Source organism: Mytilus californianus, unplaced genomic scaffold (genome assembly GCF_021869535.1).
Source record: "Mytilus californianus isolate M0D057914Y unplaced genomic scaffold, xbMytCali1.0.p SCAF_1, whole genome shotgun sequence".
NCBI lineage: Eukaryota > Metazoa > Mollusca > Bivalvia > Mytilida > Mytilidae > Mytilus > Mytilus californianus.
Window position 1 is genome coordinate 80275125 of NW_026262581.1, and position 144179 is coordinate 80419303.

The window sequence follows — 144179 nt, forward strand, 5'->3', positions numbered from 1 at the left end:
CTTTAGGAGTCTAACATGAATGATATCAAAGGTGTTCAATTGAGAATATGCATCCATTTAAAAAGAAAAATTACTAAATTCAATCAGTAAAATGTTAAAGTAATAGGTCTGTGAGTTTCAATAAATTTATAGATATTTTGCAAATTTTTAATTATACAGTGTCGATAATCAGGAAATTACTGTTATGACTTCAGTTCTGTCACTTACTGTACCAGGAATCAACCAGCTTAGTTTGAATCCACCATTATATTTATACTTCAAAAATGATCAGGTAATATATAGACTGTCATATCTATCATATACCTCATATCAGATTATAGATGTTCTATAAAAGTTTTTAATATAAGTGTTAAAATATATCTTTTTTTAATATTGAAAATTATATGCAGCACGAATGTACTAAGAGTTGACACAGTGCTAGGTATAGTAACTTACGAATTTCCTGAATAAAATTTTAATCTTACATATTGACTACATCATCTTTCTCCCAAGTAAAGTATAATAACGTACTTTTTCATTAAATGTTTAAAGTATGTTTTAAATCAAATAAAAAAAAAGTTATTTTTATTTAGATAAAAAGAAACTCTTTTACTATGCTTAACCTATCATTTATAGTTTTAAAGATTTCGCGTTTGATAATTGACTAGTTCATTATTTATAAACTTTAATGACCGCATAAAACTTGTTTTTGTAGATTCGTGACAAAGGAGTAAGATGTTCGTTCTGGGATTTCACTTTAGAGTTAGTCTTAGCTTGCCAATAGTGCATTTTATATTAGGTAGATGTTTAAGAAAAAAAAAACAACAACAAAAAACACTCAGATATTTCGATCACTGTTATGAGTCAATTCTAAAAAACATTTTTCTAATAAAAGAAAATAATATAAATCATAACAAATCACATTTACAGTACAAACTTTTCTGCACAAGATGCGCATTTCGACACTTAATTTCTTTTCGGTGATGCTCGAGACAAAAATATTTGAAATAAAAAAAAAAATAACTGTTGAAGTTATGATATAGCTAAAAGGGACATACGTTAAAGCTTACTCTTGATAAAGAATCAGAGCTTAGCACGAATCCGACAGTATTCAGTGTAATTCAATAGGAATAAGATTTAACGGATACATACAGATACATTGAAGTATTGTATTATTTGTCAATGATGAAGAATATCAACCATTGTGTTGTTCCCTTGCTTAAGGTCGCCTTAAAATGGTGGTACAGATCTTGTGTTGAATATACCATGTGTCAACTTTCCAAAACTTTAAATGAAGTTTGATTACTTCCCATGGTTATTCATCACTGTATTCATTCGTCGTATGAGCCAAACATCTTAGGAATTGGAAAGCATCAACATAAGAAAATGACAAAATCTGTTATAAGGTCGTACAAGCAATGTTAGAGTGAACGACATATGTATGACATAGTAAAACGGAAGAGGTAATTACAAAGGCTGCAATCAGAAACCGTGATTTAATAGTATTGTTCAACACGAAACTACCAAAAAATGCATTAAACAAAATTAAAAGATCAGATACTGTAATAAACAAATTTGTGATGACAGCAATAGAATGTGTTCAGTGATGGCTTTCCAAGTTGTTGTTTATAACATTTGTGTAGTAGCTTTTGAGTAATAAATACATTTGTAAAAAGTAAAATAACAGAAATACCCAACTCCAAGGAAAATTGGCATTGTTATACTGACAGCAGCATTTTTAAGATCGGTTTAAGCTTACAAGTTGAATAATGTAGCGAAAAAAACTAATTCAATATCAAACACGGTGTCACAAAAGACTTACAATAAAGTACTGTTTTTACATTTACTTCAAATTACATTATGTCTTAACTTTAATCGATAATATTAAAAGTGATATATAATTGTTAATTTCAAAGGAATAATGGTTTTTGGTCTACAAACGGAATAAAGACTGTTCTTAAGAATACAACCTTTACAGAATGTACAAGTACTCATTTGACCAACTTTGCTGTTCTGTTGAGTTTATATGAAATAGTATGTATTAATTCTTATATTGATAAAAACTAACAATATTGAATATACAACACCTTAATAAAAGATATGTGATGTTTACAACAGTTTCGTCGTTGGTAGTCAAATCGTAATATTGGTAAACAGGACGGATTGGGAAGTGAAAAATCAGAACAAAAGAAGGTTTGAATGTCTTTTGATAAGAGTATCGGTACAGACGACATTATTCGGTCATACTTCAATAATGCTAGCGATACACAAAAGATTGTTCTACCTATCAGACAGGTGATTGTTAAGCTGATGGACTACTTTTCTGTAAAAGGATAAATAACATTTCAAAAGGTGATGAAAAATAACCCGAAGCGTATTAGGATAAATGAAAACCTCATGAAAATTTGGAAAATATATGATTCTAAGTTCGAATACTCTGCGTTGAGCATCATATTTGAGATACTCAGGCTGTGAAATACAAAATCTTGTGAACGACAATCTGAACTAGGTTAATTTAGTGGCTACATTGACAGCTTTTACAAGAGTCGAGATACCAATCAAGCTTAAACCAAATATGCTGAAATACTATAAGCAGCGCTAGCACATTGCGACACAAATCAATTACAACATTTTTTTTCAAGTACACCTGCACTGCGTTATGTTATATATTGTTATAGAATCACAGAAAAACGTCGCTTTTGGACTAATTTTGTTTCCATTATATTAAGATAAGCTCATTGACGTTTTGATTTGATACTTGCAATTTGTAGAGTTACAGAAAATTAACATATCAATGAAATTAATGTCAACACTGAAAAAATTTCATCTTGTCATTTATTATTTATTATATCTGTACCTTCAAACCAAAGGAAACTCAACTGGAAGACCGTATCATTGGATAACAACAATCATAGTGTGTACAAGAACATCTATTATCTTCGAACATAGGTAAACTATTCTTGTCTCTTATCAGAGATATCTACGAAATATTTAGTTGAAACAACATGAAGCTGGCTCTAAACCATTTTTTGTGAGGGTTAATTATCACATATGTTTTTGTTGCAGCCAGAAAATCATGATGAGGTTCTTGCCGTTATTACCCAAGTTGGTTGTTCGATATCCATTGCTGCTCTTGTCTTATTGTTAATAATATATTTTATTGAGTGGAGGTAATGTTTTTTACAATAAAATTTATCAATAAATTTCCTGTTTTCATGAACACTTATATTGCGCTCTGAAAATCTATATCAAACGTAGATATTCCCACTCTACAGAAGCAATACATGTAAAGAAAATTCTGATAGTATAGGGAATATTTAGAGCATTTTGTTACATTCATGCGACAATTGTCCCCAAACTATCCAAGTAATACAATTTAAAGGTCATTTGACATAAATGTTATTAACTGTTTTGGTGATCATATACATTTTGTATAATTTTAAATTTAAAAACGCCAATGAGAGCAAGTATTATCCATCGAAATGATTTAATTCACTCATTTCATTGATTGTATTGGTTGAGATTCAAATAATCATGAAATTAAGTATTTTTGTTATCATGAGATAATCATAAAGAGTTTTTTTAAATGTGTTTATATTTAAATATTGACTACTTAACAATAAACATTTTAACCTGCATGACTCTGTCTTGAATCGAACTTATTACATACATTGATAATTTGAACCCCAACTTATCAAGTCCTCTCCCAGTGTGCTGGTAAAACAATGAAAACTGATGTTTATATCAAGAATAAAACACAAATGTATGATCCGATCAATCGATTATCCCTTTTGAAACATATTGATATCCTAAAATGGTGAAGCCTTTATGAATTCGTTGAATGTGCCCTTTCGACCCAAAAGCGTCATATTGAAACTCGACGCTTGTATTTTATAGTTTCACTTTACATTTGTTTTTTTTATAAAATCAATTGAAAACGCATGTTCTCCAAACGGAGAGAGACCGATTGTTTAGATCCATCAAAGCAACCTAGACACTTTATTTCTTCTAGTTTAAATGACTTATCTAGTTTTATATAACTGTTGTTGTTATTATTTTGCAGACATCTTCCATCTGACAAGTCCAAAATTCTGGTCACAATGGCTGCTGTTTTCCTCCTAGCGTATGTCGTATTTTTAGCTGGAATAGAGGGAACAGAGAATAAGGTGATTGTCAATGATTATCGCTTACTTTCTTGCAACTGCCAGAAAAAAATATGAAATATGCAAATGGCGTGTTTACTTCATTTTTGTGTTTATAACAATATGGTTGATATTCTACATACAAAGTAAAATAACAAAAATACCCAACTCCAAGGAAAATTCAAAATTAAAAGTACCTTATCAAATGGCAAAATCAAAAGCTCAAACACATCAAACGAATGGAAAACTACTGTCATATTCCTGACTTGGGACAGGCATTTCCTTGTGTAGAAAATGGTGGATTAAACCTGGTTTTATAGCTAACTAAACCTCTCACTTGTTTGACAATCGCATACGATTCCATTATATTGACAACAATTTGTGAACAAAACAAACAGACATAATAGGTGAAAATGTCAAAGATAGGGGTACAGCAGTCAACATTGTGTTCTAATCTTAATCACTATAAAACAAACAAATATGTCAACAAAGAAAAAGAAAATGGCACATAGACAAAGCACATAAGCAAAACTTAAAGACAAGAATACAAAGAACGACCATAGCACAATAACACAATGACAGGGTGTATAAATACCAAGCCACGCCAAAGGGATATTACCAAAACTTGACTAAACAGTAAAAGTTATAATTTACAAAGACAAATGAGAGAACACTATAGCACGTAATTAAGATGATAAACAACGTCAATACCCAGAATCTATACTTCAAGACCATCATGTATTATTTGTTAAGTTGATATATTTATCAACCAGGTCTTGGTATCTTCCGATGAACTTTCTTAGAAAAAGGACGAGACGTTCTTTGACATAACCCTGGTTCATCAATTTTCTGCTCAGGAATTGGCGACATTTTATAAAGTCTGAGTTGCAGCTGTAAGCTTTTAAATACCGATTGAGTTGGGAAATGTATATCCCATATGCAGGTGAAGTTGGTATACTTTGTTACTAAGGTGGCGGAAATTGATACTTTCAAAATTAAAATCGTCTCGTTGGTCATAGATTCTGGTACTGAGATGACCCATAAGCCGTGTCAGTTGTTTCTTTAATTTCTAGTTCTGGAGGATATACTAATGGAACACAATCAGCAAAGTTTGGAAAGAACATCATCATTATATCTGAATGTGAAATTAAATGATCTGGCTTCTTTGATTTTGTTTTTGACAAGTGTCTGAAGGAACTCCGACTCATATAAAAATAAGAAGAGAGCGGCAAGAAGAAGCGCACAGTTCGTTCCCATAGGAATGCCGTCAATTTGATAAAGATAAATTTTTATAAAATTGTATATGCTTTGAAAAAAAAGATACACAAAACAAATAAAAAAGAGAGAATAGTCTAGAAAATTCTCATTTTATAAGACAATGTTGTCGTTTTATGTCGTTAAAATCATTGTTTTATAAAAATTATATATACTCTTGTATAATGTTAACAGATCGTCTGCAAAATAGTGGCCATTGTCCTTCATTTCCTATTCTTAGTGGGTATACATATGATGGTTGCAGAAGGCATTGTGCACGGAAAAATGTTGGCTACCGTATCAACCGAACAACGTTCAATATCACCTATTCTACTTCCAATTGGATGGGGTGAGTAATTGTTCTTATTTAATATTATATTATATTATATTATGTTATATTATATGATACTAAAACACACCCACAAAATCGCGTTTCCTTTACTAAATTAAAGAACCTACGCCTTATTTTTCGACTGGATTTTTAGTATTCGTATTGTCATTTGATAAAGTCATGCTGAATATAAGGTGCACAGCTTTCTCTGCTTTCAAAACCTATCTGTTTGAAACCGTCCTGGTTTTCTTACTACAACCGGAAATCTTTTTTATTGTCAATGATTGCATTTAGTAGTACCAATCCCTTTATAATGACGAAGTTCAGGTGTGATTATGACCCGTGTATATAGCAAATCTTAAATACACCGTTTGGTGGTGCGCCTGACAGAGGCGGAAAGTACAGATTAGGTAACAGATAACAGGTTACAGGTACCATTGGTATCGGTATCTGATTCGACCAGGAACTTGTTAATTTTTGGTTATTATAATTATGTGGAAAACAAAAGGGCCTGGAATGGTGTAATTTTTAATCAACACCATTGTCCTATATGAGTTATATATATAGTTAAAATTGAGAATGGAAATGGGGAATTCTTTGATTCGTCGTTTTAACGTCATCCGGCCGGCTAACAACTTGGACCTCGTTATTTTAGTAGTATAGATGCATGTATGTCCTAACACTGGAAACTGTTGTTGCACTCTATCATGCTTTTAGTAAATCGATGATTGTAATATTTCATTGCCTGACTTCAAATTTATATATTTAAGAAGAATTTAATGTGAAAAAAGCATTAAGAGGTCAGTTGATACATTACAAATTAAAATGCAAACAGTGAAAAAACAGCTTGCAAGATGATGGCCCATTTGTATTGAAAACAATCAGTTTATGATGATGAAAAAGACCCCGTCCCAGACATCCCCCTAAAACATTGTGGTACGCTTAAAATTTGGGACCGATAATCCACCAGCAGCTGTGTCCCTTCAAGATATTATATAAATATAGTATCGTTGTCATAGCGTACCATTATAGCTGTTGTATTTATATATTTGTATAATTTACAAGAAAGGCGACAGATACCAAAGGTATATTCAAACTCATAAGCATAAGTTGAAAACAAACTGAAATTGCCATTGCCAAAAATTAATCTTTTTGAAAAAATTATATTTTCTTTTTCTCCGACTTATGGCTTTTGATTGTCCCCTTGGTGTTTTCTGACTTTTTTTGTTTTAACTTCTAACATCTCTGAAGTTATCTTTTATTTTAAAATTTTAATGTTATATTTCCAAGCACGATCGAAACATTTGTGAAATGAAATCCTGAATATCGAACAATTTGAAAGTCTAATACACAGTATCATCAGCTTGATAACTAACTTTTTTTTTAAAAAGTGTCATGGGTAAAGAAGTGAAACTTGGCCAATTTTCTGCGTTTGTATTAGAAGTTGTTAGTCTATGCACATGTATTATGATAAGAAATCTAATGTAGTATCTTTTCCTAAAGGAATACCTGTGCTTATTGTTGCAATATCGATGGCAGTTACAAAACTAGAAGGATACGGCGATGGAAAGTAGTAAGTACCTATAAAATATAAGTCATCGAATTTATATTAATTAAAAACTGAATGGAATTGTATTTGTTTGTAAAAGAATTATCTTCTGCCGTTAGCATTCTTTCATGGTGACAAACATAATGTTATATTTGACATATTTATGAATCATTAAAAAATGTTATAAGTCTTATTTCAGTATATTGTATATTCCCATCACAACTAGTTTGATTTAGAAACAGGCGAGAAACTAAATGACAGTTGCAACAATATAACATGACTAGATACAAATGAGCACTGGTGTTCAGCTTAAAAAAGACGATTAGTAGGAAATGTATCAAGAGCATGTTTATGCATTTGACAATACAACCAAAACATGAATACAAGGAGGTCAAGTTTATGTTTTGCCCCAGTTTTCCCAATTAGAGGATTTTTAGGAAAGTTGGTATACGACGAATATATGTATAATCTTCTTACGGTTTGATATGTGGTTAATGTCAGAATTTTATAAGAATATCTGTTTTGCTCTCTTTAGTTTTGAACCAATTTGTCCTACTTAGATTGATTGAAAAATAATTTTGAAACCTTTGGATGTTAATTTGTAGTTGTTTAATGTAATTGGGTTTGCTGTTTGATTGACGTTCGTCTGACAAGAGTTTTAAAGTACATATTAGATATTACGAACAAATACGGCGTTGTCATCTTGATTGATTTTTTCGTGTGCGTGTAGTGGAATATCTTCATAATGTCTTGTAATCTAGCTAGTGTTCAATACTTTATATAAATTCTTTCCTTAAAACCGATTGATGATATGATTGATGAACATTCTAAACTTAACAAAACTTATCTCTGACCTTAAAAATCTTTAAAAAACGACAGAAAATGTTCACATTTAGCAATTTCACCACCAATATTTACAAGATTTAAAATATATATAAAGATTTCCGAAAGTGTAGATATTTTAATGGAAGGCGCGTTTTGGTAAAATGTAGAGATATATAAGCTGTGATTGTGGCGTTGACTGTTAAAAGCCCAGCAGTTTTGCCTCAATTTGTCAATTTTGCTTAATCATAATTACTAGAAAGGAGCACTAACCTTGACTATTAGCAGAATTTCTAGTCACTAACTTTATCATATAGTATAGATATCTCTTGTTCATTTTCATAAAAATTGTGGAGCACAATTTGGTCAATATCACTCTCCTTAATTTTAATCATATACTTGAAAGTTCAAATGAATAAATGTGTGTTCCCTTCCGTTTTACAGTATATTGGGTGTACAAATTACAGAAACGGGGGATTTCAATACATTTAAACTAATCAAACATATTCTCTTATACAATTTAGCTATACAAAACAAACATAAATCTTATGTTCAGATCTAGAGTTTCTGTCAAAGCACTAGAATACCATGAGTGTTGTATTAGTAGTTTCTGAATTTGTTGTTTTTATTTCGAACGAACAAACGATGAAATTTAGAAAAGTATTAAATTTTTGGCATTCTTTCAGTTGTTGGTTATCAACAAGCAATGGACTAATTTGGGCGTTTTTTGTTCCTTGTGCTGTAGCAGTTGCTGTAAGTAGCCTTATTATTCTATTGTGCAATATAATACCAAACAATTATATAAAATATAAATGACCAAATTATAAATACTTGTGTTGAATATTATTTTACATTATAAAAATGAAATACTTTATTTGGATAATTTTATAATCTAAATACTTCACATCATGAAAACGAAAGAGATTAGGAAAGTAAAAGGTAGTTAAAGGCCATGTTTTTGTTATTTTTAAAAATAGAACATGACTTAGCCACCTCCATCTCTGTTGTATTAACTAAGTCTCCATGTCTTCTGTGTTCATGATCTCATGTAGCATTGTGTAGGTCTTTGTTGGAGATTTGGTGGTCCAAAATACTTTCATTATCTTCCTAAGACATGTGTCATTGAAGCTGGAGTGTCTTTCTCAATCATTCTCAAGCACTCTGAGCCATATAGAAGCACAGATCGTACACAGCTTTTATAAAGTCTAAGCTTTGTCTTCTTTGAAAAGGCTGTCGTTTTTCAGATGTTGCCTATTGTTATAAATTCTGATCTAGCTTCTCCTATTCTGACCTATATATCTCTTTCAGCACCACCTTCTGTTGTTATATAACTTTCCAGGTAATTAAATGAGTCTAATGAATCCAGTTGTTCCCCTTCTTTAACTCTGACAGGTACTCTCTGTGTTGAGGTAAATTGACTTTGTCTTCTTAGCATTGATCTTAAGTCCAATCCTTCTGGCATTTCCTTCTAGCTTCTGGTCTTCAGTATGCGATACAAGTGTTAAATCATCAGTATAGTTTCATAGGGCCCATTTCAGTCCGGTGTTACTTTCTTCTAGGGTCGTTCTCATAACCCAATCAATGGCAACTACAAAACTCATAGATGACTTAACACAGCCTTGTCTTACTTCTGATTTAGAAGGAAACTAGTGTCAGCTTCAGAGTTGATGGTACATAAGAAGTTGCACTATTTTACTTGGTATTCTATAGTTTTCTCAAATTTCCCATTGACATTGCCATGGCAAAAAAAGCAAAAAAGAAGACTGTGCAACACGAGCTCACAAAATACCGTTGTTGATCCCCGGTGCTCTGAAAGGGTTAGCCAATCCTGCTCCACATGTTGCCCCCGTCCTAATGCTCATGTAATTAAAACCCCGATGATAAGTCTAATTTGGTAGGTCACATTCGAGGAAAAGTGGAACGGATTGTGACAACGACAACTGAAATATATTCATCATTATCTGTGAAACAGATATTCTAAAACGGTTAAATTGTGATGGCTGCTTATGAAAAAGCAATTACACCAAGAGATACAATGGTGAAGTCGAAGTCATCCCTTCAAAAATTGTAACCTAAAGTTCTTTTTCCAGTTGATGGGCTGGGAAATTCAATATTTTGGTCCCTTGGCCATCAACTCCCTTAGTTGTCATCATTGGTTACGATGCCAAGGTCGCCCGTAAAATTTTCGAAGGGATGACTTCGACTTCACCATTGTATCTCTTGGTGTAATTGCTTTTTCATAAGCAGCCATCCTTTAACAAGGATATCATGATAAAAAGTGTAAGCTCAGGAATATCCTCTCAATCGGGAGATATATACTCCATTTGCAAGCGCTGTTGGAATGTTGCTACACAGAAAAGAAAGTTTCAAATTAGGCAGCTGAAACCATCTCTAATGTTATAAAGTTTTGTTCTCACCCGACCTTCATTGTCAATTTCTAGATGTAAGTCAAGAAATGAGGCAAACAGAACGGTATCTGTTGTATTTTGTATTTCAAGTTCAATGGGATATATGTACTCAACATTAATCGGTTAGGCCAAAATAAATAAATGGTGTGTTTCCGGTTTCCCGACCCTACCTCCGTTTCCGACGCCGACCCTAAACATTTTATTGACAAAAATGAAAACAAAAATTCAAAATCCGGATTTTTCAGTCTGTCCGGTTCCGATTATTCGTTTAGAATAGTATAGATCTTCAAAGCGTTTGATAAAAACGACCTATTATTGATAAGTAAAGCGTTTCAAGGACCAAGATTTTATGTAAACAAGCATGGCTTTTCGGCAACCGTGTAGCGTATTGATCCGTATTAGCTGTCAAATATGCGAAATGTGATCACATGGACGCAAAATATAATGACATCGATTCCGGATTATTACGATATGATGAATCTTTTTGAAGAACATCAAGCGGACCTATAGACGAAAAAAATACGAAGTTGACGCATTTTGCTCAACTTCTTTGAACAGGTACAAGCGAGAATTTTTTAAATATTTGTATATATATAATGAAGTGTATTCAGTATATATACATATATTAACTAAATCTCGTCTTGTACCTGTGCTTCTTTGGACCAAAAGTCAGAATCGTTCCAGGTTGGACAGACTGTATCTGTCGGTAAATTGACTAACAATTTTATAGTAAAATGAGTTCAAATTTACTGCTAAAATCAATACAGCTATTGTTGTAAAAACATGCTCTTACGAATGTTGTACAGAATTGTGCCCAGGACGCAACATAAACGGCTGTTTATGCTTTTTAGTTTATGATGGCAAGGGGACAGACAATGTGGAACGAGAAAGATGAAAGCTTTTTTTTTTAGGCAGACATGGTGTATGATTCATATTCATTTATAAATGAATCTGCCCCAGCACCATGTCTACTTTTATTCTTTTTTATTTCTCTGGCTGGTCCCATAACAATTTATACAAGAAAAGGGAAAAAATCCTGTCATATTTACATCTGCAATTTATTTGACCAGTAGATGAATGAGGTACCTTCATGACGAATTGTCACGAAATAGAAGTTCCTTCATAATAAAAGTTCCAAATGGAAAAAGTGTTCTGGAATAAATATTACAGTATATGTTCCTAACGGAATGAATGGTATAGAATATTTGTTCCAACAGGAACAGATATTATGACATTGGTTATAACAAAGTTTCCAGTGGAACTTCTGTTAGGCAGAACAATTATATGTAGACAGAATAACGCTAAAAAATCTTGCCAAACGACGTTAACGGTAATTTTTGGTGCATGACATAAAATGTACACCTTGTTTTAGACGATACAAAAAATCGACTGATTTTGACGAATCACGTAAAAATTTTTCCAAAAATAACGGTAACGATAATTATTTGAGACCTCTGACCAAGGATTTGTATAATATACAAATCCTTGCTCTGAAGAATCACGATATGGATATTTTGATGAATTAAGGTAAAATTTTAACCAATTTGATGCTAACGGTAGCCGAGAATGACCGTTTGACGCCTGACGGTAAATGGCATTACTACCCTCATTAATAAGACAAAGATTTCACATTCTCACTCTTCTCAGAACCTGGAATTTTAATATTGTCAGAACCACCCAATCTTCAATCAACATCATATTCTGTCAAACATCAAAACACATCTGTATATTAAATAAAGAGGGTGCAAGGGCAGAGTATTAACCCTCAAAAAATCATAATTATCTGCTGCTTAGCATCGGTTCACAGTGTTTTCAAGGGGTACTAATCTGCTTCCACATGTATACCCTGTGTGACATTTACATTTTTAGGTTCAACGAGGCCCAACATAATAACATACCATGCCAGATTTTTCACTGCCATTTTTGGTTTAAGATAATTAATCATGAAGAACATACACTTTTTCTTTTTACGACCAATGAAATGCATAAAATTTTCATTAAGGTTTATTTTCATATTTCTGATGCAGAACTATATATATAAAACAGAAAATTAAAAAAGCTGTAGATTTAATTACTATTATAAATATCAGAGAAGCCCGCACATCAAACTATTTGATTTGGAACTTTTTTTCGGCTGTCGACCAATCAATAAAAAAAAATAAAATGTTTTCATAAAATAAAATGTTTTACCTACCTACCCTACCTAATTTTTTGGGAGGGGAAATAGGAAACATACTATTAATTTATTTTGGCCTTACTAAGAGAAGACTTTTGGATAAGAGAGTTGGAAATAGCCATTCCCTATGGATGCAATGACAAAATTGAGGGTATAGGTATTTTGTCTAGTCCCAGGTGTAGTACTGTCAATAAATTACAATTATTTAACGCTTCTGCTCGACGACATAGAAGTCACGGTCTCAGAAATTATACACCACCTGCTGTTCACACCGTGACAATTGATAGTCTGTTATCGTCTTTTCAAAAACCTTTAGGAATTCATCATATCAGAACTAAATTATACTCCATTCCATTATCTAAACTTTATTTACTATTTCAAGTGGCCCAAAATATTTCCGTTATTGTTTCTAATTCTGTTTTGTATAGATTAGTTGCAATAATCATGGACATTGCGAACCATAGACTATTTAAACCCGTATCTACTACTTCCAAAGATGAGGAAAAACGTATTTTTTTTAAAGTAGAATTCGCCAAGGTTTAGATGCTATCAATATTAGCAATATTTTCCACCAGAAATTTATGCAAAAAACTATACCTGATTACTTCAAAAATAAAGCTACACTTGTAATTTCATATACTTACACCAAGCCTATTGCATCCAAGATTTTCAACCACACTAGGTTTTTAGAGGCCTTTAACCTGAAAGATGTGAAATCCAAACCTCCGGATTGCTCATATGCAACTATGCAATATAGTCCAACTGGTCTTGTTATTACGGGCGACCTTGGCATCGTAACCAATGATGACAACTAAGGGAGTTGATGGCCAAGGGACCAAAATATTGAATTTCCCAGCCCATCAACTGGAAAAAGAACTTCAGGTTACTGATGGATGCCGTTGAAGACTATGCCAGAAAATGGGTAAAGCGTGAGCCAGATGAACCAGAACTGGACACTTTGTCTGAATGGGTCAAAGCTATTCGATCATGCATTCAGAAACGCATCCAGAAACTACGATGTACTATGAGCACAAGGGTTTCTAACCCATTCAAGAACCTGGAGGTTGTGGATGCTTTATCCTCTTTGCATGACAAATATGTCGTTGTTCCAGCAGATAAAGCCTTCAATAATATTGTCTTTATAAGTTTGCACCTGTCCTAAGTCAGAAACATGATGTTCAGTGGTTGTCGTTTGTTGATGTGGTTCATAAATGTTTCTCGTTTCTCGTTTTTTATATAGATTAGTTGGTTTTCCTGTTTGAATGGTTTTATACTAGTCATTTTTGGGAACCTTTATAGCTTGCTAATCGGTGTGAGCCAAGGCTCCGTGTTGAAGGCAGTACTTTGACCTATAATGGTTTACTTTTACAAATTGAGACTTGGATGGAGAGTTGTCTCATTGGCACTCATACCACATCTTCTTATATCTATTCATATGTAAAAACCATTGCTTGGAATGTCTCACAAAAGAGCTTGGAATAAACAGCAAAACTGGTAATCCTACATATTCTTTTACATCATTTACAAAGGAGGAAAGTTTACAAAATCACAAATCTGTCATTCTTTCTTTTGGTATTAACATCAAATAAAACGAAGAAAATCTACCGTCATTATACTGGATACCAAAACTTCACAAAACTCCTTATAAAGAACAATACGTAGCTGGATCATCAAGATGTTCGACTAAACATCTTTCTAAAGTGCTGACTTCTATTCTTTCTACAGTAGAAGATGGCCTTCAAAAATATTGTGATGAGATATATTCAACCAGTGGTGTCAATCAATGTGGATTCTTAAAATTCTAAAGATCTACTGCTAAATCATAGATCACAATCTCTGCAATTTTGCAGCAACATTAAGACTTTTGATTTTTCTACGCTTTACACTACTATTCCCCATGCTCAATTGAAAGATCGACTTCACCATCTCATTAAACATAGCTTTTTCTAAAAAAAAATGGGAATCGTAGATATAAATTTCTCGTTTTGGGTTATAATAATTCTTATTTTGTGAAGAACCACACTGATTCTTTCAGAAAATACACTGAAGATGATATTATCAAAATGCTGGACTTTTAGATCGACACTATATTTGCTTAGTTTGGAGGATTGATATTTCAACAGACAGTCAGTATTCCAATGGGTACTAATTGTGCACCCCTACTGGCCGATTTGTTTTTGTACTCGTTTGAAGCAGAATTCATTCAGAACCTTCTAAAAGACAAAAAAAAAAAGCACCTTGCGAAATTCTTTAATTTTACTTTCAGATATATTGATGATATCCTATCACTGAATAACCCATATTTCAGTCAGTACTTACATCTCATATATCCCAGTGAACTTGAAATTAAGGATACTACTGATACTAGAAGGACTGCTTCATACCTTGATCTTTTCCTCAATATTGACAAAGATGGACGACTTCACACTAAAATCTATGACAAAAGGGACGATTTCAACTTCCCAATTATCAATTTCCTATTTCTCAGCAGTAACATACCCTCTGCCCCATCGTATGGTGTTTACATATCTCAGTTGATACGTTATGCTCGTGCATGTTCACACTGTACATACTTCATATACAGGAGTGTGCTCCTTACGCAGAAACTGCTCCAACAGAGTTATGAGGAGGAAAGATTAAAAATGACACTCCGTAAATTTTAAGGTCACCATCATGAATTGGTTGATCTATACGATGTGTCTGTGTCTAAACTAATTAACGACACTTTTACCACGTCTTAGATTGTGGTTTATCGTCTACGTCGTCTGGTCTGCTAAGTACCGAACGTGACCTAATCCCGAATATGACTGTTTTGCCGAGTGTGAAATCGCATTGCTATACGATGTGTCTCGGTATATACTCATTCATCCAACATTCATGTATTTCGAAGTTTCTTTTGTAAGTCTGGTTGATATTGTGTTATGTTTTATTGTTTGTGGTTTGAATTCCATTTTTATTTTTTCTATATGTATGTAACGTTGAGATAATCAATCAGCTATTTCATTTATATGATTTTTAGTTTAAAGCAACTATCTGCACAGGATGGTTTTTTTTATACACAGTTTTGACTTAGAAGAAAAACCAACATGGTTAGAAAATACATAAAATAACACCATAACAAACTCAATCCCAATTTTATATTCTATTTTTAGAAATTTACCTGTGATCAAATAAACGTCACAAAAAAAACATCACTTTTTGTGGCGTTGATACATTCGTGTAACGCACAGTTTATAATTCTATTGTGGTGTCCTGGTGTACTATCGGAGATTCTGTGGTTTACATGTTGTGATGTACTATTATATTATTTATCTATGTATTTTTCCGTCCTGAGTGTTCTTGCGTTAATTTGTATTTTATTCCTGTCACGTAATGTTGTATTTTTAGCAGTATTTTTAACATTGTCATATACGCGGGAGGTTTGGCTAGCCATAAAACCAGGTTCCACCCACCATTTTTTCTTTAAATGTCCTGTACCAAGTCAGGAATATGGCAGTTGTTATCAAATAGTCCGTTTCTATGTATGTTGGCGTTTGTTTTTGTTGCAGTTCAGTGTTTTTGTTGTTCCGTTGTTTTCCTCTTATTGTTGATGTGTTTCCCTCGGTTTTTGGTTTGTGACTCGGATTTGTTTTCGCTTAACTGATTTATGACTATTGAACAGCGGTATACTACTGTTGCCTTTATTATTCAACATAGTCAGCAAACTTTAGTGAGAGGAAATCATCTAAATGGCTGAACGTGAAGTAATGTTAGCGTCTTTTCATTCTTCACAAGAAACTCCCACAAGAAGTCATAAACTGCAAATAATAACCTTACGTTTGAGAGATCTTGTTATCAATATTAATGTATAAAGCAAAGCTTTACCCAGACATACAAATTCTGTACCATTTCTCATAGAAAGATTTTAATATAGGGAAAATATCTTTTCCTGTAAGATATTGCATCAGGTATAGATTGAGAAAAAAAAACGAAAATATCAACTTCAAGTAAAATATGTTAAAAGTTGTAGTCAAATATGTCAATTTCTACATTTCATTACATCATAGTTACATCGTAAGTGACATTTCTGCACTATTTCGTTCATAAAAAAAACTTGTAATATAGGTATTTATTCTTATCTTTTTTGAACGTATTAAACCATACGTAATGTACAGTTGACATTGTATATTCTGTTTGAAATCAGCAGTTCTCCCTTTCAGTGCTACATTTGTGCCATGTACTTTGAGCTTTTATTATTAGTTTACCTATCATTCAACAAATGATTTTGATTGCCCTGTTGATACCACCAAACTCTTTTTTCTAACTAAAATAATTGAAAGGATATACATTTAAAATCAACTTTAATAGAAAAGGCACTTGACTATAATACTGTTATGATGAACAACAATAAAACAGTTACAAGCAAACCATTCTAAGTATAAAGAAAATACTGACTGCACATGAATTTTCTTCCGCATTGCAATCTGTTTAGCAATTTTAAACTTTGGATCTTGTTGAAAAATAATCAAATTATGTTCTTTCCTCCAGACCAACTTTGTGATCTTTATATTTGTTGTGAGGAAGCTGTTTTCTATACAAGTGGTAAAACAGAAAACAAAACTACAGCAATTAATGTAAGTATTATCTAATACGTTCATATTATATAAAGTTTTAAACAGTTTTCTTGTTATCGATTTTGGGTTGTACTGCGGGTTGGGGGGTTAGGGGGATTGGATAGATGCTGTTTACCTGTTATAACGTTTAAACCATTTGAACTTATCCTTTTCGAGTGTTGGTTTAGTGTTACTGGTTATTCGGTGACAAAATGGATGTGAATTTCGATAATCACGATATTTATTTTTGCTCAGGGGTTATGGTTCATTACTATTGGAATACGCTACCAAGTTTAATGCACCAGATGCGCATTTCGACAATTAATGGCTCTTTAGTGATGATCGGGGTCAATACATTTGAAAATCTAAAACCTCATACAAAAGTTGAAGGACTGATCAAGCCAAAAACCCCTTTATATCGTTTTCATATATAACTTAAAAATTGTTCAACCCATCCTTTTGAAATATAAATTGAGGTAAGTTTCGATATTAACGATTTTTCACTTTTGTCGTTTAGTAGGAATGGTTCATAATTGAATGCAAAGAGTCATTTAAACCGTTTCCGTGCAATAAGGTGAGGACATATCAATCAAGGCTTTTTCAAATTTAAATATGTTATTAGTGATGACAAACTTGAGTTAGATTTTTTTCATTTTAACAGCCTCTTGTTTACATATTATCTTTTGTTTTAAAATCAATTCAATATATTCATGACCTACCCCAAGTGATCTTTGCGTTTAAATATTATTGTGAACGTTAAATTATCAGTTAATATATTTGTGTGAATGTTACGGCATACCCGGCAAATTTGACAGTTGACGATTTAGCGTTACGAATTTCCGCCATCTTGTGGCAAACGAATAACATCTTTTGTTATCACACATGTTGTTTTTCCATGTTTTTAGTAACTGCTATTTACCTTTTTTATATTGCTAAATCGGTGTCAAGAAGGATGAAAGCGTGCTTACTTCCAAAATATGCAATATGCAATATTTATGTACGTATTGACAGTAATGCACATGACTAACCTTGCATGTTAGCGACCTGTTTCTTACACGCAATCTTAGGGGTGCTAAGGCGTCTTAGCCCGTAAAAGGAGATTTTTTACTGTCAAAACGATTTTGAACTGATCATCGGAGATTATAGGTAAAAACGTTTGACGTACTAACACCTATACAAAAAAAAAAATGAAAAAATCTATTTTCATATTTATTTGTGCCTGTATTCATGGTATTGCTTTCTGAATAATATAATTATAATTATTTAAGCTATTTACTTTGTTATATATTGAGAGATAAACTTCTGCAAAGGCATTTTGCACAACGGAAAATAAGGATTCAATATCCAGAAATTATTATTGTCATAAGTATTGGCAACAGTTACGACAGATTGAGAATGCAGCAAAAGATACCAGAGACATAGTGAACTCATATAGCTCATTCAGCCAAATTTTTGACAGAAAAACCTGACAAAATGATTGAAAGCTTTCCAAAAAAGGCTTATAAAACTAAAAATATCATGAGGCGCTGTTGTACCGTTTGTATTTCTTAATTTCTTCTCGCGTCAAGATATATACTAGTAAAAAAAAACTCAGAATATATCATTTTCGTAGTTCGTTCTGTTACAGAATTGTTTGCGGATAATCTGATGTGTGGTTTTAAATATTATATGAACGAAGTTCAAAAAAGGATATTATTTCGCGTTTTTTTATCGTTAATAACAGCCAAAATAAATCAAATCAAGACAATACCTATTTTTAACAAAACTGTTATTTATTTGGTTCGGCCCTTTAGGGTTTCATTTCAAAAGTTTAACAATTCTGGCTTTCTAAAGGAAAAAAATAAGATAAAGCCATTTCTTTGGCCATTTGAATTCGAGAATCAAAAGATATAATATACTTATCAAATATCATCTATCATATTAGTATTTATATTTTTGAATATTTGTTTACATATTTGGTTTAGGGTTTCAAACGTCTTGCATTTAATCAAAACTGCAAAACTGCCACAATTAGCTTCATTTGGAGAGCTTATCATCAATATTGAGATATTAGCTAACCCTTACCCAATATTTTGCTGCAAGATGTCTTATTCAAATATGTTGACGCGGGTATCTTTTTGGAAAAAGCAGTTTCGCATATTGAATTTAGTAAAAAAGTGTGCAAAATGTCCAAGTAAAGACAATAATGTCAGTTTAAATATGTTTATGAAGTCCTATTGACTTCTTAACTGAAACGTCTGAAATGAAGTATCCAAATTATAAGATCCTATTCATTCATCAATGAAAGTAACATGATTTTTAAAGGAATAGATTATTTCCCTACCTTTCTAAAATTGTCCGTTTATGCATGTTTTACGTCCTCTTTGGTCATATAGCTCTTTTACTGTTTCAGTTCTTATACATCCTTGGCTTTCAAATATTCGGCTTTGAGCGTTCCTGATGATAGTTAATCAAGAAAAGCGCATAGGACGCATGAACGTTATGACGTGTTGCTGTAATTTTTACAGCACTAGGTCGATACCTTTGCTGGTGGACTATAGGTCCCTAAGGGTATTATCAGCTCTGTAGTCAGTACTTTGGTACTGACGTGATTTATTACAAACATTTCCAATATTGTCCGTTTTTAAATTTTTAAATTATTAAGAAACTAAGGTTTCAACTCCCTCAGGCAAAGTTGAGCATAGACTGATTTGGCTATTTTTTTTAAGTTCTGTTTGTTAATATAGCTCTTCAACTGTACTGTTTTTATACTTCCTTGGCTTTCAAATATTCGGCTTTGAGCGTTCCTAATGAAGTTTAATCTGAAAAAGCGCTTCGGACGCGTCAAATTTATAACGTGTTGTTTTCATTTTTTGGAGAAATCCTCAAATTTACTAAATAAATTGCCTTCTGACATTATTTTACCTTGGAGAGATGTTTGTTTTACCCTTTTAAATTAGTAATAGTTTTTCTTGAAATATAAGCATGTTTTTTGTTACTTATCATTACTCAGAAATCTGCAGATGCAAAACAAGAGAAATATCTATAATTATTTTGTAGAACCGGATTGAGATGTTTTTCAGTTTTGGCACCCCTTTTTGGAATAACATGGACTTTAGGATTCTTCTCTATAAACGAAGATACTATATTTATGAGTTATTTATTTGTTATCATCAATTCACTTCAGGTAAGTAGTACATCATGTACATGTATAAATATTTACTGTGGTACCTGAAAAATATGTTAAAAAACAAAAACAAAATATACAAGCAATGACAAAATGTACATATCAAACATTAGACGATATAACAATGTCTAAGTGTAAAATAGGGGAGGATTCATTTATGGCAATCGAAACAACAAGTCGGAAAAAACTATTAACCGAAAACCAATATCGGTAGTTCGTTCTCCACTGATGATACCCGCTGTCATACTCATGTTACATTAAGAAAAGTAAAGATAATATTGACAACCTTACTCTGTTTAATTATTCTAAGTGACTAGTTTAAACATGTTTCATTTAAAACCTATCTGTTTGTAGCTGTTTGCAAAAACTATTTTAACTAAATAATTCAAATAGATGTATGAATTACAATGCAAAGGTTCAGCTTGGTTCTAAGCTATGAATATTTACCAGTGGTGTAATTATATAAACAATCGTTTTTTTTATATAGATTAGACCGTTGGTTTTCCCGTTTGAATGGTTTTACACTAGTAATTTTTGGGGCCCTTTATAGCTTGCTGTTTGGTGTAAGCCAAGGCTCCGTGTTGAAGACCGTACTTTGACCTATAATGGTTTACTTTTATAAATTTTGACTTGGATGGAGAGTTGTCTCATTGGCATTTATACCACCTCTTCTTATATCTAATTAAACAAGAGATCAGAATTAAAGCCAAACTCGGATAAGGAATAGGAGCTGTGCAAGACGGATATACATTTCTTAATTTAGAAAATTCTACAAATTTCAATAAAACAATATTAGTATTTTCCTGCCAGCATCAAAGCACTGGCTACTGTGATAGTGATACCCCTGGGTACTAACATTCCACCAGCAGATGTTTCGTCCGAGAAGTAGTTATAAGAATAAATTTTACTGCAACGGATACGCATTTCGACAATTAATGTATCCTCTGTGATGCTCGAGGCATATTGATAACATTTAGATTTCTTTTCTAAATGGTAGAAAAGGCATTGAGAGAAAGTATTTCTAGTAAGTATCTATTTAGGTTATATCATGGGAAACAATAATATGATTATAACTTAATATTTTTTGTTTAATTAGATATACATTAGCTATGTCTCATCTATCTTCGGTAACTTGGGTGTCCTCGTATTGATATGGATATGGATACCCTTGTTTGTGTTCATTAAAGTATATTTAAAATTTTTATGTTATTGCAATATCATCATATGATTTCAGGGATTGCTGATATTTATTGTACACGGATTATTAAACCCAAAAGTAAGTCTGCAGATGATTTCATTTTGTACACATTATGAATGCATTGCTATACACATAAGCACAAATCTATGAGTACACACAACAATGTACATGTAATATACACACACCCTGAAACGAGAAGATAAAGTCGATGTTCATAAATTTAAGACAGTTGTCATGTAATTAATTAGAGAACTGTGCGCCTGATGATGTCTAGCAAAGTTTATTTTTTTATGAATTATAAAATCTAAAGGTTTAAAATATATATTGTAGCATTTATCAATAAGTAACATAATTCAATTAGACATTAATTTAAACTTACTTTGTAACAACATCTGTCTTTCTTAAAGCTAAACAATACCTAGATATATTGAATGTTTTTCAGACTCTTAATATATTAAGACGTTTATAAAATTACGCGGCATTGTTTTAATTGAAGTGTAAATAAAAATAATGTTCTTATATAGCTCGTTATACGTCATCGGCCTTGGTTGTTGTTGAAGACCTTATGGTGACCGATAGTTGCTTGCATCCAAGTCATGTTCTTTATTGGATAGCTGTCTCATTGGCAATCATACCACAGCTCTTAATTTTCATATTCTTAATCTTTATTCCTTTCATGATATACATTTACTATAGCAGCCAAATATGTGCAATGATAGAGAAGTAGTTGATGGATTATTTTTCGCTTATTTTCTTTAAATTGCATTTTGAAGATATGATATACTTCTTTTAATTGATTATTTCTCTGGAAGTATAGATCTAACATTTATATATTTTTTCAATATTCTCATGCAGTTACCTAAATTATAAATACATTTAAAATTCCCTAAAGATCCGAAATACCGCCAAAGTTTGTAAACTCTTCATGAAATTTGTTTTAATTGAAAAGACAGCTAAGTTTCTCCAATGAAAACTTTACTTTGTTTAGAAATAAAGATTTAGTAAAACATATGTAAGAGTTTTCATTAAGATAATCTTCGTAAACGCGTACATCATAGAATAACAGTTTTGCTCAATACAATGACAAAAGTAGCTTATATGGTTATATTAAGTTTACATTGTACATACAGATGTGTGTAGTCCTTATCTGTACAAGAAGTTAACTTCCTAAACAGTCATTTTGAATGGTCAAAGTTAAACTGCGCCAGGATTAAGGACTGCTTCGACCGATCCGAGAACCAAGAGCAAGTTAACTTGAAAAGCTGTCTTGGCCCTTCGATTGTTTTTATGAATACCGGAAAAGTTATTAGTAACTTTAAACAGGTCCGCTACTAAAACTAACTTCGAAACCAGTCCTGCAATAAGTTAACTACGATTTTGACAACTCCGATTGAACCAGACCTAATCTAAAGCTAACTTTTGGCTCGTCTGCTCAACACTAAGTTAACTTGTGACGAGGACCGCATTACATCGATTTATAAAACATGTTTAAATGTCTTTGTTTCTTGATATAAACACTACAGATTAGATACATTTGTAAATAAAGTACGCATAAAACTTTGTGTGTTGTACAAATTGCTCTGCGATCTGCTTTTCATTAAATCGATACTGGTTTCACCGCTAACGTGCATTGAATATATATTTTAATAAATATCAAATTCTTCAAGTCGTTTATATCTTAAATAAAATGTTTATGTTCTAATCTGTTTTAAAATGTACAGTAAGCTTTAAAACTTAGTTATCAGATAGAATCGATTAACAATGCAAATAACGCCGGGTACATAGATTGTATAAAAAATAATCATCATAAATGAAAGCAATATTGGTGTACTGTAATAATATTTATGGTCGGCTTTAATTTAGAGAGCCAACATTTTTACTGTTTCTTTTTCTGCATCCATTCAAAGCGCCAGCACGTCATCTTTTTATTCAAAATATTGAATCATTCCCAAAATTCAGTAGTTTTGATATCTCAGGCTGGCTTCTATAGTAAAAAATATCTGACGCATCAACCAAAACTGACCACATTTGCACTTTATTATGAAAAATAAATAGCAATATCGTAAATCAGTAAATTTGTTAACTCAGGAAGGATTGTATAATACAAATGACAGCAATATTGAAACACAATGACTACAAAATTTTGTCCGCATCAATTTAGAGTGCCAGTATTTCCTCTTAGTATTCAAAATATTGAAAGTATTATTTGTACTTTATAATAAAAAGTATGAGAAGGTATCATCTGGGAATAGTCTACTGACTAACTGTTAGTATATTATGTCGGTTGATTGATTGGTTATTGGTTGCTTAACGTCCAGTGGCAAACATTTCATTCATGTTCAGGACGAGTTTATAATGTTGGACGTCCCAGATATCATTTATAATCGGAAAAGATGAATCTACCGAAATTGACGAGATGGTTCAAAACTATACAAACCTTAAATATCTGGACACTTTATAATTTTTGTTTAAATTTCGTCAAAAATAAAATCGTAAATTCAAGGCAAACAATGTGAATTACAGTGAAAAATCCATGTAATGTATAGAATTATATTTAGGAAGAGACCGTCAAAAATGGGGAACGAAGCACGTAAACAATGTTGTTTATATCCCATCATTTAAAAATATTTTTCCAAAGCGTTGAATAACCTTTTTATCTGCCTTTCAATTAAAAAGTAACCTTTCTTTCTTTTATGATAGCTGCATGTATATATGTCGATCAACAAGTGTGAAATTTTATAGCCATTTATTTATACATATAAGAATATAAAATGAAAAACGAAATTTTTGATGTGTATTGAATATGTATATATAGTCCCTTACGAGTATGGTTATTTGCTGTACTTGGAAAAAGAACGATTTGATTATTGTTCACATAATAATAGATAAGGTCTGATATGAAATGTCTGAAACACGGCAATCTGTCATTATCAGACCTGTCCTAAAGTCTGGTCAGTAGCAGACCTGTCCACAGGTCTGGTCTGGAACAATCCTGTCCTCAGGACTGGTCAATAGTAGACTTAGGTCTGGGCTGGATCAGACTTGTCAATAGATCTGCAGCCGTCCTAAAAAACAGACATTGGTCTGATCTACCACCGATGACTTTAACTTGCTTGTCTGCGTTTAATTATTTAGGTTAACTTGGAAAGCAGTCAAGAAGTCTGCTCCAAGTTAAGTCTTGTTCAGGTTAGAACTGCACCCATCCTGTATCAATTACCTTTACATATTCACAATCACCCATAAATAGGATCATCAGCTACTTGTAAAGTTATGTTATACACATGGAATATTTATTACAAAAATTTTCAAATGAATATATGAATAACTGTACTTATCCAATATAATTTAAAACACATACAAGAACAAGCATAAACTATTATAAAGACATACTGTTCGGATGTTTTGTTTCAAAAACGAATCAAGTTTTCGGCCTAAAAAATGATTTTCAATTGTTACTTTATTCTTTTTGCGACATACCTTTCTGACAACAAAATTACGTGTGCAGTTAAAATAGAGCTGTATTTAATAATAAAAAAAACAAAACAAATAATACTGTCTGTTCGTTATTAATCTAAATTATTCATTCAAAATAGTACACTTCATAAGTTTCAATTTTGCCTTATTTTCGCCGGTCACCTCATGGCCAGAGTTTTGGATGCCACACTGATTTACAATTACTAGAAATATCCTAATGTGCAGATGACTTGAAATCATATGAATTGTATGTTTCAGATCCATAGTTCATGGAAACGGAAATTATCAGTATTTCGAAAGATGGAAACGTTTTCAACTACAACCAAGACAAACGAAGAAATTACTTTTGTATGTAAATTTACTATTTGTATTGACACCTATTGTTCTTAATCTGCTATACGAAAGTATTGTACTCCTCATAATACTTCTAGCGGCATCTATGGTCTTATTGTCGCCCCGAGTGCAGAAGGTCGAGTGTTTAATACCCAATATGATCAAACCAAAGACTTACAATTTGGTTGTTGCTCCTTTATTTTCTGAGGACGTGGCATGTAGAAGTAAAGGCGAAGACTGATTGGCTCGGAGTCAGAATAATAAGTCCGGGAATGGTGACATGTCTGCTTTTTGACTGTTTTCCTGTGAATTTGTATGTTTAAATTCCGGCTGAACGTGTCGGTGTAGCAAATTCATGACATTGCACGGTTCATATTCATATCACATCAATAAATATGCGTGTTGCCAAGTTTTTAAATGTTGATTTTTGTATTTCATCTTACAGGACAACATTACAGCTGTCGCATGGAAAAGAGTTCATTCAAATGTAGAAGGTAGATTATTTGATATATATATTTATGGAACATTATTAAATACAAAAAAGGTGATGAGTTAAGTCTACATGAAATCACTTTATCACCTTTTTCCGTTTTTTTTTCAATCTTGTGTTTGACCCACTGCAAAATGCAATTATGTCTCATTTTCACTCTTTTTCTTTTAATCTCCACAAGAAGTCGGTCCCTGAAGACCTCACAATAAAAATGTTTGTAATGGCAAATAAAAGAGTAATATTTTATAAAGAGATCAAAGCGTACGGACGATAAAGTGATTTTATGCAATTATTTAAAAAATAGAAATTGGCGTCGATTGTCCATATACTGTGATGCTGCTGAAATTGCCTTAACTGCACATTCACATAGGATGTATGAACATTCTACTAAAAGCAAATCAGTTTTCTTTCATGCAATCAAAGATAGAGCTGTTCATCAGATATGCATATGAATCAGAACACCACATTTATAATTGAACCCCTAGAAAATTAGGCAAATGACAGATTCACCTATCCGCCAATTCTTTAATTTGTTTAACCATATATCAGCATAGAAAAAGAATACTTTAAGCAATAATAGCTCCCCGTAAGGCCTTCAACAATGAGCAATTATCACACCGTATAATCTTCTGTTAAAAGGCTCCCACATGACGAAATGTGAAATATTTAAAACAAAAAAGATCTAATTAATAAAACAATTAGCGAAAAACTCATATGAGAGACAGCAACCAACGACAACCATTGACTAGGGACAAGCACATATAGAATTTGGCGGGGTTTGTATATAAAAAAGAGATGTAGTATGATTCCCAGTGAGACAACTCTATACCTGAGACAAAATGACATTGAAAGTAGACATGTGTTGAGTGCTCAACCCGCCCCAAACCAGCTTAGACAATGGTGTAACAGTACAACATAAAACAAATTGTGAAAAAACTAGTTGGGAATGGTTTGTCTCATCAGATCGGCACGAACATCAAAACAACAACTAATATTCAGACAAAAAAACTAAGTACCGATCAAAGAGTACTGGCAGTAACTAAAAGCTAGTTCAAAACCAATAACAACTAATAAAAACATCATGTTCTCTCAGACTAAGTATCAACCTAAACACATCCATCAGATTTGGTGTAAAGATGTCATACACAGTCTCAAAAAAGAATGACCTTGTGCAATGTCAAAGTGGAAGTACAAAATATCGACAGGATGTATTACCATAGGTAATTATAAATGGAAAGCAAGACATATTAAGTTATTCTTAAATCAGCAAAAAGAAAATCAATGTTAGTAACGATAAAAAAAACATATACCAGATTTTACTACGGTGTTTATTCAAAGGATTAATAAGTTTGCATGGATCGTATTTGATTTTACGTGTTTCATAAACAACATTACCGTAAAATTTAGGGTGGCATTTCCCGTTTTTAATGATAATCCTACAGGTACATGTAGTGAATGTTATCAGTAATTGATGGAAAGAAATTACTGAGGTAATGATTTATTAGTTGTAAACAGTTTACTACTCATTGTTCATTAATAAACAGATGTTATGTTGTCAACATTTGACAAATAATTCTGTAATAACGAAACTAAAGGTCGTCTTGAATCTGCAATGAAGTGTGACTTTTGATTCGTTGTGAAATTCTCACCATAACTTATAGTGAGATAGAGAACAACTATAAAAGTGTTGTATTTTTGATAAGGACTTTGCTGAGTCTGCGTCTGTTATAGAAAAATACCCGATATATTGTTTTTTCTTTAAAATGAAGATTGGCTGTCATCAGTGCTGTAGAACAATGCGATAAATCTTCCAATAAAGTCTTATGTTATATGAATTTTTCTTCGTCTTTTTTGCAGACACTGAGACTGAATCATGACGGCAAAACACAGACTTAATTCCTACAATAAGAACTCGACCGATATTGCTTTATTTCATAATCATTTGCTTTAAAAAAAAACTATGTACAAATGTAAGAATGTTTGCATATATATATGTGTAGTATTTTGCCGCTGAATGTGTACTGAATATATATATTTGTTTGATAGCCGCAATAAAAACAGGAAAAAACAAGTGCTTATTTAAAATAAGGATTTCCTATTATTTTCTCTTTATTTTAATTATTATTGATGTCCTAAAAGTTTCAGCTAAAGTGTTATTATTCATAAGAAATAAATCATGTGGAAGAGAAGCGATAGAAAGAACAAGTATATTCAAACTCATAAGCCGAAAACAAACTGATAATTCCATGGCAAAAAACAAAATAACAAAAAAAACGACGAAGACTTACAACAGTATACAAAAACAACATAGAAAACTAAAGACTGAGCAACAAGAACTCCACCAAAAACCATTGTGATATTAAGTCAGGGATGTAGATAACAATAATAATAATGTGATAAGTTTTTGAAATCTTAGCCGGAGATTTTGATCGTTCCAGTTCCAATATTTCAACTGTTTAACATATTTCTCTGAATCTTTAGTTACATTGGTGATGCATACATACTTAGAAACTACAAATCTCTTCTCCCGTTGAAGGCACACCCTTAATTGTAAGTTTATTTATAGATAGAGTATTTACATTTTTTGCTGATTTGTTTTGTCTTACAAATAACATATGATTTTAAAAACTCGTGTTAAAATGTTTACATTTAAAGAAATTACAACCCAATTGATATGAATAAATACTCACCCAAACAAAGGTCTGAACTGATTCGTAGGTGAATAGAGCCTGATAAAAGTAATGATAGATTAAAAAAATGCACCTTTTACACTATTTAAATAGTCCATCAGATATCGGTCACATACATGTTTATTGAGCATAAATAACATGAAAATATTCATCCGCTGTCAATCAACTTTAGTTTGAATCTTCTGTGAGCTAGTTCAGAAGAGTTTTATATAGATAGCGACTTACAAAATAAAATTCAAAGTTTCATTTGATTGATGCATTTATTTACCAATAAATGGAGAAGGTGTCCATGAGACACAGATGATGCCCCCGCTTGCATATAACGTTATAAAAGGGCATAACTCTAGAACAATAAAAGCGACGCCACCCAAATTCGAACTTGATCTGAGTTTTGTGGTAATAAGCAGTGTGTATAAGTTTCATAGCATTGAGGCAAACTAAAATTAGAAAACGGAAATCAATTTCGGGTCGACGTACGGACGGACAAGAGTAAACCTTTATGCCCCCTCCGCTACGGTGGGGGCATAAAAAGTACAAACTGTACATTACTTCTTCCGCTTTTGTATAGCTATGCTATGTATTTTCGCATTAAATAATTCACAGTTTTCTAACTATGCTGAACGTATCTATTCCATTAAACTTGAAAGGATTTAACAGATGCAGTTAAGTCTGCCGGATATCTTGATCTATAAGTTGATATTGGTTTTGATTTATCGTTGAGTAACTGCTAGTACTCTTAGATTGGTAAGTTTGTCAGTCTTTATCTTTCTTTGTTGTGTTTTGAGTACTGTTATTTGTCTGAGGGTCTTTTTTTTGTTAGCCGTGGCGTTGTCAGTTTATTTTAGACATGTGAGTATGAATGTCCCTTTGATATCAATCGCCTCTCATTTGTGTCTTTATCATTTGCTTTCGTTCTTCGTGTCGATCTGTTGAGTAAAGCCCTTTCCAATAATTTTTATGCCCCACCTACCGATAGTAGAGAGGCATTATGTTTTTCGGTCTGTGCGTCCTTTCGTTCGTTCGTTCGTCCGTCCATCCGTCCGTCCGTCAGTCTGTCCAGCTTCAGGTTAAAGTTTTTGGTCAAGGTAGATTTTGATGAAATTGAAATCCAATCAACTTGAAACTTAGTACACATGTTTCCTATGATATCATCTTTTTAATTTTAATGCTAAATTAGAGTTTTGACCCCAATTTCACGGTCCACTGAACATAGAATGGGGCATCCGTGTACAATGGACACATTCTTGTTTCTTTTGTTCTTATGTAATCCTGTTTCACCAATGTCCGAAATTAAGGGAAGGTTGAGCGCTCACATTCATGTTCCACCCCGTCAAATTATTTTTTTTTCTATCATTAACGATAAGCAGAAGATACGAAAGGGAAATTCAAACCTATAAGTAGAAGATAAACTGAGAGCGCCTTGGATAAAAACGAAACGACAAACAACAGTCTGCAAAATTAACATCGACAACTAAAGACTAAGCAACACAGACCCCACCAAAAAAAAAAAAAAAAGTGGGGTGATATAGAAAAACATAATGGTCCAGCAGGGTAAGCAGATCCTACTACACATGTGGCACCACAAGTCAGATGCATTTAATTCAGGAGTTGTCGTTGGTTGCTGACTGCCATAATTATTTTTGATGTAAATCAGTCTGCTTGTTTTCTCTTTTACATCGTTTCACATTTTGTAATGCCGGTGCCTTTTATAGCTTACTGCACGGTATGGGTTTTGCTCATTATTGAAAGGAGTAAGGCGGCCTAAATTTGTTTACATAATCATCCTTTGACCTCTGGTAGATAGTTGTCTCAATGGCAATCTTATTTTCATTAATGACTTTGACAGCTATCATCTGAAAAAAAAAAGTTTTTAGACATCTCAATTCTGTTTAATAACTGAATTTTGTCTGAAACGGCTATTATGATAGTAACATCTTCTTAAATGTCCAAAGAGAACAATGCTGTGTCTTTGTACTTGTTTCAGTTAATTTTCATATATTTTCTACTGACAAATCAAGTTATTTTTAGTCCGTTACCGGTTATTTCAAGTCTGTTTAATTAGTTTTCATGTACTGCCTAATTTTTTTTTTATTGCGGAAGTACATAATATCTACATATTGTACAAATTAGAAACACATTATAATTGACAGTTAGCAAAGATACTGAATAATACAGAACTAGCCGCATTGAATATGTCTGAAATCGACTGAAAGACTAAATATGACTTTCTGATTTATTGATCTTCAGACCACTTTAGTTAAAATAGCCGTTTTATGTTGAAATATATTTTCTATTGTAGGAAGAAATTGAATTTGGAAAATAATCAAAACAATCGAAATATTTTATTCTTATATTCAAAATAACTGATTAAGGAATTCCGAATAACCGCACTGACTGGTAAATGACGTCACATAAATTCCTGTAACAAAATAATTTTTCCGTTAAGAAACCAACGGAAGTAGACCATTTTCATATTACCGACTTTTGACTCCGGAATTTTTATTTTTTCGACAGGTTACCTTTAATGTAGTAGGACATCCTGGTACTCAATCATGTAAGAGCAACTGAAAGAAATAAAATCAAGCTTACAATCGGTACAATTCGTGGGAAACTTAATTGTTTTATGTTTTCTATACACGACAAAATCATCGGAAAACAGTTAAATTTCCTACCAAACTGCACCGATTATGTGTTTGATTTTATTTCTTTTGGTTGCTCTTCCTTGACCGAGTACCAGGATGTCAAACCATAGAGTAGGTAACCTGTCGATAAATTGTATAATCCGGAATCAAGAGCTGGTAATATGAAAATGGTCTATTGACGCATTATTATGAGATTTGTCACCTCCGTTTATTTAAAAATGAAATATCCACTTAAATAAGAATACTTGCCAGAAGTGATCAAATAAAGATAAAGTATTTGACAATATTTTGTTTTACATATATTGTGCATGTCCTGTTCCCATGACATATATTTCAGTTAATAGTGTGTAATAATGTATTTCTAACTGATTGAAGACGCCTGCAATATATCCTCATCATTTTTATGAGGCAAACTACATATGTCGCAAAAATTCAAATATACAGCAAAAACTTGTATAGAACTACAAGGAGATGTCCAGTGATATGTGGAACTAAAAGTGTATTCTGCTGAAATGTAGATAACTGTCTTATACACCCCCATGACAATGGCTAAGTTGAAAAAAATAGAAAAACTAAGCAAAGAATGACATAAACAGCCAATATATATTACTTTCGATCGGATTTGCCAAAGAGAATTGCACCCTTAATTTTTGTACACTTCCATAAATCGTGAACATTATTTCTAAAAATTAATCTTTAAAATATGCCCTTTTGAATTATCCCCTACTTTTATAATTAGTTCATTGATTTTATCGATACGCGTGTTTAAAAAATAAAACATTGAAGTGATGTCAACGCTATCAGATTATAACTTAATATTTAAAAAAATCTTTCCAAATGATATGAGGTTAGATTGAGCATATGTTCTCTATCTTTATAAAGCTAGCATGGTTATGATAGAACAAGAGATTGACTTTGTTTATTTAGTGTATGTAAGAAAGGGATTATCATTCTCTTACAATCTAGGAATATTGTAAAGTGCTCAAGGCTCAAATGATCTCTTGATTGGTTTTATTTAAGATTTTTTATTTACATTGTCAGTTCAATGTTTATAATTAACTTCCTTTTTATGTATTTCATTTATGTATTAGTCTTAGTGATGTAAGGACTTTATATTAATTTTGGAAACTTTAATTGTGTTTTAAACATTAGATGACACAACGGTACAATGAAATGGTAATAACTGTATAAGTTCCCTAATTGTGAGTATAAGTGTTAATTAAGTCACGTTTTAGTGAGGAATTATCTTTTTTTTTATATACTGTTCAATTTAATAAATTTAAAATTAAGTTACAACTAAATTGTATTCCACAGCTAATTTTATTCAGGCTCTTTACATCAAATACTACTTAATTTACTAAAATTTAAATGTTCAAAGAAAATGCTTTTTATAGGAAATTCAAAAGTTAATTCAATTTCCTGTATGTACCAGTATATTGGAAATGACTATTTTAACTAACTGCAGATACAGTTATCTGAGTTTTGATAAGTGTATTAGCTAAAGATTTAGGCTAAATTTATTTTTGAAAGTATTTTTTTTCTTTTTCTTTTAATTTGCATTGCTTTGATATTGCTTATTCGTTTGTAATTTTGAAGTTCTAAATATTCAAATAATAACATAAACAGTTCCAATTGTACTGCACAAGTAACATGAGTTAACTTCAAAATTATTTTGATTTTTCTGTTTGTTTCAAAATTCAATTTTCACTCAATAATCCTATCAATCTGATAAATGTGCTTCGGCAGTTGTAACTCATCTATAGAAATTCTTTGTTTTCAACTGTAAATAGGACAAAACAATAGGATAATCCCTCACTAAGAACATGATTTACATTATTTTTTTACAATTAAGAAATTCCAAATTCTACACTTTCATTAGTCGAGAGCACTTTGCTATATTCTAAACGAGGATAGTTGATATGATAAAATACTACCGTATACAACCACAACAACTATATTTTATAAATAGAATATTGCATTACGTACTTAAAAGTCATACAACACTGCATTTACTTTTATTCATTGAGTTTTGTTCAGTTTAAAGTGATATGTAATGATGAAGGGTCATCTATTTCTTGTTTTTCTATTACTGTTTATTGTAAGTACTATTATATTACTACATGTTGTATTATTTTAAACATAAAACTAGGATTTGGGATACATGTACCTTGTAATATGAAATCATCACAAACGTATATATATATATATATATTTAAACAGAATTTGGTCGCGTTTTAAATCGGTATCTATGATGATATTTTTCTGTTAGACAATACGCCCATCTGTATTTGTAAGTGTCCAGTATATTTTCACCTGCCTAAGAGACCAGCAGTTTTACAATTTATAATAATTACGTGGCACTCCATGCAGAATAAAGTATGAACTTTCATTTCACGTTAGTTGAATACTATGCAATATTGTAAAGTATTTTGGTTAAGAAGCTGAACATAGGCGGGAAACGTTTTACTTGGTGTAGAAATAAGACTGTTATTATTGTACTTGTGTTATATAAATCTATCGAGAGAGAGACAAAGAGAAAAAGAGATAGAGAGACAATTCAACCATAGCAAATATCATTGATACGATAAATTGGCGGAAGGAATAAAACACAGAAATCATATGGTCAAATCTTTTTACGGATATTTCAGAAGAATATCAACTTTTAAATTACAGATGATAATGAGAATGATGTATCCTTGTTTAACGTCCAGTTGCGTTTAAATGCATATTCAGGGCGAGAACATGGTAATGCGTTATGAATATAAAACCTACTTTGTATAAGACAGACACGCTTAGCTGAATTGTTAACGTGCTAAAACACATGTTATTGTGTTAAGATCCAGTGATTGGCGTTAACATTTCGTAATTGGCCATATAATTATATACTTAAATAAAACCTTTAAGGTCAATTGTACTTGGTTATTACATATTTATTAGACATAAGTCAATTGTTTTTACACTACTAAGTTTTGATCGTGATTCACAGTAAACTTTTAGTACATTAAGTTATTTTTTAAATTGCTGTTTTAGGTTGATCAAAATTTTTAATACATATCATTCGATTTAAATACCCTTTACTTGTTTGAAACATGCACATCTGAAGATCGACTTTGACCCAACAAACTTTTAAATCACAAAACAATTATGAACGCCATTTTCATTAAAGTCCTTCAACTAACATGTTGTCATTGTCTTAGGGTCTTTAAAATATGAATTTGATTGTAAATTCAGAGTCGTGTTTATAAATATTAAGTATTGACCTTAGATATAAGTCTTTCACCAAGGCGGATGAGATTAATTGTATGGTTTTCAACCTATTCAAACTTTTGTAAACACTATTCCATTCATTGGGAATGAATAATAAGACATCTTGTGATCCTTGACAATGTCTGCAAAATGGCAAACTTAGATTTATATCAAATAAATCTGAAAATAGGATTACACAAGATATAATATATCTAAAAGAAAAAAAGTGAGATAGGAATAATTCAGAATGTATATACATGTAATAAAAAATGCATTGTTACAGCATATACAGTTTATATCAGATCTAACTTCTCTCTATAACTGACAGAATAATCTGTCATAGAACTGTCGTAAACAGTTCTAGGACATTTATACATAAGGACAGTTCTACCAGAGAATAAGTTTTACAGTAGAACTGTCAAAATCAGTTATAGGGTTGAACTGATAGGATCTGTTCTAGGGTAGAACAGTTTTGAATGACGTAATTAAGAACAAGGGCAGTAATCCGGGTAGTCATATGCAAGTCATATTTTTTATATTCACAGTCTTGAATGTATGTTTTAGTTCTGTTTTTTTTCTCTCTCTATATTAATCATTATTCTTAAATGAAAAATATTTATATATACAATTTAGTAAAGCGTAACCAGTAAGAAAATATATTTCTAATTTTTCCGTAATTATAATATATAAATTAATATATTCCCCAAAGAAAGTCAATTATGTTGATCGAAGGACTCTTTGCTGGGGCGGATCCAGAACCTCGATGTCTGGGAGGGGCACCAAAAAAACCAAAATTAAAGATTTGTTTAGATATGTATATATGCGAGTGTGGGTGGTGATGGTGTCACGTATTGGGGATGATGGTGGTCGTGTGTGTGTGTCGGGGGGGGGGGGGGGGGTCGGGTCTTCATTTCTATGTCTTTTCATTATTTTTAAGCAATTATAGGCAACAATGTTAAACAATTTAATTGAGAAAACCAAAGGCCTTATAATTATTCATAACAAAACAATTTACGAAAAACAAATATGACAGACATGAACCAACAACAACCACTGAACTACAGGCTCTTGACTGAGGACAGGCACATAAAGAATGTGGCGGCGTTAAACAGGTTTGTGAGCATTAACCCTTCCCCTAACCAGGGACAGTGGTGTAACAGTATAACATAAGAACAAACTATAAAAATCAGTTGAAAATGACTCAACTCATCAGATAGTTCATCACACCTTTAATCTGTTTTGTACATTTTTTGGACCCATTTTTTTCTAGTCTTTACTTTTTGACCATTATTCTCTAATCTGTAAATCCCATTCATACCTTCGTTCACGGTAAACCATTCATATCCTCATTCACGGTAACCTATTCATACCATCATACATGGTAATTGAAACAAGAAAAAATATACACATATTACTGTACTAGAAGTAGGTTTTCTAAAAAAACAATATGTTATTAGTTATTATATATAAGGCACAGACCTTTCATGTTTTGTGGCGGGGAAAGGTTTTTTAAAGACAAATCGTTGGTTTCTATAAAAAAAAGGGGGAAAAGAAACACGACATTCAGTTTTAAAAAATGCTGTATGCATTGAAAAAATCGTTTGTTATTTAATAAAGTCCGAAAAAAAACTGTTCTGAATAAAGGCAACAGTAGTATACCGCTGTTTGAAACTCATAAATCGATAGAGATGAAAACAAATCCGGGTTACAAACTAAAACTGAGAGAAACGCATCAAATATAAGAGGAGAACAACGACACAACAAAAACACAACATTAAAATGTAACACACACAGAAACGAACTATAATATAACAATGGCCATTTTCCTGAGAAATCTGAGAAAGACACATTCCCACGAGTGCTTGGTAATAAAGACGTATCTCATATTGATACTAACCATCTTGACACTTTAAAACATCTATTTTAACAAGTTCTTTTAAAAACGATTGTAGTTGGTAATTTCTTTCCTGATCTGAAGATTTTACTTGTTAATCGATCTTGGTCCTGTAATATTGTATTAACAACCAATTAATATATTAAAATATTAGAAATATTAATTCAAATCAGCATGTACATGTACATGTAATTTACATAAATGCTTTTGGATATAGACATTACACAAAGGTGTCAATATTTACACACCCTTTGATAAGTTGTCATAAATCACGCATGTTGAAGCTGGGGTTAATTAACGACCAATTTAGGAAGTCAAATCAAGCTGTGCCTTGATTTTCGATCTAGATATCTAGATAAGCAGATACAGTTATAATAAATCTATGTTAGAAATTTTTTTTGGTGACCCCGACTGAGGGGGGGGGGGGGGGCACGTGCCCCCTGTGAACCCCCCCCCCCCCCCGGTATATCCGCTACTGCTTTGTTGAGGTAAAATAATAACATGTAGATAACACAATGACCACATCATTTTCACGGGAATAGTTTTGATACCCAAGTTTATCTGACATTATACAATCTTATGTAATGATACACTGATACTAGCATTGTGTAAATTTTGACACGTTCTTATATCAACGACAACTTATGAAGCTTAAAAAAGTTAACAGTAAAAATTTAAAACAAGGAACAATACTAAATAATTAATCGTAAAAAGTGAGAACTATACAACTATACTTGTTTAAAAATATTATGAAATGAATCAATAGATAAATAATGAATAAAAAGAATCATAGTAAAATAGATTTAATAAATTAAATGAAAAAAGTTAATGTAAATGTCTATAACTAATAACTATATAGTGACATAGCTATAGCTGTCCAAAACTGTTCTAGAGATAAGAATGTCAGAATCTATTTTTGGTAAGAACTGTCAGAATCAGTTTTGGGGTAGAACTGTCAGAATCAGTTATAGGGTACCACTGTTAGGACCAGTAAATGTAGAACTGTCTAGAACTAAACTGTAGAGTAGAACTGTTAGAATAACTTATAGTTGCCTTAGAGTTCAGTATTGTTGTTATACTTTTTTTAGAGGTATCAAAAACTACTCTAATTTAAAATTGTCTGAATCTTTCCTTAAGAAAGAACCGCCTCTTTCAGAGATCGTTTTAACGGTATCAGATGACTGTTCTACAGAATTTTTTAAGAACAGTTCTCCTGCCAGTTCATGGCAGAAATCAACAGAGATTATAACAGATCCTTAATGTATATCTTACTTAGAAATCTGTACCTACATTCTACGTTGATGAATTTATAAATTAATGGAAAACTTAAGGTTCAAACATGTGCCTCATGTGGAGCAGGATCTGCTTATTCTTCCGGAACACCTGAAATCATCCCCGGTTTTTGCTAGGGTTTGTGTTGCTCAGTTTTTATAATATAAAAATAAGAAGTTGTGGTATGATTGCCAATGAGATAACTCTCCACAAAAGACCAAAATGACACAGAAATTAACAACTTTTGGTCACCGTATGGCTTTCAACAATGAGCTTTACTTATACCGCATAGTCAGCTATAAAATGCACCGAAATGACAAATGTAAAACAATTCAAACGAGAAAACTAACGGCCTGATTTATTTACAAAATAATGAACACAAAACAAATATGATATACAACAACAAACGACAACCACCGAATTACAGGCTCCTGACTTTGGACAGGCACATACAGAATGCGACGGGGCTAAACTAGTTTAAAGGCAACAACCCTCCCCTAACCTGGGACAGTGGTGTAACAGTTCAACATAAGAACAAACTATATAAAGGGCTTAACTCATCAGATGGATACAAAGCAGAAATACATCTTACAAAATCACAGAGTGGACGAGGCAGGCTATTTATACATCCAAACAACAAAAATACACTAAGTCAGGGCTTGGTAAAATTAGGATATGCTATCCCGTTTGAAATAGGTTTTCTACAGGTACAATCAAACTTCCAAACCAAATATTTATATCTACGGAAGAATTTGGTAAAGGTTTTAAGTAATCTGTGGTAAAGAAATCCTTCACTTAATAATTTACCAGTAATACATAGATTACGTTCATTGAAATCCAAAATGTCACAACAGACACGGGCATAGCGAACTAGTTGTGATACATAAATACCGTAAGATGGTGCCAAACGAAAATCACCGTCCAAAAAAAGGAAAAATCGTCTCTTTTGTCGTAAATTTTAGTGTAGAGTTTCCCGTGTAAAACTGAAATATATAAATCTAGGAAAGGACAGTTTATATTTGATTTATTTGAAGTAAGTTCCTTTGGGTAAATTTCTGCAGTATATTTAGAAAATTCTTGATTGTTAGTTTTCTTTGTTTTGTTTTATGTACTGTTGTTTATTTTTTTGCCATGACACTAATATATTGTCAGTTTGTTTTCGACTTTGAGTATGAATAACTCTTTGGTATCTCTTGCCTCTCTTTTGTTAACTGCAACTTTACAAAAAAGAAGAGCCCTGATTCAAAATATTTTTACAGCAGTCGAGTTTACAGAAAAACAATATGCTCAAATTAAAATTTTAAAAATAAGGGAATCGAATAGAGAAACAAAATTACTAAGACATTGTTGAACAATAGTTGATGTTTTTAAAACGCAAGAAGTCGAATCACAATATCATCTTGTTCAGTAAAATTCGTATCGTTTACTTTATCATCTTTAACCATAGAATGATTGTAAACATTTAAAACAAGTTGTAAATTCAATGAAGCTTCTAATAGAAATAAAACTACTTTTGGGTACTTGTTTTTAATTATGATAAATTACTTTCGCATTGTCAGGTCAGATTGCTTTTATGATTATATCTAAACAATATCAAAGAGATTTTAGTATTATGCTACAGAATTTTCTACGGCAAAAGTAATTTTCAATATCATACTTCAAAACACATGGACACGACTACAAAGCCTAACAATGGTATTTTAAAGCAGGGCAGTTTACTAAAGGGATATTCAAACTCATATAGCTAAATAAAAAGACAACGTTATTGCAAAACACGAATAAAAAAACGATTTAAAAACGGCAGTCTACAAATGATAACATATAAAACTAAAGACTAAGTTACACGAGCGCCGCCAAAAAAAAACGGGGTTGATCTCATGTGCTCCGGAACTTAATTATTTAACATACAAAGATTGAACTCAAAACATAAAATACTTGGGAAGACGAATTTTTAACAATTTTTTTCAAATGTTGCTTCAGAATTCATATTTGACTTCTATGTATAATTGTACTATTTCATTGTTGTTATCTCTTTTTCAATAATTAATTCTTTGTTGAGAAATGGGTACTAGATAATTTAGTTTAATAGACGCGCGACTCGTGAACTTAAGACTCACGAGCGATATTCGAATGAACATTAGACAACAAAGTACGTGAATATTACTGTGATCATGAAACCCAATAACCAAAGCATGCGCACTTAATATATGCTTTGATATGTTTAAACAGGCATTACCTCAGGAATAGATTACCTTAGCTGTATTTGGCAAAACTTTTAGGAATTTTTGGTCCTTAATGCTTTTCAACTTCGTACTTTATTTGGCCTTTTTAACATTTTTTTATTCGAGCGTCACTGAAAAGTCTTTTGAAGACGAAACGCGCGTCTGGCGCAAATATAAAATTTCAATCCTGGTATCTATGACGAGTTTATTTACAACCACCGGGTCGATGCCACTGCTGGTGGAGTTTTAATTCCCCGAAGGTTTCACCAGTCCTGTAGTCCGCACTTCTGTGTTGACTTGAGTTATCATTGATATGTTCATAATTAAGAATTAACTGTTTACAAAACTTTTAATTTTTGAAATACTAAGGCTTTTCTACCTCAGGAATAGATTACCTTAGCTGTATTTGGCAAAACTTTTAGGAATTTTTGGTCCTTAATGCTCTTCAACTTCGTACTTTATTTGGCCTTTTTAACATTTTTTTTCGAGCGTCACTGATAAGTCTTTTGTAGACGAAATGCGCGTCTGGCGCAAATAAAAATTTCAATCCTGGTATCTATGATGAGTTTATTAATCTATGCTTAGATATGTTTAAAATGAAGGACCCATTTCGAATTGATTTGCGCATCATAACGAACGTACTTGTTTTTATTCACAACATAATTTGTTGATATTGAATTTAAGATACATTGTAGATTCACTTTATTATCAAAACATTTTAATTCACAAATGAATGACAGTCTGTCGGACGAAATCAATAATATCAATGTACTTTTAAGCGTCTTCTTATTAATTGTGAATAACAAATAAATGCCTGATATACTTCACATTTAAGGAAAGACCATGGATACTGAATTCTTTGTTTTATAAACATAAAATGTGCAATAAATCAAGTTCAAGGTCATTGCGATATTATTAGAAATCTTTGCTGATTCATTTTGTTGACAAAAGCAAAATTTTTCGAACTGGGTCTGAAATTTTTATTTTTACACGAGAACAGTTCATGAAAGAACACTTTTTTACAAACACAAATCTGCACATATTGGATTGAAATAAGTGCTCTTAAAAATATCTGTTTTCGAATACTAATGCAAAATTTGAAATACATCAGAAACTAAATATCCATCTTTAGATTACATTTGTCTAGACAATAGAAATGACTGATTTATTTTATAATTCAACTATGAAATGAAAATTATAGTTGGAGAAAGTTTGCAAATACTTTTTATACAGGAGAGGCGAAAGATACCAAAGGGACATTCAAACTCATCAATCGAAAACAAACTGACAACACCATGGCAAAAACAGAAAAAACCAAACGACTGTAAAACATACCACATAGTATATCAGACCGTTTTAACCAACCCCAATCGACTCATCGGAAAAATAAGCATGCAAAAATAAAATTAAAAAAAAATGATGCAATAAACATACAATTACTGTGTCATTTGGTCTCTTGTGGAGAGTTGTCTCATTTGCAATCATACCACACCTTCTTATTTTTATATGGTTAAGGTGAAGTATTTGTTTTTTCTCTTATTAATTAGATAGAAACATGAATACTAGGTTTGTGAGTCGATTAATATATCCCAGTATGAACTTTTTTGTAGCTCACAATATTTTTGCTAACACTAAGTTTGTTTATTTTAGCAGGCGTTTTGTACATGTGCACGTATAATCCTCGAAGGTATGTATGATGAATAGCGTCCTGCTTCGTTGCAAATATGATTATCGAATGGCTGCATGATGACAAGCGTTTTATTCCGTTGCACTTTTGATGCTCAAAGCAATTTGTATAATTACATACTTTCTGTTCCCTTGCATATTTTAACATCGAATGTATATATAAAATAGGAAGATGTGGTATGATTGCCAATGAAACAACTCTCCACAAGAGACCAATGAACACGGAAATTAACAACTATAGGTCACCGTACGGACTTCAGCAATGAGTAAAAACCATACCGTATAATCAGCTATAAAAGGCCCCGAAATGACAAATGTCAAACAAATAAAACGAGAAAACTAACGGCCTGATTTATGTACAAAATAATGAAAAAAAAACCAAATATGATATACAGCAACAAACGAAAACCACTGAATTACAGGCTCCTGACTTTGGACGTGCACATACAGAATGTGGCGGGGTTAAATTAGTTTGTTGGCGCCAAACCTTGCCCTAACCTGGGACAATGGTGCATTGGCACAACACAAGAGCAAACTATACAAAACAATAAACGAAAAACAAATATAAGAAACAGCAATAAACGACAACCACTAAATTACACGTGATTAACAAGCGTTTTGTTGGGTTGAACGTCTATGCTCATCCAAGGAGAACAAAATCGAAACCAGAAATGACAGTGAAGACCAAACCCTAACACAAATTCATATCTATAGTCAAGGCCGAAATGTATGTTATCGGATGTGACTTTTAAAGAAGAAGAGGATTTCTCGCCTACCATAGTCTAAGTTCGTGCATTTCTGATTATATCAATTTCGTGCTGATCTGTTTATACCCGAACTAGCGATACTTAGCCGACATCGGCAATTAACCTTACATTTTCTAGAATGAAATATTAAACAATTGTGAAAAAATATCACTGTCATAAAGATAAGATCCTTCGAAACAGACTGCGACAATTGTCTTGTCTGTTTTAATTATTTTTTGGGATGACATCTCATTGATGTTACCCCAAATCTCTTTTTTATATTGTTTCTAATGTTTCTAACTTAAAACATCTGAATCCTCTTAGTTTTCGCTCAGATAATTTCCATGCTGATCATACCCTTGTCCATGGTTTAAATGGAAGAATAAGAAGAGAAACAAAAGATGGCTTCGTTGATTTGCGTTGTACACCAGGATTTACAGCTTTCGGTAAGATTTGTTCTTTAATGCTATAATTCATAGTTTTTACGATTTTGTCTTTATAGATTAAACACCTTTATAACAGATTATAATAGTTTTAATAACTCAAAGTTATGATATAGGCTACTCAGTGAAATAACCTTCGAAGGATACACTTTCGAATTTTTTTTATTGATATCATTTATTAAAGTTCTAAAATGAGCACGAAGAGTGTTTATATATATTCCATCTTCATGCCTAATATATCATGTACTGTGTTACAACTCTAGATTCTACTGACGAGGAAAGGTAACACTAGGCCGTCGAAAGCTGAATTTTAAGTTCAGTCTAGGTGGCCTAGTGGTCAAGAGCGATGGACACAGTGCAGTCGATGTTATCTCGATATCCCAATAGCATGAGTTCGAATCCTGGCGAGGGGAGAACAAAAATTTGCTTCTGCAAATTTGCAGATTTAACATTTTTGTGATGATATTTAGAGTAATTATGAATATAATATGTATTTTCAGCCATGTTTCACCTTGACTGGTGATCCAATCGATGAATCTGTCGTAGAGTTGTTACTTGTTTAGACGTAGGCCACCGAAAGCTGAATTTTTAGTTCAGTCTAGGTGGCCGAGTTGTCTAGAGCGATGGACACAGTGCAGGCAGTGTTGTAGCAATATACCAACTTCACCTGCATACGGGATATACATTTCCCAACTTATTCGATATTCAAGAGCTTGCAGCTCCTACGCAGACTTTGTAAAACGTCACCAGTGTCTGAGCAGAAAGTTGATGAGCCAGGGGTATGTCAAAGAACGTCTCGTCCTTTTTCTAAAAAAGTTCATCGGAAGGTACCAAGACCTTGTTGATAAATATTCCGTATCAACTTCACAAATAATACATGATGGTCTTGAAGTATAGATTCTGCATACTTACGTTGTTTATCATCTTAACAACGTGTAATATTGTTCTTTCATTTGTCTGTGTTCTATTATTAATATTACCTTTACTGTTTGGTTTGTTTTCTGTGATATCCATTTGACGTGGCTAGGAACTTATACATCCCGTCAATGTGTTTGTATTATCTTTCATTTTTGCTGGTGTGTTTTGTATATGCGACTTTTTGTGTTTCTGTGGTTCTTATAACGTGACTCTGTACTTTAAAAGATCCCGGCATTATGTTATTGTTCTATTATATGTCATTATGTTATTGTTCTATTATAAATTTGAAAATACTTTGAACGACAAACGACAAATTTATTTTACTCGCGTAGTGGTATTAACCATATGTGGATTCTTAAAAATTCTAAAGTACTTCTGGACAATTTTAAATCTCGGTCTATTTCTGAAATTAATTCTAACATTATTTTGATTTTTTAACTCTGTATACCAACATTCCCCATGTGAAATTATAAAATTGTTTTGAATAAACATTGAATGACAAACTTTTTTCTTATGTGACGTTCACATTTTCTGACGTCAGACACGCGAAGCAATGAATGTGGTTTTTAATTTGATAGATGCTTTTGTGCTTTTTTGTAAATAATTGTTTGTTTTGATATTGTAACACAGTGATGACTGCTGTCCCCATATTTTGACTATTTTATTTATAATGTCTGTTTTGTTCACGCATCGTTGTAAATATAACGGAATTTGATAAGACTGTCGTGCAAGTGAGAGGTTTAGCGCTATAAAACCAGGTTCAATCCACCATTTTCTACATTTGAAAATGCCTGTACCAAGTCAGGAATATGACAGTTGTTGTCCATTCGTTTGATGTGTTTTGTCATTTGATTTTAGCCATGTGATTAGGGACTTTCCGATTGAATTTTCCTCGGAGTTCAGTATTTTTGTGATTTTACTTTTTTTTTGTATCGATATCCCAATACATACATAAGTTTGAATCCCGTCGAGGGAAAAACAAGAATTTGCTTCCGCAAATTTGCAGATTTAACGTTTTGCTGATATTTAGAGTAATTATGTATATATATAACAAAAAATTCAGTTTTCGGTGGAACAATTATATATGTATCTAAAATATTTCGGATAACAGATCATCATCATCATCATCATCATCATCATCATCATCATCATCATCATCATCATCATCATCATCATCATCATCATCATCATCATCATCATCTAATACCAACATCCAAAACAAATAATGTAAAATCTTATATTGTCTTTGAGTGAATATTTTATTTTAACTTTTAGATGATACATGTTACAAACTCGTCCATGATAAATTGAACTGGACACAAGCAAAAGAAGAATGTACCAAAGTTAACGGCATAACATATCACCTCGTTACTATCAAAAGTCAAGCAGAACAAAGTAAGTGCCAATTCAGTAATAATAATGCTATATTAAATATAGTTAGAGAACAAGAAGATGTGGTTTGATTGCCAATGAGACAACTCTACACCAGATACCAAATGACATAGAAGTTAACAACTATAGGTGACCGTACGGCTTTCAACAATGAGCAAAACCCAAACCGCATAGTCAGTTTAAAAGGCCCCGAAATGACATATGTAAACAAATTCAAACGAGAAAACTAACAGCCAGATGTATGTACAAAAAATTGAACGAAAAACAAATATGATATACAGCAACAAACGACAACCACTGAATTACAGGCTCCTGAAAAGAACTTAACTCATCAGATCGATACAAAGCAGAAAAAAAACAATTAAAAAAAAAATATATCGGACGAGGCTTGGTATTTATACATCTCCACAACACAGTTACTGACAGCTAGTTGAAAGCCAATATGAACTTATAACAAATCATGCATCTAAGACTTAAATATTAATCGGTACACATCCAACATCCAATGGATTTAGTTTAAAGACATCATTTACAGTTCTTTATCACCATTATTATTACATTTCATCTTTACAGACACGTTGTATGATTATTCATTGAAACTCACCCTACTGTTACTGCCTGCTTACCGTGAAGATTGTACATTTTCGAAATACAGCTTAAAAACCATGCTTACCTTGCACATTTAGAAATAGGGATTCATGGTCACTATTAAGAACATTGAATTAAGTTCATGGAAAAATAAATAAGATTTGAGATGAAGAAATAACCTATCGATTTTATGCTTCGACCAATTACTTTTTCCTTTAGCATATGTGTTGACAACATCCGATTATATGTTTAAAACAAATTTTTGTTGAAATTAAACATGTTAAAAGTAGTTTAGAAATTTATACAATAACAACATTAATCTTTATTACAAAAAATGATAAGGTATTAAAACTCAAATGTAGTAGGAATTGGAATATAAACGCCCTCTGTACATATATGAAATGAATGGTGTTACCAAAATCTTACGGTTGTCATGGCTAAGGTATTTAACGGAAAACAGCTATAATTCATTATTTAGATATTGTTATAATAACGATATAAAGGATGTTCTTTCTATTAACAATCTAAACTTTCCTGACTTGGTTCCATTAATATATCATCCAGAGCGAGAAATTAAAGAAAATAACAGACACGAGTTTTAGACTTATACCTCGAATTTGACATAAGCGGATTTTAATTTTGAAATTATAAATTTTACCCACCTTAGCAGCAATATACCAACTTCACCTGCATATGGAATATCCATTTCCCAACTCATTCAGTATTCAAGAGCTCGCAGCTGCTACTCAGACTTTATAAAACGTAAACAGTGTCTGAGCAGAAAGTTGATGAACTAGGGTTATGTCAAAGAACGTCTCGTCCTTTTTCCTAAATAGTTCATTGGAAAATACCAAGACCTTGTTGATAAATATTCAGTATCAACTTCACAAATAATACATGATGGTCTTGAAGTATAGATTCTGCATACTGACATTGTTTATCATCTCAATTACGTGTTATAGTATATATTTATTTGTCTTTGTATACTTCTAACTTTTACTGTTTAGTCCAAGTTTGGTAATATCCTTTTGGTGTGGCTCGGTATTTATATATCCCACCGTTGTGTTATTGTGCTATGGTAATTTTTTGTATTCTTGTCTTTCATTTTTGCTTATGTGCTTTGTCTTTAGAGTGTCTTCATGTCATTTTGATTTTCTTTGTTGACATAGTTGTTTGTTTTTATAGTGATTAAGATAATCACACAATGTTGACTGCTGTACCCCAATTTTTGACATTGTTACCTGTTATGTCTCAGGTTTAATCCTACATTTTTGACAAGTCAGGAATATTACAGTTGTTTAACATTCGTTTGATCTGTTTGAGCTTTTGATTTTGCCATTTGTTAAGGTACTTTCCATTTTGATTTTTACTTGGAGGTCGGTATTTTTGTTGTTTTAGTTTTTTCAGTCGGTGTTGTCACTAGTAAACACATTTTGAACTGGAATGGTCATCTGAACAGTTCTTAAAAGACCAAATAATAATTGTTTAGTTACTGCTTTGTGTTTCAGTCATCTTTTAGACTTATTCATTGCAGTAAACTCAGTAATCTTCAGACAATTCGCTTACTTGATGATTAAGATATATTCAGTCCATGTTTCCATTTTTCAATAGCTGTACACAATTGTACAGAATTGTACGGAATTGTCTGAAAAGATACTTAAGGTGGATAGGGGATCTTCATTAATATTCATAGAATTTTTTAATAATTTGTCAAAATGTAGTTTATATCATGTTTTTTTGAAAAATATAATAAAAAGTATGGGTCACCGGGCTTTTTTTCACGCTACAGGTTGTGCAAAATTGTCAGATTTTATATAGATTATGCATGGAAAATACAATTTTGTGTGATAAAAAGAAAACTACACCATAGAATTGTAAGATACAATATGAGAAGATAGCTCTAATAATATCCTGTCAGATAAGAAAAAGAAAATGTGGTCACCGGACTCGTTTTCTTGCTACATAATAAAATAGGTAAATTCACAACACATTCTATTATAAAAGTCACTTTATCTAAGTTATCTCCAATTTTGTCACATAAGGATGTGACAAAATTGGAAAAAAAATGAATCAACAATATTCTGTTTTTTGTAAAATACAGCCGTGAATATGATAAAACACATAATTTTCTATAGTTACACGAAAAGTCTTACACGTGAATTACATACTACTCTCGAAATTTGCACATTTCATTAAAGATATAGACCGATTGTTATCTGCTATTTCAAAATCCAAGATGGAGGAAGACACCCCAGCTACCTTAACAGTACTGGATTGACTGCAAGCCAAAATCTACAGTACTGAATATGCAACAATACATTTTCTGAAAAATAACTTAAACCCTTAATAAGACTTAACGGTTGGGACCAATTAGGATATGGTTCGATGTGTAAAATTATATGATTCCGATGTCAGTGAACCAACTGCGTTTTAGGAATAAGTTTTTATTCATAACAATGAGGCGAAAAGTAAAAACAAAAAAAATAAATATTCAAATATAAAGGTCTTGACAAACTATAATAGATACAATCAAAGTACTGAAGTACTGACAATTGGATGACCGCAAGTTCTGGTGGATAGTCACAAGCACTTGTCTCAGAAAAAAAAATCATATCTTTACACCTGAAAGTTAGGTTAAGGTACATAGATATATTTTTTCTGAGACAACTTCTTGTGTGGATGATGAATAAATGACAGGGAATTCAACCTCACCGTAATAATTATTATATTGTAGTGATATAATCATTGTTTATCAGTATACTCTGGTTTGTTGTTATGTATTATATTAATATTTGTATACCAGTTATATATATAGCAGTTCATCTTAATAGCTCTACAGGCAAATTTTCATCCATTTATATATCATTCTCTTCTGCTACTAGTATTCTAATGATAGTGCAGTGCAAGTGCATGGTGGACACTCTTCTGTAATAATTCGTTTTTTTAATAGATTGGATTTGAGTAGGCATTCATATTTTCCCGCTTTTGTTGCAAAACGTTCTCGAGATATACTTCCGCATGCGTTAGCACAAGTTTTCAGTATTCATGATTTGTTATTGATATATATATTTCTCACGACAAAACATTTTCATATCATTTATCTATGTTCTTAAAAATTATTTTTAAGAATATTTATTGATGAAATTAATATATAACAAGCGATCATAAGGATTGTTATTTTGCACTCGATAATATCCGCGTAATTATACGAAATACGTTTGGTTATCAGTCAAACGGCAAGGAAATTTCTGCAGCAACATAACACCGGTATGACCTCTAAAGGTCACATCCGATGTTAAAAGGGCCATAGAAGTAAAAAAACCAAAGAGTGTCATTCCTAAACCAGTGTAAAGTTTGTTTAGGGGATTGCATCTCTTTTGAAGTACATTTACACCTTTAAGAAATAAAAATATCATTAAAAATCAAAATATGTGATTTAAATCATGCAAAAACTAAAACAACTTGAAATTTAACGGATGGAAAGAATGGGTAGGCATAAAAGATATAACCTAAAAGCAAATTCAATAATAGAGATAAACAGGGATGGTTAGAGCCAGTATTATATACGCTAAAATCTATAACTTTCATGATACGTGCAACCACAAAATTATTATTCTGTTTAGTACAATGTATGTGTTAATCTCAAATGAGTATTGTTTTACGTTTGAGAACGACCACCGTAAATCGAAATGTTTCATGGCAAGGGGCATCAATGTTAAACTCTTATCGCTAAATGTAAAACATCCGACTGCAAGACAAAACTTGTTATAGATTTCAGCTCAAATAAGCTTTTCTGCTCGTTTAATCAAAATTGTTATCTCAAAACAAATTAGATCGATGACCAAGTATCATTGCATCATAGTTCTTCGTACAATCGCAATTTAAGTTACTTAAAAGCACCTGCAGGCAATTTGTCAAGTTTTTAACATATTCCCTTTGCAGAATCATTCACGCAACTATGATAATAGCCTAATGGAAAAAATTATTAACAAAAATACAAAACACCAAGGTAAATTCCAAAAAGAGGGAATTCCATAAAACCTGACAAAATTAAATGCTCGACTATATCAGCCAAGGTATAATTTGATCTTGTCTCTTTAACTGGTAATCCATTCTGTTCCTTTTTTTGACATTGCACAATGTACATTTTATGAATCAGTTGTCATTTAGGAAAATTGGTGTTGATCTTATATATTCTTAGTTGTATCTTAAGACGATTCCGGTCATACTTTTATGTTGACCTGAAGCTGTATTTTGCTTTTTTTATCGTTCAAATTGTTGTCTCATTGATACTTAACCCACATTTTTTTGGGTCTGGATGATAGTTAGTTGTCAGGAAAAAAATCATACATAACATTTAGCGAAGTGACATCTTTTTGTCATACTCAAATATCTCGATCTAAACACAGCAGATACCGACTAATAATCCTTTTAATTTGTTACCTAAGCAAAAGCAATCAAGGACAATTATAATTGTAAGTCGATGTTGATTTTAGACAATGAAAAAGTATTTGCGCAAATAAATATTAAAAATACTTCAAATTGTAAGAAATAAAAATGGCAATAAAATCAATCATTTTATTTCAAAATGTATTTACTATAAGAAAGCAGCAATAAAAATGAAATAGAAACTTAACAATTTTCTAGCAAAACAACGGTTCGGACAGAGGTTGTAAAATTGTTAAATTACTAAAGTAGATGCGATAGTAGCATCAAGGACTGACGGAGCAATGTGTACATAAGGTGTAAATAAGTCTGAACAACACCTTTTTAGTTCCCGAGCACAAAATCCATTGTGTGGTTGAGATTACCCCCGGTTTTTCGTGGGGTTCGTGTTGCTTAGTCTTTAGTTTTCTATATTGTGTTTTGTATACTGTTGATTGTCTTTTGGTCTTTTTCTGGTTTTTTGCCATTGTGTTGTCAGTTTTATTTCGACGTATGAGTTTGAATGTCCCTTGGTATCTTTCCCCTATCTTTGTGAAATCTTTCTAAAAAAAAATTTGTTTTCCGTTATTTTAAGATTTTGTGAACGGAATCATTTCATCCTTAAGTTTTAACGATACAGAAAGAGTGTGGATAGGCTTAGCAAGACATCCGTCTAATCTTAGTATCTTCTTTTGGATGGATGGAACAAATGTCTCTTATGACAACTGGTATACAAAGAAGAAATCTGATGACCCATTTCCAGATGAACCAAACAATGAAGACGTGAGTGCAAGTAAAAGGTAGTATAGGAAATACTCAAATTTATTTACAAGGACCTGAATGTTTCTTTCTTTGCAATTCCAATTTTTAAAAAATGACAAAAACTGCAGTTTTTTCATGAAATCAAACGGACCAGCTGATTAGAAATTTGACATTTGAAATTTGAAATGCTAAACATATGTCCAAATAAAGTTTTTGAATTATCTTTTCTAAAATATCGTTTTTCTACTCGTGCTACAAATCTGTCTTTCAATACAATCTATATCCTCAGTGAATTAGACTGTGATAAAAATATGTTTTCATTAAGTGTTAACAGGAGATAAGACAGTCAAATTGATATTTGATATAAAAAGAGTGATACATAATATAAGGTTATTTCCCCTTGAAAACTTATTGACAACATATCGTAACTTCACATATATCTTACTGCATATTATATGTTTTGATTCAAACTAATGTCTGATTCTTATTAGCATAAAAGATATTTTAGAAAGAATAGTTTGAAAACTTAGTTTGGACAATTTAATAGCAATTCAAAAATACTAGCTCTCAAGATTCAAATGACTCATTTCAAGAAACATATGTATAGACATTTTTAGCAGCACTTTAATAGAATTAATGAGGTGGAATTTTGCAGAATTATTGGTTCGCAAGTATGCTTTGCTTTATCGCTATGCATTTTGATGACTTGATGGTGATTTTCTACAGCAGTTGTTGAAAATGAGTGACCATTTGTTTATTTGAAGAATAAAAATGTAACTTGGTCAGAATTTTTATTGAGCTGCAATAGGTGTAGAGAAACACTTACAATCAAGTCTCAGTAAAATATTTGCAATGCGGTAAAAACAATATTAATTAAATAATTTGTTATACTCCTTTACAATTTGATGTTGAGAACAATTTTGAGAGGTTTAGCTAGCTTTAAAACCAGGTTCAACCCACCATTTTTTTCTTAAAATGTCCTGTACCAAGTCAGGAAAATGGCAATTGTTATATTATAGTTCGTTTCTGTGTGTGTTACATTTTAATGTTGTGTTTCTGTTGTGTCGTAGTTCTCCTCTTATATTTGATGTGTTTCCCTCAGTTTTAGTTTGTAACCCGGATTTGTTTTTTTCTCAATAAATTTATGAATTTCGAACAGCGGTAGACTACTGTTGCCTTTATTGATGATATATTTCAAAATGTACATGTATTTGTAATTTTTAAAACGAACTTTTGTTGTTTTATTGGTGTTTAATTTCATTTCTCTAAACATCTCCGTTTTTCAAGGTAATTGCTTTTTATATCCAAAAAACAATAAATATGTTTACATTACTTTTGACCTAATATCTGTTTTAATTGAATACCTTCCTCTTATATCGAAAAGAAAACTTAAAAGGAAGAACATTAGCTGTTTTGTTATCTAAAAGCATTTACAAATTGGTTTTTATCTTCAGAATGTGTTACCAAATTTATAACAAAATGGAGAACTTTTTATTTCCAATTGTTGATTTACTGTCACTAATTATGATATTCAGCAAGTCCAATATACCAACGTATGCTTTTCATGTACATTTTTACTTCGATAATTATCCCCAGGAAAGTATAGAATTTTTTAGTAGAAAGAAAAGGGTTTTCTATTGTTGAGATTAGAGAGGCGTTTTAAAGTGATGTTTAATTTTCTATATTTTGAGCGAAACATCTATGACGGGAGGTGCTTTCCATGAAACGTTACAATATTTGAATAATTTTATAACGAAACAAATGAAAAATATGATTTAACACATTTCATAATTAAAGTGTAGTCATGAAAATTAAATACGACTTTTTGTAGTTTTAAAAGGTTGTAAAAACGTTGACATTAGTTTGAAATTCTAATATGACGGTCTTCTTTCGCTTTAAAAACAAGGTCATGTTCTTATTCCAATATAACATGGGGTACTACGTAATTGGCACAATTAAAATTGCTGCTTCAGCATCGAAGATCAAAATGGACATTTGTGTTGATGTTGCTTGCTATGAAGTAATGAAAAATAATTCTAACAGATAGTGTATCTGTTGGTTTTTTAATCGTGAAACAGTTTGATTTTTATATCGTTTTGCCTTCGAAATATCAAAATGGTTGCCTTCGAACGTGTCTTACATAAGTTCGGTTCGAAATACAAAAGTTGTAAATTTCCCTATTAGAGTTCTATTATGCAATGCTCTATGCATATTTTAACATATATTTGTCAACATTTTTTACGTCACTAACCCTCAGTATAAAATATTAACAAATATAATGCCTAGTCATGTTAAAATTAGCACAGAGCATGGCATGAAAGAGTTATTTCTTTAATATCAAAACGGGCTGGTCTGATATTAGATAATTAACTTTTCATTTTATTTCTAAACTTAAGGCATACAAGTCAGTGAGGTTTTGAATCTTATATAATGTATAGTTTTTTTAATAATAGGAAAAATGTGGAAACGTTTTCATGGAGCAGAACAAACTAGGACACTGGAATGACGAAAAATGTGAACTAGAATATTTCTACATTTGCGAGGGAACACCTGGTTTGTATGATTTCCAGCAATCCGGCGCATAACAGTTAACATACTTTTTATCTGTATGACTACCAGTATTTTCAATAGTGATCTATTTCTTATACCTCCGGTTTAGATAATACTATTTGAAAAATGTTCAGAAGAAAGGAAAACTACGGTTAAGAAATATGACAACTCGGATTTCGGCGTTTTGACATATTGACTACGAAATGTTGTAATAAACATTAATTGTTCTGTTTAACTAGGTAGCAATTTTACCTGACAATATCGGGATGAGGGTTCTTAGTCCAATCTTAACAGAAAGTTGTGATAATATCAGAACACTGACAAAGATAAAAACAAAAAAATGTCAAAAAATTCAGGCTTTAATTGAATCTTTATTTGGATAAGTTGATGCAAGCATATAATCTGTCTTGTTTCTTATACTGTGAGAGCCAAATAAAAGACTATATTATAGTAATGTGTAGTTAATTATGAGCTATGACAATCAAGAAGTTATAGCATTTTTCAGAGTAAGTTTAAAAAATTGAAACAAATATTTTTTACTGTAGGTTACCATTCGTTAGCAGACATTATAGATTAACAATTGTTGATTATATTGATAATTTAGAATCTTCATAGAAGCTAGAACACGTATGTTGTGTTAATGTACTCTTTTAATGTGGCATTTGTATGCAAGACTGACATCCCTTTGTACTATGTTTCAATTCCAAAAAGTCTAGCGAATCAATGCGTTTATTGTCTCCTTTGAACAGGTTCATTATTTTCTATTTACATTTAGTTATTTGATTTCATTCTAAATCATTACAAAATTTATCAATTTAATAAATTTTAGTGTTTAGGTTTATTAAGACATTTATTTATATTTATATTTATAATTTTTATTTTTAAATAATTTTTTGATAAACATTATTTAGGAAAAGTTTAGGCAAAATCATGATAATGTCTGATTGGGCAACCTAACGGATAATTCATCTGCCACATAATGATAAAAAAGATAATGCATCTGTCATGAACTAATCCTGGAATGGTTTTATACTTCAAACCGTAATATGGTTATAAATAAAATGTAGTATATACTGTCTACTTTTTAACTTTAGATAAATTATTAAGATGTATACATTGTAACATATGTTTCAATTGACATCTGCAGTCATTCTGCTCGTTAGGAATACACTGTTTTAAGTTGTCATAATAATTTTTGGCACAGATTTCTGCTAAAACGCAATAAAAACTGCAAAAATACTGCCTCTTCGTGACTTTCTTAATACATTCTATACATTCATAGATCAATTCCAAAAACATTAAATAGATTGTTTATCCTTTTTATATGCTCAAATGCAATTCAAAGACTTATAAATGCACGCAAAATGTCATAAAAATCCGAGATTTCGTCCAATTGCGTATACTTTGCAATAAGCATTTAGTGCTTTTGTAAGACATTCATCGCTTGTTTTAACACTCTAAAAATTGTGTGCGTTCGAATCGCTCTTTTTGGGTTAACATTCACCAGGAACGTTCAAACCCAAAAATATAGAGGTCAAAAGCGTATAAATACATGACAACGTCATGAGCTATATGACCAATATAGACTTTAAAAAGTAGAGAAATAAAAATAAGGTAAGCTTTGCCCAAAGGAACGGGAATCTTAGTTTCTTTATAATTTTTGTAATTTATCAACGGAGAATTAAAAAAAAATAATGCTATAAATCATGTCAGTAACGGAGAAATGACTACTGACCTAGTGTTACCCTATGGGTTTTCTGAATTTACCTTCATAGTTATCCAACATAATGACGGTGCAAAATAAAACTGCTTAACCTTTATCCAAATAGGACATATTTTACGTCTGCACAGAATTGCTGCCTATCATGAACTGGACTGTTGATACCAACATATTATTATTTTTATTACAGATTCCGTATTCTGTGCAGCCGAAACAGACACATACACTTTTGGTTCATTTAATTTGACTTGGAACGAAACAAACACGGGCATTACAGCATGTTCTTCCTGTCCTGAAGGATTTAATGGTAGGATAAACATTAAACTAGTAGTGTAATAAAAAAAGTTTTATTCCTAAACTAATTTGTGTTAACACTTAACGCTATCGCATAATCGACATGGCATCTACTAACTGATATACATGTAACAGTTGCGTGGCTCCAAGTAATCAATACAATTTCGTTTGTATTTGTCACAGTTGTAGCAACAAATTTGATAAAGTTTTGGCATGGCATTGGAGTTGTGTGTGTATGCGCATCAGTCTGATATTTGAATAGCTGTATTAACCATTTTTAAGGATATGCTTTTCAAAGTGAAGTTACTAAAAATCAATCAACTTAAACCCATATAAGTTGCTTTGAGGGTCAGTTTGTCTTCAACGACGGCCATGATATCTCTACCCTACATTAGTTACTTACGCAAAACTGTTCATTTACATTGATAAATATGACAAACTCCTTTGAGAACCGTAAAAACTATTTGATCGAAATTTTAAAATTGAATGTTGATATTTAGACAACATATTTTTCCCAAACAAGCTATAATTTTCTTTGAACAAAACACTTCACAAATAAACTTGATAGCTTAAATTATCATTGTATTTTATAGACATTGAGATAAGAAATTCAAATGATAATCTCAAAACAAAATGGAGGAGGTATTATCAGAGCTTTTTTTTTTGGACACTGATATTGCAAAACTGGTTAAATTATTCAAGACTATCCAAATCCTGTTATTTCTTTTACCAATGACCAAAGCAATATAATCTTGACAGTAAAGTGAAAAAAGTCACTTATTATGTCATAATGACAACATAAACATGTCGAAATTGGCATGTTTGACAAAAAATTGCCATTTTTGACATACTTATGAGACAAAATATATATTAGCCCATCATGCCCATGCTTTATTCATAAAATATATTTTGCACAACATCTTTTTTAAAAAATACTTGCTACAGTTTACACAGTTTTGAACTGAATTCAAAAATTTAAAGTATTAATTCAAATATGTAAGACAAACGTCAAAACTATCAAAACTGATATCTGTCAGACTAATGTCTTATAAACATATGAAGGGTGTTATTTGATTGATTAATTATACTTTTTGCAATGATGTCGGAAGATTTCAATGAAAGTCATATTTTCATTGCTGAGAAACATTTATAACAGAAAAATATATGATGAATGTGTCAACAGTCTTAGAAGAAAGTCATCAACGTCGATACCAAGCTTATATTTCAAGACACAAGACACACTACGCATAAACAAAACTTCTCAGTTGCGCTAGAACCAAATTTGTGGAAGGTCAAATTAATTTTCACATTGCAATCATTCAAAAATCAAAAACATTGTTTCAAATCCGGCAAGCGAAGGTTTCCTAATGGTAAGGTTAATAACACTTCTGTAACTGTTTAGCTTTAAAATTTGTGTTCATGAATGGCCTTCCACATAGCTTACCTTTTTTAATTATTCTGATTAACATGAACCTTTTTTCTCCTTCTTGTTATTTAATTTTCATGTATTAAATCCACACACTCACAAACACACACACACAGTTAAATGTGGATAAAATTTGTAATTCGTTGTTAGATAATTATTAAGATTGCCTTTGCATTAACATGCACCTCCTTTTGTTCAGAGTTGATGTTGTAAAAACTTATTGATTTGTGCATTTTTGTAGGTTTGGTTTCACGCAAATGTAAACTGGAAGATAAGTCCGGAGTGTGGGAAACATCAAATGTAACTGACTGTAAAAGACAAATTTTCAAGAACCTAATAGACCAGGTAGTCAAGTTTATATCCATCTTAACACGCTATACATGTTTTGATGCAGTATTCCGTTGTCATTTTATTTCTGGATAACAGTGATTTGTAAAGAACTTTGATCTTAAGCCAGTGTAGCTTTACAGGTTAATAATGCATTAATTATGATCGATTTATTAAGTAATGGTAACCTGCCCAGTAGCAAAATACATGTTTTTCCAGCGAGAACAATGAATAAAATAATTGGCATGCAACTTCAATTTACAATATAAAAAAATATATATAAATGTAGAATTTGTACATTGCTACAGACCATCTTATCACCATTGAAATGTTTTGGCAAGGAGTTTTCAATGTTTTAAAAGCGCGGCTTCCTACAATATGGAGCATCGGGTAACCCCATTCAAACCGATCGTGACTGTCTATTTATATTCCCCAATAGCCAAACGAATGTCCACTTGCCATGGGTCTTACTGCCATTTGTTAAAAGTCCGAGTACGCATAGTTCTATACCTCAATCATCTGCAGGTAATTATAAGTTTGTTTGGAACACATTAAAGCACAATCAATTACAAACAAATCAAAATACGAGAAACAAAAGTCATCTAACTATTGTCTTGGTGTATTTGTTTGTTGATCTGCTTCCTTATTGACGAATACCTGACATTTCACTTTATTCTTTTAAGGATAAGTGAAGTTTGGTGAATGTAAAACTATTCCGTTCAAATAATATTTCCTAAATAAAGGCAACACTAGTATAAAGCTGTTCAATAGTCATAAATCGATAAAACGAAAACATGAAGAAACTAATGTATAACAAAAACTAATATATTCAAACAAGAACCAGGGATTATCATGATACAACATTAAAAATCAATAGATTATAATAACTGAAAAGCATCATCATGAAAAAATGGAGATGTAAAGCTTTCACCAATAAGAAGCAAATATCGCAAGCAAAATCAAAGCAGAACATATTTAGAGGTCAACTTTCATTCTTCAAAAGTAAACACGTGATATACAATATATCAAGCGAGTTAAACCAAGTTATGAAAATAATAAATTGCAACTTTGCAAGCTCTGCCATCAGTACTAAAGTTCTTAAAAAGAAAAGATTACACCCAACCTTCCACCTCAATAAATAAAACTTAGGATAAATTTTGCAGACAACCGTTGATAAGGTTCTTGATGCTGAATTTGAACAAAAAACAAATTCCTCATTCATTTTGAAATCAAACATGTCTGGTTTGTTTATCTGGCGTTTACAAAAATATAATTCTATTGTTTTAGCTTGACAATATTAACGATGGTGTTCAAAACGTGTCAATCGAAGAGATCCTTAGAACATTTACACACTCCTTGAACAATCAGTCTTCTTTTATATCAGGAGATATCAACAGTGGAGTTATCATTCTGGAGAAATCCACTGTTATTTTCTCCACACAAAGTGGAAACATTTCATTGGCAGAAACAGAGGTAAATTTCTTTGTAAATAATATTTAATCAAATGTTTGCTCTTTGTGTTATAAGCTTAGCGTTTAAAGTTTTAAGGTCTCAAATTTTTGCTCTAAATTTCAACCTTTTATGTCGTGTGCCTTTAACGTAAATCATTCAGTGTTTCACTTTTTCAAAAAGTTATATTTTTTTCAGATATCCACTTGTAAAAGAATTTTAGGGTTAAACGGTCATTTTCATCTAAAAACATCATTTAAATAGTCTGAACAATGAATTATTCAGTCATGTTCAGTCAATTCAGACAATTCAGTACTGTTCAGTAGCTTTTTCAGACAATTCAGTATGGTGTTGATGTGAACAGGTAGATTACAATTACTGAACAGACTAAATATAGACTGAACACATCTTAAATTACGGCAAGCGAATTGTTTGAACAATACTGAATTTAGCGCACTGGATACGTCTGAAAATTAACGGAGAGACTAAAAATGACCTATTAATTTATTGTTCAGTCTTTTAAGAACTGTTCAGATCAAAATGACCGTTTCAAATAAAACAAAAAGTATGGTTTGCTAGTGAACAAAATGTGACTAGTTTAAAAGGATTGATTATTTATTTTATTTGATGGATTAGCTTTGGTTAAAATGTTCCACTCAATCAAATTATGACAGCCTGCATTGGGTTGAAAAAACATCTACTACCAATTAAAAGAAAATAGTTAAAAAAGCATTTCGAATTGTACATCTTCGCAAGCAATTCGAAGGCATGACCTTGATTTGGGCTAATAAATATAAAAAAAAAAGGAATTTTCGTTAAAATGATAAATATATATTTGGAAAGTTAAAACTGAAAATTTCCACTAAGAAAAGATAACTAAACACCTATAGCTTCTTTTGTTTAACAGTAAACATATTGGATTATAATAATACAAGTATAAATTGCATTTTGTTAATAAAAAAAATATTAATAAAAAAAACCTCAGTATTACATGTTTCTTACTGACATGATCGTTCCTGTTCATTTTAATACTACCACACAGATGATTACCTTTAATTATTTTACTTATTCGGTTGTCCTTGAATTTGATACCCTCAAATTTGACTTCAAGGAATCGTTCATGCAATATATCGTATGATAGCTAATAATAGTTTTGAGAGTAAATAATGCAAAACATGCATGTAAATGAATATCACAAAACTGCATACTGAATTTCACTAATACCATTCTACAACAAAATGTAAGGCTATTATTACTCGTTTTATAATCAGATGACGGAGACTAGCAGTGAAAAAGCACAATTTGAAATTATAAGAACAATACAAATGTACTTATAGATGTTTATATGTATACTTTTTTTTTCAGGCGTACATGTCAGCTACAAACAGCTTATTGTCCAGTGAAACTGCAACACATTTGTGGCAAGAGGTATCTTTAACGAATATATCGAATAGGTCAATGGTCCGCTACATCAAGTACTTTGTCAAACTTTTAGAATTAATAGAAATCTTATATATAACAGACATCAGACAATACTATACTTAAACATTAAACGAAATACCCAATATAAACACGATAAGCGACAAAGAAAACTACTGAACAACAAGAACACGGGTAGTAACGTCGTCATATCGAGGGGCGTTTAGAACAGGGTTTTGGTCATAGTTTGGTTCAGTTGGACATGATTGTGTTCAGTGTTTTAATGACAAACAATGACAAAACATAAACATTCTGAATTCTTGCCAATGGAACTTCTGAACATAAATTACATAAAAAGCTGGTAATTATCTTTATGTTTAGTTAATATGTTAGTGAATTCGAATTTGTATCATATAGTTAATAATTTGGCACGGAATAATGCTTGCGTACGTCAAATTGTAAAAGTTGCTTACTCATTTAACAACCATAACCATATGTATAAAGAAATCTGAACCTTCAACAATGAGCAAAACCCATACCGCATCGCATAGCTATAAAAAAGCCCCGATTGAATGTAAAACAATGCAAATGAGAAAACCAAATGCCTGATTTATGTACAAAACAACAAACTAAAAACAAACATGATATACAGTAACAAATGACAACCACTGCATTACAGGCTATCTTTATATAACATCTATCTTGGAACTTAAGTTATTTTTCAATCATATTTGTACAATTTCTCATACTTAATACTAGAACGACTGAGCTTTTTTTTTCATTAATGAAACTTTATTGCATAAAAGAAATAATGTCCAAAGGATTAAATGATACTACACAATACATTTATATAATATGACAAAAACATTATCGTTTTTTTTCATCCGTAAATATAATTGATAAACATGATCATTATATCGAACTAGTTCTACTTCTAAATTGTGATCTTTTATATATTTAAATTCGGAACTTTGTAAGTAATTGACAACTTACTTCATCAAAAATCTTAGGTACTCTTTCAACTAACTTGCATTTATAGTTTTTTTAAGAAAAGTTTTAACTGTTGTCCATAATGAAATGTTGTCCCGTGCAGAGACTGCTACATAATTTTAATGCCAAGACTTTCTTTAAACGTCACATCAGGTCAAAACTGTAGTTTGGTTTGGCGTCCGCTGACTGATAGGTTTTGCAGTTCACGTTGCGTCACAAGATATTACGAGCCCAGTGGTCAACACTTCTGCACTGACATTAAATATCATTCATGCAGTCATGTTCTGTACATTTACAGTTATTAAAATGTTTTTCTGCTCCAATGCACAACTTTATGGAATATTTGGTTTCCATTGCTCTTTAACTTAATCATCGTTTGTTAGACTTCCAAGTGTTTAGATGCGGGCACCACCGACGAGTCACCAACATACTTCAATTTTGTAAAAGATATTTTACAAAATAATGATTTTGAGGGAGACTTCTGAACCTTAGTCTTAATATGTTTTTCCTAAACCATTCTGATTGTCTGTGTTTAATCTATTCACAACTTTATAGACTTTGGGTGATTAAGAGATTGACATATTGTATAGACAGCTGCCTTTTGTTGAAGACTGTATGGTGTCCTCTCGATTTATATCTCGTTTCATTGTTGGATTATTTTTTATCATTGGTGTATATCCCCCTTATCTCCTTTTATTCTTCGTAGACATAATCTGGTTCAAAATAAAACAAGAGATGTGAAGGTTGCTAGAACACAATGTAATTTTTTTAAATGACTAGCTACTACGTTTCGCAGCTTTAAATATACGTCTTTAACCATTTGACTAGTGATGCCGCTCACGTTATCTGTAAACCCCGATAGAGTCCATCATTGACGTACGGAGAAAAGATTCTAGCTGAAACAGAAGCAACGCTTTCTGTTTTTTTGTAATTTATTTTACTGAATGCCAGTTCGTTGAGTTGTGGTTATATAAATTCTATTTTAGGAAACACACGAAAAGCAAAAACTTCTAATGTACGGTTTGCCTATTTCGCTGACCAGATTTGGTTAAAAAGGCTTCTTTTCTTTTAAGTCAATAAGTAAATTGTGTATATCTTTTTTTTTACAAGCGCTTTTAAACAAACAAACAATATTAAGGTGAAACAAATGTGTATTAATTTGGATCTAAACCATGACAAATTTGATCAAAACCATGACGAATTTCTAGACACTTAACTGAAGCATGTCAATCGCTTAACCAAATAATATTAATTTCGATATTTTGCTTATCCTGCGTTAATTTCTTCAAAACAACAATTTCAATGTTGATTGTTTGACTTACAATATAGATTCAAGCATCTTATTTGCTTTGTATTTGCTCATTTGAAAATAACTGAGGCAGTAGTTCTGGGAAATAACCTAACCGAACCACGACCAACTGAACCAAACTATGACAAATTCACTGTACTAAACGCTCCTCAATATTACGGCGTTACTTCCCGTGAAGAACCCCAGAACAATTTAATTTGTATATCTAAGATACTTGTTTATCATTACGAGTCAACTTGTTATTTAATTATCTGCAGTTATTTTGAAAATGTCTAAAAAGTGCTGAATCTTTCGATCTTTATGCAGATAAGCTATAAACTGCAAGTGTTTTAAGAACACAATTTATTGGTAACAAATAAATATATATCACCTTATCAAAATATTGGAAGAGAAAGAGAATATCTTAAATAAATTGTTAAAATAAAACAACCTTTTTTTTCGAATTTTATATTACTTCGATCAGATTTGTTACTCAAATATATTATACTGCGTTATCAATAAGAATTCTTCTTTTACAGGTTGGAGATAATAACGCTGCTAAGGTTTTGAACATAACATCGACGTTTACTAGTGTTGTATTAAAATCGCTTCAAAACAATTCATCATTGAAAATTTCGAAACCATCATTAGGTAATTCAGAAACAAATTGTTTAAACTTATATGAGCATTAGATGTTTGAATTAAGAAAGAATTCATAGCCAAAGATTTGTTTTCATTTGACCATGGGTTGGACATTGATATTCGCATTTTACAAGTACGGTAATGTTTTGGCTGTTCCGTTTAACTCCCCCCCCCCCCCCCCCATATTTATAAACAGAATTTTCGTTATTTTGTATATGGATATCGAGTGTGAAACATTTATCTGAAATAGACAACGAATAATTATAAACAACAATATTTGAATGAACACTCATTTAATACCAATCATTAATAAGCGCTTGTGACCTCTTTCAAAAGAAATATGTATTCAGTTTGAAGATGGCGCGCAACGAACACGAATGTTAAATTGTGGGAATGTTTTCATCGACTTACTCCGTTGAAGTAGTGTGTCACACCTTATAATACATGAACTTGGATTCATAACAATATTATCCATCAAACTTAAATGGAATGTTAAATATCTGACGGAATGCAATCATTCTAATGCAATCATTTATTATCAATAGTTCTGATTTTGATGACAAAAAGTCCTCTATTTTGAATTCTAGAATTTATTGACATTTTAATTCTTCAATAATGAATCGTTTTATGAAATTTTCACCGTAAAATAACTGAAATGGTATGATTTGTTTAATTTGCATTAGAATAGAGATAACCGTATTGTATTTGAAGTTTAGCCTACGTAAAATGTGGGTTTTACTCTTGCAAATTGAATTTACCTGGTCGTATAACTAAGCTGGGCGTGATGCAGAACAGTCAATTTGGTACATTAATGCTTTTGTGCTAAAAGTAGATGGGTCAATATCCCTAATGCGCCTCAAATTAAGGAACGCAAAAGTTGTACCTAAACAAAAAATCTCTGTGTAGTGTTATTAGATATGTTTCTATTTTTAACAAGTAACTGAGCTTAACCATTTGTGCTGATTTGGAAAGTAGAGGACCATAGAATAAATGTGTAAAAACTATGGAGTTATTAAATGTATGCAAAGAACTAAATTTTCAAAGAATTTATTGTGTGAAAAAAGGGATTTTTTGCCTCGTTGAGCCGCATCACGAAAGGATTTTCGGGGTGTGCTAATTTACGGAAAAATAAATCTCACTTCGTACTCCGAAAATTTAACCACATATGTGAAAATGTCTCAGCTTCAAAACGAGCCATCATACATATCCAAGTTTACGATATGAGCAGAGGAATTGAGGAAAAGGCTCCCATTTTACCGCCTACCTGAAATGAATTGCGTATCTGTTCCCAGATATACTGTGGTTATACTGGTTGACGATATATAGGTCGTCATATTAGAATATGAGTTAATTCTTGATGAGTTGAAGAGTTACAAAAGGGCGGTTTCAACTAATAGCTGTTCTAATAGAAGAAGATCAAGATATTCAAATTTAAAAGTTAAGATTTATGCAGACATTTTGCCTACTATTTATCATCATTCGGAGGAATATAGAATAATAATAGTATATCCCAAAGCAATAGGTGAACTGATTTGTTTACCTATCTGATATTAAAAAAAAAGCATGAAAACATGATTGTTTGAGATATATAAAGTGTTTTAAAGATAACAATTTATTTGTGACCAACAAATGTATCACCTTATGAAAACATTGACAGAGGAAAAAATTATTGGAAAGATTCAAGTATCTAAATTTATATAAATCTCATATAAAGTAAAAACTTATCAAAGATGCAAGGCTCATGATTTGATTCACCAGACGCTTTTCGTCTACATAAGACTCATCAGTGACGCTTGAATCAAAACAGTTAGAACTTCATGAGAGATACAAGATAAAAGAAAGATAAAAAGTTAAAAAAAACCCACTAAATTATTAATGATATATTATTTAGGTATTCAGTTATTAGAAATAAAATCATCATATATACCAGGATTGAAATTTAGAAGTAGTTGAAAGCCACTCATTTTTTACACAGAACTGTTTACGGTAAAAAGAAATTTGAAAACAACGTTACTTGTAGAATAAGAAAATGATGCTATGAACTTAACACAAGGAACCATCATAATTTTTGAACAAAAAATATAATTTTGATGTTTTCGAACAATTTTATAATTTAATACAACCAGGAAAGTAAAAAACAATAACTTATGATATATAAAGCATATTGCAATATACACGTATTTGATACAAAATCTAAGGACACACGGCAACCACCATAGACGGTGAAATCTGGGAAAGGTGTGTCAAATGGACAATAACTTTCCTTTCAGACACACTTTCAAAGTTGGTAATAAATGCATGTGTATGTCCTAATTTATGTAAGTTACATATTTTAAAGGTTTGTATATCATAAACACTTCTGATTTTTTTGTCTTGGAAAATATTTAGGAGGATCTAAATCGCTTTCAATGTTTTCGTAGTTGTAATTTTTTATTGCATATGTAACGGGTCATTTGAAATGTCTAAAGTTTATTTTACTTTTTTAGAAGTGGAAATAAACAACAAAAATGAAGGGGACATCACTTTCAACGCGTTGTTTGATCAATCACTTGGCAACGACGACCGTCTTTTCTTAGCAAAAGAGAGTTTGAAAGGTAAATATATAAAAAAAAAAGATGTGGCATGATTGCTAATGAGCCAACTATACAACATAGTCCACATTAGTCGGATTTCAGCAACAATAGGTCATGCATGTTTAGTTGTTTTTAGTTCTAGGGTTTCTGTGATATGGACGTATACTCACATATAAAAAAACAATTTTAAGCCAAAGTAATTTATATTTGTAGATTCTTGCTCATCACTTTTTCCAGATTTTAGTACTTTTTTTTTTAAAGTTAAATCAAAATGATTACTTGAGCGTTATAATTATATGTATATTGTTATAATTCCAGAACAGTTAGTCCTATGCATTTATGCGAATAGGATGCCTTTATATGCAGGTTATGCTTAAAATTTGTAATAAACTACTATGGTATGAATAATTGGAAAAGCATTAGCTTTATATATATTTTAATAAAAAAAGAACATAGGATTAGTGAATCTGAACGTTTGTAAACTTAGAAAATACCTTTTTTTTTTTAATTTCAATTATTGATAACAAATATAAGTTTTTTTATGATTGCTATATATTTGTAGAAAGGACAAATACTGCAGGATACATAGCAATTCATTACAATACAATAGCACACTTATTACCAAGAAAAACAAGGTAATATTGAACTATTTGTTCTAGAATATTGATCAATTCGCTAAGTTTTAGCATCTGTATAGTTTATTGTGGGCACTACAAGTGATCATGTCTTCCTGTAGTGTTTATTACGTTGTTCTATGTCAACGTCTATTAAGTACAGCAATCGATAATGATGGTATGACGGAATGAATTGTTATCACAAGATTAAGTATTTTTATTATGATTTGTTATTTATGTTGTGTTTTTGTTATCAATTCTATCTATTTTATGTGATTTTTATTGTATGGTCTTTACTGTACATTTATAATATTCAAAATTAAGACGAGGGAGAATTGAGATATCTGAATCTTGATTTAATTCAAGTTGCATAGCGGGGCTTAATCGGTTTTCTAATCATAGATCAGTCCATCTTTAGATAGGTGTTTTAGGATATACTCATCAACGAATTGTCCAGTTATGGTCATTGATGCGGATAAGATATTTAAACATTTTCTGTGTATTCGGAAAGTAAATAGTATGACACAGTCGATGATTTTCTTGTATAACAAAGTTTAAAAACGTGCACGTGGCATAATTTGCAAATGACACTTCTACCTTATTGATATCCTTTCTTTAACAGCACGAAGAATTTTCTTTAAAGATTTTCTTTCAGTATTTTATAAAACAATATAAAATATAACAAAAGGAAATTTAAAAATTTAAATAACATGTACAAAGAAATCAGATACGAAATTTACCATGCTTGTAATGTCGTTTTTCTTCTTCATCATCTGTATTATGGTTTGTTTTAAAAGGAGGTGGTGTGATTTTTTTTTATAATCACGTTTAATATTCATTTCACAAGTTCTTTTGTATTGCTGTTTAATGACACTGAAAAAGGTGATCAGAAATCAGTTTTAATGAATATAACGGCAACCAACCTTATCACAAACGTCATCAAATAGACTGTCCTTATTCATATTAAAAGGTAAGCCCCGCCGGTTCAGTTGAAAAATTAATGATAATTATCGCGCAAGATAACCATATTCTTATCATAACCGGGGATTTTATCAGTAGTTATTGTATGTTTTATCTTTTTCTTTATTCAAAATATTACGTGTTAATGGCCGACCTTTCGTAATTCTTTTAATTAATTCCCCTATTTTCAGACTCGGGAAGATTTAAAGCATGACCTATAATATAGACACATGTTAATTTTTGAAAACTGTATGTTGCATTTAGATGTCGTTTGGTAATTGATGTCGTTTTGTTGAAATTTCATTTAAGTGTACCAGAATTGGCTTCTCTTTCTATATGTGAAGCCCATCAATAACTGTTGTTGGCAATACTTGAACCTTTGTCATCCTTCCAAGAAAAATACAGACGCATTGACGTCCTGCAGAGTAGAACCTATGAAAATACCAAACTTTACATTCATATACAGGATGAGTCACAAAAAATATATGTCAAATTAAAATAAATAATTTCAACTTATACCAGTTCACCATGATTTAAGTCATTTTCTTAAAAATAATACTTCTGAAGAATTTAGATGCAATAAATTCATTTGGAAAAGAGTTTAAGTAATTGATGGGCAAGTATAAGTCGATCTATGGTGATTCTGAAATATTCTTTTCACAGTGTCAATAGTCAGGAAACAACAGTAGTAACGTCAGTTCTGTCACTGACTATACCAGGAATCAATCAGCCTACTTTGAATCCACCATTACATTTATACTTCACACATACGCAGGTAATACACTGTATATAGTACATCTTATTCAATTGATACCTGGTGACAGATGATATTTGCTTTGCAAAGATTTTTTTATACAAATAAAAACAAGTAAACAAAATATAAAAAAAATGTTTGAAATGACAAGCAACATGAATTTATCAAGTGTTGGCACACTGAAAAGCTATTAAACCAAGAGTTCCAAGTGGTGAAGTTGATATCATCCTTTCGAAAGTTTTGCGGACACCATCACGAGGTGCACGTGGTTGACCGTTATGGAATATCTATTTCATAGATGACGACGGACGGATAAATTCCAATCGTCGTAACTAAAATCCCGTTATCCTTTACCCGAATGTGACGTACCGAATTAGATTTATCACCGGGTTTGTACTAACAACAGCAGCACGACGGGTGCAACATGTAGAGCAGCATCTGCTTACTCCCCCTGAGCACCTGAGATTACCCCCGGTTTGTTTATTTATTTTTTATTTGGGGGGGGGGGGGGGTCCTGTTGCTCAATCTTGAGTTTTCTATGCTGTGTTTTGTATACTGTTGTTTGTTGTTTGGTCTTTTTCTGCCATTTTAATTTCGACTTGTGAGTTTAAATGTCCTTTTGGTATCTTTCACCTTTCTTTTCCACAGTGCTAGGTACAGGCATTTACGAGTTTCCTTTAATGGAATGTCTATCTTATGTCTTTGTTTTCTCATCTTTGTCTCTAAAAAGTAAGATATTGACTTTTTCATTATACAATTTTAACATTAGAATTCAATTAAACGATTTAAACCAGAGCTGACTTAAAAATGTTTTTACATTAAGAAAAACGAATTCATTTACAATGCTTTAATTGGCATAAAAAAAACCAGCCTATCGATTTGACATATTTTCGAAGTAAAAATTATATTTTGCAGACACACGTCAAAGGATTAAGATGTTCGTTCTGGGATTTTACTTTACAGTAAGTCTTAACTTCTTTCAAGTATGTTGTCACGATATCCCAATAGCATGAGTTCCAATCCGGGCGAGGAAAGAACAAAAATTTGCTTCCGCAAATTTGCAGATTTAACATTTTTCTGCTGATATTTAGGGTAATTATATATATATATATATTTATATATTATTTAAATGCCTAAGAATGTAACTTTAACACGCTAATGAGTGCTATAATAATAGTTGTTATATATTTTGTATTCACGCAATATTTCGTTAAATAAAATAGCTTCTTCAAGCGCGTGCAGCCATCCTGGTAAAGTCGGATGATGTTTAGAAATTTTGCAGCTTATCGTACATGTCCTTTAAATATATGTTTGCAAGTACATTTCGATTAATATATATATATATATATATATATATATATATATATATATATATATATATATATATAATAACTCTAAATATCAGCACAACAATGTTAAATCTGCAAATTTGCGAATGCAAATTTTTGTTCTTCCCTCATATATATATATATATATTAGGTAGACAGTTTAAGCAAAAAAAATACCCAGATATCTCGATCACTGTTATGAGTCGATTTCAAGAAGACATTTATTTGAATGTTTATTAAAAATCATAACAAACATCATATCAAACATAACGAAATATCAGTGTTAAGATTTGATGGCATTCAAAAGTAATATAAAGGTAGTATACCGATATCTGTAAAACACCATTAGTCCACCTTTATGATATAAAGAGCAACAATGAAGCGCTATGTCTTTGCATTTAGTTTTTTCAACAAACTCATAGATACCTGGCTTAACATTTTGTACGCCATACTCGCGTTTCGTCTACAAAAGACTCATCAGTGACGCTCGAATCAAAAAAGTTAAAAAGGCCAAATAAGGAGCGAAGTTGAAAAGCATTGACGACCCAAAATTACAAAAGGTTTTGCTAAATACAGCTAAGGTAATCTATACACCAAGTGCGTGTAGAGATCCTGTTGTTAATACACCATGCATTTTCTTTTCAAAACACACGCGTTTAAACAATCACAATGGTATGAAGTGTGAAAAACAATGAATAATTTTGTGCGTTCTAAGTTTTTTTCTTGATTTTCCTTGAAATGAAATGCTCAAACCCCCAAAATAATTAAAAACCAGGGATGATAAACGCTTTGCAGAATCTATATGACTAAATAAGACCTAAAAGGATAGCCAAATATATATGAAGTCAACTTATCCTAAGGAAATATAAACTTCGAACGAAGTGTGCCTACATGCGTTAACAGGATAAACACCATGTAATCGCGTCGTCTGAGTCAAAAATCTAATGTACGGAATAGCATTAAAATCGGTAATAAGTTCATATGGACAAAGTATAAATGTACGATCTATGTACAACAAAGTTAACGCATGGAGAAAATGACATGGGGGCAATACAAATCAACGTCAGATTAAATAAAACAGACAACACCATGATTGCAAAATAAAAATCGACAAACAACATTTTACAACACAAAAAAAACAGGAATCTATCGATTGAACAACACGAAACGCGTAAATATGTATTCATGAAAACGAAAAGCATAGTCATTGTTATACTCCACCCATTCGTAATAAGTCTAAAATAACAAGTTATTGGTTTCACAGTTTTACTTTTCTTGATAATCTTTTTGGAGTTGTTTTTGAGTTACAAATATATCTGTTAGTGATATCATCATACGGACAGTTTCCAGTACATCGTATTAAACTGGAATATGTAAAACGAGAACGCGTTGGTTGGAAAGTTATGTAGTTAGTTTGAAGGAATATCTTTTTTTTTAATATTTCAAACAGCAACACATATTTTGAATTACAAAGGCGTCTTTGGATATATGGAAGGCTAACTTAATTTTAAGAGAATAAACCGTCTTTATTTTCAATATCGATGTCATGTAACAAGTGGAACAATGCAGCGAACAAACAAAATAATTTTATAGTAAGCCTGGTGACATTATAAGCTAGAAACTTACTTTAAAATTGAACAGTCCTTGTACCTTAGGTGAATGTCGTTTCAATTAGTAAGCAGTTTTGATTTGCTATTAACGTATAATTACGATTGAATGATTGTTTAACCTATTGAAATATCGAAACAGTTTTTGTGTTAACCAAGCTGGAAACTAAAAATGTAATATTATTTTTTATTACCAAGAAATAGTGGCTTTTGGTCAACAAATGGATTAAAGACCGTTTTAACTAATAGTACCTTCACAGAATGTACAAGTAATCATTTGACTAACTTTGCTGTTCTACTGAGTTTATATGAAATAGTAAGTATTAATTCGTTTATATAACTAAAAATTTAATATGCAACAACTTTATTGAAGATACAACTGCTCATGCCTGTTCCGGTTATTGACATTTTGTTTGGCGCGAAGATAGTTCTAATAATAAATGAAGCAATGTAGCAAACATACAGATTACAGACTAATTCAATAGGTGCAAAAGCCTAAGATACAATCAAAAACTATTTCTTGGTCCCTGTCTGAGACTTAATTTAACTCATTTAGCTCATCATCTACATTCAGATTCAGTATACCATCAAAACCATTATACAGCAATATGAAAATCAATTGAGATTAAAAGACTACACCACTAGTATATAGACGCTTTAGAACAGTATGGTTGTCAGGAACTACTTCGCATCAATGGTAAACCTGACGGTTAAAAAAGCGAAACATCAGAACAAACGACAGAGCCGGTTAAGACGATTGAGAACTGTTTCGATATAAGTATCGATTCTGACGACGTTGTTTAATCACACAAATATTGGACAATCTCGTAAAGGCTCGAACCATATGTATAATTTGGTACACAAGACACGCGTTTTGTATACACAAGAAGCGTCAGTAGTGCTCAGATTGAAACAGGTAGAAGGCCAAATCAAATGCGAAGTTGAAGAACATTGAAAGCAAAATATATAGTGTGACAAGTACGACTATGGCTTTCTATAAAATATATAATTTAAACAATCTAAACAAAGCACTTAAGAAGTTTTTTAAGGATTAATTATGGCATATATTTTGTTGCAGCCAGAAAATCACGATGAGGTTCTTGCAGTTATTTCTAAAGTTGGTTGTTCGGTATCCATTACTGCTCTTGTCCTATTGTTAATAATTTACTATATTGAATGGAGGTAAGGTTTATATAATACAATGTATCAATTAATTTAGTGTTGTCAGAAACACTTTTTGTTTGAACGGAAAATCGGTATCAAACGTTTATATTGTAAATCTACAGATTCTGAAGCAATTGTGGTATACATGGAAATAAAAACAGGACATTTTAGGAAATATTTAGGAATTTGTGTTAAATTAAACAATCTGTAACTTATCCATACAGGCGAACTGATTTAAAACATATCAAATACATTTTATTAACCGTTTAGGTCATAATATGGATTTGAAATATTTATTTATTGAGTGACGAAAATGTGTCACACACTTGTACTCATGGGACTAATCATTTATTATTAACTAGATTAATAATGTAATTAATAATGTAATTACATTGATTTGATTAAATGAGATTCCAATGATCATTTTACTGAGTAAAATTTTATTTTCATGATTAGTGATAAGATACCCATTCAGAGTTTGTAATGAGACATTTGTTAGATTTTTAGAAAGCAATAAACTTTTTAAACCTTTCACTACTGGAACAATGCCCCGTAGATTGGCCGTGAAAATGTCCGTAAAAATGCTGGTGATTTTTACAGTGTTTGTCACGGTTTATTTACGGTGGGCCGTGAAACTTATCCGTGACAATGCTGTGGAATGACTGTCATGAAAAGGCTGTGAAAAGTTTGTGAAAAGGCCGTGAAGAGGTGCCACCTGAAAACTTGGGTGAAAAGACCGTAGAAACCCCGTGAAAAAGTCGTGATAATGCATTATGTGCCCATTGTGAAAAGACCGTGAAATGTAGATATAGTACAGTATATGCCTTCATTTGTCGTGAAATGGCCGTGAAAAGGTGCCAACTGAAAACTTGGGTAAAGAGACCGTAGAAACCCTGTGAAAAACAAAAATGTACACCGTGAAAAAGTCGTGATAAATTATGTGCCCATTGTGAAAAGACCGTGAAATGTACATTTACTACTGTGATAAACAGCCATTCACTAATTGTGAAAACTCCTGTAAAATGTTAAATGTATTTTTCAGGCCATAATTTAACAAAAAATTTAAATGCTATTTCAATCAAGTGAAGTGAAATGCCTGAAAACCTAGTGTAAACATCTACAGACAACTTATTTAAGTACAGTGCAAGTGAGACTATGAAAAACCATATTAAAATGCTGTATTTTTTTTAGTAATAATTGTGACAAAGAATAAAAATATTAATTTTAATAGAACTGTAGTAATTATGTAAAGAAAACATAAAAGCACACAAATGTCAGCTGTAACATGTATTGTAGAAATTTTGGGTCTGATTTTACCACTTCAGCAATATTTGTCTAATGTAATCCTTCACTTCACTGCCCTTTTGAATAACTATTCCAGAAAAACATTTATAGAAGTTCCTGTTAATTCCCAGGCAATACTTTTAACTGAAAAGCTCTTCTTTCCAACTGGATTCCTGAACTATTTTATATAAAGACTGCTATATCCTTTTGCTCTTCATTCCTAGAATAAATAAAGAAACATTACATATATTATACATGTATATAAAAATCTATTTATATATTCAAATTAATTTTTGGCATTTATGTACATACATGTACTTAAAACAGCTACAATATTATTCCATGCAATACAGGACTTCACGGTTAATGATCCCATAGTGAATAGGGGGCAGATTTTCATACTGGAGGTGAAAATGGTATGAAAAATACTAAAAAACATCATTGAAACAGAACAGCCACTTGGAAACATGCATTGGTTTTCCCATATTTTCATAGCATTTTCCAGAAAATCTGCCCCTATCCAATATGGCATCATTAGTTAACGAAGTTCTGTATTGTCAACTTATATTATTTTTTTTAGATTTTTTTAAAGACTAAAGACACTTTTAAGACAGACTATTAAATTTAAATGTTTCTTTGAAGTAATAATATGTATGGCTAAAGCCAAACTTGTCTAGACTAAGTGGCCGTAATGAGTCACAGCTATTTATTTTACAGGGGGCCAGGGGCGTAGCTACTTTTACTGCAGGCACATTCGCCATACCAATTATTTTTAAACACCTCATTGCCATACCAATTATTCTTATGTTATGGCACAAACCCTTCTAGAAAGGACATTTTGCCGTACAAATATTAAATACTTTCCTTGCTACGCCTCTGATTAATCCCTTTTGAACTCTGTGTCCCGACGGCCAAGTCAGAAAATACTTAAATAGCTCCCGACACATTCAAAGGGGGTTACGCCTCTGATTATCAGAGTGAACTCCATTTCAGAGATACTTATTGCTATTATAATCATTTCCAATTATCTATGTCTATGTCTACGTAGTGTACTGTACATAAATGTCATTTTTTTATGTGGCCAGTGTGGGGAAAAAGGACCCCCCTTTTCCCCCCAAATACATAAACAAAACAAAACCGTAATCGTATTTAAAGGATCCGGTAAGTCTTAGCAAACATTCCGAAATGATTAAAGGAATCAAGTGCAACAGACTCAAATATAAGTGAATATATCACATGCATGTTTGCGCGGTTTCTGCAAATTCAGTGAAAATCAGTTCAATGGAAATGCTCACAAACGTCATCAACATTTTGGTGATATGATGCATAAAAGAATAAAATATTAATAACTTAACTTACCTCAAACTTGCTGTCACTCGTCTTGCATCTATAAAGTAAATATTAATCGACCTTCGGCGTCTTTCAAATTTCCAATTCAACCTTGCGGAAATGATACAATTACTCTAAAAGAAACACGAATCCGGATACGGTCTGATATTCCGGGAAGTTCTCGTTTTTACATGTTTCGGTTCCAATTAAAATTAATGTTTTACATTGTTTATAATAATGTACAGACGAGAAGCAAAATACTTTTCTTTAAATACAAAATATTTATTGGCACAAAGTCATTAATTAATTATAACAATGAATGGTTCCATTTAAAAGTCAGTCCTGTACAATAGTATTGCATTTATAATATTTAAACAGACATATATTTATAATGAAAAGTTTATAGGATATTTAGAAAAATGTGAGTGGAAATAATTAGACCATATTACAATAATCACATGGGATGTTTTAAATCTGAATTAGGATAAGAAAAAATTGACATGAAAAAATATCACGGCCTTTTCACTGGTTTCAACAACCAGTGAAAAGGCCTTGATATTTTTTATTAAGCATGAAAGGACAAATTATCACGGCCTTTTCACGGGATATTGAAATTTCACGGTCTTTTTTAACATCAAATATTTTTCACGGCCTTTAGAAATATTTTTTTTACATAAGTCAAGGGGTATTTTCACGGGGTTTTCACGGCCCTGTGATATTTCACAGACATTTCACGGCCTTTTCATGGGCTGTTGTTACAGTAGTGTTTCTCCCGTAACGTCCATCAATCACAACTCAGTTAAATGAATGCCTCATTAGGTTATAAAAAATGTTTCAGTCAGATGAAATGAGTTTTTGGTGATTAACATGTCAAGGAAATAATTGAAGCTATACATGAGTATCTGTTTTATATCGTTTTATCATTACAATTATTACGAATTCATATAGTAATATCGACTAAAAATATTTCATTTGGTGATTGTTAATCGAAAACATTTGCTGCTAACTACATTTTGGGTGTTGATGTCGAAATGTACCGGTCGTGAATTTGATAAACAATCATCACAGAATCATGGTGTACGTGACCAGGTGAGATGGTACAGAATTGTTTATTTGTTTTTTTTACTAACAATGCGTTTCTATTTGTTAATCAAACTTTTTAACTTTGTCATTACAGTTGTTAAATGATTTGGTGTATTAAAATGTTTCTTTCATAATCGATTTAAATTATCTTCCTTGTACGTTTGTTATTACAAAGAGGTGTTCATGGATGAGGTCACTGCATGCGAAAGGTGTCACGAATTATAGTACGGGAAAACAATAGTTCAATAGCAATACATTTCTGAGGAACTGGATAAACTTCTAGTTTTAAAAGAAAATCTATGTACATTCAGGTATAAAAAACGTAATCAGCTTTTTGGTTATATTCGAAATATCATATGACTTTAACTAATTATACCAATGTAAGTTTAAATGATCTTCCTTCTGCCTGTTTCAGACTACTCTGCTCTTGGCTCATTACGGCTTTGTGACGTCAAATATAAAGTACCCGGCGTTAATAATTTTAACCCGGACTTATTACCCACATCGAAAAGTTAGACAATAAATTATCAAGTCCTCTTCTGATTTGCTGGTACACGATTCTAACTAATGTTTCGATGACGAAAATGCACACAGATGCACAATCTGATTAATCGATTGATATTCTATAACATATTAAGCCTATTCGCTCACTCAACGAATAGGTTAATGGTATGACTCTCAACTGATTTAATACTGTTTTAATATACAAAAAAAAAACATGTACATACCATGTCCCTAAGGAATACAAACAGACATTTTTTTTATAATAACAATTGGAACCGCATGCACCCCAAATGATGTAAGGCCTAGTGTTTAGAAAGTAAAAAAGTCTTCTGGTGCGCATGCATTACCAAATTTATTTTCAGTCGTACGTGTATTTAGTACAAGACTAATATTGTATATTAGAAGGAGAGAGTACACTCTGCTTGATATAAAACAAGCATCCACAGGATATCAATACGATTTGAAGAAAACGTTAAAAAAATAAAGGAATCAATATGTTTATCCCCCACTTGATATGGTCCTCGATGTACCAGGCTCTTACCGCGATATGTTCGGATAATTAGGAGAATCGTTAATGTCATGTCATTGTAACCGATAACTGGGTCATTAACATACGGGTGTTGTTATGGAAAAGAATCAGTTAACGTGTGTTTATATCATGTAATAACATTTGACGCGGAATTCTAAAGTATATCGTCCAACTACGGTGGAAAACGCTCAAGAAATGGTTTTGAAGGTTTAATAAAATTTAAGAATATAATTTCTATACAACCACACCTTGCTTTAAAAATAAATTTGGCTTCTCATGTATGGCCCTGCCATTGTTACCTGCATTTCGGTAACCGGTTTAGATAGGAGCGAACATTTGTAATCGAAACAGTGAGAAATTTATCGAGAACCACTGAAAAATATGTTTCTTATTGCGTAAGTCTGTAGATATGAACATAGTTGCTTAGACTTTTTCTTCGTATTTTTGGCTCATGGAAATAAGAAATTGCACATTATATCCTCGAAAGTAGAGAAATATGTGAGACGCCTTTCGTTACGTAGACCAGTTGCGACCGGAGCGTGTTGTTGTATTATTGAAACGGAGAGGAATTTATTCGATAACATTAAAGTGTTTCAGTCTTTCTCAGTGTGTAATGATGGAGACATTAGGACATATGCGCTTTTTAACTTATCGCTTCTTAGGCAAAAAATAAAATATTTCTTTATTATTTCATTTTATTCTTAAATGGTTAAAATTGTCGTTCCCTTTACATTGACCTATTCTCAATGTATGCAAAGGAAAAAGAATTTAAAAAATAAAGAATTTTTTTTAGTCCTCACTGTGGCCACGCAAAATCAATTCCTCGTTATGATTAAAGTATGATTACTAAGATTATGTTAAAAGACAGACTGAGTACTTCATTGGCTTAATAATACGGTCATTTTCGAAAAATTACACGAAAATTCGTACAGGTACATTAATATTAGGACAACCAGACATGTACAACGAAGAATGGTATCTCAGTAATGTGATTTTGTTTTATAACACACATGATATGTGTAGATTATTTTTTTAAATAACCAGACGTCTTTTTAATAAATACTATATCAGGTTGAGCCCACGGTTGAAATATTCATTAAAAAATGGACAAGACGTCAATTTGTTAATAAAGAAAGCATTACTGGAAAAAGCATGTCCATTCATTATTTACGTGCATTTATCCTGCAAATATTTTATAAATGTTTATGTGTCAAATTTTAAATTCCACAATCATAAGCTACACAGCAAATCAGGTTGGCTTAGTGGAGTCGTTTGTCTTAGACGTTTCAAACTCCAATGCTGTGGCCTTGCTTATAAATAGATCGTCACACATGATCAGATGATGACTGAAATACGTCAACCATCAGAAAACCTCAAGTGTGTTTTTTAAAAGCCTGGATTATGGCCAAACCTTCACTGCGCGTCAGATCCTGGGTTTATTATGTAATATCTCGGTCGGTTTATAATACTTAGGGTGTTTCCATTATAACTCGGATATGTAATTTAGAGCATGCGAGTCTGTTTTAGATTTAAATTTAGAATATGTCATACCATAATATTCATGACTAACGAGTGATTTCTCGTCGTAAGATTATTTATGAAAAGACTTACAATCTACCCATGGGAGTCTCTCCTCTCGACTTGCACATGTAACACCCACTTATCGAAAAGGCGGTTACATTTTAGGTGTTATTAACTTCTTTCGTGAACTCTTCTTCTAATATAACCTAATTTGTTTAAAGTGACGACCGTAACGAAACTGATTACACTTAGTAAGATTAGAAACTTGAGACACTGTTACGATATGTAGTAAAACATTATGATGAAACTTTCATAGCTATTGAAAACTATACATATGAAAATTTGTTAACCTTGAAAACACTTTCTCTTTTTCCTCAAAATGGTAATTTGAAATGTTGTCCTATTTTTGCCCATTTGTTCGTCATAATTTTTTGGAATGTTTATCTTTTCTGTAATTAGTTCTGTGTTTTCCATAGAGAAAACAACAATTTAAAAGTAGGTACGGTGATTCCTCAGTTCGGACCAATTATATCATTGCTTACCAGAATCGTACATAGCAAGACTAATTTTATTTAATGTTCTTTTTAAGAATTTCTAGTTTCCATTAAATAAAAACAACAAGCTTTATAGGAATGGTTATTTGTAATCTTCTACAAAGATTTAGTATTGTGTGGTGTTGATAATGTGGCATTCATAACGGAAATGTAATAGATAGTTCTACACTGAACCATAAGGAAGATCTAGTTTTCATATTTTTTTATCAAACCTGGGCAGCGTGAAATAAACTTGTCAATGATAATGCCTGTATGATCCTTCTTTGAAATTCCTTATTTATTTCTGGTCAAGGTACCAGCATGTATTCCTGTCGCAGCTAGAAACAATTCTTAATTCAGACTGGACAATTTCATGAAAAATACTTGGGGGATAAATTGTTGCAGCATTCAAAAGACAGAATAGGTTTAATCATACCACTAAGTATAGATTTAGGAGAGCGATATAGTCACTTTAGATCCTATATCTTCAAGAATTACCGCGTTATTTAAGACTGTTGTTATTTTCCAGATTTCTTCCATCTGACAAGTCGAAAATACTCGTCACCATGGCTGTAGTTTTTCTCCTAGCGTATGTGGTATTTCTAGCTGGAATAGAGGGCACAGAGAATAAGGTGATATATTTCATTTAGTGATATATGTTTTTTCGCTAACGTTCTTTTAACTGGCATAAAAAGGAATGAAATTAGCAATTTACATATATTTACTTCATCTTTGTGTTGATTATAATATGATAGCTATTTCAGATAGAGATAAACATCTTATATATTGTATGTTCTTTGAAGAAACGTCTGATAAAAAACGAAAGGAAAAAAGAAAACAAAATGTTTTTTTTTCGAAAGATAATGTTTACTTTGTATTTCGTTGAAGATTTTATAATAACAATATATTTCATTCTGTATAATGCTGACAGATCACCTGCAAGGTAGTGGCTGTTGTCCTGCATTTCCTATTCCTAGTGGGTATACATATGATGGTTGCAGAAGGCATTGTGCACGGGAAAATGCTGGCCACCGTACTCGCATCAACGCAACAACGTTCAATATCACCGATTCTTCTTCCTATAGGATTTGGTGAGTAATAGTGCTTTTTTTCAACTCGGAATGTATGCCCAGACACTCGAAAGTATTATTGCACTCGGTTTTTTTTTAAGTTAATTTATTTTTGTAATATTGTATGACCTATATAATTGAGAATAAAAACGAGGAATGTGTCAAAGAGACAACAACCCGACCAAAGAGCAGAAAACAGTCCAAGGCCACCAATGGGTCTTCAACACAACGAGTAAATCCCGCACTCGGAGGCGGGCTTCAGCTGGCCCCTAAACAATAATGTATACTAGTTCAGCGAATATGGACGTCACACTAAATTCCGAAACATATAAATGAACCAAAATTTAAAAAAAACAAAGGCCAAATGTTCTTGACTTGGGACAGGCGCAAAAATGCGACTGTGTTAAACATGTGAGATCTCAACCCTCCCCCTATATCTCTAGCCAATGTGGATTAAACAAACACACATCAATACGCACAGTAAAATTCAGTTTAAAATTAGTCCGAATCCGAATATGACCTGCTTTCATATTGATATATTTAATATGATCTCAATATGATTAAAGCAGAGGTTATAGGTTAAAACTTCACTTTTTTAAGTTCGAATATGGGAACAAAAACAATGACAATTGGTAGAATATTAACAAGTTGCAAAATGAGGCTTTTTGTGCGAATAATTCTTTTTTATGTTAATGAAAATGGTTAGCCCCCTATAAATGATAAACAAAACCTTAATCCTCCTCCCTCGCCTAAAAAAATCCAAACAAACAAATCTAGAAAGAAATAAAACAAAAACAAAAAAAGAACACACGTTCTAAAGAGATAAAATCTAAAAAAAAACACTAATATTTGTTTGGGGTATAAAAATGTGATACCGATTTCTTTGATGACAAAAGGTTAGCCTACTATTTATGACAAGAACTGCCTCAAACCCTCCCACATCAAAGACACCGAATGCAACTTATCATCGAATATTTACTTACTATGATTAACACAACATGTGCCACTAGTAGACCAGGATCTGCATACCGTTCCAGGGCGGTGTTCGTTTTCCTTAGTTTTTACATATCTATGTAGCGTTTTGTGGGCTATTGTTTGTCTTTCCGTCGTTTTGTCTTTAGAACATGATATTCACGGTCAATTTCTTCGACTTATTGGTTTTTTTCCAAATTAAATCCTAATTATTGGACAGTATCTTCAGATTATTAACTAATGTTTATTTTATTTTTAAACTTATCATGGGGAAGGAGGGCAAACATAGTCTTGACTCATTTTCTGCCTTTGCATTGCAAGCTGTAAGTCTATGTACTTTTATACAATTGTAAGAAAGTTTGTGTTGTGTATTTTCCTGTAGGAATACCTGTGCTTATTGTCGCGATATCCACGGCAGTTACAAAACTAGATGGATATGGCGATGGAAAGTAGTAAGTAGCTATAAAATATATGTCATGAAATTTATATTTATGAAAACTGTAAGCAAAAATACCATTTTCTGTGGTATCCATTCCTCCATAGAAACTAAGACAAGGTTTTATTGGACATATTGATGAAATGAATTATTAGAAAACTTACCCTAAACTAATTGGAAGCCAGTCATTTCGTACTGTGAACAAATATCCTTCCGTACCACGAACAACAACCCTTTCGTACCATGAACAAATACAATTTAGTACAATGAACAAATACTCTTTCGTACCGTGAACAAAGACCATTTCGTACCATGAACAAAGACCCTTTTGAACCATGAACAGAGACCCTTTCGTACCGTGAACAAAGACCCCATCGAACCATGAACAAAGACCCTTTCGTACCGCGAGCAAAGACCTTTTCGTACCATACATAGCCATTTCATTTTATTAAAAAAATACTTCGGTCTATTATGTAGCCTATCTTATCTTATTTGGTTTTTGATGTTTTTTTTTATCTCGATCTTGAAGATGCACATTCAAATTCATTCATTTTTTATAAGTTGTGTTTTATGTTTTGCTTGCTATTAAAATACGTAAGATATTGAAGCCAATATATCTATCATTAACATTTAACAGCAACAGAATTAGAGTTCTGCAATTAAAGATAATCAACCGCTTAATTTGGTCTACATGATGATTATCATATTCATCACTGGACCAACTATACCAACATAGTGAATTAGAATTGGCAACTTTGTAGATAAACATTTTGGTACTAAATGGCATGCATATAAGTATTCCATAGGGGACGAAATTGCATACATAAACGTTTTTCATATGGTCCGAAAGGTTCAAAGTACAAGGTTCAATAGTTTTGATACGAAAAAGGAATATAATTCAACTAGATTTTGTATTTTGTATACCAGTTTCGGTTCAACCCGCGTTATTTGCATTGGAACCAGTTTGATTCAGAAAGAGATGAGGTTATGTAGTAAAGTTACAACAACGCAACATGGCTGGATACAAATGAGTACTAATGTTCAGTTTTAAAAAGCGACAACCTTAATGGGAAATATACCAAGAGCATTATAATACTTCCTACAGTTCATATAAACAATGAACAAAATGAGATCAATATCATCGACTACACAGTTTCCTAAATTAGGGTTGTAGATTTGGAAATATTTTAATGAAGTTGTACCTTTTTAAAATATCAATAACCTCCTAACAGTTTGGTTTGTACTTGGTTTAATACGAATATTTTGAACCAATTTGTCATATTTAAGTTGATTGAATTTTATAAATAAAACTAGATGTTCATGTGTAGTTGTATTGTGTTATTGGGTTTTATGTTTGAATGACATAATCTGATTTATATTTTTTAAGTATACATTTCCGATAAAAATATTAAAAAAACAGCAATTAAAGCGTTGTTTATTTGCTCTTGTTTTACATGAGCGTTAAGTAATTGTGTGTCGATCATGAATTTATACATCATATCCTTTTTGATATAAGATAATAATATAATGATACAGAGGTCTATCATTTATTTTTCATGTCCTAGTATGCTCATCCTGATTTTATGTGGCTAATCTGGCAAAAGATTGACATGTCTTGTTACATTTGTATCTAGCTAGTGTACTCCTCTTTATTCACAGTTCATTATTCTATTGTGCTGTATTTGTGTTATTTCGTAAATTAATTTTAAGCGTTCGTTGTTAATCTGTGGTTTACATGTTGAAATGTAATTTTATATTATTTATTTATGTATTTCTCTGTCCTGAATGTTCTTGCATTTATTTATACTGTATTCCTGTCACGTAATGTTGTCATTTTAGCGGTATTTTCAAACATTGCCATATAAGCGGGAGGTTTGGCTAGCCATAAAACCAGGTTCAACCCACCATTTTTTTCTTAAAATGTCCTTTACCAAGTCAGGAATATGGCAGTTGTTATCACATAGTCCGTTTCTATGTATGTTGGAGTTTGTTTTTGTAGCAGTTCAGTGTTTCTGTTGTTCCGTTTTGTTTCCTCTTAAAGTTGATGTGTTTCCCTCAGTTTTGGTTTGTGACCCGGATTTGTTTCAGTTAAATCGATTTATGACTATTGAACAGCGGTATACTACTTTTGCCTTTATTTATATTGAGTTTCCATAAAATGTAGCAAGATAAAAACATTTTAATTACATTAAGGGATCTAAATATTCATAAAAAATAGCAGAAAAAACAAGCAAACAAAAACAAAAACAAAAAAATAGGCATTAAAAATACTAGTAAACACTTGTTGTCTTCATGAATATTATTATTCCGCACCATGCGTATGAGAAGGATAATTAAGCACAAAAATCGAACCAATGATTTTTCAAAAAGTATTGTACATATATCCATAAGATTTCGACAAATTCAGCAAGTCTAAAAGCTGGTATTCCTGTATAATGTTCGGATTTGATACTATATTTTCTCGCTGCGTTGAAGACCCATTGGTGGCCTTGTGCTATTTTCTGTACTTTGACACATTTCTCGTTTCCAATTTCAATTCTATCTCTAACCTAAAAAATTCGGAAATCAAAGGAAAATGTAAAATTTTGCAATTTCACCAGCGAAAGTGAAGTGATCTATAAAATATATAGACACTTCTATATATATCAACGGAAGGTGCTTTTTGGTAGAAACTAAACTGTTAAGAAATATTTTGTCTCTTAGAGTTTGTGTCGTTTAATGTATTTTTAGAGTTAATGCAACTCACTCAGTATTTGTTTCTTCCGTTGATTTGTGCCTTCCCAATCGAACAACGGGATTTGAGCATCGTTAAACGACTGTCGCCTTACTTCAAAAGCATTTTATTTGTATCCCAATTTGTCCATTTTTGCGGGACCTTTAACACAAGAAAGAAGCACTAATTTTAACTGTTTGCAAATCCCTAGTCACAATCTTTATCATAAAGCAAATAGACCTTTGTTCATTATCATCAATTTGAGGGGTAAAATTAGGCCCTTTATGACTCTCATAATTTATTTTGATAATATACTGAAACGTCAAAATGAATCAATGTGTTACTCTTTCTAATTACAGTATATATGGTACACAAAGCACAGAAGAAGGGCAAACCATTCATTACATTTCACCTAATAAAAACATTCTATAGGAAAGAAAACTAAGTTAGCTCATCAACATACATACATCCAATTTTGATATATTCTGTCATAACATTAATTTACACTTACTTCCGTATGCTTATTCTTAGATTTTATTTTACTGTTACTAACAAATGATTAAATTGAAAACAGCAATTTTGAGATATTAGCATTATTCTAGTTGTTGGTTATCAACAAGTAATGGACTAATCTGTACGTTCACTGTTCCATGTGCTGTAGTTGTTCTTGTAAGTAGCCTTATTATCACATTTTGCAATTTTCAGAAAAAATACCACAAAATGCCATTATGCATCAAAGATCAAATAATATATACTTTTTGCATATTATTTTCCATTATATAAAATATAGCATTGTCTCGATGGGATTGACATCAATTAAACTATTTCATAATTGAATCCAATATTTACCAAACATATGTACTACCATAACAAAAATTAAAAATAGAAGAAAAGGATAAGGCTACTTTTTTGGTTCCTTGAATTGAAACATCTATGAAATAAAAATCTTACAATGTTCATTAGACGTTAGTCTAATATGTGTATGGTTAGGCATTGGTGTATATATATAATATGGCGAAATATGGCAATTTATTGTCAAATATGTCAATTTCTACATTTTTGTGACATCACAAACGGCAGTTCTTACTTTCGCGATATTTGCTAGTGTTTTTTTTTATTACTTTGTTATTACAAATATCTGTTATTTGATGTATGATTTTGATTGTTCCCTTGGTTTCATCAAACTTTGATTTCTGACCCTTCCTTAATCTAAAATTACCAAAGATATTCAAAAGAAGATACAATAAAGCCAGTTTAAAAAAAAACACGTTACTTTAATATTGGTTTTATAAACCAAAAAAAAAAAAAAAACCCGTTTACCATTAAAACTATTCTAAGTTTAAAGAAATCCCAATAGAAACCAAAAGTAGACTAAACAAAACTTTTATCGACTGATTTGAAAAATCTACCGCCCTGTGATCTGTTTAGTAATTTTAAATTTCGGATAATCATGAATAATAGTCAAATTGTTTTCTTTGCTCTAGACTAACTTTGTGATCTTTGTATTTGTGGTGACGAAGTTGTTCTCTATAAAAGCTGTAAAGAAGAAAACAAAACTGCAGCAATTAATGTAAGTACTATCTAATAAGTTCCATAGGGTACAGTTGGGTTTTTGTTGGAAATCTTTATTGATCATTAAGTCCATTTCATTACCTATCCAACGTTATGAAATAGTGTTGACCATGTTTAAGAAGTTGTCAACGCAATTGCAAGTGCAGGAAAAATAACTATGCCATCGTTAGCGAATCGAACTCATCCAGTAACAAATGTGAAGGACAAACACGGACAACTGAATGAAAACTATATATATAAAGCATTTATAAAACTAACAAGCTCTTGGTGCTGCTTAACCAGTTTTTTCTAGATTTCTTCTGATTCTGAAGGATAACGTACCCGTTATGGGCAGTTCGGTTTATTACTGAGACTAAATGAATATATTTTCCGGTTTTGATTGGTAAATAACAGCACAAAATTAGCACATCAGGAAAAACGCTGTTTTAAAACATCGGTTAATTGTGTATTTGTTCGGTACTTTAGGGTTTTATTATCTCAAAAGTTTAATATTTGTTGCTTTCTAAATTTTCCCTCTCAATCCTACATGATGAACGTCAAACCAGAAAGAAGTATGTTTCGCCAGTAATCGGAATTGTCCTCGGCCAATGGGTTGATTCCATTGGTCGAAGACCACAAAAACGGATCGAATATAGATTTTTTAAACAAATAGAAGGCTGTGTTAAAGGAGATTTAAAATTCGAAATATTGAAGACAATACACGTACATATAGCGAGGTTCAAGTACTGATTCATGAAATAAACGAGACAACTCAATGTCTTTGCTAAGCATGAAAACTTAGAATAAAAGTTCTTTGAGACTCAGACTCCTATCAAAGCGGAAGTAATGTGAGATGCGTATAAACTGTTAGCATATTCTGCTGCAGAGATGATATAAAATTTTTGATAATTATATCTTTATCGAGCAATACATTTTTTGTCGAGCCTGCGACTTTTGTCGCAGAAAGCTCGACATAGGGATAGTGATCCGGCGGCGGCATCGGCGGCGGCGTTAACTAACTACTTAAAAGCTTAATATTTCAGAAGGTAGAAGACCTGGATGCTTCATACTTTGTATATAGATGCCTTATGTTATGAAGTTTCCGTCTATCATATGTCCTTTGTCCTTGGCCTCATTTTCATGGTTCAGTGACTACTTGAAAAAAAAGTTAAGATTTTTTTTAATGGTAATTCCTCTCGTATTATGAGGAATAGGATAACTATATTTGATATGTACATACCTTGCACGATCCTCCTGCCTGTCGGATAGTTTTCACTTAACCTCGACCTCATTTCATGCATCAGTGAACAAGTTTTCGTGGTCAAGTCCATATCTCAAATACTATAAGCATTAGGTCTACTATATTTGGTGTACGTAATGATTGTAAGGTGTACATGTCTAACTGGCAGGTGTCATCTGACCTTGACCTCATTTTCATGGTTCAGTGGTTAAAATTATGTTTTTGTGTTTTGAACTATTTTTCTAATATTGTATGCGATAGGTCAGCTATATTTGGTGTATGGAAATATTTTATGATGTACATGTCAGTCTGGCAGGTTTTATTTGACCTTGATCTCATTTTCACGGTTCATTGCTCAATGTTATTGTGTTTTGTTCTGCTTTTCTTAAACTATAAGCAATAGGTCAACTATGTTTGGTGTATGGAATGATTGTAATGTTTATATGTCTGTCTGGCCAGTATCATCTGACCTTGACCTCATTTTGATGGTTCTTGGTCAATGATAAGTTTTCGTGTTTAAGTTTGTTTCTTCGATACTATATTTAATACGTCAACTATATTTGATCCATGGAATGATTGTAAAGTGTACATTTCATTCTGGCAGGGTTCATCTGAACCTTGATCTCATATTCATGGTTCATTTGTCAATATAAATTTTGCATGGTTTGGTCTGTTTCTTGTATACTATAAGCAATAGGTCAACTATATTCAATGTATGGAATGATTGTAGGGTGTTCATGTATTTCTGGCTCGATTTATCTGACCTTCACCTCATTTTCTTGGATCATGATAAGTTAATGTGATACTTGTTGTAAAACTTTATGTTTAGGGCTCTCAACATAAAATCAATGATTGATTTTATGTTGATAGCCCTAAACATAAAGTTTTACAACAATGGTAGTAAAGCAGGCGAGACATTTCAGCGTGTGCACTCTTGTTTTAATTTGCCACTGCAAAGGAAGTCAAAGTTGAGAACGTAGGAAATAAAGAAGAAAACCAACAAGGATATCGCATACAACATACGCAGGTGATATGTAGAGACATATTGTTATTAAGATAAAGGAAAACGTAAATCTTCACGTTTGTCAAAGATAGTGTCCAAACACACCTGGTGTCTATGAATAGTTGTAAATTATAGGCAACAGTAGTTTAAGATGTTCAGTACTTGTTTATCTATTTCGAATACACAAAGCAAGAAAAAACCTGCATAAAACATTGTATTATGACATTATATCATGTGTATGAAGTTAGCAGCCGGTTCGTTATTCGTTATTCGATATTCAATATCCAACCAGCTGCTATGACCGTTTTATGACCCCTTCTAGCTGTCGTAAAATTATCTTTGTCCTCAAATATAAACCCTTATGTAAATCGCACATTTGTTTTTATGAAATATAGATTTTTATCAGTTAGATGCAATCAAAGATGTACTTGTATACATGATAAGAAAGAAAGAAAAAACGACCAATCTAGTAACATTTAATAATACAAATAGAAATAATTATGGAAAACCAAAAAAAAAAAAGATATTGTCACTTTTCAGCTAAAAATCGTCGAAAATTCAGGTAAAGGGCACAGGGCGATGGTTAGACCTTCCTGGTCTCTCAATCTTCATATTATTAAGTGAATAGTTAGTTAATATAAAGATACAAATGACACCAAAAGGAATTTGGGTAAACTTTTTGTATTTTTGTTTACGAAGGGCTCAAAGTGCCAGTTTGATATTCATAACATATAGTCAAAACCTACCGGGAGACCGCTTAAAATGACGATGAGACCTCCCTGGTCTTTCAATGTAGAAGTGTACCTGAATTCCTTTTGATGTCATTTTTATCTATATATTAACTATTTATATGCATAATAATATGAAGATTAAAAGATCAAGAAGGTCTAGCCAACGCCCCGTGCCCTGAATTTTCGATGATTTTTAATTGAAAAGTGACACTTCAAGCCCTAAGTACATATCGAAAACGACATCTTTGGGAGATATGGTTTTGATAGCATCTGAATATATACATAGTCTAAAAGATTATTAAATTTGATTGACTTTGAAAGACACGGAGTCTCACTGTCATTTCAGCGGTCTCCGGTAGGTTTTCAATATATATTTTGAATAGCAAACTGGCACTTTGAGCCCTCCGTAAACATACAAGTCAAGAAGAGTATCTGAATTCCTTTTGATGTCATTTAAATCTATATATTAACTACTTATATGCATAGTATTGTGAAGATTAAGAGATATAGAAGGTCTAGCCATCGCCCTGTGCCCTTTTACCTGAATTTTCGACGATTTTTAATTGAAAAGTGACACTTTAAGCCCTCCGTACATATCGAAAACGACATCTTTTGGGTAAAATCCTTTTGATAGCATCTGGAAATATACATAGTCTTAAAGATTATTGAATTTGATGGACTTTGAAAGACCACGGGGTCTCACTGTTATTTCAGCAGTCTTCGGTAGGTTTTCAATATATATTTTGAATATCAAACTGGTACTTTGAGCCCTCCGTAAACATAGAAGACAAAAAGTGTACCTGAATTCCTTTTGATGTCATCTGTATCTATATATTAACTACTTGTATGCATAATATTATGAAGATTAAACAGATGGGGAAGGTTTAGCCAACACCCTGTGCCTTTTACCTGAAAATATGTTGAATATTAATATTAAATATCTTTTTTTCGGCGTCCCATAGTTGTTTCTATTTATATTTTCAGATGTAACTAGATTGTCCGTTTGTTTTTGTTTCTTGAATAATCATGTTTTAAAAGTAAATCTTTGATGCATTTTATTGATAAAAATCTATATTTCATAAAGAGAAATATGCGATTTCCATAAGGGTTTCATATTTGAGGGTTTATATTTGAGGACAACGAGAATTTACGATAACTTAAAGGGTCACAAAAACATTTCCTAAATCTCATTTTACTCAATCATGCTTTTAATGTCATCGAATACTGAAATTTTTATTACTTTCAACTAAGAAAATTTGAATATCGAATAACGAATAACGAACCGGCCGCCAACTTCACATACACCATTATAATGTATATTGAATGATAAAAAACCAACGAAATTGATTGCGTTTAGGATACGGAAATAATATGTACTGACAATCGGTTGAAAGTAAGTTAAACAATTTGACTTATTTCTTTAACATAATCATTTAGGATGAACTATGAGTGCCTGTTTATGGTGCGGAATGCACGCTTTAACAAATTCAGTTCTAGTAAGAGATTAAAAGGGATTCATTGAAAAACAAATGCCTAAACGAGTAAAGGGAATTTTCAAAAAGTAAAATGTGCAGTATTTCTTTCTGCAAATCAGTGTGTTTATTTGGCGGCCACTCAAAGCATTTAAGAAATTTACTGTTATCAGTTTCTTATAACGGATAACGTTGGTGCATCTAGCTTTGGTGTATAAGAATATAAAATACGTGTGTCTGTTTGTATATTATCATGCGTAAGAAAACTGTCAATCTGATTGAAATAGATATCATGTGTCTAAGTTTTGCTTACAAGTATCTGACAACACTCCGTTTTACTTTCTGTTCTGGTAATTATTACATCAGCCAATGAAATGTCAGCCTTTAAATTCTTGAAAAGGTGTATGAATCCGATAAAACCAGAGGATCCCGAAAGGTCTTTAAAACAGAAAGTAAAACGGAGCATTTTCATATCCTTATAAGCAAAGCTTGGACACACAGGATCTGTACTTTTAATAGATTGGAAACCTGAACATATAACTACAATTGTTTTGTAGCTCTGGATTGAGATGTTTTTCAGTATTGGCACCCATTTTTGGATTGTCGTGGAGTTTTGGATTCTTCTCTTTAAATGAAGACACTATTGTTATGAGTTATTTATTTGTGATCATCAATTCATTTCAGGTACGTCTGTCTTAATAAATACATGTGCAGATAACTACTGTGGTACCTTGAATTTAAAATTAATGACATGTGTAAAACGAAAAATACCATCAATTAGAAAATATGCATTCAAACACTAGACAAAATCACAATACCGCAAGGTACACTTTGATGAAGATGCAAAAAAAAGCCCAATAAAAAGAATAAGTCGAAAAAACACCGTGGCTGAAAGGAATCGACAAGAAGACCGCATTCTACCAGGGTTGAACTTATATAATCAGATATGGTCGACATTTCCTTTTTCACTGGTGATACGTACCGTCATACTCAAAATATAATATAGATAACGATACTCTGTAAAACCATTTTAAGTTACAAGTAAAAATATATTTCACTTTAAGCCTTTCTATTGTAACTGAATAGTGTACTTTTTATGAATCATGATACAAAGTTTTGTTTTTAATGGTACACTGTTATGATTCTCTTCCCTTCAAGGAAATTATGTAAACAATTGTATATATAAATGTCATCATATCTCAGCAAGCGTTTTGACAAAAAACAGACATGATTTAATGAAAGGATGATTCTTCCATACACGCGGTAATAAGATGTTTGGCAAATACAATTATTTTTGAAAATTTTTCTTATAGTAGACAATACGTACATTGAGAGAAAAAGTTGTTATATCTAGGAAATATTTACTTAAGACGTTATTTAACACATATCAAAAGGTAAAATAACAAAAATACCGAACTCCAAGGAAAATTCAAAATCGGAAAGTCCCTTATCAAATGGCAAATTCAAAAGCTCAAACACAAAAAAATTACATGTTTAATTCTGTTGTAAATTAGATATATTCATGTTGTCATTGATATTGGGTTACTGTTGTATTTCCGTATAGATACATGTATATGAAACCCATCTTTTCATACAATGTGTTATTTAAAAAAAAATATTGCAATATTATAATGCAATTTCAGGGACTGCTGATATTTATTTTACATGGATTATTAGACCCAAAAGTAAGTATGCATAGGATTTCATTATCTACAAACAGATGCATGCACTGCTATATCATATGTGGTTTCCTTTTTTAAATTTTTTTATTGATCTTTTATGGTGTTCAAACTACAGTGCATTCATACATTGTAACAAGACATAAGTGAATATGATAAAAAAATTATATGAAATTGTTATAATGCGATTAAGAAATATTAAGTATTTAAGTCTTCGAAGTGAATATACAGTATATGATACTATATTAAGATTACTTTTGAGTTCATTGAATATACAATCATATTCAAAATAAATTTAATAAATTCCATAATTTCCCCCAATCTGTCAACAAATGACTCGTGTTTGTCTTTAGATAGATATAATTTAATATTCTAAAACTTCCAGACGTCTTTTCAAAAATTCAAGGAAAGCTTGCACAGATATTAACAGTCTGTCTAATTGTGTGATCTTTACATAGTTAATGTAATACTTTCCCTGTAGAATACAATAATATAAAACTAAGTTATCAGAATTCAAAACACAAAAAAAAACCACTGTCTTTATTCAAAAATATTTTTACTCCAAAAACATAATTTCTGTGCACGCAAAAAAAATGTGCTCTATAGTGTCTATCTCTTTACATCCGACACATTCATTAGTATCTGAAAATCTATATTTTTCAAGAAGATGATTATGAGAGACTATTCTGTGTAGAATTTGTATTGGAAAGCTTGTAGTTTACTTTCTATAGTTCATTTGAAAGCCCGTGAATAAATATATTTCCATTTTTCATCACCAATTTCTATATTAAAGCTTTTAATTTCTTCCTACCTTTGTTGTGAAATAGGAATACAATTTACTGGTCGGCGTTTTTTTTATTCTCATGTCCAAAACAAATCCAAATGAGTTGATGTTAGGTAGCATGAGTTGCTGTATTAACAACTCTTTCCAATCACGTGGTTAAGCAAGTTTGATAGATAGAATATCTACAAAAGTGACATTTAAGTTATATTTTAGATTAATATCGTCATGAGACAAAAATTCACCATTGTCACTTACAATATCATTGATGAACCTTGTGCCTTTCATGTACCAAGATCTGTAAAACACACTCATGTTTTTAACTTTGATGAAAGGGTTGAACCAAATAAATTCTTTTCTCACATGAAATGCATCTAACGGGTTCAAAATCTCCTTGAAACGTTTCCAAGCAGATAACACTTCTTTATAAGAAAAAAGAGGTGTTTTAAAATTTAAAAACTTAAATTCACATCATCTCATATATAAGTCCTATAAATCAAATAGAGGGAAGAATGCTTTCGAAACATGTTTCCATTTGGAGTCACAATTATCCATAAAATGGTTCATTAGCTACATCTACAGTTACATTTGATATAATATATATTTATTACATGAACTATCAAATCTATATATGAATAATTGTACCAATAATATTTTTAGAACACATCAAAGAACAAGCGTAAAATAATTTAGCGACAGTATGTTTGGAAGCTTTTTTTCTTCAAAAAAGAACAAAGTTTCCGGCTAAAAAAAGGATTGTTAAATTGCAAATTTTTGAAGAAAAAAAATCACTTGTCGAATGAAAATAGAGTTAAATTTGATCAAAAAGAAATTTATTATGTTCAGTCCTTGTTATCTTGTTTATTCGATTAAAATGGTACACTACATTATTTTATCCTGGATGTTACGTGTCCGGTTGCTAGATCAAAATTTTCTTAACGTAAATGTCGCAATATCGCCCAAATAATCAGGGCTATTTGCTAACATATAACATTAGTCTAAACTAGATGAGAAAACGTGTAGTGCAACATTTAGAATAAATAATTCATACCATTTAGTGTACCATCCTACTTTCTCATGAAAAAATAGAAAGACATTTGGACTCCAGTTAACGTGCTAAAATTGCACTCAGTATACAATTAGTGGCGGTTCCAAAGGAGGTTTAAAAGTGCATAAATTTGAATTTTCAGTACAATAGCCTCCTTTTTTTTTGGCGGGCCCCCACGAGGGCCGCTTTTTAAAAAATACTGGGTTCGCTGCTGACTTTCTATTTTAAGAAATATCCTTATCCGTGTCTTTGACTTTAAATTATATTTCAGATTCAGAGATCATGGAAACGGAAATACTCGGAATTTCGAAAGAGGGAAAAGTTTTCTTCAACTACAACCAAGTCAACCGAAGAAATCAATTTTGTATGTACCAAAAAGTTAACATTTGTATTTATATTTTTTTTAACTTGTTATGAAAAAAAAAATGTTTTATTTGCATTATTAACAAACTTGGGGTCTCGTGGTAGCATGCTTCCCTAGAGTTCAAAAAGTCGTGTGTTTAATATCCGAGTGAGTCAAACCAAAAACTAAAAAAGTAGTATTGGCTCTAACTTTGCTAAACAACTGATATATAAGAAATATAGCTAATACTGGTCGACTCGTGGCCAGAAGGATGTGTCCCGGTAAGGTGGCATGTCTTCCAGGTGACTGTGCCATGTGAGCTAGCCAGATGAAAGATCCGGGTCAGCGTGTCGGTCAAGTTGATAGCAGGGATCATATTCATAATCATATCACAACAACAGATATGCAGGTTATATTTGCTTCTTCTTAATATTATTTGTAGGATTTCGATAAGACCTTAATACATTTACTTATTTTTATCTTTTATATATATTGATCAGACGTTAAACATATTCTTTCGAAAGAAAGTTTTGGAATATAGACTTTTTACCTCATTTTTCAGGATAGCATTACAGCTGCCTCATGAAAAACAACCAGTTCCAACAAATATAGAAGGTAGACTGTATACATATATGTATATTCCAGTATAAAAAATACCCCAAAAAGTCATGAGTTAAGTTCACATAAAATAACTTCATCACCTTTTCTCTTTTTCCTAATACAGTTGTTTGTCCCACTACATTATGAAATAAGATCTATTTTCATTTCTTTTAATCTGAAAAATCATCGTTTAGTTTTTTTTTAAAACCTTAGTTTAAGAAGATAAATTTTTTTTTTCTGCAACTAAATTTTGGAAGTTATCACATTTGCTATCTTTATTTATCAATATTTTGTAATGTTGAAGAAATTTGTTTTTAAAAATTTCAAACACTTTAACTTGTTTTGTTTTTTGCTCGGATATATAATATGCTTTGTATACAGTGAAAAGTATAATTGTTAGAAAATCCTTAATACTGTAATAATTTGTATTGTTTATCTTGTATCCATACAAAAGTGATGCAAATGATATTATATGATGTCCAATTTTAAGTTTATCGAGTATAAGTTTTGTTTGATCCAAAATAATTTCAGAAATTTGCATGTCAAAAAATAATGTTCATAATCTTCAATGACATAGCATATATAACATAAAGGAGTTTTAGTTATTTTTGTTTCAATTGATTTTTCTTAAGTTAGCTCTTGTAACCACGGTTTTGGTATTGCTTTCGTCAATTTAAAATATTCCGAAAACCAAGTAGCATGGCAAGATAGTTTATCTAAAATCATATTTTGATCAAATTTTCCTTTATTATCAATTATGTCATTTACGAATAAAAATTAACTGTTTATCCAGTTTTTGAAAATAAGACATTTACCATTTAATTTGATATATTTATTGCCCCATATAATTTGCTGTCTAAGCTGTTTATATGATAGTTGATCTGATTACTTTTCAGATTTGAATTTATCCATGAAATGATTATTTTTAAGTAAAATGGTGGAACGATTACTTTTAGTTTATTAACCAAATTTATATTGTTAAAGTTCATTTTAAATATAAGGAATTCTTGTCCAAATTTATCTAGGTAAAATTTTGGTAAGACTTTCTATTTGGGTGATTGGTTTTCATTATGAATGAGTATTTTTTTTACCACATTAATATTTATGGATTCTATATATTTATATATGTCTACCATTTTAAGCCCACCAGCATGATAATTTTTACTTATTATAACTCTTTTAACTTTTTCTGGTTTATTGTTCCATATAAAACAATATTTTTATTTGTTTTACTATTGCTAGTTGTTCTTTATCAATTTCTGTTACTGATGCAACATAAGTGATATTTGGTAGGATTAATGATTTAACAAGAGTTATCTTACCTATCATAGTTAATTTTCTTTTATTCTAGTCTTTAATTATTTTTTAAGATTTTTCGTATTGTCGTTGCAAGTTTAATTTTTTACACTCTTTTTTTATAAAGTCCGAAGTATATTCCCAATACTTTTATCGGTTCTTGTGTCTACTTAATTTTTTCAACCTTTTCTTTACAGGACTTTAAATTGCCGAGCCATATTCCCTCTGTTGTATTTCGATTAGGCTTTAGGCCTGAAAGTGATCAGAAAATTTCGACAATATTCAAAGTTAATGAAACTTCTTGTTTTGAATTTAGAAATAAAGTGGTGTCATCTGCTAGCTGGCTTAACTTTACAGTAAGGGTTTTATTATCTAGTTTAATTTGAAAACCTTTAAATTTTTTATCTTCTCTTAATCTGCATGCTAAAATTTCAACACAGTAACGAAAATTATAGAACTCGCGGGAAACACCTGACGGATCCCGCGCTCAATGCTGAAGGGTCTTGAATTCCAGCCATTATTTAATATGCAACCCTTTATGTCTGCATATAAAGTATTAATCCACTTCAATAAAGATTTCTGAAAGCCAAATTTCTTTAAAGAACAATACATAAATTCCCATTCTAGAGAGTCAAATGCCTTTGAAAAATCTAAAAAAAAAAAGGATTGCTCCATCCACATTGATTTTTTCTGAATAGTCTATAATATCTTGGATTTGTCTAATATTAAACCCAATATATCTGGGTTTTTTTACATACCCGTTTTGATCACTGTGAATAATTTTATGCAGTACTGGTTTAAGTCTTTGTGTAAGAGAATATGCTATAATTTTGGTATCTACATTTAATAAAGTAATTGGTCTATAATTATCTAAATTAAATGGGTCGTTTTTCTTTTAAATAATGGTAACAAATCCTAGTTTCTGTGAATTTGTCAATTCTTTTTTCTCATAGCAATATTTACCTTGATCTTCTGTTATTTCCCCTTCACTGTCCCTATTAGCAATAATATTTTCCCTTGTCTGTCTAGTTTCTCTAATCCTAAGAAATATTTTGTATTTTTATCGCCTTCTTCTATACATTTAACTCTTGATCTTATGTGTGCCTTATTTATTTTATCAGAATATGGAGTTTGTAGCGTTTCTTCGGTTTTCTTTATTGAATCTATTATGTTCGGCAAATTATTTTTTTCCATTAAGGTTGTTATCATGAATTTCATTCTAAAGTTTTAGTTCTTGTTCTAATTTTTCAATTTCATCTCTTTTATGTTTAACTTTAATTTTACAATGTTCAATAGTTTTCTCCCTTACCTCTATTTTAAACAGATCCCACACGATTGCTAAGGTTTTTCTGCTTTTTCATAGTTATCTATTAAAGTATTTATTTTCATTTTGTATTATTCGTCTTTAAGAATACTATTGTTTAATTTGAAATAGTCCTTCCCTTTCTTCCTTTGACAATGATTAATGCATTCATATCACCCCCTTTAATAATTATACCAAGAAAACCTAATAAAAAAAATGTATGAAATGGTCAAGTAAAGCTTATATTTAATAATTTTACCTTATTGATAGAAAGATAAAAGTATTGTGTGCAGTTACATAGAAATAGAAATTAAAAGTGCGTCGATTGTTCTTTAACTGTGATACTGCTGAGCTTGCCTTAACTAAACATTCTTATAAAATATATGAAAATTCTAATCAAAGCAAAACCAGCTTTTTTCTTCAATCAAAATTAGAAATTTTCTTTTCATATGCAAAAATCATTATAGTCCATTCTATAATTAAATCTATAGCCAGTCAAACGTTTTATTGAGTATTTTCATTAACTTTCATTCAATGAAACTAACATGGTTTTTTTTGTGTTTAATGTGATGAACTCCGCGATAAGTAATTTAACATTAGTTGAATCATTATACTATATGATATTTTCGTTTATTTGAAGTTTTTTGTAACGTGTAAAATAATTTTCCTGTTTTTGTCATCATTTCATATAAAATCTATAGATATCTTTTTCCCGCCTATTTGGTTCTCTTTAAATGACTGTATTTTTAAAACAAGTACACAGGTTTGCGTTTTTTCCCATAAATCAAATTTATTATGGATTACTTACTGAAAAAGACATCATAGTTAAAATTTTATCGTGGAATTCTCAAATCTTGCAAACACCGTAAAATGTCCTACAGCAATTGTGGTCATAGTTATTTTGCTGATATTATCTCAATGCGATTCTAAAAAAATGAACTTTTAAATCTTAATAGAGAATTTTGTAATGCAATCTCATGTTCAACATCATGCAAATAATCTCGTACAAAAAAATAAGGGTCGTCCTTATCTTGAGGTGAAATATGGCCTGTTTCTTCAGGGTGAAAGTCTAATCGTAACTTTTAGATAGAAATATGTCTTTCTTTCTCTTAGGACTTTGTCAAGTCAGTGTATGCATTTTGAGTCATGATATTACACACGCAATTCCTTCGTTTCAATTAAATAGAAGATTGGCTTTTATCAGTTTTGTACAAACCTTTAATATTACACTTATTTTCTTTATTTTTTGCAGACACTGCGATTGAATATTGACGGCAAACAGGGACCAAATAACAATTATAAGAATTTGAACATTGTAGCTTTTCTATAATAATTTTTTTGGATAATGTTTTGTGAAACCCATAAAGTCTTATTATATTATTAATTTTGGTTAGAATATAAAATATTTCCTAATTGTAGTTATTTGGACGTATGAATGATTTTTATATGAATTGTGTATTTTGGGGTTGAATGCATATATTTGTTAAATAGCCTAACTGAAAATTAGACAATAAAGACTGCATTGCTATTATTATTATAGTTTTTCTAAAGATTTTGTTATTTTTCATAAGAAAAAAACCATGAAGAACTGTCAATCATGATTCGAATAATTCCATAATCTTTATGGTAAATTGCTTCGAATGAAAATCAAATATGACACATTATCAAATATCGTAGACAGCGTGTAATTTTTGACAATCTGATGTCGTTATATTCGTTGTACAAATTAGTTAACTAAATGAAAATCTATTCTTTACTGGTTACCAAGTTATCTCATAAAAACCATGTCCGTCATACACAATCTGTTTACATTGTTGTAAAATGTATCATAGATCGAATTTATTCGTTCTATGTATGTTCACTTGTGTTAATATGTCTTTTGATTGAGTTAAGCCATTTCAATTGATATTTTATAGTGTGTCTTTCTATGTTGTGATGTTACACTATTGTTCCAGATAAGGGTGAAGGTTGGTACCTATTAAAACGTTTAAACCCGCTGCATTTGTTTGCACCTGTCCTAAGTCAGGAATCTGATGTTCAGTAGTTGTCGTTTGTTGATGTGGTTCATAAGTGTTCTCGTTTTTCGTTTTTTGTATATAGATTGGACCGTTGGTTTTCCCGTTTGAATGGTTTTACACTAGTCAGTTTTGGGGCCCTTTATAGCTTGCTGTTCGGTGTGAGCCAAGGCTCCGTGCTAAAGACCGTACTTTGACCTATAATGGTTTACTTTTAATTGTGACTTGGATGGAGAGTTGTCTCATTGGCACTCATACCACATCTTCTTATATCTAATCATAGGAATGTGTTACGTTCTTGCAGACAATATCATACTACATGACTAAAAATATCTAATATAATCGATGGTAATGCCCATTTCATATTTGGGAAGATGGACACAGGCCAATTTTGCATTCATTTACGACAAATTAAATGATCTACAACCAAAGGTAGACCAACAACATACGAAACCATCCCATAACATATGTTAAGGTTAAATAATATCGCCTTAAATTGATAAGTGCGTAAATGATACACTAAAATCTAAAGTGCCGCAAGTCTAGACACCTCAATATGATCACATTTAACAGAGTCTACCAAAATGACTGCCTTTGCTAAGTCAGGAATATAGCAATTGTTTTGCACTTGTTCCGTTGTTTGATAGCATTTAATTTTGTCAGTTTTATGAACTTCCACTTTTTGAATTCGGCATATTTGTTATACTTGTTTTCAAATCAACGCCGGAATTGGCGTAATGTTTTATTTGTGATAGGTATATAAATATGAAGCGGAGTAATTCAATCCACCCGTGTAAATTCATAAATTTATTGCGTTGTTTTTATTAATGCGAAAAATGCGACACTATCAGGTTCGCAATAATAAAAAAACTCGCATTTATAATTTCATTACTGATTTTTCCTTCATAAAATATTTGCATTCGCATTAATCAGATTAGGCATTTTTGCCAGATGTCAAGGATTCGCAATAGTAAATGCACGCATCAATTTCTGATTTTACAATATATGTATATATGTGTACCATATAGAATAGGACTGAAATGATGAATACATAATACACCTGAGATACTTTTCTGGAAAGGATAAGCGTAAGATACAAAAGTGATAAGACAAAGACAAACTAACAACGTCATGGCAAAAAGACGGAACATTACGAAAAGGCAATCGAAAGTCTACAAAACACAACATAGAAAACTAAAGACTGAGCAACAGGAATCCCTTTTAAAAATGCGTAAGCACATTCTGCTCCACGTGTGTCACCCGTCGTGCTGCTCGTGCAAGTACGAAGTACATGGAAGTCAAACTCACTTGAAGCAATAGTTCAGGTCATCTTATAAGATCGAAAGTTAGATTATATACCTTTATCAGCCAACATGAATTTTCTAATACCTGAAAAAGTATGTCCCCATTGAATGTTAGGTTAACATACTCGTCAATCCAGAAATGCGGACTGGAAGCACAAAATTACCAAATGTTATTTCGATTAGCTGACACTGAGTCGATACCTTTGCCGTTGGACTGTAATTCCCAGATAATAGCATCCTCTCAGTAGTCAATGATTCGGCACTGGCATGATCTATAACAAACTTTTCATAAATTCTCTGTTAATAAAATTTAAATTCCAACTCCTTAGGCAAAGTTGTCATCAGATGAATTTGACTAATCTGTTTAGATCTCTGTTGGTCATATAGGTCATCAAGTATTTAAGTATGTATTAATTCTTGGCTATCAATTGTTTTGGTTTGAGCGTTTTTATGACGGTAAATCCAAAGCAGCACATCAGCCGCGCAACAATTTACAAAATGTAATTTTTCTCCATCTAAATTGCTACGGTAGAATAATCAATGAAGATGAATTTTTCAATCATAATGTGTAATAGCAATAAAAATTATAGAATAAGTAATCGCATAATCTGAATGTCGATAAATGTTTAACGACAGACCAAACAAAATTTTAATTCACAAATGCACGTGACGTAGAATATTTTTCAATATTTCAATTCCTGGATGAGTTATTCTTTTCATAACGTTTTATTCAAAATAAGAAAAATGCAAGGAGCTATATATTTGTCTCCACATCGTTTTGATTGAAAACCGCTGGCAATATCTTGTCGGCACCGGCGTGAAAATACAGGATTTATTTCACATGTGTAAGAGGGAATTTGATATTTGTAGGAAAATAATGTATTCAATTACAACCTAGGCTACAAGTCTTTTTTATAACTTGAACGTCCTTTTCTACTGTATTAAAATACCTATAATACAGAGTGTAGTGCGCTGGACATACGACCCTGGAATACATGGGTTACTCTCTGCTTCCCACGTTATTAACAATGTTAGAAGCCAAATATTTATACATCAAAATTTTTTAAAAGATACCAATTGTCAAGATGGTAGTAAAGATCAAAAACCTTCCACACCTTCACTAGATTTCGGGCAACGAAAACTAATATGCAACTACATAAGTTATTTGAGGGAATAATTTGAGTAATTCTATGAAAAACCTAGTACACAAATAAATTTAATGTTTATTATAAATGAAAATTATTATACTTATTCATAAGTAAAACTATATTACGTAAAAGACAGATTTTAAGACTATTAATTGTCTGAAGTCTTCTACTTTTCGAGACCAATTCCCTCCAATTGAGTTCTTACACGCCTGAGTTGGTTTTCGGTAGGGATATTCCGGTTTAGGTATAACAGTCGAATAGCTGTGACTCTGAAATTAAAGGTTTTTCGCATTATTACAATCAATACTGTTGTTTATATTTTGAAAATGTGACTAAGGAATGTATAGAAACGCGCTCTTCTTTTCTGTTTCTGGGCATTCGTTGACGATTTTGCAAATATTCTAATATAATTCTTCTAAACTTTTCCATTAGTGTTACTGAATAATGTGGTTAAAACAGTTTGATTAAAGAGCTTAATTTAAAGTTCTAATTGATTGCTAGTTGAGCGATGCATGCTCTTTGAAAACAATAGGTTTAGAGGTCATCGACTAACCATGAGTTTGAATGGTCCATTGCAGACAATGTTATATATGTTGAATTATTGACAAGTTCTTGGAATTGTTGCCGAACATTTTGATCGTTCCAGTTCCAATCCTTCAGCTGTTCAACTGCTTTCTCTGAATCTTTAGAAATCTTATAATACATACGTGAAGCAAGGCAGAATGACATATTGATTCTCGGATAATAGTATATATAGGAAATACACATCTCTTCTCCCGTTGACATCCCGCCCTAAATTATAAAAATTATGTTTAAAGTTGTCACATTTTTGGGGCTGATTTGTATTATCTCAAAATAACTTGTCCTAAGATTTAATTATTTTTTTATGTTTGCATTTTCCAGTCTAAATTGTACTTATCTTGTTTTTACTTGGACAAAGTTATCACCCAATTGAATATATGTGTTAAAAATGATACAGAAATAAGGTTCAAGTTGATGGTTTTTTTGTTTTGTTATGTACTACCATAAGAAGATCACAATTTTTTATACTAGAATCATTCATGTAAATGTTTCTATATCTGAAACCACTCGTCTAGTTTGGCAACATCTAACAAAATAAACAAAGTCTACCCCGTTTACTATATCAAGTAGATCAGTTATTTGTCATATTCTACAAGAATCTGTCACATAATGTTTAATAATTGCACAACTTATATCACAAAAGTAGGGTTACTTTGTTATTTGCCATTAGTCAACTGTAACTGCTTTTAAATTTTCTGTGAGCTCGTTCAGAACAGTATCAATTGAAGAATGACTTTCAAAAAGTATTAAAGTCATATGAGTATCTGTTGATGTAACTGTTTAGGAAATTATTGAACCAATGCATAGATTACACTAAACTCTATACACGTTTTATTTTACATAACATATAATCGACATAAAAATGTTTCATTCGGTAATTGTTGGTCAAACATTTTGGCTGCTTATCTACTTTTGGATTTTTATGTCGAAGTTTTTATTAAATTGTTTCTTTATTTTATTTTCCTTCCATCAGGGGGTTTCCCTTCGTATATGCGCTAAACGATTGCCAAATTTGTAATGAAAGGTGTTCATGGTTAAGGTAGATGCACACGGATAAGCTGTCACGTTCAAGTACGGGACGCCAATTAACTCATCATAGATACCAGGATTACAATGGTGTACGTCAAGTGCGCGTTTCGTCTACAAAAGACTTGTCAGCGAAGCACGAAACACAAAATTTAAAAAAGAAAAACAAACTGCAAAGTTAAACAATAATGAATACTTTAATCGATAAAAAAAATACATAATGTAAAAATAAAAAGATCATGTTTATTTCCTTCAATCCTTTTACATGTACTTTTAAATTAAATAAAACTTTAATTTTGTTTTATTTAAAGTAAAAAGACATAGTTAAGAAAGTCACATATGTTTTTAAAATTTGCGAACATTAATATACACATAATATTTTTTTTTCTAAGTATGTATTGGCTTCTAACATGTTATCTTACTTGTATTACATAAATATACTACAACTAGCCTCATATTCCTCATTTATAAGAAAGGTGACCTATATCCTTTTTCAGCTTTTATTTTGAATTTATGTACATTCAAATCTCTTTCCGGATTTTTTTTTTGGAAAAATCTGCGGTAAACAGTTAAAGTGTCTATCCACCTAAAAAAAATATAAAGAGACAGTTAACAATTTTATTATATCTATATACTTACAGACGTCGATTGGTTTTTCTTTGATGAATCATAGATACACTCAACTATGAAACTGTCTCCCTAAGGAACATAGTAATTACATGAGCATTGAGTGTAATGATGGCTTAGTAATCATAACGAATATTACACTTTTCTGTCACAAAATACCGAAATGCTGTAAATCACTTATCGATCTTTCAATCAACTTTTTAGTCATATAGCTCTTCAAATGTTTCGGTTCTTATCCATCCATGGCTTTCAAATATTAGGCTTTGATAGTTCCTGATGAAATCCAGAAAAACGCTTTGGACGCATGAAATTTATAAAGTGTTGTTTTCATTTTTTACAGCACTTGGTCGATACCGCTACAGGTGTACTATCAGTCACCAAGGGTGTCATCAGCTCAGTAGTCAGTTCTTCGATACTGACATGATTTCTAATAAACCTTAAAAGCTTCTAAAATTGTCCGATTATAAATTTATAAATTGAAAAAAAACTAAGGTTTCAACTCATTCAGGCAAAGTTGACCTTAGATGGATTTGGCTATATTTTAGGTCCTTTTTGATCGTATAGCATATCAACTGTTCCGGTTCTTATACATCCCTGGTGTTCAAATTTTAGGCTTTGAGTGTTCCTGATGAAGATAAATCCAGAAAAGCGCTTCAGACGCATGAAATTAATAGTGTTGTTTTCATTTTTATCTAAAAGTACTTTCCTTATTTTAGACTGCATGTAAAAATACCCTATAGTACATTTCCCATAAAGGCAATATGCAAGAACGTAATGTCATAAAACTCAAGATTTCTATTTGAACACTTGAAACCCTGTTCCTTCTTTTCTTATAATATGATTGTACTCAATTGAATATGATCTTTTTAAAACACCTGGCCCTATGGGCAATTTGATCTATTGCTATCACTTGGCGTCCTTCGCCGTTAACGTTTTCAAAAAGTATTATTTTCCTAAAACCACTAGACCAACATCTACCAAACATTGGCTACATGATCCTTAGGTTCCTGTCAATCAAACAAAAATAGCAACAACAAAAAAATATAATAGATAGAGAAAACCTGACAGGGCCAAAGATACTCTGAATGTCAAGATCTTCCCTTTTCCAAACTTACACAAAAGTTATCAGATGACACCTATTAGGAGTTATTGACCTTATATGATGATGTTTGACTGATGTTTGTGTTTTGCCTATTACCAGGAAAGTAATAATCCATAAGTAGAAACTGTACACAGCAAAAGTGATCAGGGGTACTACATTTAAAAAAAATGCCAATATGACCCGAAGCATTTGATGATACCTTATAAGAATCATATGATTTTTTTTGTTCAATCATTAATGAAAGTGAAATTATATAGTGAAATAATCATACGTTTTTAACAGCCAGTTCGGTTAAATTTTGTCAAAAAAAGATAAGAAACATCGACCTCATTGAATCCGTATTCATTAGACCATCATCTTAACCCCTTAGCTAGAGATGATAACATAATACCTACACGTTTAACCTTTCTCTCTTCTTTTAATGTCCTGATATCCTGATAGTTAAAATCGTAGGTTTTGTCTACCGCAAAAGGAGGCAATTCTCTACTATTTCGTACGTGCCTCGTTTAAATTGCTCTTCCCAGAACATGGGCATGTTGAAATACACAAAAAATTTGTATTCCAGTTTCCGGTAAGCCCTGAAATGGTAATTTTTTATGCAAACTACAGAAGAACTGTTAACTCGGATTACCCCAAGATCAGATGGCTGGCGAAAAATCATGTAGAATTATTATATTTCCCTGTAGACTGCTATAAGTTACTTGCAGTTGTTTTCTTGCGTGCGTTGTTAAATATTTCAGCCCTAATTAGGACGATTTTATTTATTTAAGTTAATCAATTTGCAAATGTATGTGGGCACAGAGGGTCGAAGGGAACAACTTAAAATATATTAAATGTCTAAAGATACTGTGTCACAAAATCGACAGTTTGACAGAATTTGGCAAATTTGGAGTATTTATCCAAAAATGTATAAAACGTTACCATGTTAACTAAAACCAAAATACATTGGAAGTAAAGTTACAAACTGTTCTATTAATACACACTATTTCATTTTGGTGTCTGGTTATAATTATTAAGAATTAAAAGTTTTATCTTTTTCTGTTCACTGTGCATTGCAATCATTTATAGCTAGTTGGTGGTATAATGTGGAAGGATTTGGATTAACTCCTATAGTTATACCCGCAGCATCGTACTGACGAATATTAGGAGATAAAAACAGCCTTATACCCGAACTATCAACAATACCTGAAATAAATATTAATGAGATTAGTAATAACGTTACCGCCTACCTACGGTCGGTCTTTTATTTCATCAATCATGACACCCCTCGCTGTGTTATACGATAAGAAAAACCTTAAAATATGCATTATCTATAACATTAATTAAAAGAAAGAGAACACAAAATTTTCAGATTTACGATTTGATCTACGTTAATGCTAGCAGTTTTTTTTTCACATAAAATCATTAGTGGTTAGAACTATGCGTTATTGAAAAAATATGTAACTCTTGAACCCAATGTCATTGTTCTCTTGCATAGCAAGATTAATATTTTTATTCCTTTATTCGACGGCGATAAAATTTATGGATCGTTAAAGAAAAATGCAGAAAAGCAAAATTTTCAATAGTACACACCAAGGATGGGGTAATCGTAATCTGTAATCGTAATCGATTGTAATTGATTACATTTTTTTCAGTAACCGATAGTAATCTGTGATCGAAGACATTTTCTATTACATGTAATCGTAGTTTGATCGATTACATCAAAAATTATCATGTAATCATCGATTACTTTTCGATTACTTTAGGAAAATAGTTTGATGAAATATAACCTATTTTAAATGAAAATATGTATGCATTGATCACTTTATAGTACACAAAAAATAGAATGTATAAATATAACTTAAGAGTTTATCAAATACCTTATTTCTATCTATTGTCTCAAGCTGAATTATGATCAACCAGATCTACCACGTTTTACTGTATATTTAGCTTTTGAAACAAATGACATTCCTGGCTTGCCAATAGAAACTAGATTTAAAATAAGAAATGAGTCTTAAGTTAAGTTCTGTACTACATTGAAGTAGTAAGCTTATTTGTATTAAAATTCCTTAAAGCATAATTTTCAATAAGAGTTGGAATTCTAGATTAGAATAGATAGTGGATTAGTCACAATATTTTGATATATAAATAAGAAAGTACACAAAATCCTTTTGACAATAAACCAATGCTATGCATTGAAATTCTTGTTGAGAAATAGATACATGTATCCCATTTTGACACTAAAAATATATATTGTTTACTATTTAAAATACAGAATAAACAATTCTCAAAACATTCTTGTCTTTATTAATCAGATGATCAAAGACTTCTAATCAACATAATGAAGAATTTGTTTTCATTTCAATTATATCTACCCCGGTAATTAAGAAGGAGATTTACATCATATTGAGCCAGGTTATAAATCGTACTCCATTGGCCGTTTTATAACCTGTAATTAGAGAGGTTATCCAACCAAAATGATTAATCCATGCATGTTATTGTAAATCATAAATTTCCATATTTAAAATTAACTGAACTAATTAATTCTTAGATACTTTTTTTATGTTTTTATAAACTTCCATCATTGTAATGAACTATATTCAAATATACCTGTTAATAATAAGTTGAATCAAAAACCTAACTTAAGTCAGTATTACAGCAAAAATTTGCAAAATATGGAGAAAATAACCTAAAATATAAAGAAGTGATTGATGCAATGTGATATCATTGCAAGAAGTTTATCACCACTCACTCATGTTGAAAACCAAAATTTCAAGATTTTTTTTTATGTTTCGGATCCTCAGTAAGATCTTCCAGCTAGAAAACAACTGTCAACATAAAATTTGGAAACAATGCTTTGATGTTGTTTTTGTAAAGTTTTAAATTTCCACTATACATACGTTGAGCAACATAATTGTGTTTAACTTACTTTATTATTTTTTTGTAATTAGGAGCATGTAATTAACAGTAATCAAAAAGTATCAATCGATTTCAATCGATTACATACAAAAATCAGAGTAATCGTACACCAAAATCCTTCAAGTAATCGATTACATTTGTCAGTAATCGTGCCCATCCCTGGTACACACAATAAAAAACGTTTAAAAGCACGACATTTCTAAAAACTTTCCACGACAAAAACAGGTAAAAAAAAACTCTGAAGCATGGGGGTTTATGCTATTCTCAAACACTATCAAAACTAAAACAAAAATACTGCTTTTGGAGTGTCTAATCACGTGTGACCTCATTTGATTTATGATATCAAGTAAACCAATTTGCTTTTGATAGGATATGCAACTGTGATAGTATAGTACAAAAAAAATTGTATATAAAATCAAAAAGCGTTAATAAGGAAAAAAGATACAACTAGCCATGATGGTGGATGTTACATGTAAATTATTATGAGAAAAACAACCCAGCTTTTTCAGTATATTTCACTTGAACGTTTGCTGAGACTTTTACTTCTTTCAATGTGAATTGTTCTCTTTTAGTTCCCTCTGTTGGGCTAGACTCAAGCTAGCAGCCACTCGCTAGCAGCCACTCCGCTAGCAGCCAGTTTTCAGATATGTCTATAAACCCAAAAGTTGCATAAGATTCAAACTTACTAAAACGTTTTTGTTTTATATAACCACAACAATACATGTTTTAACTTGAATTTAGCAGTCGAAAACATAATTCAATGAATTTTGAAATTTCATTTCCTGTTCAATATTTTAAAAACAGTATTATGTGCTTTCAACATCGTGCTGCACGCTTTAAGACTTCAACACTGACAAAATGAAATTATTTAAATATTGGCCAAATTTTCTAACTTTTCCATCAGAAAATTTTTGTTCGATATCGTGTGAAATAGCTTTCCATATTCTCGGCATCCTGTAAAATAGTTCCTAAAAAGTAACAATATTTCTACCCATCAAGAATTCATAGTTGCGTTCGTACTTAAATACTTTCATGTTAGCCCAATCTGTTTTAGCGAATCATTCTCTTACTATAGCAATGGGTTTCGCGCAGTTTTGATGGCACGCAGGGTTTATTTTTAGTAATCATAGTATGGTGTGCAGGGATAGTACTAATTAGCTAATTTACCAATATTAAAAAAAATCCGTGCTATACCCCACCTGGATTTTTTAGTCAAGCATGCCTAAGGGTCCCAACTTTCATTTGCACCTAGTGTGGAAAAAAGTATTGCCGTAGGAAATTTTTTATTAACTTTTAAAGTTAGGGTGGGGTAGGGGGTCGGACCCCAACTTTGGACCAATTTAAAAAAAAATCCGTGCTATACCCCACCTGGATTTTTTAGTCAAGCATGCCTAAGGGTCCCAACTTTCATTTGCACCTAGTGTGGAAAAAAGTATTGCCGTAGGAAATTTTTTATTAACTTTTAAAGTTAGGGTGGGGTAGGGGGTCGGACCCCAACTTTGGACCAATTTAAAAAAAAATCCGTGCTATACCCCACCTGGATTTTTTAGTCAAGCATGCCTAAGGGTCCCAACTTTCATTTGCACCTAGTGTGGAAAAAAGTATTGCCGTAGGAAATTTTTTATTAACTTTTAAAGTTAGGGTGGGGTAGGGGGTCGGACCCCAACTTTGGACCAATTTAAAAAAAAATCCGTGCTATACCCCACCTGGATTTTTTAGTCAAGCATGCCTAAGGGTCCCAACTTTCATTTGCACCTAGTGTGGAAAAAAGTATTGCCGTAGGAAATTTTTTATTAACTTTTAAAGTTAGGGTGGGGTAGGGGGTCGGACCCCAACTTTGGACCAATTTAAAAAAAAATCCGTGCTATACCCCACCTGGATTTTTTAGTCAAGCATGCCTAAGGGTCCCAACTTTCATTTGCACCTAGTGTGGAAAAAAGTATTGCCGTAGGAAATTTTTTATTAACTTTTAAAGTTAGGGTGGGGTAGGGGGTCGGACCCCAACTTTGGACCAATTTAAAAAAAAATCCGTGCTATACCCCACCTGGATTTTTTAGTCAAGCATGCCTAAGGGTCCCAACTTTCATTTGCACCTAGTGTGGAAAAAAGTATTGCCGTAGGAAATTTTTTATTAACTTTTAAAGTTAGGGTGGGGTAGGGGGTCGGACCCCAACTTTGGACCAATTTAAAAAAAAATCCGTGCTATACCCCACCTGGATTTTTTAGTCAAGCATGCCTAAGGGTCCCAACTTTCATTTGCACCTAGTGTGGAAAAAAGTATTGCCGTAGGAAATTTTTTATTAACTTTTAAAGTTAGGGTGGGGTAGGGGGTCGGACCCCAACTTTGGACCAATTTAAAAAAAAATCCGTGCTATACCCCACCTGGATTTTTTAGTCAAGCATGCCTAAGGGTCCCAACTTTCATTTGCACCTAGTGTGGAAAAAAGTATTGCCGTAGGAAATTTTTTATTAACTTTTAAAGTTAGGGTGGGGTAGGGGGTCGGACCCCAACTTTGGACCAATTTAAAAAAAAATCCGTGCTATACCCCACCTGGATTTTTTAGTCAAGCATGCCTAAGGGTCCCAACTTTCATTTGCACCTAGTGTGGAAAAAAGTATTGCCGTAGGAAATTTTTTATTAACTTTTAAAGTTAGGGTGGGGTAGGGGGTCGGACCCCAACTTTGGACCAATTTAAAAAAAAATCCGTGCTATACCCCACCTGGATTTTTTAGTCAAGCATGCCTAAGGGTCCCAACTTTCATTTGCACCTAGTGTGGAAAAAAGTATTGCCGTAGGAAATTTTTTATTAACTTTTAAAGTTAGGGTGGGGTAGGGGGTCGGACCCCAACTTTGGACCAATTTAAAAAAAAATCCGTGCTATACCCCACCTGGATTTTTTAGTCAAGCATGCCTAAGGGTCCCAACTTTCATTTGCACCTAGTGTGGAAAAAAGTATTGCCGTAGGAAATTTTTTATTAACTTTTAAAGTTAGGGTGGGGTAGGGGGTCGGACCCCAACTTTGGACCAATTTAAAAAAAAATCCGTGCTATACCCCACCTGGATTTTTTAGTCAAGCATGCCTAAGGGTCCCAACTTTCATTTGCACCTAGTGTGGAAAAAAGTATTGCCGTAGGAAATTTTTTATTAACTTTTAAAGTTAGGGTGGGGTAGGGGGTCGGACCCCAACTTTGGACCAATTTAAAAAAAAATCCGTGCTATACCCCACCTGGATTTTTTAGTCAAGCATGCCTAAGGGTCCCAACTTTCATTTGCACCTAGTGTGGAAAAAAGTATTGCCGTAGGAAATTTTTTATTAACTTTTAAAGTTAGGGTGGGGTAGGGGGTCGGACCCCAACTTTGGACCAATTTAAAAAAAAATCCGTGCTATACCCCACCTGGATTTTTTAGTCAAGCATGCCTAAGGGTCCCAACTTTCATTTGCACCTAGTGTGGAAAAAAGTATTGCCGTAGGAAATTTTTTATTAACTTTTAAAGTTAGGGTGGGGTAGGGGGTCGGACCCCAACTTTGGACCAATTTAAAAAAAAATCCGTGCTATACCCCACCTGGATTTTTTAGTCAAGCATGCCTAAGGGTCCCAACTTTCATTTGCACCTAGTGTGGAAAAAAGTATTGCCGTAGGAAATTTTTTATTAACTTTTAAAGTTAGGGTGGGGTAGGGGGTCGGACCCCAACTTTGGACCAATTTAAAAAAAAATCCGTGCTATACCCCACCTGGATTTTTTAGTCAAGCATGCCTAAGGGTCCCAACTTTCATTTGCACCTAGTGTGGAAAAAAGTATTGCCGTAGGAAATTTTTTATTAACTTTTAAAGTTAGGGTGGGGTAGGGGGTCGGACCCCAACTTTGGACCAATTTAAAAAAAAATCCGTGCTATACCCCACCTGGATTTTTTAGTCAAGCATGCCTAAGGGTCCCAACTTTCATTTGCACCTAGTGTGGAAAAAAGTATTGCCGTAGGAAATTTTTTATTAACTTTTAAAGTTAGGGTGGGGTAGGGGGTCGGACCCCAACTTTGGACCAATTTAAAAAAAAATCCGTGCTATACCCCACCTGGATTTTTTAGTCAAGCATGCCTAAGGGTCCCAACTTTCATTTGCACCTAGTGTGGAAAAAAGTATTGCCGTAGGAAATTTTTTATTAACTTTTAAAGTTAGGGTGGGGTAGGGGGTCGGACCCCAACTTTGGACCAATTTAAAAAAAAATCCGTGCTATACCCCACCTGGATTTTTTAGTCAAGCATGCCTAAGGGTCCCAACTTTCATTTGCACCTAGTGTGGAAAAAAGTATTGCCGTAGGAAATTTTTTATTAACTTTTAAAGTTAGGGTGGGGTAGGGGGTCGGACCCCAACTTTGGACCAATTTAAAAAAAAATCCGTGCTATACCCCACCTGGATTTTTTAGTCAAGCATGCCTAAGGGTCCCAACTTTCATTTGCACCTAGTGTGGAAAAAAGTATTGCCGTAGGAAATTTTTTATTAACTTTTAAAGTTAGGGTGGGGTAGGGGGTCGGACCCCAACTTTGGACCAATTTAAAAAAAAATCCGTGCTATACCCCACCTGGATTTTTTAGTCAAGCATGCCTAAGGGTCCCAACTTTCATTTGCACCTAGTGTGGAAAAAAGTATTGCCGTAGGAAATTTTTTATTAACTTTTAAAGTTAGGGTGGGGTAGGGGGTCGGACCCCAACTTTGGACCAATTTAAAAAAAAATCCGTGCTATACCCCACCTGGATTTTTTAGTCAAGCATGCCTAAGGGTCCCAACTTTCATTTGCACCTAGTGTGGAAAAAAGTATTGCCGTAGGAAATTTTTTATTAACTTTTAAAGTTAGGGTGGGGTAGGGGGTCGGACCCCAACTTTGGACCAATTTAAAAAAAAATCCGTGCTATACCCCACCTGGATTTTTTAGTCAAGCATGCCTAAGGGTCCCAACTTTCATTTGCACCTAGTGTGGAAAAAAGTATTGCCGTAGGAAATTTTTTATTAACTTTTAAAGTTAGGGTGGGGTAGGGGGTCGGACCCCAACTTTGGACCAATTTAAAAAAAAATCCGTGCTATACCCCACCTGGATTTTTTAGTCAAGCATGCCTAAGGGTCCCAACTTTCATTTGCACCTAGTGTGGAAAAAAGTATTGCCGTAGGAAATTTTTTATTAACTTTTAAAGTTAGGGTGGGGTAGGGGGTCGGACCCCAACTTTGGACCAATTTAAAAAAAAATCCGTGCTATACCCCACCTGGATTTTTTAGTCAAGCATGCCTAAGGGTCCCAACTTTCATTTGCACCTAGTGTGGAAAAAAGTATTGCCGTAGGAAATTTTTTATTAACTTTTAAAGTTAGGGTGGGGTAGGGGGTCGGACCCCAACTTTGGACCAATTTAAAAAAAAATCCGTGCTATACCCCACCTGGATTTTTTAGTCAAGCATGCCTAAGGGTCCCAACTTTCATTTGCACCTAGTGTGGAAAAAAGTATTGCCGTAGGAAATTTTTTATTAACTTTTAAAGTTAGGGTGGGGTAGGGGGTCGGACCCCAACTTTGGACCAATTTAAAAAAAAATCCGTGCTATACCCCACCTGGATTTTTTAGTCAAGCATGCCTAAGGGTCCCAACTTTCATTTGCACCTAGTGTGGAAAAAAGTATTGCCGTAGGAAATTTTTTATTAACTTTTAAAGTTAGGGTGGGGTAGGGGGTCGGACCCCAACTTTGGACCAATTTAAAAAAAAATCCGTGCTATACCCCACCTGGATTTTTTAGTCAAGCATGCCTAAGGGTCCCAACTTTCATTTGCACCTAGTGTGGAAAAAAGTATTGCCGTAGGAAATTTTTTATTAACTTTTAAAGTTAGGGTGGGGTAGGGGGTCGGACCCCAACTTTGGACCAATTTAAAAAAAAATCCGTGCTATACCCCACCTGGATTTTTTAGTCAAGCATGCCTAAGGGTCCCAACTTTCATTTGCACCTAGTGTGGAAAAAAGTATTGCCGTAGGAAATTTTTTATTAACTTTTAAAGTTAGGGTGGGGTAGGGGGTCGGACCCCAACTTTGGACCAATTTAAAAAAAAATCCGTGCTATACCCCACCTGGATTTTTTAGTCAAGCATGCCTAAGGGTCCCAACTTTCATTTGCACCTAGTGTGGAAAAAAGTATTGCCGTAGGAAATTTTTTATTAACTTTTAAAGTTAGGGTGGGGTAGGGGGTCGGACCCCAACTTTGGACCAATTTAAAAAAAAATCCGTGCTATACCCCACCTGGATTTTTTAGTCAAGCATGCCTAAGGGTCCCAACTTTCATTTGCACCTAGTGTGGAAAAAAGTATTGCCGTAGGAAATTTTTTATTAACTTTTAAAGTTAGGGTGGGGTAGGGGGTCGGACCCCAACTTTGGACCAATTTAAAAAAAAATCCGTGCTATACCCCACCTGGATTTTTTAGTCAAGCATGCCTAAGGGTCCCAACTTTCATTTGCACCTAGTGTGGAAAAAAGTATTGCCGTAGGAAATTTTTTATTAACTTTTAAAGTTAGGGTGGGGTAGGGGGTCGGACCCCAACTTTGGACCAATTTAAAAAAAAATCCGTGCTATACCCCACCTGGATTTTTTAGTCAAGCATGCCTAAGGGTCCCAACTTTCATTTGCACCTAGTGTGGAAAAAAGTATTGCCGTAGGAAATTTTTTATTAACTTTTAAAGTTAGGGTGGGGTAGGGGGTCGGACCCCAACTTTGGACCAATTTAAAAAAAAATCCGTGCTATACCCCACCTGGATTTTTTAGTCAAGCATGCCTAAGGGTCCCAACTTTCATTTGCACCTAGTGTGGAAAAAAGTATTGCCGTAGGAAATTTTTTATTAACTTTTAAAGTTAGGGTGGGGTAGGGGGTCGGACCCCAACTTTGGACCAATTTAAAAAAAAATCCGTGCTATACCCCACCTGGATTTTTTAGTCAAGCATGCCTAAGGGTCCCAACTTTCATTTGCACCTAGTGTGGAAAAAAGTATTGCCGTAGGAAATTTTTTATTAACTTTTAAAGTTAGGGTGGGGTAGGGGGTCGGACCCCAACTTTGGACCAATTTAAAAAAAAATCCGTGCTATACCCCACCTGGATTTTTTAGTCAAGCATGCCTAAGGGTCCCAACTTTCATTTGCACCTAGTGTGGAAAAAAGTATTGCCGTAGGAAATTTTTTATTAACTTTTAAAGTTAGGGTGGGGTAGGGGGTCGGACCCCAACTTTGGACCAATTTAAAAAAAAATCCGTGCTATACCCCACCTGGATTTTTTAGTCAAGCATGCCTAAGGGTCCCAACTTTCATTTGCACCTAGTGTGGAAAAAAGTATTGCCGTAGGAAATTTTTTATTAACTTTTAAAGTTAGGGTGGGGTAGGGGGTCGGACCCCAACTTTGGACCAATTTAAAAAAAAATCCGTGCTATACCCCACCTGGATTTTTTAGTCAAGCATGCCTAAGGGTCCCAACTTTCATTTGCACCTAGTGTGGAAAAAAGTATTGCCGTAGGAAATTTTTTATTAACTTTTAAAGTTAGGGTGGGGTAGGGGGTCGGACCCCAACTTTGGACCAATTTAAAAAAAAATCCGTGCTATACCCCACCTGGATTTTTTAGTCAAGCATGCCTAAGGGTCCCAACTTTCATTTGCACCTAGTGTGGAAAAAAGTATTGCCGTAGGAAATTTTTTATTAACTTTTAAAGTTAGGGTGGGGTAGGGGGTCGGACCCCAACTTTGGACCAATTTAAAAAAAAATCCGTGCTATACCCCACCTGGATTTTTTAGTCAAGCATGCCTAAGGGTCCCAACTTTCATTTGCACCTAGTGTGGAAAAAAGTATTGCCGTAGGAAATTTTTTATTAACTTTTAAAGTTAGGGTGGGGTAGGGGGTCGGACCCCAACTTTGGACCAATTTAAAAAAAAATCCGTGCTATACCCCACCTGGATTTTTTAGTCAAGCATGCCTAAGGGTCCCAACTTTCATTTGCACCTAGTGTGGAAAAAAGTATTGCCGTAGGAAATTTTTTATTAACTTTTAAAGTTAGGGTGGGGTAGGGGGTCGGACCCCAACTTTGGACCAATTTAAAAAAAAATCCGTGCTATACCCCACCTGGATTTTTTAGTCAAGCATGCCTAAGGGTCCCAACTTTCATTTGCACCTAGTGTGGAAAAAAGTATTGCCGTAGGAAATTTTTTATTAACTTTTAAAGTTAGGGTGGGGTAGGGGGTCGGACCCCAACTTTGGACCAATTTAAAAAAAAATCCGTGCTATACCCCACCTGGATTTTTTAGTCAAGCATGCCTAAGGGTCCCAACTTTCATTTGCACCTAGTGTGGAAAAAAGTATTGCCGTAGGAAATTTTTTATTAACTTTTAAAGTTAGGGTGGGGTAGGGGGTCGGACCCCAACTTTGGACCAATTTAAAAAAAAATCCGTGCTATACCCCACCTGGATTTTTTAGTCAAGCATGCCTAAGGGTCCCAACTTTCATTTGCACCTAGTGTGGAAAAAAGTATTGCCGTAGGAAATTTTTTATTAACTTTTAAAGTTAGGGTGGGGTAGGGGGTCGGACCCCAACTTTGGACCAATTTAAAAAAAAATCCGTGCTATACCCCACCTGGATTTTTTAGTCAAGCATGCCTAAGGGTCCCAACTTTCATTTGCACCTAGTGTGGAAAAAAGTATTGCCGTAGGAAATTTTTTATTAACTTTTAAAGTTAGGGTGGGGTAGGGGGTCGGACCCCAACTTTGGACCAATTTAAAAAAAAATCCGTGCTATACCCCACCTGGATTTTTTAGTCAAGCATGCCTAAGGGTCCCAACTTTCATTTGCACCTAGTGTGGAAAAAAGTATTGCCGTAGGAAATTTTTTATTAACTTTTAAAGTTAGGGTGGGGTAGGGGGTCGGACCCCAACTTTGGACCAATTTAAAAAAAAATCCGTGCTATACCCCACCTGGATTTTTTAGTCAAGCATGCCTAAGGGTCCCAACTTTCATTTGCACCTAGTGTGGAAAAAAGTATTGCCGTAGGAAATTTTTTATTAACTTTTAAAGTTAGGGTGGGGTAGGGGGTCGGACCCCAACTTTGGACCAATTTAAAAAAAAATCCGTGCTATACCCCACCTGGATTTTTTAGTCAAGCATGCCTAAGGGTCCCAACTTTCATTTGCACCTAGTGTGGAAAAAAGTATTGCCGTAGGAAATTTTTTATTAACTTTTAAAGTTAGGGTGGGGTAGGGGGTCGGACCCCAACTTTGGACCAATTTAAAAAAAAATCCGTGCTATACCCCACCTGGATTTTTTAGTCAAGCATGCCTAAGGGTCCCAACTTTCATTTGCACCTAGTGTGGAAAAAAGTATTGCCGTAGGAAATTTTTTATTAACTTTTAAAGTTAGGGTGGGGTAGGGGGTCGGACCCCAACTTTGGACCAATTTAAAAAAAAATCCGTGCTATACCCCACCTGGATTTTTTAGTCAAGCATGCCTAAGGGTCCCAACTTTCATTTGCACCTAGTGTGGAAAAAAGTATTGCCGTAGGAAATTTTTTATTAACTTTTAAAGTTAGGGTGGGGTAGGGGGTCGGACCCCAACTTTGGACCAATTTAAAAAAAAATCCGTGCTATACCCCACCTGGATTTTTTAGTCAAGCATGCCTAAGGGTCCCAACTTTCATTTGCACCTAGTGTGGAAAAAAGTATTGCCGTAGGAAATTTTTTATTAACTTTTAAAGTTAGGGTGGGGTAGGGGGTCGGACCCCAACTTTGGACCAATTTAAAAAAAAATCCGTGCTATACCCCACCTGGATTTTTTAGTCAAGCATGCCTAAGGGTCCCAACTTTCATTTGCACCTAGTGTGGAAAAAAGTATTGCCGTAGGAAATTTTTTATTAACTTTTAAAGTTAGGGTGGGGTAGGGGGTCGGACCCCAACTTTGGACCAATTTAAAAAAAAATCCGTGCTATACCCCACCTGGATTTTTTAGTCAAGCATGCCTAAGGGTCCCAACTTTCATTTGCACCTAGTGTGGAAAAAAGTATTGCCGTAGGAAATTTTTTATTAACTTTTAAAGTTAGGGTGGGGTAGGGGGTCGGACCCCAACTTTGGACCAATTTAAAAAAAAATCCGTGCTATACCCCACCTGGATTTTTTAGTCAAGCATGCCTAAGGGTCCCAACTTTCATTTGCACCTAGTGTGGAAAAAAGTATTGCCGTAGGAAATTTTTTATTAACTTTTAAAGTTAGGGTGGGGTAGGGGGTCGGACCCCAACTTTGGACCAATTTAAAAAAAAATCCGTGCTATACCCCACCTGGATTTTTTAGTCAAGCATGCCTAAGGGTCCCAACTTTCATTTGCACCTAGTGTGGAAAAAAGTATTGCCGTAGGAAATTTTTTATTAACTTTTAAAGTTAGGGTGGGGTAGGGGGTCGGACCCCAACTTTGGACCAATTTAAAAAAAAATCCGTGCTATACCCCACCTGGATTTTTTAGTCAAGCATGCCTAAGGGTCCCAACTTTCATTTGCACCTAGTGTGGAAAAAAGTATTGCCGTAGGAAATTTTTTATTAACTTTTAAAGTTAGGGTGGGGTAGGGGGTCGGACCCCAACTTTGGACCAATTTAAAAAAAAATCCGTGCTATACCCCACCTGGATTTTTTAGTCAAGCATGCCTAAGGGTCCCAACTTTCATTTGCACCTAGTGTGGAAAAAAGTATTGCCGTAGGAAATTTTTTATTAACTTTTAAAGTTAGGGTGGGGTAGGGGGTCGGACCCCAACTTTGGACCAATTTAAAAAAAAATCCGTGCTATACCCCACCTGGATTTTTTAGTCAAGCATGCCTAAGGGTCCCAACTTTCATTTGCACCTAGTGTGGAAAAAAGTATTGCCGTAGGAAATTTTTTATTAACTTTTAAAGTTAGGGTGGGGTAGGGGGTCGGACCCCAACTTTGGACCAATTTAAAAAAAAATCCGTGCTATACCCCACCTGGATTTTTTAGTCAAGCATGCCTAAGGGTCCCAACTTTCATTTGCACCTAGTGTGGAAAAAAGTATTGCCGTAGGAAATTTTTTATTAACTTTTAAAGTTAGGGTGGGGTAGGGGGTCGGACCCCAACTTTGGACCAATTTAAAAAAAAATCCGTGCTATACCCCACCTGGATTTTTTAGTCAAGCATGCCTAAGGGTCCCAACTTTCATTTGCACCTAGTGTGGAAAAAAGTATTGCCGTAGGAAATTTTTTATTAACTTTTAAAGTTAGGGTGGGGTAGGGGGTCGGACCCCAACTTTGGACCAATTTAAAAAAAAAACCGTGCTATACCCCACCTGGATTTTTTAGTCAAGCATGCCTAAGGGTCCCAACTTTCATTTGCACCTAGTGTGGAAAAAAGTATTGCCGTAGGAAATTTTTTATTAACTTTTAAAGTTAGGGTGGGGTAGGGGGTCGGACCCCAACTTTGGACCAATTTAAAAAAAAATCCGTGCTATACCCCACCTGGATTTTTTAGTCAAGCATGCCTAAGGGTCCCAACTTTCATTTGCACCTAGTGTGGAAAAAAGTATTGCCGTAGGAAATTTTTTATTAACTTTTAAAGTTAGGGTGGGGTAGGGGGTCGGACCCCAACTTTGGACCAATTTAAAAAAAAATCCGTGCTATACCCCACCTGGATTTTTTAGTCAAGCATGCCTAAGGGTCCCAACTTTCATTTGCACCTAGTGTGGAAAAAAGTATTGCCGTAGGAAATTTTTTATTAACTTTTAAAGTTAGGGTGGGGTAGGGGGTCGGACCCCAACTTTGGACCAATTTAAAAAAAAATCCGTGCTATACCCCACCTGGATTTTTTAGTCAAGCATGCCTAAGGGTCCCAACTTTCATTTGCACCTAGTGTGGAAAAAAGTATTGCCGTAGGAAATTTTTTATTAACTTTTAAAGTTAGGGTGGGGTAGGGGGTCGGACCCCAACTTTGGACCAATTTAAAAAAAAATCCGTGCTATACCCCACCTGGATTTTTTAGTCAAGCATGCCTAAGGGTCCCAACTTTCATTTGCACCTAGTGTGGAAAAAAGTATTGCCGTAGGAAATTTTTTATTAACTTTTAAAGTTAGGGTGGGGTAGGGGGTCGGACCCCAACTTTGGACCAATTTAAAAAAAATCCGTGCTATACCCCACCTGGATTTTTTAGTCAAGCATGCCTAAGGGTCCCAACTTTCATTTGCACCTAGTGTGGAAAAAAGTATTGCCGTAGGAAATTTTTTATTAACTTTTAAAGTTAGGGTGGGGTAGGGGGTCGGACCCCAACTTTGGACCAATTTAAAAAAAAAACCGTGCTATACCCCACCTGGATTTTTTAGTCAAGCATGCCTAAGGGTCCCAACTTTCATTTGCACCTAGTGTGGAAAAAAGTATTGCCGTAGGAAATTTTTTATTAACTTTTAAAGTTAGGGTGGGGTAGGGGGTCGGACCCCAACTTTGGACCAATTTAAAAAAAAATCCGTGCTATACCCCACCTGGATTTTTTAGTCAAGCATGCCTAAGGGTCCCAACTTTCATTTGCACCTAGTGTGGAAAAAAGTATTGCCGTAGGAAATTTTTTATTAACTTTTAAAGTTAGGGTGGGGTAGGGGGTCGGACCCCAACTTTGGACCAATTTAAAAAAAAATCCGTGCTATACCCCACCTGGATTTTTTAGTCAAGCATGCCTAAGGGTCCCAACTTTCATTTGCACCTAGTGTGGAAAAAAGTATTGCCGTAGGAAATTTTTTATTAACTTTTAAAGTTAGGGTGGGGTAGGGGGTCGGACCCCAACTTTGGACCAATTTAAAAAAAAATCCGTGCTATACCCCACCTGGATTTTTTAGTCAAGCATGCCTAAGGGTCCCAACTTTCATTTGCACCTAGTGTGGAAAAAAGTATTGCCGTAGGAAATTTTTTATTAACTTTTAAAGTTAGGGTGGGGTAGGGGGTCGGACCCCAACTTTGGACCAATTTAAAAAAAAATCCGTGCTATACCCCACCTGGATTTTTTAGTCAAGCATGCCTAAGGGTCCCAACTTTCATTTGCACCTAGTGTGGAAAAAAGTATTGCCGTAGGAAATTTTTTATTAACTTTTAAAGTTAGGGTGGGGTAGGGGGTCGGACCCCAACTTTGGACCAATTTAAAAAAAAATCCGTGCTATACCCCACCTGGATTTTTTAGTCAAGCATGCCTAAGGGTCCCAACTTTCATTTGCACCTAGTGTGGAAAAAAGTATTGCCGTAGGAAATTTTTTATTAACTTTTAAAGTTAGGGTGGGGTAGGGGGTCGGACCCCAACTTTGGACCAATTTAAAAAAAAATCCGTGCTATACCCCACCTGGATTTTTTAGTCAAGCATGCCTAAGGGTCCCAACTTTCATTTGCACCTAGTGTGGAAAAAAGTATTGCCGTAGGAAATTTTTTATTAACTTTTAAAGTTAGGGTGGGGTAGGGGGTCGGACCCCAACTTTGGACCAATTTAAAAAAAAATCCGTGCTATACCCCACCTGGATTTTTTAGTCAAGCATGCCTAAGGGTCCCAACTTTCATTTGCACCTAGTGTGGAAAAAAGTATTGCCGTAGGAAATTTTTTATTAACTTTTAAAGTTAGGGTGGGGTAGGGGGTCGGACCCCAACTTTGGACCAATTTAAAAAAAAATCCGTGCTATACCCCACCTGGATTTTTTAGTCAAGCATGCCTAAGGGTCCCAACTTTCATTTGCACCTAGTGTGGAAAAAAGTATTGCCGTAGGAAATTTTTTATTAACTTTTAAAGTTAGGGTGGGGTAGGGGGTCGGACCCCAACTTTGGACCAATTTAAAAAAAAATCCGTGCTATACCCCACCTGGATTTTTTAGTCAAGCATGCCTAAGGGTCCCAACTTTCATTTGCACCTAGTGTGGAAAAAAGTATTGCCGTAGGAAATTTTTTATTAACTTTTAAAGTTAGGGTGGGGTAGGGGGTCGGACCCCAACTTTGGACCAATTTAAAAAAAAATCCGTGCTATACCCCACCTGGATTTTTTAGTCAAGCATGCCTAAGGGTCCCAACTTTCATTTGCACCTAGTGTGGAAAAAAGTATTGCCGTAGGAAATTTTTTATTAACTTTTAAAGTTAGGGTGGGGTAGGGGGTCGGACCCCAACTTTGGACCAATTTAAAAAAAAATCCGTGCTATACCCCACCTGGATTTTTTAGTCAAGCATGCCTAAGGGTCCCAACTTTCATTTGCACCTAGTGTGGAAAAAAGTATTGCCGTAGGAAATTTTTTATTAACTTTTAAAGTTAGGGTGGGGTAGGGGGTCGGACCCCAACTTTGGACCAATTTAAAAAAAAATCCGTGCTATACCCCACCTGGATTTTTTAGTCAAGCATGCCTAAGGGTCCCAACTTTCATTTGCACCTAGTGTGGAAAAAAGTATTGCCGTAGGAAATTTTTTATTAACTTTTAAAGTTAGGGTGGGGTAGGGGGTCGGACCCCAACTTTGGACCAATTTAAAAAAAAATCCGTGCTATACCCCACCTGGATTTTTTAGTCAAGCATGCCTAAGGGTCCCAACTTTCATTTGCACCTAGTGTGGAAAAAAGTATTGCCGTAGGAAATTTTTTATTAACTTTTAAAGTTAGGGTGGGGTAGGGGGTCGGACCCCAACTTTGGACCAATTTAAAAAAAAATCCGTGCTATACCCCACCTGGATTTTTTAGTCAAGCATGCCTAAGGGTCCCAACTTTCATTTGCACCTAGTGTGGAAAAAAGTATTGCCGTAGGAAATTTTTTATTAACTTTTAAAGTTAGGGTGGGGTAGGGGGTCGGACCCCAACTTTGGACCAATTTAAAAAAAAATCCGTGCTATACCCCACCTGGATTTTTTAGTCAAGCATGCCTAAGGGTCCCAACTTTCATTTGCACCTAGTGTGGAAAAAAGTATTGCCGTAGGAAATTTTTTATTAACTTTTAAAGTTAGGGTGGGGTAGGGGGTCGGACCCCAACTTTGGACCAATTTAAAAAAAAATCCGTGCTATACCCCACCTGGATTTTTTAGTCAAGCATGCCTAAGGGTCCCAACTTTCATTTGCACCTAGTGTGGAAAAAAGTATTGCCGTAGGAAATTTTTTATTAACTTTTAAAGTTAGGGTGGGGTAGGGGGTCGGACCCCAACTTTGGACCAATTTAAAAAAAAATCCGTGCTATACCCCACCTGGATTTTTTAGTCAAGCATGCCTAAGGGTCCCAACTTTCATTTGCACCTAGTGTGGAAAAAAGTATTGCCGTAGGAAATTTTTTATTAACTTTTAAAGTTAGGGTGGGGTAGGGGGTCGGACCCCAACTTTGGACCAATTTAAAAAAAAATCCGTGCTATACCCCACCTGGATTTTTTAGTCAAGCATGCCTAAGGGTCCCAACTTTCATTTGCACCTAGTGTGGAAAAAAGTATTGCCGTAGGAAATTTTTTATTAACTTTTAAAGTTAGGGTGGGGTAGGGGGTCGGACCCCAACTTTGGACCAATTTAAAAAAAAATCCGTGCTATACCCCACCTGGATTTTTTAGTCAAGCATGCCTAAGGGTCCCAACTTTCATTTGCACCTAGTGTGGAAAAAAGTATTGCCGTAGGAAATTTTTTATTAACTTTTAAAGTTAGGGTGGGGTAGGGGGTCGGACCCCAACTTTGGACCAATTTAAAAAAAAATCCGTGCTATACCCCACCTGGATTTTTTAGTCAAGCATGCCTAAGGGTCCCAACTTTCATTTGCACCTAGTGTGGAAAAAAGTATTGCCGTAGGAAATTTTTTATTAACTTTTAAAGTTAGGGTGGGGTAGGGGGTCGGACCCCAACTTTGGACCAATTTAAAAAAAAATCCGTGCTATACCCCACCTGGATTTTTTAGTCAAGCATGCCTAAGGGTCCCAACTTTCATTTGCACCTAGTGTGGAAAAAAGTATTGCCGTAGGAAATTTTTTATTAACTTTTAAAGTTAGGGTGGGGTAGGGGGTCGGACCCCAACTTTGGACCAATTTAAAAAAAAATCCGTGCTATACCCCACCTGGATTTTTTAGTCAAGCATGCCTAAGGGTCCCAACTTTCATTTGCACCTAGTGTGGAAAAAAGTATTGCCGTAGGAAATTTTTTATTAACTTTTAAAGTTAGGGTGGGGTAGGGGGTCGGACCCCAACTTTGGACCAATTTAAAAAAAAATCCGTGCTATACCCCACCTGGATTTTTTAGTCAAGCATGCCTAAGGGTCCCAACTTTCATTTGCACCTAGTGTGGAAAAAAGTATTGCCGTAGGAAATTTTTTATTAACTTTTAAAGTTAGGGTGGGGTAGGGGGTCGGACCCCAACTTTGGACCAATTTAAAAAAAAATCCGTGCTATACCCCACCTGGATTTTTTAGTCAAGCATGCCTAAGGGTCCCAACTTTCATTTGCACCTAGTGTGGAAAAAAGTATTGCCGTAGGAAATTTTTTATTAACTTTTAAAGTTAGGGTGGGGTAGGGGGTCGGACCCCAACTTTGGACCAATTTAAAAAAAAAATCCGTGCTATACCCCACCTGGATTTTTTAGTCAAGCATGCCTAAGGGTCCCAACTTTCATTTGCACCTAGTGTGGAAAAAAGTATTGCCGTAGGAAATTTTTTATTAACTTTTAAAGTTAGGGTGGGGTAGGGGGTCGGACCCCAACTTTGGACCAATTTAAAAAAAAATCCGTGCTATACCCCACCTGGATTTTTTAGTCAAGCATGCCTAAGGGTCCCAACTTTCATTTGCACCTAGTGTGGAAAAAAGTATTGCCGTAGGAAATTTTTTATTAACTTTTAAAGTTAGGGTGGGGTAGGGGGTCGGACCCCAACTTTGGACCAATTTAAAAAAAAATCCGTGCTATACCCCACCTGGATTTTTTAGTCAAGCATGCCTAAGGGTCCCAACTTTCATTTGCACCTAGTGTGGAAAAAAGTATTGCCGTAGGAAATTTTTTATTAACTTTTAAAGTTAGGGTGGGGTAGGGGGTCGGACCCCAACTTTGGACCAATTTAAAAAAAAATCCGTGCTATACCCCACCTGGATTTTTTAGTCAAGCATGCCTAAGGGTCCCAACTTTCATTTGCACCTAGTGTGGAAAAAAGTATTGCCGTAGGAAATTTTTTATTAACTTTTAAAGTTAGGGTGGGGTAGGGGGTCGGACCCCAACTTTGGACCAATTTAAAAAAAAATCCGTGCTATACCCCACCTGGATTTTTTAGTCAAGCATGCCTAAGGGTCCCAACTTTCATTTGCACCTAGTGTGGAAAAAAGTATTGCCGTAGGAAATTTTTTATTAACTTTTAAAGTTAGGGTGGGGTAGGGGGTCGGACCCCAACTTTGGACCAATTTAAAAAAAAATCCGTGCTATACCCCACCTGGATTTTTTAGTCAAGCATGCCTAAGGGTCCCAACTTTCATTTGCACCTAGTGTGGAAAAAAGTATTGCCGTAGGAAATTTTTTATTAACTTTTAAAGTTAGGGTGGGGTAGGGGGTCGGACCCCAACTTTGGACCAATTTAAAAAAAAATCCGTGCTATACCCCACCTGGATTTTTTAGTCAAGCATGCCTAAGGGTCCCAACTTTCATTTGCACCTAGTGTGGAAAAAAGTATTGCCGTAGGAAATTTTTTATTAACTTTTAAAGTTAGGGTGGGGTAGGGGGTCGGACCCCAACTTTGGACCAATTTAAAAAAAAATCCGTGCTATACCCCACCTGGATTTTTTAGTCAAGCATGCCTAAGGGTCCCAACTTTCATTTGCACCTAGTGTGGAAAAAAGTATTGCCGTAGGAAATTTTTTATTAACTTTTAAAGTTAGGGTGGGGTAGGGGGTCGGACCCCAACTTTGGACCAATTTAAAAAAAAATCCGTGCTATACCCCACCTGGATTTTTTAGTCAAGCATGCCTAAGGGTCCCAACTTTCATTTGCACCTAGTGTGGAAAAAAGTATTGCCGTAGGAAATTTTTTATTAACTTTTAAAGTTAGGGTGGGGTAGGGGGTCGGACCCCAACTTTGGACCAATTTAAAAAAAAATCCGTGCTATACCCCACCTGGATTTTTTAGTCAAGCATGCCTAAGGGTCCCAACTTTCATTTGCACCTAGTGTGGAAAAAAGTATTGCCGTAGGAAATTTTTTATTAACTTTTAAAGTTAGGGTGGGGTAGGGGGTCGGACCCCAACTTTGGACCAATTTAAAAAAAAATCCGTGCTATACCCCACCTGGATTTTTTAGTCAAGCATGCCTAAGGGTCCCAACTTTCATTTGCACCTAGTGTGGAAAAAAGTATTGCCGTAGGAAATTTTTTATTAACTTTTAAAGTTAGGGTGGGGTAGGGGGTCGGACCCCAACTTTGGACCAATTTAAAAAAAAATCCGTGCTATACCCCACCTGGATTTTTTAGTCAAGCATGCCTAAGGGTCCCAACTTTCATTTGCACCTAGTGTGGAAAAAAGTATTGCCGTAGGAAATTTTTTATTAACTTTTAAAGTTAGGGTGGGGTAGGGGGTCGGACCCCAACTTTGGACCAATTTAAAAAAAAAATCCGTGCTATACCCCACCTGGATTTTTTAGTCAAGCATGCCTAAGGGTCCCAACTTTCATTTGCACCTAGTGTGGAAAAAAGTATTGCCGTAGGAAATTTTTTATTAACTTTTAAAGTTAGGGTGGGGTAGGGGGTCGGACCCCAACTTTGGACCAATTTTAAAAAAAATCCGTGCTATACCCCACCTGGATTTTTTAGTCAAGCATGCCTAAGGGTCCCAACTTTCATTTGCACCTAGTGTGGAAAAAAGTATTGCCGTAGGAAATTTTTTATTAACTTTTAAAGTTAGGGTGGGGTAGGGGGTCGGACCCCAACTTTGGACCAATTTAAAAAAAAATCCGTGCTATACCCCACCTGGATTTTTTAGTCAAGCATGCCTAAGGGTCCCAACTTTCATTTGCACCTAGTGTGGAAAAAAGTATTGCCGTAGGAAATTTTTTATTAACTTTTAAAGTTAGGGTGGGGTAGGGGGTCGGACCCCAACTTTGGACCATTTTAAAAAAAATCCGTGCTATACCCCACCTGGATTTTTTAGTCAAGCATGCCTAAGGGTCCCAACTTTCATTTGCACCTAGTGTGGAAAAAAGTATTGCCGTAGGAAATTTTTTATTAACTTTTAAAGTTAGGGTGGGGTAGGGGGTCGGACCCCAACTTTGGACCAATTTAAAAAAAAATCCGTGCTATACCCCACCTGGACTTTTTAGTCAAGCATGCCTAAGGGTCCCAACTTTCATTTGCACCTAGTGTGGAAAAAAGTATTGCCGTAGGAAATTTTTTATTAACTTTTAAAGTTAGGGTGGGGTAGGGGGTCGGACCCCAACTTTGAACCTATTAAAAAAAAAAGATACTACACCCTGGATGTTCTTTCTCAAGCAAACCTTAGTTCCCCAACTTTCGTTTGTACCTAGTATGGGAAAAAGGACTTTGATGAGGTTAACCACTTTTTTGTCATCGTCGGTTTTACGTGATCGCTCAGATTCAGTCGTATGTTTCAATTGAACAATCACCCTGTCGAGGTATTTGGGTTTTTTTTGCCCATAGAGAACATGCTTTCAACAAGCTCATAAATCATTTTTTCATTTTGATATAGTTAATGAACATATTTTATAGGAGTAACACGACGGGTGTCACATGTGCAGCAGGATTTGCTTACCCTTTAAAAATATCCTTTTTGGCATCTTTCGCCTCTGTTAATCACAAAGTGAGCAGACCCTTACCTAGCAAAGAGAATACTGTAATAAAAAAAGATTACTGCGAATATAACGGTGCCGGATCAAGGAACCTACCAAGATTTTAAAAACCATATGAGATAAATGAAAGTACCAATCATAGTGTACAGAAAGTGTTCAGAGAAATTTTCCCTTGATCCGGATGAATTCCAACTTAGGGCTTGCTATATCAAACGAATTACAGTAGACACGACTACCCAGTAAACATGAATACGTGACTACCTAGCCAGCCTCAATGATAAATGTGTATTGCGTTACTTGCAGTAGAAGGGTTTTTTTAATGATACTAGACTGCGGTAAAACTCGGATTGCAAAATATAAGCTGGAAAAATTAGACACACCCTTTAATTTACTAAGACCACATGTATGAGATTTACACAAAGAATGGTCACCAAATTTTACTGGCCTTTAATTTGTCGAAAACTACATACCTCGGCTGAGGTTTGGATAAACGTACAATCTTTTGTGTTCGATGGATTAATGTTTTCGCAAAGAATATATATCACGCAACAGACTGCCTTGATTAATCAATGGTGTTCCCAGAAAGTAAAAAGTAATTGATTGTGACATCACGTTTCCTGTTAAGGAAATCGATGGAGATATGATAGAAAAAGAAGGGTTACCTAATGATTGTCCACTGGCTCCACAAGCTTTGTAAATGAACGGAGTCAAATCAAGAACCAGTAGCTAATCTTCAGAACAAGACAACATATGTGGTGCATCATGGCACTTAAAGAGATATCTGGCCACGGGGTTGAAACTTAAGAATCTACATAAAGTTATCATGTTTAACCAAAGCCCACGGTTGAAACCTTACATTGACAAGAAAACGAAACTCCAAGCAGAACATATGACAACATTTAAAAAAGAATTCAATAGGATGATGAATTCAAAGTGTTTGCAAAAGCATTGAAAATATCCGGAGCCGTGTTGGTATCCGTAACAACACAAAAGCTTTAAAACTAGCAATCATCCCCAAATTCAAGATACGGACTATATTTAATGATTTATTGCCTGTAATCCACAGGACACGAACCAAGCTGGTATTTGACAAACCAATCTCCCTACGTCTGGAGATTTTGGACCTGCTAAAACACTTATGACTGATTATGAATAAGACTACCTAAAAAACAAATACGGAACGCGAGCCACGATCTGCTTCACACACAATACTAAGTCTCGTTTGCAATATTCAGACCACAGACATTTACAAATACATATATAAACATGTGCTCAGTGGTACGAGATCTCCAATTACCCGACTGACCATAAATCTAAAGTTTAGACTAAGGTCAATAAGAAAGTTCTTGGAATCTTTAACGAGCCGGCTGGCCAATCTAAGATATTCTCCACGTTGCCCATTGTACCAGAGATAAAGGTAGATATTGCCTCTAAAATGGCCAATAGCACTTATACCTACACCCGTACGAACTTGTCACATTAGTGTGAGGGGTACCTGGTGTGTCACATACTAGTAGTCCAATAACTATTGCCGATTGTCCAAACTTAGATATTCTCCTTGTTGGCCATAGTACCAGAGGTAGAGGGAGACATTACCTCTAAATGAACTTTAGCACTTATACTCTAGACCCGTTGTTTATTCTCCTTCGATATATCATTGGATTTTTGATATTTATCTTACTGGTACAGCGCTCAAAAATCTTATTCAAGTTTATTCACAAAGATCTTGGCCACTGCATTGTACAATGTGTATAACAAAGTGGTTCTCTAGTTAACACCCTGTCGTCATAGCACTTAATGATATAGCAAATTCCGGGCGGTGTGTGCTTCTGGTAGGGTTTGATGTCTGGTTTGCCGTCATTCATTCGGCACCAGTGACTCATGATTTCTGCGGCTGAGATCTCTTTCTGTTCATTGATCTATTTTACAGAGTCTTTGGCTTGATTTCTCTTCGATCCCTCACAATTTTTTGACTTGACGTCTTCAGTGTAGTGGCGATGAAGACATATAAAATATACAGCCGTTCAAGTGACCCATTTAATAACATATTATTTTGACTTCCGCCCAAGACGACGTACCGACGTCGACAAACGAAAGTACAATAAAAGAGGAACGTAGTTCGCGCTATTTTCGCGACATTATCCGGGCACGCAAAGAAATAAATTATTTAAAAAAAAAATGTTTTCCAGTTACCAATTAATGACTTTAAATCAAATAATTCTCAATTGTCCATGGTTACTGCAGAAAGTGAAATTAACTTTAAACAGTCAATATTAGATTTCACTGAATTTAACAAATTATTGTCCGTGTATCCACTTGTGAATTCTTTCATTCGCTCGTACTGATGCTTCTGTCAATCTGTGTGGTTTCCCGCTAACTTTTCGGGAAGTTATACATTGTGTAGAACCTTCTTCGCGTACTGGCGAATACATGGATCCCAATATGTTTGTCTTATCTGAGTTACTGTAGCTAGTACTCCAGAATGTTTCAATGTTTCATGTACATCCAGTACAACCAATTGAGTAAGTGGGGGATCTATAGGTAATAAATAAGGGAATCTAGCAGTCTCTGTCAGTGGTTCGTTGTGAATCCTCCCACCGCAACGAATAGTTCCATTTAAATCAAAAAATAGTCTTAACTGTTTCACGAGTGACAATCTTTTGCTGGTCTGTGACTTCAAGTTGTTGTAATTCACTAGTATCAAGCAGCTGGTCGGTTTTTCTCTGTGATTTTGGAATTTTACAGTTGTCTACAAATCTCAGAATAAAGGCGGTCACTCGGATCGTTTTGTATAAGGTGCTATACCGAGTAATGTTCATAATAATATCAATTCCTGTTTCCTTTAGACTGTTCCTTTCTTCTGTTGGTGTGTTGTCCTTGTTGTCGTGTTCTACGAAGGATAATTATACGGTACTACTTGTGAGTTCCATGTCGGCCATTTTTTCTCATCTGTTAGCCATTCGGGTCCGTTAAACAAGAGTGTGTTCTATAAAAACTGTTCCGCAGTCAGTCCTTGAGTCAGTAAGTCTGCTGGATTCTCTTTAGTTGGACAATATCTCCATTCATCCTGTGCAGTCAAATTTTTTATCTCATCAATTCTTTTCTGAACGAATCGTTTTAACTGTCTCGACGTATTCAACCAGTGTAGAACAATTTGGCTGTCGACCAAAATACCACTTTGTTGCTAGGTAGGGTAGTCCTGATGTGGCTAGCGAGGCGAGCGCCGATAAGTGCTTCCATTAGTTCTAGTTGTGGAAGAGTCAACTTTTTTAGTGGTGCTACGCGATTCTTCGCCATTACTACTGCTAAATTACTTTCATCACCAATATATACTACTGCTCAATATGCGCCCATACTTGCATCGACGAAAACATGTAGTTCATTGTGGTCCATGTTGACTGACGAGCTTGTGAAATAGTGTCTCAGTTCTGCAGTTGTTGTGATCTTTAAATATTTAGCAAGTTTTATCCATAGATGTTGTAGTTCCCACGGTAGAGGTTTGTCCCAGTCCATTTTTTGTCTCCATAAATCTTGCATTAGTAGTTTGGCTCACACAGTAATAGGACTTAACGGATCGTAAATCCCTGAAGACTGGCTAAGAATCTCCCGCTTTGTGATATTCCCTATTTCCTGGTTCAATTTTACTTCCGGACTAGTTTGTCTGTTGTTGTATCCCAACGTAGTCCAAGTATTTTCGTTTTGGTGTCTTTATCCAGTACATTTTCAGCTTGTGCAAGTTTTCGGGAGATGGTTACTACTTGATGTCCATGAGCGAAGATTAAACCCAGCTTCTGACATTAACGATCTTGCTTCACGGAAGTATTTAAGAGCTTTCATCTCATTTTTAAGGCTTGACAAAATGTTATAAACAAACAAATCCTTCTTCATGTTAAACACAGTTTCCGTTTTGTATTCATCTAAGTGCTTCAGTAATGCTGCATTTAAGATAAATGGAGAGCATTTGGTGCCATATAATACAGATTTAAACCTGTAAGTAGTCAGCTGGCTAGTTTGATTATTCAGATCCATATGAAGCGTGTTACATCTCTGTCACTGTTGTCTAGGCCAACATGTAGAAAGGCGTTCTCAATATCTGTGCTCACTCCAATTTTGTTGAGTCGAAATCTCATCAGAATTTTTGTTAGATCATTAAGTAAGTCGTTTAAGCTGGCATGGTTTTGCGATTGTTTGCAGCTTCAATCGTATACTATTCTAATGGGTGTGGTAGCTGATTCCTTTCTTACAGCATGGTGTGGAATGTGATGAGTTTTGACTGGAATTGTGTCTTAATTTACCTTTTCGATGAATCCTCTTTTCTCCTGCTCTTTAATAATATCCCCATATCTGTGTAGTAACTCTAGTTCCCGACACAGTCTTCTGATTGGGCTCTCTGTTCCCGATTTAACGATATAAAAGTTTGATGGAAAGTCAAAGTGTTCATGTTTCCATGGCAATTTGGCCTGGTACTGTTCGTTTTCAAATCATTTAAGACTGTTTTCAATTCTTTTCTCCTCCATATGATGACTTGATGATGTTCAAAAGGACGGGAAAAATTGATGAAGTCCTGTTATCGCTAACTGGTCCTTACAATAAAAAACCAATTTTGGAGCTAATTGCTGTGAGTCAATCACCTCTTATCACCTTAATCTATACTATCTTACAGTAAAAGTCTGCTCCTATCAGCAACGAAATTTCAAACTGTTCATGTGAAGTCAGTGGATACACAAATTTAAGACTTCTCAAATACGGCAGATTTCTCACGTTACGTGTCATGTTGGTCTGCATAGGAACGTTTATGGTTGGAACAATCAGTGCGTGAATTGGTATATTCTCTCCAGAATCGGTCTGTATATCAATGGTTGCAGATTCAAGTTGACGTACATTGTTACTCACATCTCGAAATGCAGCAAGTTGAACTGTTTCTTTTCCTGTGGCGTTAACATTCACTTTCCTGGCTAAACTCTCAGTTATGAAGGAACGATGAGCACCCTCGTGAAATAAAATGTTTGTTTCTGCGTAAATGTGTTCAAAATGTACTGGTGCTATTGCGGTTTTCAACAAAACATTCGAGTGTAGTTTAACTTTAGATGACGTGTGCATTACAACTGATACGGCTTTCTCTCCGTTTTGACCTTCCGTCTTTACTGACTGTGACTTCTGTCCAGTTACAAATCGACCTTCACACAGGATTGTATGCTTCTTGTTGCATTTTCGGCATTTATTCTGTGAATTACATTCTTTGGCGAGAAGCGATCCAAGGCAATAAAAACATAGCTTCTTACGTTTTACTACGGCAACTCTGGCGCTGGGGTCTTTTACCTTTATACAATCATTAGAATCATTAGAATGGTGTGTTCTGTCACAAAATACGCAAACATGTGTCTCTTTTGTCATTTTTGTCTGTTTATGGTCATAATGAGATTGTTGTCTCGACTTCGCTCCAGAAAAACAAGTAGCTGTCATGCTATTAACTCTGTAATCTGTAGTCTGGCCTACTTCTAGAATGCTGATTTTTTTTACAATCGATTTGCGGAATTCAATCAAAGAAATATTGTCGCTGCCATGTTCTCGTGCGATATTTTTGCGAATTTCAGGTGGAAGTTTTCCATGTACAGGGCTCCGTAAATCTCTTGTTCCTGGCCTTTTGATTCTAGCCCCCGAACATACGCTTCAAGATTGTCTCCATAACTTGTCAGGCATTGTGAACTGTTGTTAGGAATCGGCATTTCCATTAACGCTATCATGTAGGTATGAATTATCTTATGGGGCTGTCCAAAACTCTCTTTGAGTAAATTGATTGCTGTGGTGTAATTTGCATTTGTCAGTGCGAAACCTTCAATTGTTTGGGCGACGTGACCATGGAGTCGGGCCTTCTGGTAACTAAATTTCTGTATCTCGGTCAAATTACTGTTTAAATGGATAGTTGATTCATACGAATCCTAAAAGGTTTGTCATTGTAAAATGTCCCCATCAAAGTGCGGTAAATCTAGTTTCGATAATCTGTGGTTTTGACTGCTATTTGATACCGAAGAAAAGCCTTGGTTGTACAAATTACTTGTAGACTGCAAGTCACGATGGGTATTTAGCATGGAGCGGAAATCATCAAAATGTGTTTGTTGTACATTTATTCCATTTCCATTGCTGTGTATGACATTGTCATTGATAAGCGATGAATTCGTCGGGTAAGTTGGCGTAAAACTGTTTGCATTTGGATCTAAAGACGTTGATGCGACTCTTACATTTTGAGACAGGGAATCAGTGTGTGACAGTTTTTTTCGAATTTTGTCTAAGTCCGAATTCTTTCAATGTCCTCGAATTTCTTTAGTTACCGTGTCACTTGTCCTCTGTGTCCTGCCCGTACTGCTTTCAACTTCGAATCCATTATTTCCAACAGTCACGGCACCAAAATGCAGTGGCGGTAGGAGACATGTAAAATATAGAGTCGTTCAAGTTTACCATTTGATAACATCTTATTTCGACTTCTGCCCAAGCCGACATCATTGACGTACCGACGTCGACAAACGAAAGTACAATAAAAGAGGAACGTAGTTTGCGCTATTGACACTCAGGAAAGCAGTCAAATTCTGCGTACACTACGAAATAATGGAACCTTCATTGTTCTTATGTGGTTTTTAAAATCTTCTTAAGCCCTTTGATCCGGCATCTTTACATTCACAGTTATCTTGTTATTATCTTACTCTTTTTGCTGGGATAGGGTCACTTTGGAAGTGATTAAAAGAGAGGCGAAAGATACCAAAGAGACATTTAAACTCACAAGTCGAAAACAAACTGTCAATGCCATGGCAAAAAACAAAGCACGACGAAAAAAAAAACAAGTACACAAAGCAATGTGTCAATCCGTCTTTCTCAATCGTCAACAAGTCCACATTCAGTTCTCTTTTCGCAGTGTCCGATATCATCAGTGGGTAGATCCTTTTCTTTTCTAAACACTTCAAGTTGATGAATATATTTGGATTGTTTTTCTCAAACTTGGTAATGTTCTTGAGATTCACTGGGAAATCAATCCTTTCAACGTTAACTCATCTCCCATCGCTGGTACTTGTTCGCCCGGCCGTGACTCCAAGTCTAAACCTCCTGATTGCACCTGTGCTAGTTCCCAATTCACATATAATCCTGCTGGCCACGTTATTACCGGAGACCTCAACATTGTCAATAACACTTCCCTGCGAAATTTGTTAACCAAAGGTCCGAAATATCGTGAGCCTAAATCTATCAATTGGAAATACAACTTCAAAATACTGATGGATTCAGTCGAGGATTATGCCAGGCAATGGGCTAAACGCGAGAAAGAAGACGTAGATACTCTTTCCGAATGGATTAAGGCTGTGAGGTCGTTGAAACAAATCCGATTTAAGAAACTAAATGGGTCTATCAATACCCACGCTACGTCAATTTTTAAAGACCAAATCTTGCAAAACACATGTCCTACCTCCATGACAAATATGTTGTTGTCCCCGCAGATAAAGCCCCAAACAACATCGTTTTTGTGTGTAAATATCATTACATAAACTGCTTGATAAATGAATTAGGTATTGACAATTCATTTGGAAACTCAACATATACCCTCACGACACATACCAAAGAGGAATTCCTGGATAATCATAGGTCTGTTCTATGTTCTTTTGGAATTTCAACCAAAGATGAAGAACTGGATCTTCCATCACTTTATTGGATACCTTAACTACATAAGTGTCCTTACAAACAACGGTATATTGATGGGTCTTCTAAATTATTAACATCTATTTTATCAGCAATCAAAGCTGGGCTCCAAAGTTATTGTGAAACTGCCTATTCTAGAGGTGGCGTGAATCAGATGTGGATACTAAAAAATTCCAAAGATCGTTTAGAGTACATACAATCTAAGACTCTCTCATCTTGCAATAGTATTAAAACATTTGACTTTTCTACACTTTACACAAGTATTCCCCATTCTAAACTAAAAGACAAATTGAAGGAGTTGGTATTACTAAGTTTCATTAAAAAGAATGGCGAACGTAGATACAAGTATCTTGTCTTGGGGAGGGATAAATCCTACTTTGTATAGAATCACTCTGATTCAAACAAAATATTCTCTGAAACTGACATTATCAAGATGCTTGATTTCTTGATTGACAACATGTTTGTTACGTTTGAAGGACGTGTTTTCCAACAGACTGTCGGAATTCCAATGGAAACCAATTGTGTCCCTCTTCTTGCCGACTTGTTTCTTTATTATTATGAGGCTGACTTCATACAGGAACTTCTTAGGAAGAAAGATAAAAAGTTAGCAATATCCTTTAACTTTACGTTCCGCTATATAGATGATGTTCTCTCACTAAATAATACAAAATGTGGTGACTTTGTTGAACGAATTTATCCCATCGAACTAGAGATAAAGGATACTACAGATACAGTTAAGTCTGCCTCATATCTTGACTTACATCTAGAAATTGACAATGAGGGTTGGTTGAAACAAAACTTTACGACAAAAGAGATGATTTCAGCTTCCTAATTGTGAACTTTCCATTTCTATGTAGCTGCATTCCAGCAGCGCCTGCATACGGAGTATATATCTCCCAATTGATACGATATTCCCGGGCTTGTATTTCCTATCATGATTTCCTTGATAGAGGATTGCTGCTCACAAGGGAGCTATTAAACCAAGAGTTCCAAATGGTGAAGTTGAAATCATCCCTTCGTAAATTTTACGGACGCCAACACGAGTTGGTTGACCGTTATGGAATAACCGTCTCACAGATGATATCGGATATGTTCCTTATGTCGTAACTACAATACCCTTCCCTTTTCACGAATGTGACCTACTGAATTAGACTACTTACCGGATTTGTAATAACATAAGCAACACGACGGGTGCCACATGTGGAGCAGGATCTGCTTACCCTTCCGGAGCACCTGAGATCACCCCAGTTTTTGGTGGGGTTCGTGTTGCTTAGTCTTTAGTTTTCTATGTTGTGTCATCTGTACTATTATTTGTCTGTTTGTTTGTTTTATTTTTGGCCATGGCGTTATCAGTTTGTTTTCGATCTATGAGTTTGACTGTCCCTCTGGTATCTTTCGTCCCTCTTTTAAGGTCTACCATTCGTGGTGTATTGATGCCAAAACATTGCTCGTCCTGGTTCTTCCCATCCATGATCGCTTTATTGTCTGCCAGCCAATTATGTAAGACCTAGTATTGAGATCCGGCAATGAATCTATATTTGCCGATATCAAATTTTATACTAATCACCTCTTTCAGTGCCTCATCATTTATATCATATGTCCAACTGGCAAATTTCTCTCCAAAGTTTTTATACATCGTTTTCAACATATCTTCAAAGTTGGTAGCCTTTGTGAATACTTTGTCCAGCAATGCATAATTACTAAGCTTCTTCTTCTTCCTTCTTATCACCAACCATCTTTTCAATCATACAATGTAAAATCACATAATCCATCTAGACTGTGAGTTTAATTATCCTTGAGGCAAATAACCCATCCAAGGTTTTTTCCTAGGGTTTCCTACTTCTCTTACGATTGTTCCTTGTTTCTACTGGTTTCTCCACAACACTTTTTAACAAAGCAGTCTTTTTCATTCCACTAACACCCTTCATTCTCTGTTTCCGGGTCCACCTTTAAAGTTCCCTGTATGTCTTTTCCTTACCTTTCCTTTTTGTCCGTTTTGTTTGAATCAGTTTAATTATATGAGCTTTTTCTAATCTTTTAATTTTTTCAAGCAGTTGATTCCTTGCAATAACTGTTTTACTATTTCAACATCCAACATCCTCCTTTTTTTAATGCCATTTCGCTATTGTATATCTTTTTATCATCCTTCTAAACAATTGTTTTTATCATTTCAAAGTTTATTTAATAATTTGTTTATACCCTACCCCGATACTAGTTACTTATCAACAAGGAGGGAAAATAAGCCTATTATGATTTAGGGTTTATTTGTAAACCGTTACTTTTAACATAGGTTCCCATCAATTCATTTTCTTTTTTTCTAGTCTAGTGAAAGCCCAGATTGTATTAATTTTCAGTTCTTCTATTCCTAAGAATAAAAAACTTTTTACATCCAATTCTGTAATTCCTGTGATTTTAAATATCACATTTTCTGGTATTTTTTTCCCCTTTTTATAGCTTAATGATTCGTTTTCATTTAGATCATCAGTGTAAATACAATCTCCCTCACTTTCCATTTTATTTTTTAATGCCATGTCTTTATTGTATTTCTCATTTTTATCAATCTCATGCCAGGTCAATTGTTCTTTCGAACTAGACTATTATTTGTAATGGTTAAGGGTTAATGTTTCGGGTTTATATTTTAAAACCCAGTGCTATGTTTTTGTGCAGCAACACTGTCAATTATATAATACTGACCTAATGTTTTCTGGAACAAAATACCCAGGGGGAAAAACCCTCGATAGATCTCACCACAGATCCAATATCGAGGTCTGATAATACTTACCTCCTTCCTATGGTCTAAATCTAATTCGAAAAAGATCCCAACTGCAGTACTTTTATCCTGACTATACCATATGAAAGATAGACTTAAGGTTTTACCGACCATAAGGCCAAGATATGTTTACTAACAGAAGATCCACATCATAGGCTACAAATCGGGGTCTGAGATTACTGACCCCTTACCATCACTTAATTAAAAAGATTCTTACGACAATATTTTGATCCGCACATGATGCAAATTAAAAATGTCAAACCGCCAATTCAAAATCCCATCTATTCAACCAATTTTTTCCATTTTCACAGCTTTCGCAATATTTTACCTCAAGATTAACTTCATGGAAACCAGTTATATCTTGAATTGTACATGTATCACCTTTCTACATGCTAATTTTCAACCCATGTTCAACTCATCCAGCAGCGCCTGCATACGGCGTATATATCTAAAAGTTGATACGATATTCCAGGGCTTGTATTTCCTGTCATGATTTCCTTGATAGAGGGTTGCTGCTCATAAGGAAACTTCTAAACCAAGAGTTCCAAGTGGTGAAGTTGAAGTCATTCCTTCGTAAATTTTACAGACGCCATCACGTGTTGGTTGACCGTTATGGAATATCCGATTCACAGATCATAACCGATAACGGATATGTTCCGATTGTCGTAACTACAATCCCGTCCTCCCTTTTCCCGAATATGATCTACCGAATTAGACTTATTACTGGGTACCAACATGAGCAACACGACGGGTGCCACATATGAAGCAGTATCTGCTTACCCTTCCGGAGCTCCTGAGATCACCCCCAGTTTTTGGTGGGGTTTTGTTGGTTAGTCTTTAGTTTTCTATGTTGTGTTTTGTGTACTGTTGCTTCTGTTTGTCTTTTTCTTTTTTAGCCATGGCGTTGTCAGTTTATTTTGACTTATGAGTTTGAATGTCCCTTTCGCCTCTCTTTAAAGTCTTGTAGTAAAATACCAACGTTCCGAAGGTAACTACTACTGTCAATAACCCCTGGTTTTCAGGACATCTTGAATAAGTGTACTATGGACCGCATTAATCCCCAATTTTTAATGCAAGCTTATGGACAAGTAAATTTTGGCTCAATATATATTTTTTCTTTCATCAACAGTATTATTTCTGCAAATTTTTTGGTCAGTTTAAGTAAACAATGACATCAAAAGCACTATTTTTAGTCAAGAAATGGGCTACTTTTACGTTCTAGATTGGAGTGAGTGAATTTTAGGTCTGACACCTAAAGGCAATGACTTCAGGTTTCCTAGACTAAAATGTCCCGGTATGAGGACTCACGCAAGGATTACCTTATATGTTGAATATGGGGGTCTGATATAACAGACCCCTTAGCTACTCTAAATCTAACTCCATACGCCAATGCTTTTATCCACACTAGTAACAAAATCAAACCAGTGACCTACGGTTTCTTGAGTCAAATTGCACATTTTGACACAACTCTTGGAAGGTCAACAACACATTTCTATTATCGAGTTCTGAAGTTACTGACCTCTGTAGGTTGATATGAATTATCATTGACAATTATGGTCATAATTATAAATTAACAAACTTTAAACTTTTATAAAAAAGGATTTTCTACCTCAGGAATAGGCTACCTTATAAATTAGCTGGATTTGCAAAACCTTTCGGAATTGTTTGGTCCTCAAAGCTCTTCAACTTTGTACTTTAATTTACCATTTTAAACTTTTTGATTTTGAGCGTCACTAACGAGTCTTTTGTAGACGAAACGCGGGTCTGGCGTACAAAATTCTAATCATGGTATCTATGATAAGTTTTTTTCACAGCCTGAATTTAATCTGTGAAAAGATTCCTATGTCGATAATTTTATTTGCACTAGGCGCATATGAAAGACAGAGGCCAAATATTTATTGGACTAAAAGGCCCAGGCGAGACAACTCAAGGAAGGTCTACAGCATTGGTTCCAAACCGTGGTATGAAATACCTGACCCCATACCTACCCTAATTTTTACCCCCCCCCCCTAAAAAAATCGATCCTATAAGGCTTTTTATTCACAAAAGGTACAAATAAAAGCTAGTGGCCTATAGTTTTCTAGATCAAATTTTCTAGTGGGATACCTTTTACACCTTAGATGCAAATGAAAGGCAGTGGTTTATTGTTTATTTAATCAAGATGCCCAGATAGGATACTTCACGGAATGTCTAAACCTTAACCATATATAATATATAGAACATAGGATATCGGAATTACATAACTGACCCTATCAACCATATTTTCACTCGTAAAAGAAGAATCAATACGACAATGCTTTTATCTGCACTATAATGTTCAAATACAATCCAATAGCCCTATATTTCCTGGACCAAAAGGCTCAAGGGTGACAATTCACAGAAGGTCTATACCATGGGTCCAATATCAAGGTATGACTTATCCAACCTAAATCTAACTCATAAACAAATCCTTATGACCATACTTTTATTTGATCTCCACAAGGTATAAATGCAAACGAGAGGCCTAAGGTTTCCTGGACAAAGGCCCAGGTAAGAAAACTCACCGAAGGTCTTCACCACATGCCCAATATCGGGGTCTTACATTACTGACCCCCGTCACTCGCCCTAAATTTAATTTGGAAAAAACCTCTGAAATTATTTGATATGCACTAGATTCCAATCAAAGGCAGTGAACTTTTATTTCCTGATTCAAAATGCCCAAACAACTCACGGAAAAGGTCTACACCATACATAGGCCTAGTTTGGACAATCCAGGAATGTCCAATATCGGGGTCTGACATTACAGACAAACTGCACTTGGCCTAAATTTGAATCGTTCCCTATAGCAATTCTTGTTTCGCACTATGTACAAATAAAAGTCAGTGACCTAATGAGGTCCTATATCGGGATCTGACATTGTGCCTCTTCCCTTTTATTTCTCTACGGCAATTCATTATCTGCACGAGGCCAAAGGCATCCTTGCCGAAAAATCCCTGGTGGTACAACCAACGGAAAGTCTTCTACATAGGTCAATGTCTGACATAAATAACCCCCTAACCACCCTAAATTTACCCCGTAAAAATAGGTCACAGTCTTTTTGACTAAATGTTGCTGAAAAATGAATGATTTCCAATGTCTTGAAAAATGAGAGAAAAATCCCCCAAAAAATCAATAATAGCTTCAATATATGTACAAACGTCCTGCAAAGTTTCAGGAGACTAGCTTGAAAATTGTAGGACGAGATAATTACACAAAACTTGTACCCTCTTTCAATTTGCTGAAAACTTTACTAAGTTCCCAAGTCTGGAAAAAATGAGCCGGCTGGCCAATCTAAGACATTCTCCACATTTCCCATGGTACCAGAGATAGAGGTAGGCATTGCCTCTAAAATGGTCAATAGCACTTCTGCCCTAGACCCGTACGAATTTGTCACCATAGGGTGAGGAGTACCTGGTGTGTCACATATTCCAAATAACTATTGCGACTGGCCAAACTTAGACATTCTCCACGTTGGCAATGGTAGCAAAGGTAGAACGAGATATTGCCTCTAAAATCGTCTTTAGCACGTATGATCTAGTCCCGTACGAGTTTGTCAGCATAGGGCTGTGGGTACCTAATATGCCACATAGTTAAAAATAACTATTTTCAGTATGCCAAACTAAGAGATTCACCACGTTGGCCATGATACCAAAGGAAGTGGAAGAGGTATAGGTAGACATTGCCTCTTAAATGCCCTTAAGCACTTATTCCCTAGACATATACGAGTTTGTCAGCATCAGGTAAAAGGGAGGTACAAGAAATGTCACACAGTCTAACTTAAGTATTGCAAGAAGGCCAAACTAAAAGATTCTCCACGTTGGCCATTGTATCATTCAATACTGTTTTATCTAAAATTCAATACTGCAAAAGGCAAAGGGTGACATTGCTTCTTAGATGATCTATATCACTTATGCCCTAGACCCGTACAAGCTTGTCAGCATAGGGTTGGGGGTACCTGGTATGTCACATAGTCCGACTTGTCTATGACCGGCTGGCCAAACTAAGATATTCTCTAAGTTGGTAATGATACCAGAGGTAGAAGAAGACATTTCCTCAAAAAAGGCTCATAGCACTGATGCCCTATACCCGAACACTTTTATCAGCATATGGTGAAAAAAGAGGGGGTACCTGCTATATAACACATAGTCCATCTTGACTATCGAAGGCCGACCAAACTAAGAAATTCTCCAAGTTGGCCTTTGTACCAGAGGTACAGGTAGACATTGCCTCTAAAATGGCCCTTCCCACTTATGTCTTAGACCCGTATGAGTTTGTCAACAAACTAGAGTGAGCCAGCTGGCAAAAATAAAAGATTCTCCACTTTGGCCATGGTACTAGAAGTAGAGTCATACATTGCCTCTAATATGGCCAATAGCCCTTATGCCCTAGACCCGAACGATTTTGTCAGCATATGGTTATGAGGGGGATACTGGTATGTCACGTAGTCAAACTTAACTATTTCGGGATGGCCAAGACACGTTGGCAATGGAACCAGACGTAGAAGTAGAAATTGCCTCTAAATTGGCTTTTAGCACTTATGCCCCTAAATAATAACCCATACGAGCCTGTCAGCATAAGGTGAGGGATGAGGTGAATTAGGGTACCATGTATGTTACATATTCCGAGTAAACTAGTGCCGGGTGGCCAAACTAAGAGATTCACTTCGTTGGCCATGATATCAGAGGAAGAAGAAGACAGTGCTTCTTAAATGGCTCATAGCACTGAAGCACTATGACCATACAATTTACAAGCATATCGTGAAAAGGGGAGAGGGTGGGGGTGGCGGGGGTTACCTGTTATATATCACATAGACCAACTTAACTATTGCCGGCTGGCCAAAACAAGAAATTCTCCACGTTGGCTATGGTACTAGAGATATAGGTAGACATTGCCTCTAAAATGGTTCTGATCACTAATGCCCTAAACCTGTATGAGTTTGTCAGCATCGGATGGGGCGAACTTGTTATATCTCATAGTCCGATTTAACTATTGGCGGATGGCCAATCTAAAAGATACTCCACGTTGGCCATGGTACCATACAATAATTTATTCTCTAAAATCAATACTACCAGAGGTGGATGGTGACATTGCCTCAAAAATGGTCTATAACACTTATGCCCTAGACCCATACAAGTTTGTCAGCATAGGGTGGGGGGGTACATGTAGCTGGTATGTCACATAGTCTAACTTACATATTGCCTGTTGGCCAAACTAAGAAATTCTCCACGTTGTCCGTGATACAAGAGGTAGAAGACATTGCCTCTAAAATGTCCTTTACCACTTATGCCCTTGACCCGTACGAGTTTGTAAGCATCGGGTGGGGGAACTTGGTATGTAACATAGTCCGACTTAACTATTGCCAGATGGCCAAACTAAAAGATTTTACATGTTGGCCATGATACAAAAGGTAGAGGCATTGCCTCTAAAATGGCCTTTAGCACTTATGCCCTCGACCTAAACGAGCTTGGCAGCATTTGGTGAACAGGGGGAGGCGTTGTACCTAGTATGTCACATAGTGTGACTTAACTATTGCCTGCTAGCCAAACTAAGGGATTATCCACGTTAGCCATTGTACCAAAGGAAGAAGTAGATATTGCCTCTAAATGGCTCTTAGAGCACTTACGCCCTAGACCCGTATAAGTTTGTCAGAATAGGGTTTGGGGTTCTTGCATTTCACATATTCCGACTTAACTATTACCGGCTTGGCATAATAAGAGATTCTCCACAGTGGCCATGATACAAGATGTAGAAGAAGATATTGCCTCTAAAATGGCCCTGAGTACTTATGCCCTTGACCCATACGAGCTTGTCAGCATGGGGTGAAGGGTGAGGGGGTGTACCTGGTATGTTAACTTGCGAACTTGTTATATCTCATAGTCAGACTTAACTATTGCCGCCTGGCCAAACAGAGATTCTCCAAGTTAGCCATGGTACCATAGGTAGTGGTAGATATTACTTCTTAAATAGCTTGTTGCACTCATGTCCTAGACCTGTTCGAGTTTGTCAGCATAGAGTAAAAAGGGGGGAACCTGGAATATCACATAGTCCAATTTAACTATCAAACTAAGAGATTGTTCACGTCAACCATGATACCAGATGTGGAGGTATACATTGCCTCTAAAGGGGCTCGTAGTATTGATGCTCTAGACCCGTACGCGTACGAGTTTTCAGCATAGGGTTTGGGGTACCTGGTATGTCTCATTGTCGAACTTTACTATTATCTGTTGGCCAAACTAAGAGATCACAATGTTTGCCATGATAC

At 33.5% G+C, this 144179-nt stretch overlaps 2 protein-coding genes and 1 long non-coding RNA gene across 3 annotated transcripts; 2 read left to right on the top strand and 1 right to left on the bottom strand.

Moving 5' to 3' along the window:
* Window positions 1-698: 698 nt before the first annotated feature.
* On the top strand, window positions 699-27972 carry LOC127708709 (adhesion G protein-coupled receptor E4-like). The gene is made up of 13 exons (XM_052213831.1): window positions 699-741; window positions 1896-2013; window positions 3046-3149; window positions 4043-4145; window positions 5571-5724; window positions 7210-7279; window positions 8764-8830; window positions 17189-17274; window positions 20293-20419; window positions 21654-21695; window positions 25350-25439; window positions 25870-25918; window positions 27772-27972. The coding sequence occupies exons 4-13, from the start codon at window positions 4080-4082 to the stop codon at window positions 27789-27791; spliced, it is 771 nt and encodes a 256-aa protein (XP_052069791.1). The 5' UTR covers window positions 699-741; window positions 1896-2013; window positions 3046-3149; window positions 4043-4079; the 3' UTR covers window positions 27792-27972.
* Window positions 27973-33249: 5277 nt separating this feature from the next.
* Window positions 33250-98508, top strand: LOC127738043 (adhesion G protein-coupled receptor E3-like). The gene is made up of 27 exons (XM_052249121.1): window positions 33250-33344; window positions 41531-41567; window positions 42648-42758; window positions 44949-45068; window positions 50674-50861; window positions 53294-53393; window positions 55301-55417; window positions 57072-57175; window positions 58445-58630; window positions 59972-60034; window positions 62843-62954; window positions 65432-65539; window positions 66081-66153; window positions 67756-67867; window positions 68762-68808; window positions 70980-71097; window positions 71860-71963; window positions 79258-79360; window positions 79660-79819; window positions 81153-81222; window positions 84522-84588; window positions 85404-85489; window positions 90474-90600; window positions 91560-91601; window positions 93696-93788; window positions 94330-94397; window positions 98219-98508. The coding sequence occupies exons 1-26, from the start codon at window positions 33300-33302 to the stop codon at window positions 94351-94353; spliced, it is 2517 nt and encodes an 838-aa protein (XP_052105081.1). The 5' UTR covers window positions 33250-33299; the 3' UTR covers window positions 94354-94397; window positions 98219-98508.
* LOC127708905 (uncharacterized) lies at window positions 73156-75076 on the bottom strand. Its single transcript, XR_007985431.1, has 2 exons — window positions 74589-75076; window positions 73156-73449 (listed from the first exon to the last, which is right to left on the bottom strand). It is a non-coding gene; the product is annotated as an uncharacterized LOC127708905 (long non-coding RNA).
* Window positions 98509-144179: the final 45671 nt, after the last annotated feature.

Coding starts and splice junctions, on each gene's coding strand:
- LOC127708709 (XM_052213831.1), top strand. CDS start 4,080: ATGGCTGCTGTTTTCCTCCTAGCGTATGTCGTATTTTTAGCTGGAATA. Junction 7,280..8,763: donor GGATACGGCGATGGAAAGTA/GTAAGTACCTAT, acceptor GCATTCTTTCAG/TTGTTGGTTATCAACAAGCA. Junction 17,275..20,292: donor ACAAAACTACAGCAATTAAT/GTAAGTATTATC, acceptor ATTATTTTGTAG/AACCGGATTGAGATGTTTTT.
- LOC127738043 (XM_052249121.1), top strand. CDS start 33,300: ATGATGAAGGGTCATCTATTTCTTGTTTTTCTATTACTGTTTATT. Junction 42,759..44,948: donor ACCAGGATTTACAGCTTTCG/GTAAGATTTGTT, acceptor TTTAACTTTTAG/ATGATACATGTTACAAACTC. Junction 71,964..79,257: donor ATTTACTATATTGAATGGAG/GTAAGGTTTATA, acceptor GTTATTTTCCAG/ATTTCTTCCATCTGACAAGT.